General features: G+C 41.2%; 6 protein-coding genes across 21 annotated transcripts; 1 reads left to right on the top strand and 5 right to left on the bottom strand.

Annotated features, from left to right (window-relative positions):
- Positions 1 to 32,350: 32,350 nt before the first annotated feature.
- micall2a (mical-like 2a) lies at positions 32,351 to 47,184 on the bottom strand. Of its 4 annotated transcripts, none has more exons than XM_027015096.3 (17): positions 46,963 to 47,184; positions 46,059 to 46,107; positions 43,623 to 43,764; positions 43,104 to 43,402; positions 41,079 to 41,209; positions 40,530 to 40,994; positions 40,128 to 40,270; positions 39,576 to 39,654; positions 36,742 to 36,911; positions 36,247 to 36,372; positions 35,825 to 35,874; positions 35,521 to 35,644; positions 34,259 to 34,361; positions 33,662 to 33,735; positions 33,281 to 33,395; positions 32,876 to 32,922; positions 32,351 to 32,777 (listed from the first exon to the last, which is right to left on the bottom strand). In XM_027015096.3, the coding sequence occupies exons 1-17, from the start codon at positions 47,103 to 47,105 to the stop codon at positions 32,692 to 32,694; spliced, it is 2,346 nt and encodes a 781-aa protein (XP_026870897.2). In that variant the 5' UTR covers positions 47,106 to 47,184; the 3' UTR covers positions 32,351 to 32,691. The 4 variants fall into 4 exon arrangements, with proteins under 4 accessions (XP_026870897.2, XP_081555215.1, XP_081555221.1 ...); XM_081699089.1 differs by having other exon boundaries at positions 35,488 to 35,644; XM_081699095.1 differs by having other exon boundaries at positions 32,351 to 32,922; positions 35,488 to 35,644.
- Positions 47,185 to 48,529: 1,345 nt separating this feature from the next.
- On the bottom strand, positions 48,530 to 53,428 carry si:dkey-43p13.5 (uncharacterized). The gene is made up of 5 exons (XM_081706148.1): positions 53,398 to 53,428; positions 52,687 to 52,805; positions 50,716 to 51,145; positions 50,018 to 50,175; positions 48,530 to 49,674 (listed from the first exon to the last, which is right to left on the bottom strand). Exons 1-5 carry the CDS (start codon positions 53,426 to 53,428, stop codon positions 49,249 to 49,251), a joined length of 1,164 nt encoding a protein of 387 aa, XP_081562274.1. The 3' UTR covers positions 48,530 to 49,248.
- A 3,100-nt stretch (positions 53,429 to 56,528) lies between these two features.
- Positions 56,529 to 75,385, bottom strand: ints1 (integrator complex subunit 1). 8 transcript variants are annotated; one of them, XM_026997135.3, is made up of 48 exons: positions 75,311 to 75,385; positions 74,712 to 74,794; positions 74,326 to 74,613; positions 73,987 to 74,183; positions 73,764 to 73,901; positions 73,367 to 73,526; positions 73,167 to 73,272; positions 72,812 to 72,998; positions 72,521 to 72,666; positions 72,276 to 72,417; positions 71,849 to 72,025; positions 71,356 to 71,464; positions 71,131 to 71,251; positions 70,895 to 70,972; positions 70,595 to 70,752; positions 70,386 to 70,482; positions 69,891 to 69,982; positions 69,747 to 69,807; positions 69,255 to 69,452; positions 68,799 to 68,928; positions 68,381 to 68,560; positions 68,047 to 68,196; positions 67,340 to 67,519; positions 66,974 to 67,078; positions 66,669 to 66,836; positions 66,455 to 66,566; positions 66,062 to 66,220; positions 65,785 to 65,931; positions 65,599 to 65,697; positions 65,345 to 65,469; positions 64,917 to 65,171; positions 64,660 to 64,819; positions 64,198 to 64,329; positions 63,159 to 63,339; positions 62,743 to 62,866; positions 62,071 to 62,204; positions 61,648 to 61,735; positions 60,870 to 61,117; positions 59,414 to 59,546; positions 59,155 to 59,288; positions 58,707 to 58,899; positions 58,292 to 58,413; positions 58,062 to 58,171; positions 57,753 to 57,869; positions 57,607 to 57,677; positions 57,427 to 57,518; positions 57,202 to 57,311; positions 56,529 to 56,935 (listed from the first exon to the last, which is right to left on the bottom strand). In XM_026997135.3, the coding sequence occupies exons 2-48, from the start codon at positions 74,764 to 74,766 to the stop codon at positions 56,820 to 56,822; spliced, it is 6,585 nt and encodes a 2,194-aa protein (XP_026852936.2). In that variant the 5' UTR covers positions 74,767 to 74,794; positions 75,311 to 75,385; the 3' UTR covers positions 56,529 to 56,819. The 8 variants fall into 8 exon arrangements, with proteins under 8 accessions (XP_026852936.2, XP_026852337.2, XP_081555255.1 ...); XM_026996536.3 differs by having other exon boundaries at positions 62,743 to 62,869; XM_081699129.1 differs by having other exon boundaries at positions 62,743 to 62,869; positions 65,330 to 65,469.
- Positions 75,386 to 78,452: 3,067 nt separating this feature from the next.
- On the top strand, positions 78,453 to 96,436 carry mafk (MAF bZIP transcription factor K). 2 transcript variants are annotated; one of them, XM_081699143.1, is made up of 3 exons: positions 78,453 to 78,638; positions 87,510 to 88,816; positions 92,304 to 96,436. In XM_081699143.1, the coding sequence occupies exons 2-3, from the start codon at positions 88,679 to 88,681 to the stop codon at positions 92,736 to 92,738; spliced, it is 573 nt and encodes a 190-aa protein (XP_081555269.1). In that variant the 5' UTR covers positions 78,453 to 78,638; positions 87,510 to 88,678; the 3' UTR covers positions 92,739 to 96,436. The 2 variants fall into 2 exon arrangements, with proteins under 2 accessions (XP_081555269.1, XP_026855882.1); XM_027000081.3 differs by having other exon boundaries at positions 78,457 to 78,638; positions 87,510 to 87,586.
- A 342-nt stretch (positions 96,437 to 96,778) lies between these two features.
- tmem184a (transmembrane protein 184a) lies at positions 96,779 to 111,310 on the bottom strand. Of its 5 annotated transcripts, none has more exons than XM_027002515.3 (10): positions 110,915 to 111,310; positions 109,505 to 109,747; positions 103,757 to 103,922; positions 102,796 to 102,886; positions 101,671 to 101,746; positions 100,338 to 100,429; positions 99,988 to 100,157; positions 99,497 to 99,694; positions 98,034 to 98,279; positions 96,779 to 97,730 (listed from the first exon to the last, which is right to left on the bottom strand). In XM_027002515.3, the coding sequence occupies exons 2-9, from the start codon at positions 109,745 to 109,747 to the stop codon at positions 98,047 to 98,049; spliced, it is 1,269 nt and encodes a 422-aa protein (XP_026858316.1). In that variant the 5' UTR covers positions 110,915 to 111,310; the 3' UTR covers positions 96,779 to 97,730; positions 98,034 to 98,046. The 5 variants fall into 5 exon arrangements, with proteins under 5 accessions (XP_026858316.1, XP_081555279.1, XP_081555285.1 ...); XM_081699153.1 differs by adding an exon at positions 110,776 to 110,791 and having other exon boundaries at positions 96,779 to 98,279; XM_081699159.1 differs by having other exon boundaries at positions 96,779 to 98,279; positions 109,505 to 109,695.
- A 128-nt stretch (positions 111,311 to 111,438) lies between these two features.
- On the bottom strand, positions 111,439 to 113,164 carry psmg3 (proteasome (prosome, macropain) assembly chaperone 3). The gene is made up of 3 exons (XM_027002847.2): positions 113,030 to 113,164; positions 112,005 to 112,235; positions 111,439 to 111,913 (listed from the first exon to the last, which is right to left on the bottom strand). The coding sequence occupies exons 2-3, from the start codon at positions 112,218 to 112,220 to the stop codon at positions 111,761 to 111,763; spliced, it is 369 nt and encodes a 122-aa protein (XP_026858648.1). The 5' UTR covers positions 112,221 to 112,235; positions 113,030 to 113,164; the 3' UTR covers positions 111,439 to 111,760.
- Between the last annotated feature and the right edge of the window lie 31,015 nt (positions 113,165 to 144,179).

Here is a 144,179-nt window from a genome sequence, read left to right on the forward strand (position 1 = left end):
ATACAATACAAAGATAATTTAAAACAAACATAGTACTGTATATCATTGTAGCATGTCTCATAGTGTATATGGTGGTGCAACGCTAGACAGTACAGGGACAATGGTAAGTAATTACAAAACTATGTCTTTAAAAAGCTGTTTGGGCCCAGGTTTATGTGCTTATCATGTGGCCATTATATGGCCATTAGCTTATAAACAAGAATTGAGTCTGCAGAGGGAATCTCCAGAGTTAAAATTTACCAGCACTACATTTTACTACTTGGTAAAATGATGTAGAGCCACTAGTAACCATGGCAAAAAACAGGATGAAAATATACAGTTTTATAAATGCATTAAAATGAACAATATTGACTGCAGTCATGTGTAAGTGCATTTTAAGTCCTTAATACATATATATTCATTACTGGCAATAAGTATCTGAGCGGTTCCTCAACCAAAATCTACTCCAGAGATATGTGTAATTGACTCCACATCTAATAGTATGGAACAAATCCTACTAGCAGAGGGGGCCCACAAATTGCATTAAAAACACTCAATTGGCCCGGGATTGGAGTGAGGCACATGACTCTCTTTATCCCATTACACACACCGCTCTTTAATCTACCAAACTTGCTGACGCACAGGAAAACATCTCTAACATAGTCGGATGCAGCAAAATCATTGAAGAAGGGGCAAAATAGGGAGCCAGCGGGAGGCTACACAGACAGAAGCCCACTTTCAACCGCAGAGCTGACGGTTTTCAGCACTGAACTGTGTCAGGAGAGGCAGGCCTCAACACAGAGGCACAACAAGAAACAAAGAGTCAGACTGTCGCATCATCCAAGTTGCTGATGAATGGCTTACCCTGACAGGAACATGTTACAGTCCTTTTGATTACATGTAAACAGGTTTTGACATGGGGCCGCTTTAATGTGTACGACATGCAGAAAATGGGGTGGAAAAAAAATGCCTGAGCACAAGTGAACCTGTCAACACCCGCTACCTGCTTTAAATCTGTTCCCTCGTTTCAGGCAATCTGTGGGAACCAGGCCTGCGGAGTCTAATCCTGTTTTTATCCACACCCCCCTCTCCTGTATCACACTTTCAATTCCACTTGCCACCTCCTTTGTGCGATTTTCATTTGATCTTGCCTTTAAAATTCAAAATCTATTCAAGTTTTTTTTAAGTTGGTTTCATGCTATAGCCATGAAGCCCTATTTATGTAGCAGATTTCTGGAATTGAAAATTGAGGGTGTGTGATTTTTTTTATAGGGGAAACTCTAGTGCAACATTTCCCTGCTTTTGCTTTTTATGGGTATATAGATTTAGGATGTTAACACTGGCTGATTATGGCAATATTAGTCACTCATTGGCTACACTGTGGAGACTAGTTGCGGTTGTCTGATGAGCCAAGGCAAGAGACCAGAGTGCTCTGATGTATGGCTCAGGTGATGTCTAGACAGCTTGCCAGATGTCAATGCGCTCCGTATTAATATTGAGTGACAGAATGAGTGATGGGGACTGAGTTGTCCTCAGTTAGTAATTAGCGCTCTCAAAGGGGGAAATTCCACCTAATGCCGGAGAGCCACACCTTTCCATTCCCAATTTAGGGGAGCCCTGGAAACTCTTAAAAGTCCACTGATTAAAGACAGTACAATTTTTAGAACTCTCCTGTGTAACAGTGATCAGAATTGTTTTCTTCCAAATTCAATACATATCAATATACTTATAGCACCTTTAACAATATATGACTCATGACTCATAGAAACATGACCAAGTGTAAATTTAAAAACACAAAAACAAAGGGCATAAAGAAGGGTTGGGTCTTGACCAGGTTCCTCCATCTGTCCGCTTAATAACACGGACCCCATTGAGCCTGTAGGGACTTCCAAAAGGGAAGAAATGCCAGTTTCGTAACAAATAGATCTCTGAAATGTCAGTATGCATTTCATCACATTACCACAGTCATTTTTACAAAGTGCCACTGAAATGTAAAAGCAAAGCAGATCTCCCGGTGGAGTGCCACAATGCTTTCCCAGTTATGAGCCTTGTGTCTATATACAGGCATTAATGGGCCTCATCTAATGACAACTACTTTCTAAGCTTCACCAATTGCATACAAAACATTAAATATATAAACTTTATTTGCCAAGTACTTAAAGGGAAATCTTATCATAAGAGAGCAAACAAGTCTATCAATATTATCTACACAAGCTCAAAGAAGAAGAGGGTGAGTGATGCAGAGCACCACAGCAATGATACAATTTACAATACAATTTAACACGGGCACCACAGTAATGGTACAATCTGACAAGTGCCACAGTAATGTTATTATCTGACATAGTAACCACAGTAATGGTACAATCTGACAGAAGCACCACAGTAATGGTACAATGTGACACAGGCACCACACACAGAGGTTCTGGAAATGATTCTACATAGGAGATTTTTAGAAACACACCAGCATGCAAACCCTGCCATTGTGAACCAAGTAATTTGCATGTGGCAGACAATGTAAGTGTAAACACGCAAATTATGTTGTTCTACACCAGCTCATCTTTTCTAATTCCTTTAAATGGCTGATGAAAGCCTGGTGTGACAGGAAGTGTACATTGCCTTTGTGGATAATACCCCTGAGTAATATATGCAAAAAAATTCTGTTGCTGCTCAAGAGGCCTACTGTCAGTGCAAACAAACACTGGGGCTCTCTTATGGCCCATAATAAAATACTTCCAAGAGCATAACACAGTCTCTTCATTTTAAATAGAATCTCATATATATTTTAATAAGTCAGGGAGAAGACATTCAGAGACGAAACATGGAATCATCTTGAAATGTCACTGGGAAACATATTTGAAACTTAAGGAATGCTCTGTGCTATAATGCATTGGATTGTTGAAAGCAGAAAAAAAGAGCACGGAATATTCAGAATATACCCAAATACACCACAGAGGGTCCTTCACATAGGCAGCAGTGAGATGGCACGTCATAGCCAAGCAATTCAGACCACTCTCCACCTCTCTGTCAAGCCTTGCTCACCTTGCTCAACAAGCACAAACTTGGCGCTGCAAACCAGCACTGCCACCCTTGAGTGTTGACATTTTTGTTGATATTGTCATCAAAGGGAATTGCTCTGGCATGGATTTGTACTCTTTTCGAGGTTTATTGTTGTCATTTCAATGCCTTTTTTTAAAGATCACCTGTCACAGCAGACTCCTATGAACTACCCTTCAAATCCTTGGCTGTCTTCGACACTGTTCACTGAGCCTGTTGGCAGGAGGGACGAGCAACATTGCAGTTTAAGATCATTGCTAACTTTACATACTACATACAACCAACACAATGCCAGAACACATGAAACCAACACTGTTTGAACATCATCCTCTCATCACTTGCTATTATTAGCTGCTTTTTGAAATTATACTTTTTCCATAAAATTTATTCGATATGATAAAAAACATGTTTTATAATAAAGGAGTGGGGTTAATACTAAAAGGTTTTTCATTGTAAAAATTGTAAAGATTATGCAAACATTAATTTGCACATGAATCCCTGATAATGGATTACCAGGATGTCCTCGTAAACAGCCACTGTGATGCAATAAGGCATCTCCATGGGTTAAAGGCTAAAAGCAAGAGATTATAGCATGGACTCACACTTATTTCTGGGAAAAGCTGATTCCAGAACTACAGAGCTGCTACATTTGAGTACTGCCTCTCAAAGTCTTTTTGCAAGTGCACTATTTTCCTGCTCTTGCAAAACAATTTTAAAAAACGGCATGCAATACATCACGTTGCTCGCTTGCGCTCCTTTGTGCTGCTTGTTTTGCATATGCACAGTTTCATAATACTGCAGATAAATAATGAAAACTTTCATTTTTTTCACTCTTCACAATTTTAGTATAAATCCAGACTGTAGGGGTGGAAACTATCATCAGGACAAAAATCTGAACACGTCTCTGAGGTACTGATGGGAGGGAATATTTTCCCAGCTCTCCATAGTCTGTGAAGCAACAGAGAAATATGAGCATTTTCTACCTATCAGTGGATAATGGATTTGGTATTGGGTTTTCCCATGACATTTAGAGGTTAATTTGCACTGCTTTCATGGTTACTTATTGATGGCTACCCTGGATATTTGCATTTACCACGCATTTTATTGACACAAATGATTAATATGCTGCCAGATCAAACAGGATGGACAGTCAGAAGAGCATGCAGAAACAGAACAATTTTTTATCTATTCCAATTGTTTATGTAACTTCAACCAATCTAAATGTCCTAAAGTTTTGTTCAAATCACAAATTAAAATGTACATAACTATTTATTTTTTAAATATTTACCTGTACAGAGTAGTGACTAACAGAAGCTCTGGAATGCATCTTATAAAGAGTATCTCAATGTATTTCATTTCTAACACAGTGGTTTTTCATCAAAGGTGATTTATTTGGGTCCTGTCTGGTGCTGACATGGTGTGCGGAACCAGCAGGTCATGAAGCCAGGTTCTCCCACTTTGATCCTTCCACAGACACACACAGCCCTGCAGGAATCAGAGGAGGAAGGGGAAGAGCTGATTCTTCACGGCCAGCCACCTGACTCTGACCCTCCAGATTTGTTTTCCTCTCCGCTAATGTCCTGACAGGCCTGAAGAATCAATCGACTCGCCTGCTCATCCTCCTCCCAGAATACCGCTCTTCCTCTGCCTACTGCACCCCCCCCCCAAACCGCTCTCCCCACCCCTATCCCCAACTCCTGGACAGGTGCATGGACTCCATTGATTCAGTTCTCTTCTTAGGGCTTTAACCGCATTGCTTGGATTATGATGATTCTTGTCATGGATTAGAGGGTTCTAACACTCTTGAGCTTTCATATATCCATGTTTTGTAGAAAATATAACAGTTCTTGCTCTTGCTCCTTGACAAGAAATCCCATCTTGTCACCATGATGGAGAATTCCAGCCAGTTCATCTCTGATGTAGTATAATGCAGTGAATCTGCTGAAGCTGTAACACACTGGGTCTCCTGAGATACAGCTATACTCCCCAACTCCACCCCATTCCACCCCCTAATTTCTGAGCAGTTTTGCTTAAATGTGTATAATTTCACATCCTCAGATTCACACGGCAGACCAGCGTTCAAAGGACTTCCAATATAGAATGAAGAAGGAGGGCAGGGGGTAGCCGAAGCTCTCTGCAGTTGACACACAGCTGTCTTTGCTATAAATCTTGCAAATCCACAGTACAGAAAAAGTATCTCTAGAGACTTTTTTGTGTAGTACTAAAGCTCTAAATTACCTACAGAAACTTTTATAAAATAGAAGAAAGAAACAACTTTTTCCTTCAGCGCAACTAACTTCTCTGTATTGTGTAAGTAAATTGATAATTAGTCTAAAGTGTGCAAGTTGCCTGCTATATAGTGCACCCAGCTGAACGCTGGGATCCAGATGACCTTACAAACAAGGCACTGCCCACAACAGTCAGGCACCGAGTAAATACACAGAAAGGCAGAGAATGCACAAATTAAATACCCAGCCTAGTGTATTCTTACCAGACAAGGTTAATCTCACAGGTTAATAAATACAACAAATTTCTTCAGTTCATAACATGCTTGGTCTTGTATGAGGAGCTCTATCTGCGAGCTATATGTGGGAGGGTTACGATATAATTGTATGATTGTATTTGTCATTTCAGTGTGCCCTTCGGGTCAAGAACAAATTGCATCACTTAATATTTTAGCTCTATATCCAGTCTGGCAGGAAAGAGCGAAAATAAAAACAGTCGAAGTTCACGCTTCTATGTAATGAATCTTACATTATTTATGGAGTGAATAATGGATGAACTTAAAGCCTCACATGTGTAGGGTATCTATGAGTGTGAGGTCACTTCTCAGCAGTCCAACTATGACACATTCCTTCGGCTGAAAATCCATTAGTATATTTAGTGGCGTGGACAATATTGGTATCAAACCTTAGTTGTAGCTCTGAACCGATCGCTGTCAGAGAGCTGCTCAACAAAGGTTCCTCATTTTTCCTAGTTCCTCAGCCTCATTCTCGGTGCATACACTCGGCTTCATGCTGGAAATTTCTGGAACACATTCAGACACAAGACCAAAATGAGTCAAACTTAAATGACATAGCCATTCAAATTAATATGCATTTGCCAACACAACCATAGATTTAAAAAGCACAAAGCCAAAAGCTGAAATCCAAGACACTTGACAGTCTGAAGCACAATTCCTGTCAAGTTTTTAACCCAACCCTGTTTTATTAACTAATTTGATTCTCTATTCTGTTTAGTTGATTCAATACATATCCTATTTGCATAAAACTAGCCAGTAAGATTATCTTCACTTATTCGATCTATCCTAAGAGTCACCTTGTTCAGGATCTTATATGAATAATGAGATTTTAAATTGGAAGACACTCACACAGAGAAGGAACCATTTACAGTTAATTCGTCTCATTGAGGTACATTGCTTAGAGGTATTGGAAGCTTTAGATTTTCATTCAAGCATCATCTTTAACGTCTGCCTCTTCGACATCACCTGCATTCAAATTTAAATGGCTCAAATTTGACTGATCCAATATTGCCTTAGACTGTTGTTATTTTTTCCATGCAGCAAATATTTTTTTTGGCAAAATCCCTTTCTTCTGAGAAAATTACGTGTTAGTTGACGGTGGGGTGGGTGGGGGTGTGAGGTATAGATGGAGAGAAAAAGAAGAGGGAGTAAGCAAGTGAGAATGAGACAGAGGCAGAGAGAGATAGGACATGATTTTGTCTACTCATTCATTTCCTTCATGTATTTGTGCAATGCCCTTTTACTGGGTACAGCACTGCTGATGTGTACCTACATCTATTGTCTATTCCACCAGAAGTTACTGATGAACAGTCCAGTATCCAGTGGTACAGCACAAACACATTTATGTGGACATTCTGGGAATTTTTTGCCCGTTTTTAGTGTGAGCGTGGTGTTGTCAGTGTGTATGGGTGGGTGAAGTTAATTGGCTTTTTATGACTCCAATTATATAACATTATGAATATACAGGCTTAACAGCTCATATGTGGCCTCTATTAACAATGTCTTTTGGATTAGTGATTGGGCTCTTAAGGTTACCAGCATTCAGCTGTAGGCTTGTCACAGCTTTTAGAGTTTTAGAGCGCTCACCACGAAATGACTTTAAAAACAGGAAAAACGACTTGCCCAGGACGGTAATCCTAACTCTGCCACTCCAGATTGTGATCTCACAGAGCAATAACTTCCAAAACAGGCAACCAGCAATCGAAATCAACAGAAACATTTCCTACAACCATCCCCATCACTGAACGCTACCAACAAACCAACCCTGTTCACTGTCTACCACAAAAAACTCTGGTTTCGATGAGACAAACAAACTCCCAGGCTCCCATTGTTATGGCATTAGTGTGTTTATATATATATATATATATATATATATATATATATATATATATATATATATAATTTTATTTTTTTTTAAGAAAGTAAATAGTGAGGAGGGAAAACAAGCATGTGCCTGTCCTAAAGCGCAGCTCCTGAGGTGTTAACTAATCTCCAGTGGCCAGTCTGCACGCAGCCTCCTCTAATTGCTCCCTGTATTTCAGTCTGGTGTGGGAGCAGCCATTGTAGCGAGCGCCCGGCGTGGCCCCCAGAGTTCTTACACCTTCATTATCACTCTTTATTGCAGAACCTACCACAGGCACTCAGCACCAAACAGCCTGCACGCGTGATAAAAATAGAGTCCCCCCCCCTTTCTATTCCTTCTTTTTCTTCTTGTTCTTCTTCCTCTTTCTCCTCCAAATCTCTCTCCTTTCGGTGGTTTCAGTTTTAATTACCAACACTGAGCCTGAGTCCTCAGCAGGCCAGGCTTTTTGTACACTAATTAAAGTGAGAGGGTGTTTATTGAAGGGACCCAAACTCAGTGCTCTCATCTATTATTAAGAGGGCAGGACAAATCATTTTCGAATTTAAACGCTGAAACCTGTCCAGGGACACGGCAGGGACAGAAGACTGGGGAGAGGGGTGGAAGAGAGTAATGGGTGGAGTTGAGTAGACTGGTGTGTGGTCAGAAAACGGTGAAGGTGGAAAGAAAGAAAAAAGAAATTAACTACCAAACAAACAAAAGCAAAAACACACACAAAAAAAGAAAGACAGTGATTGTTTAGGGGGGAGGGGTGGCAAACATGTAGCATTAGATCACCCCTGTCAGGTAGGCTCTTGCACTAGGGATATCTCTCCTCTTTCCCAGCTTACCATCTGTCCGGTACGTCACGGCAGCAACGTGTACAGGGCCAACTATCGCACGTAGCATCTCTGTAGAAGTCACCAGCACCACTCCCCCCAGCCTGGATACCACGCTGATTTAATTGGTAGACCCCCTGCAAGTGTTTTGGCTAAACAGTGGACGCAAATAAGCAAACAGCAGGCAGGTAACAGGAGTAGGATGGCTGAGAGAATTGACGTGGGGAAGAGCCTCATCGATCCGCCTCCAACGCGCCATAAGGGCCGGACGACCCTGTCAGCCGAAGAGGTAACCAGACATGCGACACAGAAAGAAACAGTCAGTGAGGTAATTTACATGGTGAAAAACAAAAACAAAATACAAAATCATAAACACAGCCGACTTAACTTTGTCATTATTCGTTAAAGCGTCTTTCAGCTTTAATGCCACAAACTCGTCTCCATCCGCTTAGGCTGTTGCAAAACGCCACAAAACGCTAACCCCCAACTAACACTCATCCGGGCCGCCTTTCCTTTTTAAAAGAAATCTGGGCGGGACACAAGGGCCTCGGACCGAGCCTGGTCAGCTGGCGAGCGTTTTACTCGAGGAAGAGTGCGCAAGTCGGGGTGAGGGGTTCGTCGGAGTGGAAGAAGAAATAATGAATTTAGCCGAGCTAAAACCGCGCTGACTTCCACCGGCCTAACAAGCGGCTCGCATCCTAGCTGCAATTAGTCACTGTCAAATAGGGGCAAATGTAGCACTCTCTACATGCTTGTTAGGTAAAAACCTACACATGGGTCACAGACATGGTGGAAAATAGAGCCGAGGCAGTGGATTCTCCGGGTGAACAGTACAAATTCTCCCTTTTATGGTGTAAAGGGTGCAGCTTTGTAGTGCGGGAAGAGGGCATGTAAAGTGAAAATAAAATAAAGCACGGAGTTCCGCCACAATGAATAGAGGAAAAACCGATCAGTACAAAAAAAAAAAAAGAAAAAAAAGCGACGGTTTTAATAATCATTTTAAATAAAATCGAGCCGTCACTTTGTGTGAATCAGAAACCACACTGTATTTTATTTCCTTAATATGTTTTGAGTGAAACGGGGACAAACGTACGGTACATGATTTTATCAGTTGGTATATGATCGCGAAAAGCACGCATTTCAGTGACAACATGGGAGTCGGGTCTGGACACCAGCGTGAACTCAATCGTGGGGGATAATGAATTCATGTTTATATGCTTTATCATTACACACTGCTAGATGTAATTAGGTGAGGAACGTTAGTTTGATTTTATAACTGAATAAGGCGGCATGGCATTGCTAAAGGGGATCTGTATAGCTGATGAAATTGCTATATTCCTCAGCAGCGGAGTGTAGGCGACTTGCAAAATGTCTAAAACATAAGCTGGAATTCTCCACTACTCCGCCTTCTTCAGACTGTAAAGAATTTAACTATCGGTCCCATAAGTTGGTAGTTTAGGTAGGCATTTGTACCAAATAACCAAATGTACACTCCTTGCCCACGTTGCTGCTAGGTCATATTAATACAAACTAGACGTAAAAAACATGCCATATTATTGGCTAATATTTTTTCTACCCGCCTTCCGACCATGATTGCGTAGAAGTAATTTAAAGGGTGCCGAAAGTAACCACACTTTGACTTAAAATTCCGGAGAAACAAGAATTTTGTCAAATGATTTGTTATTATGAATCATACTTGAAATAATAAAGCGCATTGGTTAACAAAGTTTTTTTTTTTTTTTATTCCAGTATAGAGGATTTATCTGTTCAGCATTTGCATAAGTTAAAGCGTGATGGAATGCTACTTTATTCTAGCCTCTAGCTGACTTCAGTGTCAAGGTCCTTTAAGGACACAGAGATGGAAATTGCCAATTCTTTCTATAGAAAACTTTTTTTCACGTCAGAAGTCCAAAGCATCACTGGTGCACTAGTCTAAAATAAATGTCACTCGCTGTTGCAAGGCAGGTCTGCTATAGATTTTTTTTTCAATTACCTAGAAAGTGCTTCTGAGGTTTTATGGTTTTGTATCTTATCCACTAAGCGGTGATTCTAACACTGGTCTTCTCAGTTTTTCTGCTAGACAGTTTATGTACTAGGCTACAACATTCAACGGCATGTTAACTAATTCTCGACATGCAAATATGCAAAATGATACTTTGGGGGGGGGGGGGGGGGTCCATAAACATTATATTATATGATAAGATGACTTTGAATCACCTTTAACTTTATAAATTCATAGTGTCTGTCTGTGCAGACACTATGAACTGATGCAAAGCAAACTGCTGAATTGCTCTATACACGCCGGGATTGATTATCCGGACAATGTCGCTTGATATCACCAAAAGCAGTTGTTATTCGCAAACATGAGTATGAGAAGCACGTGTCTTATGAAAAGTGAACAGTCTATAGCCTGGCTAAATGATCAATACCAACAAACTTACATACGGAAACAAAGAGAGGAGTTGGCGACACAATTTTATCCTTAAAAAAATTAAGTTAATAATTCTTATAAATCCATTGTTATACTTTAGGTTATCTCGAGCTGAAAAAGTAATCAGACACCAAGAAGAATTCAGCCCAGCATTAAACGAATGAAATCGACAAATAAAATTAGCCTCAACCACCACAAAATTAACATGGTCTAATCAAACTACATTAAAAGCGTAAAACAGTGACTTTGTAGCTTTTTCAATACGGCCCCTGCTTTGCCCATCGTAATGTGAATTGAAAAAACACACGCTGTAGATACAATTTCTCCTTTTTAAAATCACGTTTGATTATTTAATTTTAGGACATGCATTTAAAAAGGTACATTTCTTTCTTGGATTATTTTTTGCAATATATAGAGGGAAGGATATATAGGTCAGAGACCCTAACGCCTTATCAGTAATTCACCATTGCCTGGTTATTAAGGACAGCTTAGGTGGAGAAGGCAGGAGTACCATGAGAGGTTAAGGTGAATTGATTGCCTGTGGACATGTTAAACATGACCCTGTCGGGGCTACACTCCACACCAAAAACGCGTCAACCTGTGCACCTCGCTGCAAGTAATCAGCTGTAGAAGGGCTTTAATAAAATTCGGAAGGCCTCAAGAACTGCCCCCAGGGGGTGTTTTCTACCAACTTGGAAATAATCAAAACCCGCGCCAAGAGACATTTGCCGAGCGCTATCGTAGAGAGCATGGTAAATGCCTTACCATATCGGAGCCCTTTAAAATATAAATAAAGCTGCCGTGTGACTGGTCGCTCTGAAGTGCAATTGTTCGTGAGCGTACCTGAAACAAACGGGCTTTCGACATGAAGCGGTCAGCGGGTGTTTTTGGCGGAGCGAGCTTCGCATGCCGCCTTTGGAGGCACCAGCTTGCAGCGCGAGGGCAATGAGAAGATAATTACGGGCGTAACTTGGGCTCAATCTGTCCGTGTGCCCCCTCCCCCCTTAAAGGGGGTGTTTCCCCTTGATTAGCCGAACTCGGGGTGCAGCCCCCTCTGCGGATAGCAGATTGAAGTTCATCACAGGGGTCTCAGCTGCCAGTGTGTAGCGATGAATTGCCTGCTGTAAGAAGGTGTTGACAGGAGCAGCTGGACATCAGAGAGTGATGAAAAGAAAGGGAAATTCAGTGAGACCAGAGACAGAACGGTCCGTTGGGAAAGAGAGAAGGTGGCGAGAGAATCTGGCATCTGCTGGATGATGACCGAACTGCAGCCTGGCCTGGAGGACAGTTACGTTGATTCCCTGTAGTAGTAGTATTATTATTAGTAATAATAATAATAATAATAATAATAATAATAATAATAGTAATGGTATTATTGAAGTAGTTTACACACACACACACACACACACACACACACACACATATATATATATATATATATATATATATATATATATATATATATATATACATACTGTTTATAATGCAATGGTTTTTGGGTAGTTTTTCATGAAAAAGCATATTCTTTCTCCATACCATATATATACTATCAGTTAGTACCATTTTATACAGTTCTGTGTGACATATAACTAATTTGATCAAACCTTTATATAAATTAGGTATAACCTTTCCAAAATGATGAGTGATGTTTTAGGCTGTGCTTGCACACATGTGAGTAAACAGTAGAACAGTAAATACCCTGGCCAGTGGTAATCCCCAGTGTAAATGAGTGGTGGGGCTGTGTTTGCTGGCAGGGTGAACCCCAGCCTCTGCCAGTGCCCTGGGGTTACATTCTGCTCTATTGGTGTGATTTCACTATCCCCTGCATTAATGAACTGCCTAGCAGTGCAAATGAGCCTTTAATGGGTGTTACTTTGCAAGAGTCGTCCTACCTCACACAAAGGACTTATTATTCATCAGTGCCACTCTCCTGGTATTTTTCTCTTTTATATGTTCAGGCGACTCAGCATAGGTTGTAACTGTGCTGGTAGTAAGTGCTGAACAAGGTCATATTCATACTTGCCAGAGTTTTCGTTGTCATCACCTGTGATACGGTGCCTTCTTCATGTTGTGCAGTTTGGCCTCTCGTGCATGTTCCATGATGGGCTTTTCATGTCTGCCTGTTCTGTCACAACTAAGAGCAGGCCACTGGTTAGCCTTCTCTAGCCAACAGCTCCTAGCTCTTCCAGGGCTTAAGTTTCACCAGCATGGGATGTCTGTGCTGTAGAGGGGGCTGGTGCAAACATGCCCCATGAGCACTGCCACTGAAGATGTTTTCTGGGCCTCAGAGGCCTGGAAACTTTCCCCCTGCAGAGATGGAGAGATGACAAAAGCCCACTCACGCCGCGCCCCTTCTTCAAGGAGCACCTCCCCACCTTGGAGAGGGAATCAAGTCTCCTGGCATCGATGATGCTCAGCACCACCTTAATTAGCCAGCAGCAGCCTGGGCTTGGAGGAAAGAGAGAAAGCAGCTAATGATTAATGATACAACTCTCATCTGAGCACAAGCGTGGACGCAGCTCCATGTCAACACACACTCCTTGGAGCCAGCTAATGGTAAAAGAGGATTTTCTCCCCTCCTTAACGCTGCCACCTATTTCAGCACATTAAGTTCCTAATGGCAGAGTTGCACACTACTCTGCTATATGACACCTTCTGAAGCTCTAAGTGTATTGCTAAATCAATTGGGGGTATTGATCTGGGACTAATTAGGGGAGGATGGACGGTCGAAGTACACAAATATTGGTCTGCTGATGAGCCAATAGACTGTATGAGGCATAAATTCGGTAGCAGATGGAGATGTGCGTGACAGGCGGGTTAGCGGCAGCACTAAATGAAATTAAACGCTGTTTGAGGATACCCGTCAGCTAAATGTCTTCATGGGGAATTGGCTTCAGCTTTTCTCTGTTGATCGGAGGGGTTTCAGCGCTTTTAGACAAACGTGAAGACATATAAAGGAAGTCAAATGGTACAGTTGTTATAACAGTCCAATTTATTTAATATGCTGATAACATTACCTTTTTATTTAGCAGAACCACATGTGTAGCACTAAGTGATGCTGAATAAATTGTGGTATTTTTCTTTGATAACAAACTGCACTACATAATGCTTTGTTTGTCACATTCATTGCTTCCTAATCTCTCTGAAAGTCCTCAGAGACTACTATTTTACTCATTAGAAAGTGTACTTGTCACATGTCATCAAGTTCTAATTAGTTTTAGCTGACAGGGGGTGTCTTAGAGGTCAGGGGTCAGGGGGAAGGGTCGTGACCAAGCTCAAGGGTCAACATCCTCATTACAGGCGGCCATTCACCCTTAAATCAACCCGATAACTGAGCACAAACATGCAGTAGCACCCAGACTACTAACTTCGCCAGAAGCACCCAGAGCTCCTCAATGAACCTCACATTCTCACAGCCGCTTCTTTACTCCCCCAAAGCTAGCATCATGACAATTTCTGCTGCTTCTCTTACTGTGAGAGGGCTCCACAGCAGCCTCTGCAGGCCAGCTGTGGAACGGCTCACAGATCAGAGCGCTGACATGGCTAAGTCATTAACCCAGAAAGCTCTCCATTTGCTTCGATTGTCATAACAGATGTTTCAGTAGTATTTCCCTCAAAGCTTAAAATTGGGAATAAGTCTTAAATTAATAACCACTCCCTTCCCTCTAAAGTGCAAGTTCTCAGCCAATGCTTAAGTGCCCTTGTTGACTCAATTGGATTAGCACTAATATGTAAACACAGGAGCTAAAACAGAAATCCTCTAATAAATAGGGGAGAAATAGCATCTAAACAAGTGAAAATTTCAAGTTTTCTATTTGATCACAATTCATGTTGATATAAACAGAGAACTGACTGAAATAAAATCTAACCATTTACTGGGAGATGCCTGTTTGTGATGCCTGTTTTGACCATCCAGTGTCAGAGTAATTACCCGTTTGTAACTTGCTTGGATAATAGGAGTCAACCCTTTAGGGAATAAGACAGAGACTTGTTAATTATTAAAAGCTTACATCAGCTGAGCGCTAGAGAGTTGCAATTATTAATGTTGTTGTTCTTGTTTGTGCTTAAACACTACCGTGGCTGTTAATATCCTCATTAACCAAAATGAGTGATTTTTATTACTCCTGATTTGGTCTGGGGTTTGCTAATACATCGGGGCTGTGCTGTCAGTGCTCATCCAGGGATAAACAGTGCTACTGACTATGCAGCTCACACGAGTCTGGAGGGCTTGTTTGTTTCTCACATTCATCTCTCATGCTATCATCTGGGAGACCGTTTTAGAGGGTGCAAAAATATGGAGCTCATCTCTAAAAATCCTGGATAATTCACATGAGTAAAGGACAGTACGGATGAAGCCTGTGGATTCAGCCTATCACAGTCATTAAAAACTTGCCTGAGAAATATTACAAATATACCACAAAACAAAATAGCTGGGATTAGGTGGAAAATTCTGAGATGGAGGCATGTCATTTTAATTCCGCATCACAAATGGTCTGAGTGCTTTTGAGATTTTACCCCACCCCTCGGAAACTCAGAGGTGTCCTCAAAATGTCTGTTTGCATTAGAGGAAGACACAGTATTAACATTCAAAATACCTTTGCTCATGAAATCACTTGCTGTGCAAAAAAACAAAGTTGGATTAATGAGATTCACCTTGGATTAAACAGAATAGCTGTCTATTAATTACATGCAAAATATGGAACATTTTAGGACTGCATGATCATAGGGGCCAGTACCAGTGTTTCAAATGTGGATAACAAAGAGGCTCATTTTTAAATATATTTATTTGTTCTATAAACGCATGTGACATGTTGCATTTGTTCCAGGGGATACAGAGTTGCAGTAAAGGTATAAATTCTCTGTTCTCCTCTGAGCTTGTTCTCTACACTTCAGTATTTACTATTTCAATAAGAAGCTAAAATGCTGTCCGATCAGCACAGTGACAGCAGTAAACAAGAAGACTTTGTTAAGCTGTGGCCATAGCGATCACAGACCTCTCTGCTGTCTCCTGCACTTCCTTTACCTGATTGGCCCTTTGTTAGAACAAAGGTCAGAATGGATGCAAGTCCAAAAGGGCCTTGATCATAGAACTAAAAGCCAGAAAGCCAGTCACGAAATGCTCAAAAACATCGGTGATCCATAAAGAACTAATAACTAATATTACTAATATTACAATGGTAAACATTTTAATATTAAAACAACAGCCTTTCGGGGGGGGGGGGGGGGGTCAGAAGAGTCTGCTGCAGACTTGTTTGTCCCTCCTCCTCTGCCCACTGTCCATGTCTGCATCTGCATCTGCCCTCTGTGTCTGCTCTGCTGTCCCGCAGTAAGACCGTCATGAGAGCACAGCATGGCGGATTCATTCAAGCAACTTCCAGGCTAAAACGTGCATCATGCCGCTGTGTCATGAATGTAATCCTATAGGTAAAGCGCAGAAGGCCACTCGCTACCTGAATCGTTCCTGGTGTAATCGGAAGCATATGCAATTTTAAAGGGTGTTTCTCCTGCTAATGGGCCCCTAAGGGCCCAGGGGTTAATTGATGCAGCTGTTGATGACTTTTACACATGATGCTAGGATCGTGTCCCTGGTGACTCTTATTCCAAGGCACTTTTTAATGAAGTGCTAAACAGAAGGCTTTTTACAGCAGGAGTGTATCCAAGAGAATGCTTCAAAGCAAAAAAAGGTAAAGAGCTTTTAGGGAAAGTGCAGGAGATGACCATTGATTTATCTGTTAAATAAGCAGCATGGTACTGCCCCTCCCTCCCTGTTGATTTGCAGGCCCTGCTAGGAGACGAGGAGGGAAAGCAAGTCAATTGTGAACAAGCCATCACCTGCTTACTATGTTGTTTCATCCAGACAGCTCCAAAACAACATCAAACATATATATTTTACCCCCATTGTATGACATAAGGTGAACATATCATAATCTTATAAACCTTTTGTTGGGAAACAAAATTTATGATATAATCAGAGTAAGAATTGATGATATTAGTTCTCTGTGAATGCTAACCTGCTTGGAAGTGGCAGCTGTTACTGCATAACAGTAATAGAATCTACCCTCCAACTCACTGTTCACACCAAGGGTGAAACATTGAAACTAGAAATACTGCCCACACAACACATGCATGCAATATGCACAAACGTCACTTCCACAAACATCCTTTGTATTGATTTAAAGACCGTCTAACCCTTGCCATGAACTACTGCTTTGCTGACAACTGCTTTGTTTAATATCTGAGGTGACAAGTTCAGTCTTTTATAATGTCACCCCTGGCTGATTTTAATTATGCAGTTATTATCATACCATAGATAATGCCTTTGAAGGCCAGCTCTCTTCTGAAGCACAGAAGCAGACAGACATTCTCCCTGTTAAAGGAGGCCTCTTTGCTCAGCAAACATCCATGGATATCTGAGCATTGAAAATGAAATACAAATACATGGCTAAATTTATTTGACTGTGGGCCACGCTAGAGGTGGGGGTGTGAGGGGCGGAGCGGAGAGAGCCGAGAGTGATGACAGTATGATGAACTGGATAGCGGCCTCACCCTGAGGATTATATTCCCATAGTCACTAAATTCTCCTCATTACAGGGACAAGCCCAAACACCAAAGCAGTCGGGCGTAGAATTCAGCTGTGTACTGCATCTGGGTTGCACCAGCATGGCTAACACCAGCATCCACCATATCACTTTCTCTTGCTCGCTTGCTCTCTCTCTCACACACACACACACACACACACACACACACACACACACACACACACACACATACACACATACCTTCCCACCATAACCTCCATCAAATCTAAAACAATCAGCTTGCCTTTCATTTCCAATTTACTAGTCTGCCACAAAGCCCTATTAGAGTTCATGATCATACACTGCTGGTGATTTACAAATGAGGATCCCTCAGTCCCTCTCCATCTCACTCGTTCTCCTATGGAGAGCTCTCTCTCTCTCTCCCTCTTTCTCTCTCTCTCTCCCCCTCTCTCTCCTTCTCTTTCTCCAGTCACCAACTCATTCCATCCGTCAGCCTTCTCCTGATTATCTGGAGACGCCAATTTCAAAGAGACATCTTAATAGTGATGTCAACGTATTAATTAGAAGTGTTAATGAGCTAAAAGCAACCTAAATTAAATTAATGCAGCCATAGACACAGAGAGCGAAATTAGCTTCAATTTCTGTAAATGATTCTGAAGTGTGCACAACATATCAGCCTGCCTGAACACTCCCATCCCCCAAAGCTAATCAAGAGCTACATTGCAATTAGCTGCTTAATTAAAGCAACACTCTGCTCGGAAAATCCAGCACAATTAAGTAATGGCTGTTATAGCATGAAGGCAGACTGTATTTGTCTTCAGGAAATACAGAGGGAGAGAAGAAACACGCGCACACACACACACACACAAAAACACACACACACACACACACACACACAAAACATATTATGTCCCTGATTGCCAGCAGGGACTGAAGCCATCCAAGATGGGCAGAGAAGGATCTGTATGGAATGGGCTTCTCAGCTCCAGCTGGAAGCGGTATGGCCGAGCCTTGGCCCTGGCACCAGCTCCTGTTCCCCAGCCCTGAGGTTTCATTGCCATCTGAATTGGCTTTGCCTGGGATCAGGGTGGCCTAATCGCCATTTCCCTATGTTATCGCCTCTTTGCTTTCCAGTTAGACATGGCAAAGCGTAGACAGTTGGAGTCCTAACCACTACATCCCTCCCTACCTCCACTCCGCCTCCTCCCTGCCCTGCGCTTCAGCAGACCCCATCATGACACCACCTCCCACCAGACCACTTTGGCCAGGGCACAGCTCCACTTACAGGCCATTCTCTCACCTCATGACTTCATCAGAGCACAGTAGTCAAGGAACCAGCTTTTCTTTCTGCCACAAAGCTCCTACTAACAACACCTACGGCAGGACCGGGGCCGAGCCCACCCGCTGGCTTGTCATATGAAGAGTGTCGGGGTCAACATGCAGTTTAACTCCAACCACCACGCCCAGGGAGGGTGCAGCATGAACACCCCCTTTCAGCTACCGTGGGCCACTGCATGACATATGTTGCTGGACGCTGTGCGGAGACCGCTCACCCATGTGCTCCCTGGGGCTCCGCTCAACTGGGAATGAGTATCCCTCACAAACACCATCTGTCAGGCCAACCCTTACCTGCTAGAAACATTTTAGTGAAAGGATTAGACAGAGAGTAAATATAGGCCTGCATTTGTCCCCTGATTCAGACCTACTCTGATGTGAGTCCACGATTTCCTTGATCAGTCATGTAAACATCACACAGGAGCAAGAGAAGTAAGAGGAGATGCTGGCTCAGGAGCACTGCTCTAGGACAGCTTTTCCCTTCTCCACGGAGAGAAGAGACACCTGAAGTGTTTAATGCTAAATTAGGTTTTCAAAGACAATAATTAGACTTTCCTCCCTAAAGGTAAATTACCTGCTACCCAATTGATCTGCATTCTAATTATAGATTTCTGCCTCTAAGCCATTTCTAGGGCTTCCCTTTCCTCTTCCGGTAGATGTACAACACTTTAAAATACAAATAGATATATGTGAACTGCTGTAATCAGTTTCACATGCATTTGGTGGCAATTGAAGGAGTTAATCAACAGAGTCTTGCAGCTTGGAAAGCAAGGTCTTAAATATTACTGGCTATGAGCCCCCATGAGTCTGGTGCCAGTCTTGACTTTGCTAGTGCACTAACTTCCCATTATGTTTAGTGTCTTTCAAATGCACAGTATAAGAATGCCCACATCCCGACTCAGTTAGAGCTAAAACAGAATTGACAAATTGGTCAACTTAAAGACACACAAATTGTACCCTTCAGTGTTGCATGCTTGCTAGCTGCCGTTCACAGTAGAAGTGCACATCGCCGCTAAGCTAAGTGGTTGGAGTGGCAAGGCACTGAGAGTGCATCTGAGAGGAAGAGTGGGGTACACGACTACCATGAGGTAAAAGGTTGACACGTGACCCCCATTAGCAACGTCCTCACTGCTACGTGGCGGCACCCTGGCAGCGCATGGCCAGCATCTCTCTGCAGCAGGAAGAGGCTGGTCATTGAAATGCAGCCCGCAGTGCCGAGCGCTAATTAATATGTAAATTTCACATTGTTTGTTAGCTCCAATGTCAAATTTTGATGTGAGCTGCAGCTTCTAAGTTAACAGAGATTTACCGCAGATTGGGTCCGTGCTCCTCCTGGCAAACCCCAGTCTGGCCATAATCTAATATTTCTTAAATAGATATACTAATATATGTCCCTACAGCTTAGAACTTGGGAGACAGGCTAATGATATTTTATTAAACAAGTAATTGAAGAGCCCATTTAAATATGTAATTAAGCACATGAGCATAATTATGCAAGGCAGCACAATCCCAAATGAATTAATTTTTTAAAATGTCAATATGTTAATTTATTTTGGATATTCTAGTTTCCTTTTTCTGCTGGTAGAATAAACATTTTGTCAAAAGGTGCACCTCAAAAAGATTAATTGTTTTTCAAAAAGAATATAAGAGGTTTCTATATACAAAATTCTATATACAGAATACCAAAACTGACAAAACAGTTACCGCATACGAACAATGACATGAACTTGTGTGAAATTTTGAGAACTGAGAGAGAGAGAGAGAGAGAGAGAGAGAGAGAGAAAGAGAGAGAGAGAGAGAGAGAGAGAGAGAGAGAGAGAGAGAGAGAGAGAGAGTTTGATGCACAACCTGCAGGCAGCCTAATTTCTCTGAGCTGCTACTCCCAGGCTCACATTGAGAGGGTTCACTGATAAACACAGAGAAACAGGGCCATCTCTGGCCCCACTGGAGCCATTTACCTTTCTCAAAGTAGATTCCAGATATTAATTAAGATAAATCTAGCTCAATTCTGAGATTCTGCCATCTGGTTATTTATCAGAATTATGTTAATCATTTCTGCAGGGCAGGAGAATTATTACCCATTTTCTGTCTAATTTATATTAATATTCAGAGTTAAATAATTCAGCAATATGGTCCATCTGGCTTGAGCACATTGCAGAATAGCATATACAAACCTATCACATTTCAATAAATTACACCGGGACTATATTACTGTGTCTTACATCTACAAACAATATAGCTGCATCCTCTACCAGATCATGCATTGAATACATACAGAGGCAGCACAACAGGTCTCACACTGGAATGCTGAGCACACAAATCTTACAGAAATCAGCCTGCACATAAGCAAACTGAAAACCTTCAGGTTCCAGTTTCCAGGCAGGAGGCAGAGGCCTGCTATCCTCGACAGCCTGATATACTCATTACAGTAATGCATGGTCTTGGACTTGATTTTGAGCACTTGTTTATTAGCCAGGCACATGGCAAAGGAAATGCGTGTGGTGGTGTGGGGTGTCTGTGTGTGTGTGGGGGGGGTGCACACAGGGCAGATCACACTCTTGCTCCGGCCAGCACTAATTAGGGTGAAGAGGAGGCCAGTGAAGGCATAGTGTGATTAAATTTAGATCTGGAGGGAGATCTTGACCCAAGTGTGCCCCTCATCTAAGTGACATTTACCCAGGAAACCATGCCACAGCTGCGCCTTATTAACCTTTTGTAGACCTGAACACTGCTGACTACCTAATTGGCAGATGGATTATTAAATAGAGCAACTTTACGATGATTGAACATCTCATATCTACAACATGCAGGTTAGTTGGCAAAGTCTCATTATCACACTTAGGCTCCAGGATATGCTGGCCTAAATATGTCAAACAGATCATCTTTGTTATTGTGGCTTCACTGAGCATGGCAAAGTTCACACTATCCTATTGCATAAGAAATATGACCCAGTAAGACATTTTAGTGGTAAGACCCAGTAAGACATTTTAGTGGTTCATAGCACATATTCCCTATTCTTTGTGCCCATTTTTTACTTACATGCATATTTTACTTTGGGCGAAAAACAGTGCTTCAATATGAAGAAATTCCATTTACAGCTTTATGTAATGTACAGAATCTAATGTAATAATCCATCCAGAGTTAGACCTATGTATGAATACACTGTATGAGTTAGACCTATGTATGAATACACTGTATGAGTTAGACCTATGTAAGTACATTGTATGTATTAATTTTATTCATTTTGCAAACTCAAAGGTGGATTTTAGTTTCCTTTTCCACCCCTTCCTTTTCCAACTTCTGCCAGCACCCTACACCCTAGACCAGAGTGCAATGCTAATCAGTGCAGTGATCATCACATATTGTTGCCTTGTACACCATAACAAAGTAATGTCAACTCCTCTAATACCTAAGAAATTATTTAATCCACTCTAAACATCAGCATGTACAGAAAAAGGATGAAGGTGAATGCTGATGTTCCCAAGGCCCGAGGGCTTTTCACAGGAGGCGGCGACACATGTGCAGCTAACGCCTATTCCCTCCAACTCACAGCAGAAAACGCTACACGCTTATTTCCCAGCACAGCCAAAAGAGCTTCTTGACGTGCGTTTCAGTGCAATCCAAGCAACCTGGGCCGCACCGCTCGCCTGTGTCGAATCAATGCTTTCGAGGCAAGAACACGGTGGCTACGTCGGATTCGGTTCTGCCCTGGACAAGTAAGTGGATCATATTGGCTGCATTACCACACTCGCATGGCCGAGTCTACCCTGCCCCCTCTCTCTCCCTCATATTCGAAAAAAGGGGGAGATTATTGCACAGCATGTGAGAAATGTCACCTCAGAGCAACGGCCCATATTATGCATGAGCTTTGTGCAAGGGCCCGGGGCTTCCTCCTTCACCTCTCAGAGCATCCACGGTCAGTCCTGCCCAACAGCCTCTGACTCTGTGATTCAAATGGAATATTATTTCAGCTAAGTCACCAACGTTGGAACAGAGCAAAACAAAAAAGGAGTATGCTTAATATACAGGGGTGTTTGTTTTAGCCATTGGATGTCTGGCTTTGCTCTTTTCATGAAGACAGTGCACAGAATGAGAGGTGGCAAGGATAACCGTGGCACGATGCTCTGAGGTGCTGGGGAACATCAGCAATCGTGGAGTGATGGGTTCAGCTGCTTCTGATGGACAAGTCATGTACTCTAACCCTGCAAATATTATCCCCCCGAATAAATAGTTTAAGCCCTTTTGTAATTAGCAGACTCTCTAATGTATGCTAGACTTTAATGACCTTTGCAGCTGAGAAGGGCTGTTTTCGCCTCTCCAACCAGCTACTTTCCATATTAACGCGAGCAGGCCACGTTTCACGCCTGTAGCGGCCACACGCTGGGAAATTAGCACGCCTGAAGACAAAAGGCCCAGCGTAGAATCAGGCAATCATCTCTCATATCAAACAGCTAAGTCCCTTTATAGTGCTGTATAATTAAGCTCAGACTTATGGGACAAGCTCTACAGTTGACTTTTTCCAAAACAAAACCCCTGTGTATCAGAGGTGGTGTGGTGCTGTTTACCTCTAAAAACAAATTTTTATGCTGAATGGGACTGTATCAGGGAATTTAGTTTCCTCCATGGGATTATGGTTTAAGTCTACAGAGCAACCTTGCACACATGAGTAAATCCTCAAAAACTTTACAAATATATGTTCTGAAAGTACATACATAAGTAACCTAGTGTTTCAGTAGTAATAAATGCCCAAAGGCAGAAGGTGTAACAGCTAAAGGAAACACCCATCCAGCAGACAGATAAGAGAGTCTGGGCAATTACAAACATATAGGCCTGCCCTGTAGATTTCCAATAGAAAAGTTCAAATTTGGCATGTAATAGCCTACAGTGCCGAGGCTAACATAGGCCTACTTATACGCACAAGCTACCTACATTTACTATTCTTGATCCAATAATCTAGTCAGGAGTAATGGGTATTTCAAGCTTAACCATTGTAATACAATTCAGCCAATAAGTCCCAATTGTAAGTCACGTTATTCATTATACAAATACCGCTTCACCGCATTCTTGTCATGATAGGCGTCTGAAAAGAGCGCATTTACCAGCCAGCCATAGCCAATTAAACTTAATAAAGCACAAACATGGTATGCATCGTATTCAAATCAAACCAGTTAGAGTCCAAGTTCTCACAGTAGGTTACAAGTCTTTTAAGCCGCATCCGGTTTCTTTGCTCACCTAATACCCCCAACAGGCCGGGAACACGCAGGCGTACGACGCAGTGCGCATTGAGAAATCATTTTGAGGCCCACTGTTCTAATTAGAGAAATTGTGGTATTCATTCGTTATTTTTAGAAACTCTTGCGAAGCTTGCCTGTGTAAGAGTGGCACAGCTTACCCTCGCGCTACCGCCTGAAGTCTGTTCAAAAGTCACACGGGCGCGAAGCCTGGCAGACGTTCATCGCGGCTTTAACGCTATCGCACTCTAATCTGTCTAGGATTCCACGTGGGTTAACACAGCTAAAATGTAGAAAGCAAACACTCCAACAACGCCGCATGAATGTCTCGATATATTAACTGCACAATAAACAACCTATTCAATTCCAAGGATTTGCATGAGAAATGCAAGCATTAGCGAGAAAGGGATGCGTAAGCTCACTTGCGGTGTCTGCTCACGATGGTAGGGTTAGGTAGAAGGCAGCTTTCAAAGCCCTTCCCTCGGAGAGGCCAAGAGAGCCCTGCTGTGGCGAAGAGGAACACTGCTCCACTGTTGGCCTATCAATGAACACAATGCCCTAGATTAGCACAGTGCCAGCTCTGAGCTGAAATAAGCTAATTGCTTAATTAGCTGACCCAATTCGATAAGCCTCTTCTTCCGTATTAACAGTAGCTATGTAACAAATAGCTTGGATTTATGAAAAAAATACTATGGGTTTAATTACAATCATGAGTGTAAAATACTAAATGAGACGACCAATACAATTGTATGGATATTATTGTAAGACTATTTGAATCCCATTTGTTTATACGCTGAATAATGGCGTGCATACTGGGATTCAATAAATAAATTAATTAAAAAGATGGAAGGTAAGCAATAGGAGTAACTTAATGATTTGTTGTTTTTCTGCTATCTGCTTGGTGAATTGTTTTTTTAAAGATTTGATTTCATTACCGAACAAGTGAAACTCCAAATTGTTTCTCCCTAGTAAAAGGAGCTGTGGACTTGGCCGAAACAATTATGCTGCGTATCGCAGAAAGTGATTTCAGGGAGCTGTTGGAAATAGAAAAGTAGGGTTAAAGGTAAAACCATTTTCTCATTAGACTGAGCGATGAGTTGGACAGATTAATTTACATTTTTCTCCTGACATATTTTACATACAATCTTTCGCTTAGCGTTGGGAGTTGTGGGCAATAGGGCGCTATTTGTATAAGATGAAGTCATTTATATGCTAATTCATTGGGAGGCAGACCTTCCAGATTCATTTCTTACACACAGTCATGTTTACCTATTAGGACATATGAGATGCAAAGGGACGTTAGAATATTGTAACAAAATAATAATAATAATGAATTAAAAAATAGAGCTTAAGGCAACAATACATTAGGGGTATATTTTTCTTCTATTATTAACACATTATGAGCCCTTTCGTTTTTATTTAAACAGTATGAGCCACGAGCTCAGCTTTATGTCATACAGTACTTGACCATTTCTTTATATTGATTCTCGAAGCAATGCAGTCCCATTGAGTCCACAGATAGGTCACTCGAAACCAAGACAGCACTTAAGACAGCTAGCATTTGTCCAGTTAACACAAGGAGCGCAGTGATTGGGAGTAGTAATTAAAGAAAAAAACAATTAGTTTATATTCTTTAAATGCAAATGCAAATGAAGGTCTTTTGGACATTAGCGCTAGCGGCGGCGGGGGTGGGGGCTAGTGAGTAACAGCGATGAACTGCGGTAGGTGCAGTAAAAAGTCTAAAAGACTTTACCCCATTTTACACACTTGTAGCTTCAGTAGGTGCTGTGGTTGCCGCACACCCCTGACCAACCATGCAGGGACGCCTTCACAGAGGAAATATTTATAAACCAAAAACCAAAACCCCCAAAACCTATCGTTTTATAATTGATATATAGATTATACACACTTTCTGCTTATTTTTTTTCTACTTTCGCTGACTACAAGCACAAACGGCCACGAAATGGCTGGTTCCAATGATTCCACTGCTTAGGCTAAATGGAACCATGCAGCGCAGTTTCAAGAGTCAATCAGGAAACCTCTGATACATTAAACACGACCAGCTACTTCTTGTTATCTCATTAAACATATATTTGACTCAACAACAAAATGAAATAAATACGTTAACATTCGTATACCCTCACTGTTGCTTTTTACAAAGTGACGAAAATTCTTACCCCCACCCCCACCCCCAAGCATCTTCCCGCGCGGCCGCTTCTTGGGATAAAGCCAGGGTGCAGACCCTCACAGCAGCTCTGATTGGCTCAGAGAGGTGTGACAGATCATATTACAAGCAGAGCTGAAATGTTAATGTAATTCCTCGCGAGTTGGGTTTAAAGAGATCCAATCGACCATTCCTGATACCGGCTGCCGTTGTGTCTAAAAGGATGCCATCCCTCCTCTCATTGTCTCAGTAATTCACCAAAATTGCCACTTAGAGCAGCTCCTAGTTGTGCGTTTCATCTCCGAGCTTCCTCTGGTCTCCGCTAGTCATCCCATTTTTACTTCGTGCAAGAGCACTAGCACTTCATTAACCTTGCCAGGCTCAAGATAAGAGAGGTAGAGTATCAAAGCAGCAAGCCTACAGAGAGGAGAGAGAGCAGCTTCCACTGCACAGTGGCCATCAAACACATATAAGCAGAACCGACCTCGCACGTACACGTACACACACACACACACACACACACACCCACACACACACACACACACACACACGCACACAGAGGGCCTTCTTTAGCCCAGTGTACCAAAGCCTCCTGTGTGTCTTTTATTACTTTATCAGCCAACCAACCGATTTCCCTTTCTGAATGGTCATGCAGAGAATATTGACTACAAGCAAGTTTTACACTGAAAGTCAGCACGACTATCATGGCTACAAGCATGAAGTTCATCCGTCATGGTAAATTGATTTTTGAAGTATAGTTTTGGTAGACGAACCATTTTTATCTTATAATAGACATTGCAAGAAATATCCAACCTTCTTTTCACTAATAGTGACACTAATGTTCATTTCTGATTCCAAATTTAGTAAAATAATAAAGTGCTCCTTGTGAGAACAAGACCCCACACAGACAGTCTAAAACCATTAAAATTTACACATAAGAAGCAGTGTCTGAATCCATCTGCAGGTATTTTTTATATAACACAGGGTGCCTCTACTTAATCTCTCCCCACATTTTTCTATAAAGGGGGCAAAATTATTTTTCATCAGAGGGAACTTGAAATCCCACTGTGGATTCTGTCTAAAAGGCTTAAAATGTCACTAAATGCCAAATCAGGAACTTCTGCCGACTTGTCGGGCTTTAAGGTATGGTGTTAAAGTATCTGAAAGCTACCTGAAACTGATGAGGTTAATATTCTTATCACAAATGCAAGGTGCAGAGAGGTGCTTATTCAATATATAGTGTGGAGCACAGCCCGTCCATTACACAGCATCACACAGCTCTCTTAGAGGAGCCGGCAGCAATTACTCCTTTAACTGTTTATCATCAAAACATTTAAACTCCACAGTAAACAGAAAGAATTTCAACCGAACTTCAATGATTTAGTAACAAGATTTTAGCATTATGCCAGATACCAAAAGGCTCTTAAAATAACATGAACAGTCACATTTGTGTATATAAAAATGATTTCAATTATATCAAAATACATTTTTACAATACAGAGGATATAAAAAGTCTGCACACCCCTGTTAAAATGGCAGGTTTTATGATATAAAAAAATAAAACAAAGTTAAACCAGTTCAAAACCTTTTTCATGTTTGTTCAAAATTGCAACATATTACAATCTAATGAAAAACAACCAGAAATGTTTTAGAGAAAAAAAAAAAAAGAAAAATGAAAACCTTACAATATCCAGCTTGGTGTGCACACATTTATAACTTTTATAATGTGACAGTGTTCAGAATTAACCAATCACATTCAAATTCATCTTACATACTAATTAGTATAAACCTATCATTAATTAAAGTAATAGATTAACTCCAAATAAAGTTCAGTTATTCCTATCAGATTTTCCTGACAACTGGAAAAGCCACAGGCTGCACATTACCTACAAAGCAGGGACAGGATCTCCTTTTTTAAGAATGTCAATCAGTAGAGGATTACAAAAAAAATAAGGCACTGGACATAACACTGTAAAGACAGTAATTAACAAGTGGAGAAAATATGGTACAACAATGACTTTACTAAGGTCAGTACATCTGTCTAAAATTGAGGACAATTGGTCAAGGAAGTCTTCAAGAGGCTTACAGAAACATTAAAAGACGAAGCATTTCTGCCAAGTACCGGCTGCTCCCTACATGTGACAGCAATCTTCCAGATTCTTCGTATGTCAGGGTTACAGGGTAGGGTGTCCAGACAGAACCCTTATTTAACAGAAAAAAAGCATCCAAACCAACTAAAGTCTGGAAAAAATAAATAAATAAAATAATAATAATAATAATAATAAAATCCTCCCAAAACCATGTGGAATAATGTGATATGGTCTGATGAGACCAAAGTTGAACATTTTGCCCATCAAACCAAAAACCATCCAAATGATAAACTCAGTACATACCAAGTACACTTTCCCCAGAGTGAATAACACTACCATTAGCTGTAATCAGGGAGGAGGGCATGAAGAACAGCCCCAAATGCCATTCAATTCACAGGAGCTGCCCAGCCAGTCTGACAGTTAAAATGCTTTTGCAAGGCATATTAGCAACATTAAGCCAAGTCATCAATATGTAACAAGCTGACTCTTACTCAAAGAATTTAAATGTGGTAAAATCTAAATGTGCATCAACTAATTATTAGTTTATGGATGTGCCCACTTATGCAACTAGATGATTTTTTTTTTTTAATTCTCATTTTTTCTTGTTTTTCACTTCAGTGTACATGTGGAAATTTCACAATTAAGGTTAAAGTTTGACATAATTTATCTTAGCTGTTTTTTATACCACAAAAACCTACAATTTTAACAGGGGTGTGTATACTTTTTTAAATCCACTGTATAATGTGGGTTTTTAAAAGACCTGTGTTTTGAAAAAAAAAGAAAGCAGTCACTAATCTAATTGCTGTGCAATAGTACAAGGGAGATTAAACACTTGTGTTCTGTGAAGAGAGTGTGTGTCGTACCCACAGCGAGTCTGCTGCCAGTGTGAAGCCCAAAGGCCGGCAGTGAAAAGGTCCTGCCAGAACTCGGGAACGCGCAGACCCCATACGCCCACCACCACCCAGCCTAGACACACAAAACCACAGTAGGACAGAGAGTGGAGAGCCTGCCTTGGTGAGCAGAAGAAGAAAAGTTGGTGTGTGGCTGAGCGGAGTGGAGCCGATTCCTGCACTGGCACTGATAACGTAGCTGGATTATGGATGTTTAAGGGAAGGAAAAATTATTCATTTGAGATGGATGAAAAGCTGCACTTGTCAAGTCTCCCAGTCATGCACTTTATCCATTTCATCCTCACTAGCCTGCATGCATATTTTTTCCCCTCAATGCATTTTTTCTTCCTTTTTTTAACACAGTGAAATTTGTGAGCACATTAACCTTTTTAACCACACTGACTGACATATAAAGTGATATCTCTTTACAAAATGAATTCCAAAAACAACTCCTGAAATGAGGACCAAGCAAAAACATATGCACAAATTAAAAAAACAACACATCAACAAGAAAACAAACAAAGGCAGACTCTGTTGCATCATTCAAATCACATTTTATGTGCGTGCACTTTGAATCGGCCCCGGATGCTGCAACTGCAACTGCTCCTGTAACCCCCAGCTTGGGAGACGCTAGGCTGAGTGGATTTTGCAGAGCCAGAATGTAAGGCAAGTGTGGAGCCGTGATCCAGCGTTTAGCCGCAGATCAAACAGCATGTCTGGTAACTGTAGTCATGCTTAATTATCAGAACAGGCCTTCTGCCAGTCTGCTGCTTGGAATGCAATTAATGATTAAAGCAACAAAGTCCTCCCTCCTGGCCCTGCTGGCTCTGAGATGATGCACAGAATATGTCAGCCTCTCTGTACAAATATTATGATGGGGCTGATGAGAGCCCAGTCTCCAGTCTGGATGGCCAATAAATTAGAGGCACGCTTCTCGTTTACTCATCAGAGCTAATGAGCCTGATAAAATTACCACGAGGATCATAATTACAGGCTAGTGGCAGAGACACTGGCACTCTCCATGCACCACACACAAAATACTTAAGAAACACATACACGCACTCCAAGACAAACAGTAGAACACATGGCATGTGGGCCTGCAGTAAACTGGGTGGGCAGAGATGGACCATCCCAGACCATCTCAAACTGCTACCGTGAGATGAAGTATGAATGTTTGGAATCTACACTGAAATTAAAATGAACCAAGGCACTCACAAAAGGTCAAAAATGAATCCTAACCAGCCTGATAAAATTTCCTCTCATCCTTGGTCTTAACTATACAGATAACAACATGAAAAATTATAATTTTGCATTACATGTGCTCATCTTTCATTTTGTTAAGCAAACAAAAATCACCAATGTGCCGTTTGGCATGCTAACACGGGGTCACAGTTAAGCAGACCCATGGAATTCTAAATATGCACCAGGTCAACTCCAAATGAGCTAGACTGCTGCTACACCTGATTCCTTCATTATCGGTCATCCCCATTATCAGCATCCCCATATACATTAAGTACTCAATCCGTAATGGCATCTTTTGAGGGGCATGGATGAGGCCGTGTGTGTGTTTGGCGGGGGTTGTTCATAGCTCACCTGCCATTCGCAGGAGGATTTCCATCTCACCAGCCATTCACAGGACGAATTGTTTTACTTATGAATATTAATGCCCCTCTAATTTGAGCTTGTTGTTAATGCTTGTCGCTAGGAGCCGGCCAAATCAGGTCCCCTTCCTGTTAAAGCCATGTATTAGACACCCCCTGACACTAAGCCCCCGCCTTTGAGTCTTAATTGCAGAAGCGTGCGCATTTGCGGGAGATGGGGCGCAAAGCTTTAATTAACTCTAATATCTCACATATTCAGTCTTGACTGTCACCCGCATCAACGCCTGGCATTCTGCACCCACTATCATATCTCTCCACTAGAAAGATGGTGTTCCAAGTTCACGAGCACAATTTCATGCATCTTAAAAACCAGGGACGGGTGGCCTATAAGCAGTAAGCACGACATTAGACATGCGTAAATTATTGCATAGCTCTACTCTAAGAGCCATATTAAATGATGGTTATGTGAATGTGTTTTTCCTTTCTTTTTTTTAGTGTGCATGATGACAGGGACCCACAACAAGGGCCAACATACTGCAGTTTGAATTTGGAAAGGGGAGCGAAGATGGCAGTCATTAGGCACGCGCACGACTGATGGGACATTTGGACACTGGTGCACTTCATTCCCAGTGCACACACGTATCAAGGTAAAGGGAGGTGACCACACATCGCCACCAGTCCTGATGAACTTTGCAGAGAAATCTCCACAGCTGAAAGTTGGGACGGTGATATTCTGCATATACAAAAGGCAATGGGTCACTCCTAAGCCTAGCAATAATTGAATTCCAGAACATGTGAAATAAGAACATGTAAAATAAGTTTACTACTATGTAGTAACAAGCATTTGGGTAAAATAGGAGTGACACTGTGAAAGAACACTTTTTTGTTCAAAACTGCGTGACATTTTCTGTTGGAAAATAGATCACTTGATTTTTACTATGTTCCAATAAGAATCTTTGGGGACAGGGTCTACTTTTCCTACTGCAGCCTTCCACATATGCACACTCTATCTTTCTTTTTCTCACACACACAGACACACACACACACACACACACACACACACACACACATACACACACACAAAAAACACATACATTCATACACCCGCAAGTAATTCAGAGACTCAAATCAAGGATGGTGTCAACAGCTGAAAATCTCAAAGTGAATGTTTGTTTATTACATAAGGACGGCTTTATAGAAAAACAGAAATACATAAATAACATGCAATTAGTAAACAACTGTTAAAACATACATTTTCTGGATTTATTACAGAGCCAATAATAAAAGTTAAACAAGATTAAATAATAACAAACATATGTACTGTTTGCTACCATTTCCTCCAAGGGGAAACAATTTAATACATTTTAGCTGACTTCATTACTATATATGCCTTCAATAGTTTATTCAAATATTACTCACATATTGATATTCAAAGTTAAATCATCCTGCAATTAAGAAATGACTTTCTAAGTACACTATTGGGGGTCCTCTCTTCAAAAAAATTTATTTCTGTATTTAAAAGGTAAAAAATAACTAATTTCCTTTCTTTTGCATATAAACTTTCACTGTTGGCAAATCTACAGCTCAATGTACCATTTCATACAAAACGGGGGATCTTGATGTGTGTGTGTGTGTGTGTGTGTGTGTGTGTGTGTGTGAGAGAGAGAGAGAGAGAGAGAGAGAGAGAGAGAGAGAGAGAGAGAGAGAGATTGTCTTCTGAAGATGCATGTTGGCCTATAGTGCCACCTGCAGGGTAGTAGTGGACATTCGGCCTAACTGAAACATCCAAGCGCATATTATTCATCGTTCCCGTAAAAAAATTATGCATAACTGCAATTGACAATTGATTTTTTTATTTAAAAAATGGATAAAAATTCATTTTATGTCATCTAGGTAACACAATGAAACCAGCAGACCATTTTCCTGATCTGACTAAAACAAATCATATTTCAATCAATGCAAAAAACAGTAAAAATGATTAACAGAAGAAAACAGAAGTGCTGTAGAACCTATTTAGTGTACAAACAAGCAAACACCAAACTAGCCCTGTAGAGAGGAGGAAAAAAACCCAATCTTAAGCCTAAATCCCATGGGTGGGTGGCCTGTGTGAGGACAGGTACAGCTGCTCTCTGGCTTGATGTAGGATCCCTCAAACTGCCTTGGGACTGACTTAAAGATCATTCTTCCATCTGCGTTTTTTTACTTCTGCGGCGGAACAGCTTCGAGAAGGACGACTTTCGCCTGGCCTTTTGTGTTTTTAGATCTGACCCAAGATCGGAGGGGGAAATGACAGAAGTGCTGTTGGCTCATGTTCGAAGCTCATTCACAATAGATCATAAATTAGAAGCAGCACACACTCACCCAGCCTCTGCATCATTTCATACAGCTGCTGATCCTCTTCTTCCTCCCTTGATGTGTGAATAACAAGAACAGCATTGTTTAATCTGGTTAAAAAGCTCTTCAAATACTCAAACTGTATTGCTTTCTGTGGAAAACAATTAACCTCAGATTTTAGTCCCCTGTACAAACAGTATGTTTTAAGAATTCAGGGGTTATGTTTCTATATTCCTATATTATGTTTTATAGTAGATTTTATTTATCTTCTCACAGTATTGATTCAGATCCCAAAGACTAAGGATCATACTGGTCCATCAGTGGTTATAATTTGGCTCTACAAGCAGCAAATTGTAAATGGCCTGAAAATCATGTATCCTGAACAAAGATGGGTGTGGAATTCTGAGAGGTCTGTAATAAAGCCCCACCCACCTCAGCCTGTCCTTCTCCAGGATGTCTACAATAGCGTTCCTGTCATTCACAATCTCCACCAGCCTCTTCATCAGATCAGTCTCCCTCTTCCTCTCAGTAGCACTCTTAAGATGCTCTGATACACACACACACACACACACACACACACACACACACACACACACACATACACACACAGACACACACACACACACACACACACGCCCGCACGCACGCATAAAGTTGAGGTATGTTACACTGTAGAAGTTACAGTAATTAGCCTCTGCCAGTTACTGTAATTGGCATCCACTAAAAGAGAGAAAAGTACATTATTGTCAATCCCAGATGTGCACACTGATAGCTGGGCAGGCAATCCAATCACACTGCTATTGAAAGTTTCACCTGGTTTATTCATCAGTCTCCTCAGCTCTCCTTCCACTCCTGGCTGCAGCTCCTCTAAGTCCTGAGATTTAGCTCTGTGATAAAGATGGAACAGACACTGAAGTACACAGCAGTAGGTCAGAGGCAGTTGAGGTTCACACTGAGCCAAGGTCACAACCTGACCCTTACCCTTTAAACCAAGGAAACCACGACACCCCATCCCAATTACCCAAGACAGTGTGTTCACATGTTTTTTTGTCACCGGACCTTGATTGCTGCAACAGTGCTGAAATCTGCATTTGTTAAATGTGATTTATTTTGTTTATTTGCTAATAGTTATTTTTTTATCTATTATGATTTACTTGAAGATGAGATTACATTTATAAGGTATAAACACAGAACTACAGACAATTCCAAACTAGTCACTAACCACTAACTATATATTTTAATCTTAAACTTAATCTTAAAATAGTATCTCATACTGTCAACTACATAACTATATATTCACAAATCTTAAAATATAATGCAATGTTTTTACTGATCTCCTCAGCATAATAATGCAAAAATAAGTCATATTTATACATACGACATAATGAGACAAATTAAAGAGTCACATACATGTACATGATCTCAGACTCTCTACGTATGTAACTTTGCTTCTTTTGAATCAGTCTGAACCAGTCCACCATCAATGGATCCATCAGCACGTCCCCACTCCCCTCTGTAAAACAAGCCAAGGTCACATGAGGGAAGACCCTGCAAGTCTCAGATGACTCCGATGATAGAACAGACATGCTACCTCAAGCCAAAATCATGATTACATATTCTCTGGAGGAAGCAACCATTTTCCGGCAAAATGCTTGGTGTATATCTGTTTGAAATACGAGTTAGTTTTATTCCACATTTATTATAGCAATGCACTCCAAATGGCTGTTGTGCTACTGACTTTGCCTTGAGGTGGACTCCCCATACACATGTGTGTGCACATTCGCATAATTCGATCAAGTGCTGGGCTAGATTTGGCTTGGGCCGAGAGGCAACAGGGCCCCATCAAATCCCGGCGGCTGCCAACAGCAGGACAGGCGAGTCTAGTTGTGCGGCTGTTGCGGTGACCTTGAAACCAGCCAATCAGGTGTCCCCACTGCCTAGCTCAGCCGTCGCCAAGGCTGCAACGTGCCGCCTCGTTCCATTTGCTTCTCAGACCCCTGCAGGAGGTGCGGGAGCTTCCCCACACCTCAACTCATTTGGTCCAGGCTGCCAGATGTGAGCAGTCCTGTATTGGCGGCCATCCACCCCATGAGACTGCGGCAGAATTCTGCCTCCGAGGTGGACAGCCTTGCCCAGTGGGTCTGGAATGAGGCTACAACTTTTAGAACTCTCAGAGTGAGGCACGCATTCTCACACACACACACATACACACATACACACACACACACACACACACACACACACACGCACACACACACACACACACACACATACACATACAAACACACACAGAGAGGTTGTTCCATCCTGTCTAAAGAACACTCTGACATCAAATACATCCCACATTACAACTCGGTGTCACCTATCTTATTTAGTGCCATGCAACCTTGAAAGAATTCCCACCAACTGCATGTTCTCAAAAGTGAACTCATTTCTCATTATAAAATCAATTAAAGTCACACAGCTATCATAACCACCAGTGTGAACCACCAATTCCCTTCTCCCTAAAAGGCTATTTTTTCACCTTCTATTACTTTGAGCAAATCAAATAGGCTTGGACACAACGGCCTGCAGAAAGAGAAGCTCATAGTCTGGGTCAACCATTATAAAAATCTTCTGAGTCAGGAAGGTAATAACACCAGTGGTGGGAGAAGCTGGCCCTCGTCTCCGACCTTCTTCGCAGTAGCGGAGCCTCCTCTCCAAGTCTATTCCCTCCTTCTCCAAATCACTCAGGCTGTTCTCAATTTCCTGGAGCTCCTTAGTGATCTCCTCCATCGGGATGTGGCAATGCTTGATCTGTGTGAGGAGAGAGATGGGGAGTGTGTGTTTGTGTGTGTGTGTGTGTGTGAGGGGGTGGATTTGTGTGTGAGATGTTATGGTTGTAAAATGCTTGTGATCTCATGTTATACTGAACCGACAAAGATGGGTTAAATGACACAGAAATCTGAATTGTGAAGTTGATATTTGCACACTTACCCTTTCAGATGCTGGGCTGTTTTTGAATGATACATCTCCAATTTCAGAACCTAAAGAACAAATAAAAAAAACATATGTACCCTCAGCTTAAAGCTTAGTCATCTTTAAAGGAACATCACCACAAAACTCCTAGAACAGTTAAAAATTGATAAGAAATCTAAACAAACAATGTCCAGACAGGATTACATAGAGACATTCGAATACGCATATCATGTCTTCGATAACTAAAGGCTCCCATTGCTTCATCTCAGACTTCATCACATTAACTGAACTGGCCACAGTGCGTTGTAAACAGATGATAAATTAATCAACCTTCAGCATTTAAGGCCTACAAGCAAAATGGACATGCAAGTTTATATATTTGCCATGAACATTAACAAACCCGTATAACAAAACCTTACACCAGGTGCTACCCCACTTACTAGAGCCATGGAAAGGCGGTTCTGGAGCAGGCAATCTGGGACTAGCTGAGTCAAGTGGGGAAGAGCCGGTGGCCAAAGTTCCATCACTAGGAGACCATTCAACTGAATGGATCTCATTCTTAAAGCCTGAAGCAACAAAGAGACATGCCAGGTCGAAATCTAATACCAATGATGCCTTATTTGTAGGTACGGTCTCATTTCAGTGTAAAGCAGAGACTCTGTGAGGTGAAGGATGAGAAAGACCTGTTTCCTGTTTTGAACTCACACAAATAGTCAAGCATTGCTGAAACATGTTTCAAAGCTTTTGTCTCAATGTTTATAGACATTAGGCAAAAAAACTCAAACATTTTTACACTGGGTCATGACTTCCTCAGACATCTACAGGACTTTTTGCCTGAGAAGACACTTCTATGCCATAGAGTCACTTTGAGTGAAATCCTTTTAAAGCTGTATATGATATAACTACACATCACAGGAGTGAGGGCCAGTGTGTACCCCAAGCAGCAGGGCCATGTGGTGGTCGACCAGCATCCAGAGGCTTATGAGGGAAGCAGAGAGTGAGAGGAGTAGCACTCAAGGCTGATGCAGAGGGTGGGGCCTGATGAGTCACATGGCCATCAGAAGAGTTGATTATCTCAGACGTTACACAATTATTCTCAATATATCTGCAAATAACAGGGGCAAAATGGTGAAAATTCAAAATAACACTTCCTAAATAAAATACATCTGATGTTTCTGTCACTTGAAGTTTAGAGCTTCATCTTAGTTACTAGAATTAAAAGAGAGCAGAGTGAAAACAGGGGTTGACCCTTCAACAGCAACTGAAAACAAGAGCATAGTGTTGCCCTGAGAACATATACAAGGGAAGCCAGGGATAGTAACAGAATACATGTAACAGTGTTATACAATCAGGATACAAAAATATGTAACTGTTCCGGTAGTTACGAAAACATTTTAAAATTTAATTACTAGCAGGAGTACATTATAACTTAACAAGGATCGCTTAATCCTTTTTAATTTCTCCCCTTTTTTAAATGGTTGTAATCTAGTGAACAGTTTCCATCATTATTGTCACACAGCAGCATCAGTATCAAATGAAACCTGCATGTATTTAAAGGTTTGATTGTAGTTATAGACAGCATAAGATGTCAAGTATCCTGTGCCAAACCATTACAGCTCCACATTGGGCCCAGCCTACTCACTTCATGCCAGCATCACCTAGGTATCTCCCTTCATCGATGTTTCACTGAGTTAAGCACATGACACCTCCAGAAGACTCAACAGTGAGGTCTGGTGTCCCAGCCCTACCCCTCTCCAAGCTCACTTTTAAACCAGCCACATACACCTCTTTAAGCATAACCCAAACTGGTCTACTTGTTGACTAAGGCCATACCCAGCCCCAGTGACACCATCAGTGCTTGCTGAGAGCCACCAGTTCCATATGGGCTTTATGCAGTATACCAACAGCAAACACAGCGTTAATCTCCCTATATTTATCCACTGCCCCGACAGGCAGTCACTTCCTAACCAATAAAATCCACACTGGCATCCACAGCAACTAAGGCTGTACCCAGCCTGACTGGCACTGTTACTGTATACTCAGTGCCGCCAGTTCTGCGTGGATATTTCCAACTACATCACCACACAAAGACATGGCACAACAATCCACTTACCTGCCCAGTCCTCCCTGTACCTAAAACACTGAACACCTCAGCCATTTCTGCCTTTATAATGTGTTTCCCCAACTAGTCTGTGTTCTCCTCACCACAACCACCGATTAGCCTTTTCAACTACTTCCTTGCACATTCTGTCACTTCAGCCAACATGTCTGGTAACCTCAGCTTCTTCCTTTCAAGCTTCATCAACTGCATGCTCAAATTGAATTGTTAACTCTATCTGTTCACCTTCAGAATACAACACAACCTCCTGCCTCAGTGTAATTAAAGCGATCATGTGTGGATCACGAGTTTTTTTTTTTACCTCCACCTGCTACCAATATCCAGTCTCGCACTTCAACCCATTTATCGATATTTAAAATATGTACCATGTGCTCTGTTCCTACACTGGGTGCATTTTGGGACTTAATTCTTACCCTTGGAATTTGTTACTGCAAGCAGTTTAATTCATGACTTTCTTTGCTATCATTAATGCGCACATCTTTATATTGCTTTGTTGAGCATGAATGCATTTTTTCTTTAACATAATATTTGTATTTGTTTATACAGCATTTGCCATATGACTTTATACATGTTATGAAAATGCTATCTTGATTAAATTAATTTTCATTTGAATGAATGAATTTATATAGCATCTTTCAAGGAACCCAAAGTGCAGGGAGGGGAGAGAGGACAATACCCAGGACAGAGCACCATGCAGATACACAATCATTCATGCAAACACACCAGGGCAATTTTAATTATATATTTAATTCCTTTATTTGAGGATAGCCAATTGACCTCTCTTCCAAGTTTTTGGACTGTGGGAGGAAATCGGAGACCTTGCAGGAAACCCCAGGAGTGAGAACATACTCCACCCAGATAGGGCTTTGAACATAAGACCATAGTGCTGTGGGGCAAATATACTAACCACCAAGCCACTGTGCTTTGAATTTTCCTATTGAATCTTCCTGTTATGTCACACAGTAGGTAATAGTTATGTGATAATAAACTCCCGCTTACACTCTAGTTATAGAATCCTTTTCAAGATTCACCCTCTTCACAGTTGAGTGCAACTCAGTTTCTAATGGTAAAATTTCTAAATATCTGAGTCAACAATCTTCTATGGCGGAAGTATCAGTATCAGTATATTCCAATAAAATGCCATGGGCTGCTGGGGAAGGTACCTGTATATATGAACAACTTTTACACATCTCCCAGGCTGTTCATACGTCTGTACAGGGGATGTATAGAAGCATTTAGGCTGAACTGGCTGGCACTGCAGGGGACTGATATTCTGAAACTCTTTGTCAATTAATGTGTTAAAAATCAATACAGAAATAACAGAAATCACATTACATTAATGTGATGTATTAAACCTTTGGATTAGGTTACAGATACATTTTTAAAATAGGAAATCAGTAATCTGTAACAAAATACATTTTTTAAGTATCCTTCTTGGGGCTGAGAGAAGCAGGGCGCAGATCAAGTGGCTCTGTCCAGAGCCCATCTGGAGGGAGGAACAGTGTATGGAGGAATCACACAAAGTGGCCCTGCTGTTGGCAGTTCCTGGTCGGATGAGCTCCTGTTGCTTGTGAGTCCTAGTGACTCGCTCCCCCTTCACCTTGCATGTATTAGAGGCAGTTAGGGATAATCAGTGCAGATTAAACTTACTGCAGTGTTGCTGTGTTTGGAGATGCTCTCAGCTTCAACTGCCAGTCAGCCAGGACTCCACAGCCCCCCATGGCTTTGTCTGTGGTCAGCAGAGGAAGAAAAATAAAATTATAGCCAACAAGCAAGCACATGCAGCACACAGGATCAAATTATGCTGTTTGAAACAATGGCAAGAAGCACAGAGAATAAAAATGCCAAACTCTACATATGGGTTGTACTGGCAAGGGGAGAAAAAAAAAACTCACAGCAACAACACACAAAGGCATCATCATGAACTTCACTGCCTCATTTTGATAGAGTAAATGAAACACAGATGTAAGCATGTGAGAATATTGCCATGTGCTTTGATAGATCACTCGGCATATGCCTTTATGCTCGCTCCCTCTGCTCATAGCCAGTGTTTATGATAATATTTCCCTGGTGACCTTTAGAAAGCCTTTTAAAATAGGGGGTGTCGGTCTACATAAGCAAAGGTCATCGGCACGCAAACAGCGCCGCTGGCAATAAAGAGGCGGCTAGAGAGAGGTATAGCATGCTCCCTGCTCATGGTACCTGTTTGGAGGGACTCCTTGCTCCTGGGGCTAGGTGAGGTGGGGGAGAGGCAGAAACGGCTGGCGCCTCCTTCTGCTGTGGTGGAGGCCGGCCTCTCCTGCCTCCAGTTTGGGACTGCAGTAGAGCAGCACCCGCTTCCCAGCCTGGAGAGAACCAGGCTTCAAGCACCATTCACCAGGTACACATGTATTACGATTGTTCTAATGCTATGTATTGTGTGGCAAACACTGCAGTCCTATAATCCTGTTCAATGCAGTCATTACCCTGGTGCAAATGCACTGCTCAAACACTTTACACTTTCTTTCTGAAAACCTCCAACAAATATACAAATAAACATGCACAGGTTTGTGAGGTCACAACTAAACAGGGCTCAGAGAAGCTGAAGGGATGACTCAGCCTTACGTGGTTTGTGCCCTAAGGCCACAGCTATAAGCCTTGTTGTTGTTGTTGCAATTCCCTTCATCCGTTTTCTTGGTGATCGAGGCCTGGGCGCGCTCCTTCTCCAGTTTATACCCAGATGCACTAGCACTCCCTGCTGCCAATGGCTCGGAGCGGTGGTGCGTGCTGGGTTGCGGGGCTGGGTCAGCAGACAGGAAGAACTTTCGCCTGGCTTCCTGGGTTCGCTGCGCTGAGTCCATCCATGGCTGTGGGGCAGGGGCAGGGTCCAGAGGGCGGGGCGGCGCACTAACGGGGCTGCACAGCACAGAGACGTGGTCTGGTGGAGATGGGTCACTATCAGTCTGCGGACCCCCTTCAGTCATAGTCGGGCCAATATGAGCAAGGCGGTGCGAAGAGATGAGTAGGGTGTTCCGCTCCTGTCCCATCCTCGACACCCCACACTGCACAGGAGCTGGACACTCACAACTCCTACACAACAGCATAAAAAATGACTTATTTAAAGCACATAGATGTCAGTGAATAAGTTTGCGGTGGAGGAAAGGGGAATCTCACTTGAAACAGCTCCTGTGATACAGTTTCCCATCCACTAGGTGTCTCTGGACCAGGTGAACATGACTCCCACACACTACACATTTACTGTTCAGTGTGCCAGTTTTATTAGAGCTCTCTACCAAAACAGTTGTCTGAAAAAACAAATGAACAATAAAGAAGATTTAGAAAAAAGTACCCATGAAAGTAAGATAAATGTTAATTCATCACCATTCTTTAATATTCACAAATAATCCACTTCATTCTTCATTCCTTACACTTTAAATCAGGAATGTGCTGTCTTATCACACAAAAGGTCAGTGTGGCAGCAGAGTTTCAGCCAAGGAGGAGCATAACTAATACACCTGTTCATCTGTGGCTAAGACATTTATGGATAAGACATCTATGGCTAACATAGAAAATCTACGGCTAGGATAGATCATCTACAGCTAACATAGTTCATGCCTGCTTTAAATTGAGAGTCAAAACAAATTGTCCATAGCCATTTGAAATGCAGTTTGTGAGTGCGCTGAGCAAGAATGATTGTGGAGGCAATGAGAGGAAAGGGACTGTGAGAAGGCGAGGAACTGAGAAACTCAGCACAGAACTCTCAAAGCCTTCTGTTTTGGACCAAAAGCAACACCCCCCTACCTCTACTAAAGATAGAGGGAGGTGCATATGAAAAGTGAACTTCAGCAGACAGAGGAAAAGGAGAGAATTCAAAATACACTGCATAACAGTTACTAGTTAAGAGGGAGGATTTTCAGGTATCTTTTTTCTCCCAACATTCAGTTGTAACATATTCAATTTCTGCACTAGGGGGCGCTTAAAGCCAGCTCTACTCTGTCTGCCCTGTACAGCCACTGCTATGCTTGACTCCACTATCAGTTTTTATTTGCACAATTGTGACTATGTGTTTCTTCAAATGTGCAGACATTCATCAAAGAGGAGACTTTACAATTTCACAAATGTTCTTCCTCCAAAAGCAGGTTACTGGTGGATACTGATCTAATCACTATGCTGAGCCTCCAGGGTTTCAACATGATGACTGTGCTTTTAAAACATGGGAGTTTTTGGTTTGTAAATTGGGCCAAGATTTAGGTCACAGTTTGTAATTATACATGGCAAGAAGCAATGATTCAGCATAAAACTAATTTAAACAATTTTCCACTAACCCCAAATGTACTCGATTAATCCAGACATAATTAATGTACAACATTTACTTGATTAGTTTTGCACTGGAGCTATGATAGCAAATATTGAAACCATTTGCAATTAAAAATGTGCCCAAATCTCCATACATTTACATTCAGTTCATATTAATGTTACATAGAAATGACAATTTGCTTCACAACACAGTATAACATATTATAATTTACCACTTAAATTTAATTTACAAATTAAACAAAACTACACCATATAGCTGAATAGTATAACATTATGGGCAGCCATCTTGAATAACCAGAATCACATTCTTCCAAGTTGGAAGCAATGTGTATAATAATAACTGATTTCCAACATTTAAAAATGTTTATTTAATAATGTTGAAAAAAGTAAATAAAGTGAATTTTGGCCTAAGTCTATGAAAAGATTTTGGTAAAATCTTCTAATGCTTGTTAGCTTCTAATACTTGCTAACTATATTAGCTTTGTATCTCCAGTGCCAAACTAATAAAGAACATGTCAGACACCAAATGTGTCTAGGTTGATCGATTACCTTTGTGGAAAGGTTAAAAACAAAGACTTTTTAAAAATTTTTGTTTTGATCAACTATTCCTTTAAGATGCCAGTCACAAACAGAACCTTTAGGACTGATAAGTACTGCAAACTACCAGTTATTCTTGAAGCAAAACATCTGAAACAATGTCACTGGCCCCCACAACATTACTTCCCCACCCCTGCCCCCCACTACTTTCGGGCACTGTTTACTTGTTTCCTTTATGCTGAAATACCAACAGTAGCTGCAAGATTTTGAATATGAAAACAACAGTGTAAGTGACGGTTCAATGCCTCGCATCTCCTTAGTAGCCCTGTCCAGAGAGGTTCTCACTCTGCTCGGTGAGGTTCTGCCGGGGGAGCGAGAGTTTTTCTGGGCACGTGCAGCTGAGGGTCGTTTCTCAGTGAGAGGCTGCTGCTTTAGGGTGGCAGGAGCATTCTTCTCTGAGCTTTTCTGAAGAAGAAGTGATGGCGGGCGGTTCTCCCTGGCGGTTTTTGTGGCTGTGAATGGTGATGTGTGGTTCTCGGCAAGCTCTTTGGGGTTGTAGATTTTGGCAACAGGGAGGTTCTTCTTCTCTGAAGGCTCCTCTTTTGAGCCCTCTGCTGGCCGTTTGAGGCCACCGACCAAACCCACTGGGAAGGAGAAGCCTCTATTTAACACCCAAACATCTTACATATAAAGCCCAAGAGCGCACCACATAAAAGTAAAATACTTCTCAGGCATTCAACGGAGAAAATAGAAAAAGCTGAATTTGTCCTTTACCACAGCTATCACTACATGTTTGCTGTCAAATATCTACTTGTATGCAATAGTAATAATCAGTCATTTTTATCATCATCGGTTTATCCTTACTGGTGGAACGACTGTTGAAGTAGTTGTAGTACTGTGAGACATAAGTGAGGATGCTAAGTCTGTCTGGGATAGGCAATGCCACCATGTCTTCAGCATCCAGGAGAGCAGGAATTCCTAGATGTTCCTCAGCTACACAAAATGCCTAAGAAACACATACACACAACACGCAGAGACACACACAGACATATAAAGACACATACTAGGCTTCAGTAAAACACATTTAACTGTGATAATAAACGATAAACTGTATTATGGTCAGCACCAAAGGAGGTAAGTTAAATGTCGGAAGAAGAAAACTAAAGGGAAAACTGAAGGTGAAAGGGTCTATTAAACAGTTTTCAAGGCACTGCAGAACCCCAGTGAGAGCTGAAAGACATCCATAGATTTCAGTACAAGAATGTTTTAAAATAGTTTCTGCACATGACTTCTGTTGACAAAGCTCCAAACCAGCAGAGTGGAGAATATTGGCGACCGTTTCTAAGGTCATGGCAGATGGCCAATTAGCTATAAACACAGAACAGATGAGAAAGAAAAGGCACAGCTCCCTAAATAGCACAAAAAAAAGAAAAGAAAAAGTCAAGTAAGCAGCAAACTTTGGCTTCCGCACTGTGCAGGTCTGGACACACCATATAATGAATACCAAATTTCCTGTGTGTGTGTGTGTGTGTGTGTGTGTGTGTGTGTGTGTGTGTGTGTGTGTGTGTGTGTGTGTGTGCGCGTATGCATGTGCGTGTGCGTGTGTGAGTGTTGGGATGATTCCTTTGTTTGAGATTGACCTGGACACACTTGAATCTTACAGGTGGCCCTAGACAGTGTCCAAATCGTCCAGCACTGTAGCTGCTGCTGAGGGGGCACTGCAAGACACTGCGAAATAGGGCTTCCTTTTTCCACCACTGTGGCACTCCAGCACAGGCAGCACATACAGCATACTATTACACTATTGCAGTACAGAGAGGGTGTTTCAGTGTTTTCAGTGCTTTTAAATTGACAGGAGAGTAGATCTCTCTACTCTAGCTCTATACAGCACTACAGTGTCAGTCTAAATGATGAATAACTCGTGTTGTTTAGTATTTAAATGAACCAGTGAACTAACACTTGTCATGACAGTAGTGGATCAGAAGAGTAAGCTCATCTTGATGGCAAGGATCGGATGTTCCGTAGTTGAAAGTAACCACACTTCATAATTGATCAGTTGGAGTGACTAGTGTTTCAAGAACAGATCACTGAGTGTGTGCCCCACAACAGGTGCCAATAGTTTAGGTTCTGTGAGGAACTCGTAAGGAAAATAAGATATTCATAGTGGAGCATTTACAGCTGTGGCAATGAATGTTTAAGTCTCAAGCACCCCTGACACTTTTGCTGACAATGACAGGAAGGAAGGATAAGAGATAAATAGGTCAATGGACCAGAGAAGCCCTCCACTGTAATGCAATCCTGCTGATTAAAAATGATACCTGGTTATATTAGACAGAAAGTCGATGGCTAGTTGACAGAAAGACTGATAGAAAAAAAAAGTAGTGCAACTTTTTTAATGGCTGTAAGTACATTGCATGAAAATACAGTTCCCTAATTTTACATACATTAAACTCAATATGCTAGCTAATCAGCTTGTACATAGTTGTTTTAAAAGTGTTGATACTGCAGCAAAGATACTGATAAAGATTTAGCACAGTTCATGTTAGGATACTGGAGTATAGCAAACATAGTATGTGTCTGTATCTGAAGGATGAAAGACAATAAAACCATACAATAGATAATGCAAAATTCTATATTCCAAAATCATCCCTGAAATAACCTAAACCTTACATACTTTATTCTGACATTCATAATGAATGGTTTCGATCAAGTAGCGAGACTGCATTAAATCAGCAAGCTTAAAGGGTTACTCTTTTCAGAACCAAGTCACAGTTGTCACAGTCTGCCATCCTAACATAGGGATCATATGTATTCCTCAATCGACATTTAAGCTCTAGGGCTGATGAGCAATGCTTTTCATGCATCTTCACTCTCAAGCCTGATCATAATAACCATAAACACGGCAGTCACTAGAGAGTGGCCAGAGAACAGCTCCATTTGGAGAGGGGGGCAGTGGTGCACTTGAATACATGATGCTGTAAAGAACAGCATTAGTTTGAAAGACAACATTGCCAACCCTATACCTCAGAGCGAGCATCGTTCAGGATAACACTTAGTGAGCAACTCAAAGACAAAACTCTAGATATTCCAGACAAACCAGTTGCAACTGAACAAAAAACAATTACTGTTGTAAGTTACTCTTGATGTTACAAATAAATATTACACAGAGAGACAGAAACAAAATACAGGCCTCTGCCAAATGTTGTGTATTTTTTCCCCTTTTTTTCTTCTTCAGGAGGGGAAAGCAGTGTCATAAACATGCGTCATTTCCTTTAATATGGATACAACAGGAAATCTTACCAAGTGGTTGTTGTCATACACATTGTCTTTACTGAGGGACTCGAAGTTTCTGAAAGAAAACAAACGGATATGAGTCATATTACGGATTATTATATATTTAATAGCTGAATCCATTCCTAATTCCATTGGAGGATGGACATTTAAAAAAAGCAACCACAAAAAAACCTTATATTCCCATTAGTTTATATCTAAAATGGAATAAAACTTCATAAACAGTGAATGTACACTCAAAGAAAGCTATGCTACATGTAAAGTTTTACACATTCCATTTATTTATTAACTTTTTATTAATGTTAAGTTCCTAACACAATGAACATAGGCAATATGCATGGAATGAAAGCAATACTGTCTAAGGCCTGAAAATGATACCAATGTATTTATTTTTCTATACCATCATTTTGATTTTCACAAAATTTACCAAAATTTAATTATTCAACTCATTCAATTCAATAATGAAATCTTCTCTGTTTGGGTAGAACCAATGCTATGAGAATGGTTTTAGATATGTGTCTTGCATACCTAATAAACACGATGTACTTCAGTCAATGCAGTGGAAACTTTAATGATGCAGCATAAAATACACAAAATATCTGTTTAGATCAAGCAGAGAGGTATGACATTTGTGCCAATTAAAGACAGGAGTAAGTCTTGTGTCGCTAGGCAAAAACTGCAATTAATGCAATAGTGGCATCTATCCTAAATGCTCACCTTCACGGAAGGTAGTGAATCTAGGAAAGACTTGGCAACGTCTGCTACAAAGAGCTGTATTTACGTGTGTTATCCCGTTTTTCCCCCACACAGATCAACTTAGGCTAACAAAAAAAGAACTGCATCTTCACATAGACTGTGAATTAAACAACTTTATGTTAAAGTATAGGCTATTTAAAATGAATGTAATTCTTACATGAGATCCGGTCTGAATTTGTGGATAAGAGCGCAGAACGCCAATCCATCTCTGAAAGAAGTTGTCATGTTAACAATGGCCACATCTCGGTATCCGTCGCACTGGATTTTGCACCATAGCTGTAGCGCCTTGATGGCAGCCATACCCGTGCGCTTCGCTCTTCCAAGTTACGACGAGCGGAGCAGTACTAGCGCTACAAGAGTTTCAGAGCTGTGTGGTCCCTTCTTTGTCCTGCTCTGCTCCGCTGGTCAGTGTAGGGAAAACACCAGGAACCCCCCTTATAGGGCAGTACCGGAAAACACTATAACGCGGGATGTTTTAAAGATGGAAAGGTTATGGAAGATCTAGCAGGTTTAACAATGTACAAAGTCACAAAGAACCGAAGGTGATACCTGAACAGTAGGGTGACGAACGTAGGTGTGGTTTGTGTTCATCGTTAACTAAACCTTAATTGCCCCCCTACAATCATTAAAATAAAAATGCCACGAACTTATTAACGGGTAATTCCCGCCTTCTCCTTTGAAGCTACACCAAGCTACACTTCGTAGCTGGGATAAAGTCTGATATAAATACTGATAGAAAAAACGTAGTGCAACTTTTTAAATTAAATAATCTACATGAAAACTTTCAACAATAATATAAGTACCTTTGAGCGTTTAATGAGCGTTAAACCTATAATCTTTGTTTAAAGCACGGAAGTAAATAAGTACGCTATGCGTTATTGAGTAATTTTGTGCATAATGAATGCAATCAGGACATAATTTCCCAGGTCCGCTGTGACATTTTTACAGCGCTTTCAGTAAAGAGAAAGCTTGTTGCCTCGACCTATACCTTAAATTTATTAGCGTATTTTCAGACAACGAAGAAAACAAAAACGTAACACAGCCGTATTAAAAATCAAAGCAAGTAATTATCCCTGCCGTAGTTCATTTCCAATCAAAAGTTCAGTTTGATGTATTGAATATTACCATGATATAATTATGTAACAAGCACGGCACGGACTACACATGCCTCTGCGCACGCATCCGAGACCAGTAGAGGGCATTCTCACATTGCAGCGATTCAGGGCCAACCAGCAAATCTCCCACTTTTGTCCTTCCAACACTCACCTCGGCTCTTTGGCTCGGTATCTTGCATGAACACACTGCCTTCCACAAGATAGACAGAGATCTGCTCCAACCATTACTGCGGGACCGGGCCTTGCTAAAACAAGCGCCGCAGCACTGGTTACAGCACTTCCCATTTTCCACTTCAGAGGCTCCAAAACGCTTTTGAAACAGGTGCGGCTCCTGTTACTCAGAAGCGATAACATACATACCTGTATATTCACAAGATTGACATATCAACCTGAATAAGCGCTTTTTTTTTCTCCCAACGAATGCCCCTCCGCCCCCCTCCCCACACAATCCATGAAAAAAAACAAACAAACAAAAAAACAACAACTCGAGACCAGCAGTGTCACCTAATCAAACGGCTTTAATTAAATTAATAGATATTCATTTCTAAATACAATCAGCATGAAAGGAGGAGACGAAAACATGACAGGTGCATTATTTAATGTGATCTTTGAAAAGCACCTCTGTCAGAGATGGCAGTCATTTCCAACCCACGCCCGCTGTGTTCACAGTAAGCTTGTGACAGCTTGCAAGCATCCTGTGTATCTCCAGTTAGTGTAACAGTAGCTGACAAAAGGGGCGGCCGTTAGTGAGATCAGTGTTCATTTCCTCTTTACACGCTGCTTCTGTATGCAACTATTTCCCCAGATTATATGAAAACATATATATAGTTTGCCACCTACCCTCACTAGAGTAACATAGATTATGTAATACTGTAACCATGGCCGCAGGACAGCCCTCAGAAATACTTTGATCTTAGGTCCACTTTAAATTGCATATTTATCTGAATATTGTTTTTGGGTTTTGGATTAGAGAAATGATATGTCTAATAATTAATTCATTTACAATATGATCATCTAAAATGGATATTATCATAGAAAACAGAACGCAGATTAAAAAATGACATGGCGAGTACATAAAAAAGGCATTTACTTCTTATTGCCTACCAAAGAACCATGAGACCAAAGTGATAATTTATAAATTATCTGTAAATCAGATTCATGACTAAAATAAGGTTGTTGTTTTTTTTTTACCATCTTACATTAACAGTGTACAACCAACCTACGTGAAATGGAGGTAATAATAAATAATCTGTTATGAAAGGAATTCAGACATTTGCACTAGTCTCATGACACGGTGAAGTTCGTGCGTCCAGGTAGCAGGACCACTATCAGTCACTTTCTGCGTCTGCGGTGGACGAGCGCGCTTTTAGGTGCCGCTCCCGGGTCGCCTTGGCCACCGTGCTGTGGATCTCCGCCTCGTAATCCCTAGCCTTGGCTCTCAGTTTAGCAATGCTGCAAGAGCGGAAGTCCTCCGGGCTGGGTCTATCCGATCCGGCCCGCTCTCCGGCTCCCCCAAGCAGGCTCTGCCCGGGGCTGCTCCCGGCTGCTGTGGAAGGCATGGGCCAGGAGGTGTTTCCCCTCTCCTGCTTCCTGTCCCAGCAGCGCGGTCCCAGCTTGCTCTCCGGCTCCGCGCTCCCGTTGGATGCCGACGCCGGCGGCCTGCCCTCGGCGTCGCGCCCAGCGCACGGTTCCCCCGCTTGTCCCTGGAGCTTCAGCTGCCGGCGCATTTTCGCTCGACGGTTCTGGAACCAAACCTGCGCCCCACAAAAACGAACTTTGAGAGAAACGGGGCACTGGCTTTCCAACAATTCCTCAGTTCATGATACATCCTGTTAATACGTTCATCATAAAATTTGGGTATAAATGAACAATCGTGTTCGAGATTGTGTGTACACAAACAGGGTTTTTAGCATACTAGTTGCATTTAAAAGTGCCCGACTTAACATAATGAAAATTCAATTTCTGAAATAGTAACATTGTTGTAGCGGTTATCTTTCAGTGAAAAGAACGAGGTTTCGGAGAAACTGTGCGACTTGTGTTGCACATATTGCTGTAGCCTAACGGTTTCTATAATTAAACCACGCTAAAGCGGTGTACCTGCACTCTGGCCTCAATCAGGTCCAGTCGGAGTGCCAGCGCTTCGCGCATGAAGACGTCAGGATAGTGCGTGCTCTCGAACGCTTTCTCCAGCTCCTCCAGCTGCCAGCTGCTGTAGTTGGCCCGCGCGCGCCTTTGTTTCACTGGCCGCGGTTCATCTGGAAGCCGCATCGCACTCGCCAATTAGACAAACGCCATCGGCTGACGGGGAACTAATGGCTCTAGATTGGCTAATTAACGGTGCGTTCATTAAGCTCTCTTCAGCGGAGCCATGTAATTGATTGTTAGTTACGAGCTGTTAGCAGATCCTTTGTAAACATTCTGAGTCTCATTAAATTCTGAGGGTGGATATTATCAGAGAACAGACCATCATCCTCAAATTACCTCACACTGTGAATTACGCGAACATTATTAAAAATCTATTGGCTAAATATACAACAAAACCACTCTATTCTGCTGCTTCACTGGTCAAGACAAAATGCACTACTTCCCTCACTACTAACATATTTTCTGTTATAGGCTAAGAAGGGATGTTTAAATGTAAAAGTCATATTCCCCAAAGGTTTAAAAAATCTCTTAAGAGTATTGTGGGTGCTCTGGTGTGTGTGGTTTTTTTTGTTGTTTTGTTGTTTTGCATTTCATAATTTTTTTCCATTCAGTGACACAAATAAATTCACAATGGCCTATATGGCTCTTACCAATGCTGTTGGAGAGGTGAACCTGTGAGGCCAGTAGCAGGGCCTGCTTGCAGGGCTCAGGCTGAAGGTAGGCACGCAGGAGCTCGTAGCTGAGCAGCGGAGTTGGGATCAGGAGCTGAGGGGGGCCTGGCCTGCCAGAGAAGGCTGGAAAGAAGGAAGGCATGGGAGTGTGGAGCATGCCAGGGCCCAGGGAGGACAGGAGTTGCCCAGAGCCGAACATGGTGACCCGCTGGCGGAGAGTTGTGCTGCAAGCCTGCGGCCCCAGATCAAAGTCCAGAAACGGAGGACAGAGCGGCAAGATGTAAGTCTCTGTAGACCTGATCAGGGTAGGTGGGGTCAGACCTTGAGCAGGAGCAGAACCAATCCTCTGCAGATGTGCCTCGCTTGATGTGATGTACAGATCTTCCAGGAGTTTAGGTGGTACATTTAACTCGGATATGAGCAAGGTCCATTCAGTCAATTGAAAGCCATTATGGGATGTGAGGAAATTCCACGTTGTGTAGATGAAGAGATATGTGCTCTTCTCCACTCTAAAGAACAGTCACCTGAGTCAGGTGCAAGTTCTACTTTCATAGGTGCCCCACCCTCTCACCTGGTCACATGACCACATGTGACCACTAATCCCACTTATACAGAACTTGGTTTTAAAGCAAACATCCAATCCCAAGGGATGGGAATTCACCCCATGCTTCATTTAAGAGCAGACTCTGAGAGCATCACTCTTCATCAGTGTTTCACCCTGACACCTAATTCCTTCATGTCCCCCACCCTAGCCCAGCCTTATAGAGAGTGGTGAATACAGGCCCTCACTTCCATTTGAAGAGGCCCTGTTTTTTCTGCCTTGTTCTTCAGACAAGTTCGGGCATTATTCGGCTTCTGTATTGTCTATTAATGTGACAAACCAGACACGAGGCACTGGAGTGTAACGAGAAAATAAGAAAGGGAAAAAGTGCAGTTCCTGGAACACTTAGAGCGACAGCCATTGGAAGGGCTCGCTCTGCACAGTCATTATTTCAGGGGCTAGAGTCTTGAAAACATGTGCTAGAAAAACAAGGATATTAAATCAGACAGAAAGGATCATGGGTTCACAGCTGAGAAGCTTTTAGTAAGGACCCGCAATTCTCATTGATCTTCGGATAAAATCTTCAGGGTGAGCACAAACAAACAGCCTCTGTTTACACAGTAAACACATCACACTAATTGGCCCACATAACTGACATTCATTTACTAGCCCAATTACAGCATATGGTTGTATCACACTCATTTGCTCCTCTATACAACTGGGGAGGGCGAGGGTGTTGAGACTATCCTCTGCGAAGGTACTGATGAATTTCAACTATCAAATGAATTAAAAATGTATTTTACAGAGCCAGTTTCACCCCAAAATGCAGAATCTTTTAGAGGGGCTGGGAAGTCTGTCACTAGATGAGAATGATTAAAAGTGACTCCTTTGATCCCGGGACTGTCTGAGTGGCTTAGCACACTCAGTGCTGTCTCCACAATGAGAATAAGATCACCTGTCCAAACAAGAGGAATTGTTTAGGGGCTGGATAGAGTACAGAGTTCACCAACAGAGGCTTCGGGTCATTGATTTCTGTCCTTTGAAAACCAATCGCTTTTACAGCCAAGACTGGATTAGCCCTAGAAAGGAATTCAAACCCTTTTACTCACCATCAGGCAGTTTGAGGAAACTGATTTAAGTAGTTAACATTCTGTCAGAAAAAGTGATTTCTAAAATCACACCCCATACACTCATGCACCAAAAAAGGATTGCAAATAATTCAACAACTTGTAAAAACAGGAAGCCATCAGACACATCTGTGCTTACATCTGGACACTATTCAAAAGGCATAGGGAACCATTCAATGCAGCTGCAAGGTAAGCGATGACGGACAGGCGATGAGTACACCGTGATCACTTGTCGGGGAGCGAAACACAGGTGTGTCAATTAATCCACCACAAACACATTACCTTGCAGTCACCTCCACACACCCTGATCAGATCCGAGCTCTGAGAGCGTACTGAGCTGTCACCGGCCGCAGTACTTGCCTCCAGAGCTTTGATCAGTCCCCGAGTGGCACAGTGCACAGCTGGGCACAGTCGAAAGAGACTGAGTCACACTGGGTCACAAACAGTGAGTGTGAGAGATGTAACCACACCTGTCCAAATACCGTGCAGCTTTCACACACTATACACATTACATTTAATAGCTGGATTTTAACAGTTGTTGCTGAGAGGAAACTTTCAATGCCACGAAAACTGAATATAATGCTGTAGAATTAAGGAAACAATTTTGCCAAAAGAATTCTTTGATCAAATAGAGCAGGGGCCTAGTTAATGATGGTCTGCCTCCTTCCATCATCAGAAGCTGTATCTGTGGACAAAAAGGGGCTGGAGTTGTCTACTGTGATGGAGGGAAGTAAAGACTGTGTGTGGTGTGAGTGAAGAATCAAATTTGTGTTTGTTTTCTTGTCACATATAAATACAGGGATGTAGGACTCCCCAAAGCCAGACCTCTCACATGACATTTGTTTTGCAGATCCTACCTCAAACCCATTTAAGTAGATAATTGGAATGCATAGACAGAAAAAGCCATACTGACTGATTCTGCCATTAGTGTGGCAACCCATTTCCAAATGAGGTGCTTATGGATAATTGAGGAAGGCATTAGAAGAACAATACCAGCAGCCCAAGCCGGAACCTGCTGGTCCATTGGCACAGTGTTTGTAAATTCCATTTGTCTTCTCTAAGTTCTCACCTCAGTCATTTCAACACTAGAATCTCCCCTGTGGGCTCTTTACAGCATGTTAGAGTAACAGCTGCTGACTAAAAGCTGTAAAGGAAAGCATCTACAGAGAGCTTTCTGAGCCCCACAAAGACCATCTCCTGAACCAATACCAGCCTTGCTTTGATAAAAGAAACAAGACACACTCATGTAAATTCCTCTCATGCTAAGGCGTTAATCTAAATTGTTTTCATATAAACTCACAATTAAAGCAAATCGTTAAAATATAAGATGGTAAATAGGTTGTCTAAATGGGTAGGCACCAGCAGCCAGAATAAAAGTGGCAAACTATTTGTTCTGCTCCCTCATTCATGGCACCATTAACCGTCTCGAATGAGCTTGCGGCTGTGTCTTAGTACAGCACTGATTCTCTTGATTGATCTATTTGTGAAGCTGGATTGTGATTTAGAAGGTCTAATTGCTTCCTGCAGCAGTAGGAAATGATTTGTGCATTATCAGCTGACTGTTACAGGCAGGCTTAAACAGCAAGGCTAAGACTCAAAGAATAAGGAGCTAATCCTCCACAGAGCCCAGAAACACCACTTCCTCTGCTAATCTCAAACAATGCTCGGGTGCTTTTATTTTAGAATTGGTTCTCCACACAATTCTACAGCATCTGACATTAAAGGATGCTTTATGATCTTCATGCTATTCCAGTTATTCTCCTACAGGCTCTGGAGCTATCGGATTCCAGATGTGCCAGCACAGGACAGCGATGACACAGAGTGTTAGCAATGCAAAATACCATTAATTCTCATTCACAAGAGTGACATTTATGCAAACACAACACCTCTACAGGTAAAATTAATGGTGATCCATGCTTTGAGTCATGGGAAAGTGTTTGAATTTTGCAGGCAAAAGAGAGCTCAGATAAAATCAAAGTGCAAGTGTAAGTGAGAAGTCATTATTTAGCCTATCATTCAAGTCTGTTAAGGATAACAAAAGATAACAACAGGTCAGTAACAGTTTTAATATAATAAACTGATCTCTTGGCCTTTCCCTGTTTACCATTAAATCAGCAGGGATACTGAGCTCCTGGTTAGCCTGAGGACACAATACCGCATGCAAACTGTTCAGTAACTATAACTCATTAGTGTCATGTTGGGTTTTGTCAATTACTACTGACATTAAATAGACTTCAACTGTAAGCCATTGTTTGCATTATAACCTTGGTATTTAGCTGAATACTGTTTTTGCTTGGCGCAACTGGTGGATTCCCTGTGTCTACACTCTTTGTCTCTGTGCGGTAATTGTATCTCCCTAGTCAGCGGACTGATTGGTTTAGTCCTGGATCATTGGCGCTGGGTAAACTCGAGAGCTTGAGCCTCTTTTCATGTCAAAACCTTCAATGAAAGCTCCCGCGATCCAAAAGCAATCACACTTTACACTTCAAAGCGCCAGGAGGAAAGGGAAGGCGAGAGTCAGTCGGCGATTTTTTTTTTCGCGCTAGCTAGGCACCATTCATGCGTGGAGGAAGAGGAGATGATCTAAGAAGAAGGTGCGGTTGAAGAGAAGACGGAGCCGACAGGTGTGCGCCGGGCAGGTAAGAGCACATCCTTCTCCCTCGTACACGTGAGGGAGACACAAGCATTAATTCCGATTATGTCTCAACATTCTATCCATAAAGGCTTAGCCGTTATGAGTAGTGGCCAGCAATTCAATACATGCCTTACCTCGGCAATCTTAACATATTTCCATATTACACACGCTATACATATTATGATTCCGTGCTTCCATTTTTCTGTTTAAGACATTATCATCAGAGAAGACTGTCCGTGGATTGAGTAGCTGCCTTACTGAGAACCACGGTCCTGTCAGATGAAAAGCGGCGTGTCACCGGCTTATCTTAGTTGTCACCATCACCTCCTCGCTAGGCCCGCCCCAGCTGAGCTGTCACTCAACCCCGTTCCGCCCCAGTGCCCCCCAGGCTATGGGAACCTGTCGTCTCGTTTACAGCGCAACACAGTTAAGTCATCTAGGGCAAGCTAATGAAACCCCTCTACTAAAAGCTGCTGAAAAAGAGAGGTGTTACATGACACCTTACAGGTACAATTAACACTGATCATTCGCATGATCCGCTAGCCAAATGAGAGAGAAGACTGACTGCGTCATCTCAGTGGCAATTATCTATTCAGGCTACAAAACGATGCATATGTCTGTTAACAGGTTAAAAAAAGGCGGAGGCGTACCAGTATGAAATTCGTTCATTCCAAGTTTATGCAAAGGACAAATTTGCAGAAACGTCGAAGGGAATCTAGAAAACTGTTCTCGCTTTCGTTTCTTGGAGAGTAAAGGTCGAAAGCACAGTTATCAGTTAACACAATCAAATCTAGAGGTAACTGAGGCGACGTTTCCTAAATTCCAACTCGAACCTCTCATCACTAATGACATGTTAAAAGGAAAACGGAGGGGAAGCATGAGACCGTGGACGGGAGCGGAGCTCGGACGAAGGAGGAAGCCGCTTTCATCAGTCGAAAAATGCGCCCCGCGTGCTGAGAGCCTGTCAGTCGCGGCGGAGGACAGCTTCTCCGTCCTCCAGTGCGGGCATGCCTCCCCTCACGTCCCATTCACCTTCCAGTATCCGCGAGAGCTCACCCCATGAACCCCAATGTCAGCAGACACCTATGCAGCCACTCTCATCCTCACTTCAACAGCACGCCCGTATGCTCGCTTCAAACAGGGTCCCGCGCTCGGAGTGACCGAACAATTACTGACGCGGTTCATTTAGTCGGGACCCGAGAAACGACGCTCGCCGGCATGCCTGCGCCATATTTTTTCTGTTACCTCTGACTCCACCAAGGTGTTTTCGGATGAAGTCAGTGACACTGTGTAAAAACAACTCGCACTTTCATGGCAAATTGAGTTCCATCACGGCGGTTGTAACATAACTGGAAATTCGCCAGGGACACGAACGCAAGGAAAATCCAAAAGAACACTGCAGCCATGCAGAGAGAGATCTTTGCTACTTTCTATAAACAAAGGACCAAAATAAACTGAACACAGACGAAAAGATGATCCTAACAGCAGCTTTTTTGGTTACTCAGACATCTTTTTTTTTTTATTATGCAAAGTATTCCAAACACAAAAAAAAGGTTTATGACAGACTTTACTCCCAAACTGACACTAAACTGACACTAGATAAAAATCACACTACTGTTGTCATTTCATTAAATCTAATGGGCTTAAGTTGCTCTGGGAATAAAAAATAAACTTTAACACAACCGGATATTGGAAACTTGTGTTTTAGGCAGCTAAAACTACAAGCATGTCATGACAAACACAAAATTTCAACAATTTCAGTAATGCAGTAAAAATATAGCTATGTTGTAGCCTCCATGTGCAGGACCTTCATGGACTCAGATATCACAGAGCTGGTATCAATTTGGCCGTAGATCCCCACTAAGAACGCCTTCTGCAGTAGAATGTCAGCATGCTCTGGAGATAGAGACAACATGATGCAGATTTTATTAAGCACTTGTGGTGTAGTTACAAGGAGATAATTCATCTCTTTCCTGTGAGCATTAGCAAAGGCAGGGAACCTAACCAAACAAACCAACAACTATCATTGATATTGGACTCTAGGACACCTCAACCTGATTCAAATATCAAATACATCAATGAACCTTTTAAAACGTATTTTTTTGTTAATACACAAAGTAGTTAAAAGAAAAAGGTTGTAAAAAGGCTTCTGATTAAGCTACCTTGGCAGAGGAGTGCATATTCTGGAAGGTTCCTCAGGGATGTCTGCACAACGTCAAAGTTGCCACTTCCCATGCAATACATGAAGGTGGGAAGGAAGTCTGACGCCAGGCTACGTAAACGCACGATGACAACACTCAGTCACTCCGAACCTGAGCTCGGTGCACCTAGACCCACAGCATTTGAGCAGCTGGACCCGTGAGGGTCCTGGGTGTGCGCTGGCTTACCTGGGGGTGTTTTGTATACAGCGCAGTGCCAGACTGAAGGCCATGTTACGACACAGCTCCTCGGGTGAGGTCATTAGTCTCTGCAGGTCACTCTGAAAGAATGAACATAGTTACGCTATGTATGCCGTAGCACACCACAGCCTCTTATTGGGGGTTGGGGATTTAATTAAGCAGGCTTACAACAAAATACTGGATAATTTCAGGATTCCTCTTCGACTTTTCATCCACCTCAGTCAAGACCTCCAGCACGTCTAGGAAAAACAATACAAGTGTTATTATGTCCAATATGTTTCAATGTAAGCAACACAGGAGGCTTTATGGCCCACCTTCAATGGCCTCCCCTTGTGAGATCTTCTTCAGGTACTTAGTCATATCTGCTGAAGTGAGTGGCGTAGAGGCTGAGATACTGACCAGAGGAAGAGAGCCAGCGGAAGAGTCCTCAGCTGGGAGAGAGAGAGAGAGAGAGAGAGAGAGAGAGAGAGAGAGAGAGAGAGAGAGAGAGAGAGAGAGAGAGAGAGAGAGAGAGAGAGAGAGAGAGAGAGAGAGAGAGAGAGAGAGAGAGAGAGAGAGAGATTTAAAACAGAAGTCAGAAATGCTTATTTGGTTACAAGGGCTTCAGATGAGACATAACCTACCATGGCTATCCTCTGCAGTGATCTCTGTGGAGGTTGTTTTCACAGGCAGAGTAAGGCCAGCCAGCAGGGACTTCAGCTGTACGAGGTCTGGATTCTCTGAGGAGAGACCCCTAAAAAGACAGAGCAGACAATGGGGAGGGTGGGTATTTTGGCTATATAGAAGTCTAAACAAAATTCACAGATCTCACAGAGAAAACTTGGTTGATTTAAAAATTAAAGTCATGACTTACTGTAGAACATCAGAATGCTTCTGCAGATAAGGCACAGCAGCTGCTGCATCATGGGTAATATATTTTTGAATGAACTGCACAAATTTGCTAATAATTGGTATACGGGACAATCTTCTGAAGTTCTGCAGGACAGACAGATTTGACATAAATATTAACACTTTTCAAATAAATCATATATATTTTCTTTTATTGTGGCATTACTTATTTATTTCTCCTGAAGAGCCAAATTTATTGAATGACAAGTGTGAAAACGAGCAGCAGTAAGACTTTTAAAAAATAAACGTTTAACTCTACCCTGTGAATTACTGCTACCCATGAAATGATCTCCTGGTACATTTCACAGAGCAAAGGGAATGCCATTAGAGTAATATACAATACTATGATTTCAAAGCCTAAGGCACACAACTCTCAGTACCTGCAGGACTTTAATAAAAGAGAGCAGGCAGTCCTGCAGTGCCCTCTGGTGGTCTGGGTGGAAGACAAGCGGCTGCAGCAGCTCAAGGATGGCCAGCACGTCGCTAAAGGTGGTCAGGTGGTGCTGCTGGCGGAGCTCCTGCAGGTTCAGGTGGACCCGGCCATGCAGCAGGGCGGCGATCATAGGCAGGTGTCTGTGAAGAGAGAGATTATCCTATGAGACACACAACTCTCTACACTCGAGCACAACCACATGATTAATTACTAACAGAACCAACAACTAATAGAGGATTTCCAAAAAAGAGAGGGCTAGCCAACATGCATTAAGATAACACAGACTATGCTCCCACTAGCTTTCCCTTCTTGTTAGCCACTTAAGCACTGGGGAGGGGGGGGGGTGGCTTCTTTGAATCCCTCTGGGTTTTGTGGAGTGATTTGGTACAGCGCACCTGAGCATTAGCACGGGGTGGGACACAGCTAGCCTCCTACAGGCCAGGTTAGCATCAGACACACGACTCTCTGCCGATTTGGACTCCCCCGTGTCGGCTAGAAGAGTGATGAGGCGGTGCACAAGGATATCCAGCTGTGTATGAAGACATAGACAAACACACACACACACACACACACTTGTTGAAGTTACTAATTAAAAGTGACTAAGGAGCGTCCTGTGCTGATTGCGAGGTCTGGAGACACGGCTCCACTCAGTACCTTGCAGGTACTCCCGGCGGCGGCGGCAGCCTCTCCACTCACGCTGGCATCGGGCAGGTGCACGTGCTGGACCACCTCAGGGAAGTGCAGGTAGATCTGCAGCAGCAGGTTCTCGCACCTGCGGCTCATCACGCTGTGGAACACAAGAGATAGCGGCGTCAGGCGCCAGTGCGGGACATACTGCAGAACTGCCAGCTCCCCGCTCAACAGTCCTGCAGATCCCGCAGTCTGTGCACACGTTTGTGACGTCTCTACTCTAACACACCTCATGGAGGGGTTGATAATTAGCTGACAATGAGTGCAATGATTTTGGTGCCAGACAAGCCATAAAAATGTCCCCTGGTACAGGTGCCAAATTCACACATAGACACATAAGGGAAAAGCGACCATTAAGCTTATAAGGAAAGTAGTCGCCCTGGCTCAAGTCTTGTTAATTGGGTTAGATTCAGACCAGGGCAGTCTAAAAATTAAGGGTCCGTAAGGCCACATCATAATGCCAAAGGAGACATACGGGACAGCAAAGCCCTGCTCTGGAAGGACAGAAGCAATAAAAGCTTGGCAGGGATGGAGACGCTCACGTCCCAGCAAAGGCCGCGTGTTATTACTTCAACATACAGCAATAGAGACTGGCCTCTGTCTGAACTCTGCATCTATGCCAAGCTTCGGAAGCGGAGGACGACTCGCTTGGAGTAATCTAGGAAATCCAAACATGCTTTTGTACCCTGGTTTTCATACCCATTCACTAACTCATTCTCACTGCTAGCCATTGTAATTCCTGAGAATGTCCTACATATCTCTCTGGTTAGGAAGCTTTAAAGACCAGAGGTACAATGATGAGAAAGGGGTGGGCCTTCATTAAAAGGAGCTGTGCTTTGACCTCACACAGGTCATGCTGGGAGCCTGGTTACTGTGCAGCTGAGAGGAAGAGGCCAGAAAATGAACCCTCTCTGCTGTCGTCAGGCTGTGGCGAGCGAGCAGAGCCCCCAGCAGTTGCCCCAGATTCTTGGGACTCAGAGCTGAGACTGAACTCTGCATGAATATGGTTTCTGCAGAAACAGCTGCAAGAGATCTGAATGAGAGCTGGTCATTATTCCAGGGGCATGTCATTGTTCTTGGAGTGCCCGTTTTACACACACACACACACACACGCACGCACGCGCACGCACGCGCACACACACGCACGCGCACACACACACGCACACACACACGCACGCACACACGCACGCACACACACGCACACACACGCAGCAGAAAGACTCTGTACAGCAGCCTTATTATTTGTGCAGCACAAGTCCACAGCACTACACAGTTAAGGGATGTCCGTGCTCCAACACACTCAATTCAACTCATTCAGCCAGTTCAAGCCCTTCCTCCCTTCAACAAGGAGGTTTAGAAGAGGAAAACCACAGTGTGGCAAGCTGTCCTCCTAGACTCTGGTGCAATCAGGAAGCCATACCTGTCTCCCCACTTCCTCGCGCAGTTGACGAGGTACTCAGAGACATTGCAGATGCTCTGCGGGTCACCGTGGCAGCAGCTGTGGAGCAGGGGCAAACGGGATTGGATGAGGGAGCAGGAGGCATGGTCCAGTGCGCCGGTAGCTGGGCCTGTGTCTCGCCAGCTCAGCTCTGACTCCCACAGGATCAGGTCCACCAGACTGATCAGCTCATCAGAAGACAGTTTCAGTACAAACTTCTCCGTGCGCTTCTGGCAGGGGAGAGGATTACGGAATAACCATCATAAACCACTATTTAAAAGCAAACAAACGCAAAACTAAAAGCCACTTAAGACTCAGTGAAAAGGTATAAAATGAGAAATATTCTGGCTACTTCAGTGAATAGGCTGTGGTATTTTCAAATTGCAATAAAAATTCTTAGACACATTTAAAAGTGCTGGCATATACTGTATATCACTGATTACTACACTATGACTAAACATAGTTTTTAAATTTTAAAAACAAGCTAAAATATAGTTCCAAATATAGACTCGCTAAAATGAAAAGGTTTAATCTGAAATGCTACTGGAACAAATTTCACAGAGAAAGGGAAGATAACATATATAACAATACCAAGCTACTATACGCTACTAATAAGAGTTATGGACTCTTTGAACAGGTGGTTTCATGCCATGCAAGCTTCCATTCCTTGTTGAGCACATACATTTTGGCTAAACTGTGCCTGTACATAACTGTTGATGATTCATGCCCTGCAGGGGGGGTGGGCAGGTAGTGGTCTTACTTGTGGAGTTTTCTGATCTCTGCCCTGCCATATGCGTGGGATGTGACAGCACGCCCACAGGAAGTCCAGAGCCGAGGACGGGTCCACCCTGGGGGATGGGAACACATCATCTAGCATCTGACAAAGAACATGAGAGCAGTGGCTGGTGGCATCGGTGGGGGAGGGGCATGTCTGGTGGAGCCAGGCAGTGGTAGCTCAGCGGTTAAGGTACTTGACTAGTAATCAGAACGTTGCCAGTTCAAGTCCCACCACTGTCAGTTTGCTATTGTTGAGCCTTTGCTCAAGTTGTATTCAGTCATAATTGTAAGTTGCTTTGGATAAAAGCATCAGCTAAATGCCATAAGATGCCATGAGATAAATTAAATGAAATAAAAGTGATGTGGGTGGGACTGCAGCTGTCAGTATGGGTGGGAGTGTGTGCACCTGTGCTCTCTGGGCCTGTTCAGCAGGGTGCTGATGCACTGGTGCAAAGTGCTCCAATTAGACTGGTGAGTGAGCAGGGCCAGCAGGTAGGGCCTGTAGGAGGGGGCCATACACACAGCACTGCCTTTACCTGGCTGGAACACGAACACACACACACACACACACACACAAAAGAAACAACATCATCAACAAAAAACCCCCCAAAAAAGTAAGGTCCATAAGATTCCACTACTATAAACTGATTCATTTTGTCCCAAGTTTTTTAGCACTTTTTAGCAAAACAACTTTTTGGTTTCCAACTAGCCAGTACTGACAAACATGGATATAGGATGATTCTAATTAAGTGTTAATCATTGTGGAAACAATTGTCATTGTGTTAGTGTGTGCTTCCATTTGCATAAAATGTCTATTTAAAAAACGGAAATGCTATGAAAACAAGATATTGAGATCATTTTTTTCTTCTAGTTTAGAAAATCATTGCATGATGAAGAAATTATTCTTAATTATTTATCCTTCATTTTAATATTTTACTATTGAATACGTATCAATCATGTAAAGGTTTGTATTGGTTATTTCATGACATGATAAAACGCAAAAAAGTGCTGTTTGCCATGGACATCTGGACTAAGTATATGATAGACTGATAAAGAAGGGGCAGAGTGAGAAACGTACCTTGTTTAGGGAAAAGAGCAGTTTGTACTGGAGGTCTGAGCACACAGAGGTCACCTCAGGATCAAACAGCTCCAGCAGGTCCACTAACATGCCTGAGCCGGAGCTCGGCCTCTTCACCTCTAAGCTGCTGGGACACGACACAAACACACACAGGCTTCGTTTGGCACGAGAACTTGGAATCATAGCAATGAAATATAAAAAAGAATAACATTGTACACAGCACAGAGTACTAAAAAGTCACACATTTTTCTTCCTGGGACCATAAATGTCCAAAAAAAAATTGGGAGGAGTTAAAAAGGGATGCATATCAATGTATGTAGATGACAAGTTTCATGATGCACCCATCATCAGAAAAACAAGAGTGAGGAAATCCTTATGAGGAATCTTAGCAGTGTCTCTCAGACCTTGCTCCTTACATTTTAGAGTCAGCCTCCACCTTCACTCCCCTCTCCTCCATGTCCTGCAGCAACAGCGAGATCACCATGGCGACAGGGCCAGCCGTGTTGCCAGGGGCTCCTGTGTCTGTCCCAACAGTCATGAGCAGGGACAGCAGCTCCTCAAAGTATGGGGACTTCACCTCCATCAGACCCTGGAGAACTGACAGGAAAATGCATGCACACACCCCGGCAGGTCACACACGCATGCACAAAAGCGCGCACACACGCAAAGAGCACACAACACTAGTCACTCTGCTGTTTTCCAGTCTCCTCAGACTGTTGTGAAATCCTCCAGGTTGTAAAACCACCCAGCCAATCCTATCCCATATGGTACAACCAAGACCTGCTGTGGCTGCATTCTCTGGCCAACCTTGACCAGTCTCCAGCCTTACCACAAAGACACCTTCATACACCAGTGTGACTCTTGCAGGACATAAACAAGTCTGAAAAGGCCTTGGGGATATTTTTCCCCCTCTGTGTGTGGCTATTTTATACTTCTGCCTGGTTTCAGAAGCTGCAAGCTAAAGTTATAAATGCATATAACCACAACCATAACTTGTAACAGCGAGATCTGGATGAATTGAGTAATGCTGTGGCCAGCTCCAAGAGCAACACACAGAGCTGAGCTGTCTTGTGTGGAAAAGGCCATTCCACAAACAGCAGGCTGGGCTGCTCTGCTTGAAGAAAACGGCCAAATTAGTCTGCATTTTCAGCTACCTACGCACAGACATTCCAGCACAGCCTCCTTGAAAACCACAAGGTACCAGACGCACGATTCTCTCTGGATTACAACAACCCAGAACACCAGCAGCAGCAATTCGCGACGCTGATCTTAATAAGCTTGATGAATCGGGGCCCTGTTGCAAAAGTACAGGAGCGTTCCAACAAGATGAGCTCAACCACCAAGCAAACTGTGCTCAGAAGTGGGACTTGCTCTCAACGATGATCGACCTGTGGAAAGCTGTGCCCTGTTGAGGCTGCTCTGAAGTGTGAGTGTATCGAGCTGCAGATGAGCTACCTTTCCTGATGAGTTCAGGCTCAGCGTTGCATCTCTCCCCAGCTCGCAGTGAAGCGATGACACCCCTCACGGCCACCTCTGCGTCACGCTTGTATGCCAGGGCATCAGCCAGATGCAGACAGCCTGTACGTACTGACTCCCGTGCAGGAGAAGAATAGGACAGTTAAAAACGCTGGCTCAACTAGGGATTAATTCCAGTGCTACACATTAATACAACACAACACTGGTACTAAAAAAAGAAGAGAATTTCCAAATGAGGTTAAAGGTATAAAAGAAAATCTCTATATCAAAATGCCAATATGGCTAATAATGAATGAAACATTTAAAAATGGCTATTAGCATTATCCAAATGATGGCATACTAACTGGTAGTGCTCTGTGAATTGATAGTTATGTGAACAGACAGTACTTAAATCCTAAATGTGAAGCTTCTGGTTTGACGGAGAGGAGCATGGGTGATCACCATCAGTGATATGGTGTTTGTGAGAGTACTGGGCAGCCAGGGACTTCAGCAGGGAGTTAAGGGGACCCGCCTCCACCGCCGAGCTCTCCAACCATGTCAGCATCTGCATTGCCACCTTAAAGAAGAGTGAGGCGAACGCCACATCCTGGGCCACCAGTCGCTGACAGGCACAGACAGAAACAGAGAACTCAGATCCGCATGTTACCAGGACAACCCTGCTTGAACGTGTGTGCTCGAGGAGCTTGCAGTCCTCATACCTGGTAAAGGTGCAGTTGGCGGAAGAGTGGACACGAGAGAGCGTGGCTATGATGCATTGCCATGACAAGAGTGCCGGCATGGGCGGAGCCGAGCAAAGCTGCCAGGGCCTGCAGGAGACGTCCTGCAGCACTGCTCTGCTGGCTGAGGCCTTTGCGTGCCCGCAACACCTCCTGAGCCAGGGTCTGCTGCAGAGCAAGGGCCAAGGGGCGGGCTGGAGGCGTGGGCCAGCGAGGATCCACCTTCAGAGGGAACAGCTGCATGGACACACACACACGGAGAGATAAAGAAACAAACAAGAATTAATTGTGAAAATACCTGAACTCTAACACTCCTGTGCAGAGAATAAAGGATGACAACATGCTGTGCATTATTGATTAAAATTCAGGAAGTATGTTTTTGACTCTTGGCTCACTCCACAGTGCCAAACCTGCAGCAGGACGCTGGTCAAGTCATCCTCGGGGCCGATGACAGGCAACTGGCTGGGGCTTCTCATCTTCACCGAGCCATGGGGGGTCTCCACACTCAGCTTAGTCCTGCCCACCTCTGCACTGTCTGCAACATGCAGCACAGCAATGTAAGCATGGCATTTTTCACCCCATGGCAGAGCAGATATATATACATATATGCCAGAATTAAATAATTATTGTGTGGGTTATTCCCAGGCTGGGGAGAATAGCTGACCTCTACGTGGAGGAAGAGAGGCACTGAGCAAGCTGTGGAAAGTGCGCCCTCCAGTGGCGCCTCTCTCATGCTGCACCTCCACCAGATGAGCCATGTAGTCTGTCAACACAGTGACACTGTTTAGTATGACTGCAGTGGTAAAACGTGATTGGCCGAAGGATGAGAAGCATGCAGGGAAGTCCTCACTCTTGTCCATGATGTTCTGCTCCAGCGTGTGTGGGTCATGGGACACGGCCTGGTCCAGGTACTGCAGCAGCTTGCTCATGCTGGACACGGGGATGCCGAAGGACTGCACAAACAGCAGCAGTTGCTGTGGCTCTAGGTCCTGTAATGCTGCAGAGAGAGAGGGACAGAGACAGAGAGGGAGATGAAAGAGGGAAAATGTCTCATAAAAGTTCAAACAAGGAACTTCAATTTGAGTCTTAGGTGGTCATGGCATTAGATTGCGTGTTTTACTTCTTACCTGCGTCGACCAGTCGGGAGACCTCAGAGCGGATCATCCTCAGTTTCAGCCAATCAGGCAAGAGAAGTGCCTCCTCGGAGGTGTCAACCAGGAAAGCCGTAGGAAGTGGCTTCTTATCAGGGAACCAGATGTCAAGCAAAGTGAAGAAATCACTTTCCCCTATTTAAAAAAAAAACAAAAAACAGTATAAATGCACATACAGGCAAAAAAACAATCAGTGTGGTGGATGTGATTTTTGTTTTTGTTTTTAATAAACTGGTCATTCAACTTTTTTCATAACACGGTGCAAGTGTACAGAATTGCCAATATATACAATAGTATAGAGAAGAGAGGTTGACAGAAAGGTTGGTGAGAAAGATGACAAAGCTTTGCAGCAGAATCTAGCAGCATTACCTTTAGGGGGTCCCAGTGTGAGCAGAATGACCATGGCATGAACCACCAGAATATGCATGGTGGCCGTCTCTCCTGTTGTCCAACGTAGAAACACCTGGTCCTGAGACTCTGACTGTTAACATAAAAGGTACAAATGGATGTAAAAAAGAAAAGGACTAGAATGCAGTGATGCTTCACCTGGAGGATGGGAATGTGGGAAGTGTAGTGTACATACCCAGCTGTAGAGGTCCTCACCCTCTTTGGTCTTCCTCATGCGGCGCACATAAGTGGAGAAGATGGAAATGAGGGCGGAGAGCACGGCATCTGACTCTGGCCGGCACGAGTGCCTCGAGAACAGACTGTTCATGATGGTTGAGCGCTCTACAATCAGCCGTGCCACATCCTGACACACACACACACAACCCAGACCACAGATCAGCCAATGGAATTTTTATCTCGGATGTTAATCGGCATAACCAATCTGCAAGTGGATCCCACACCAACTGTGACAGTTTAAGCTGTTAGAATGATAGCCCTCACCAGTGCCAGATCATTGTGCAGTCCCTGCTCCTCCACTGGTGCATGCTGGGAGAGGTAGATCAGGTAGGCACTGATGGTCTGGGGATCCGTCTCCATATGAATGGCCTTCATAAAAGTGTACATGATTATCTAGAGCAGCACTGCTATACAAAACAGACAGGTTGCTTTTATTTTTATTGATGAAGTAACACCAGATGGCTTTGGATTTTAGAAATGAGGTTCAGGAGTCAAAGACCAGGTGGATTGTGAATATGCTGCCATAAAACATGCAGGGAACATATGCTTCCAGTGCTATTCCTGAGATAACAACATGTGTGTGGAGTAGATATGAGCATGATGACGAGATTAGAAGAGAGGCAGGCGGACCTGCTGCAAGGCGCTGGCTGTCATTCCCCTCACACTGTCGAACAGTGGCAGTTTGGGAAGGTCCTGCAGGAGCCACTGGTATGCTGGCAGAAGCTCAGCGTCCCGCGAGTCCTCCTCCATCGACGGCTCTCTGTCCTCCCCGTCCTTTAGCCCTCCTTCAGACAGCACCAAGGACAAGCCCTGGTGGACCGGCATCATAAATCATCACCAGCACTGATGCAACACGCAGGCAACATTTGAAAAGAACCCTCTGCTAATTAACATAACCTGTGAAAGCTAAAGTATGGGGAGTACCGGTGCAACAGGTTTTAGTGGAGTGGGGTGGTGGAGGGCTCTTATTATAAGCTTTTCAATTCTGCAAGGGATGTCTGGGGGATGTGATAAATATTAAATATTTATGAGATCGTCTGGTGCAACAGTGAGCGAGGTGAGGCACTGCGCCATCTGTTAGCCAAACAAACACAGCTTGCTTCACAATAGTCATCTAGTCAATCACAGGAACTATGAGACAGAACTGGCTTGATCTGAAGGCAACAGTATCTCTTGAGTCACCAGTTACATTTGAAATGAATAAGATGATACCTTTAAAGTATGTCTGGAATTTAAGATAGATAATGAGGCCAAAAACACAAGCACACAAGCACAAAAGAAAGCAAGCTGACATCTTATGCAACCGTACCGCTGATCTCCACGGTCTGATATCATACCTTCATTGCGAGCACCCTTGATGCCACCTGGGAAGAGCTGAGGCGGCGCAGAAAGTAGTCAAGAACCTCGCAGGTGGTCAGCTCGTCAGCCTTGGGCCCCAGCAGCAGGTCCTGCAAGCGGGCCAGGAGCTGCCTCTGCTTCTGTTGCCTCTGCACACAATCAGCCAGCGGTGAGTGATCACAGCAGCACTGCTTCACAGGGTCACTTGCACCAAAATGCACACGTATAGCTAACCAACAGCACTAATGGGTCTTTCTGCATTTCAGTTAATGTGAATGTTTGCTCCTTAAAACTATGCTCCTTAAAACACTGAAAGGGTAGCAGGCACAGCACCTGTCGTTTCTTTGCTCTCTGCTCTTTGCTCTCTCCTTCCTCTTCATCCTCAGCAGATGGGGTGTCGTCAGCTGCGTCGTGGAGGAGGAATTCACACAGGCACTGAACGGGCAGCACGTCCAAGGACCCCTCACTGGACTGCACTAGGTCAGCCAGCCATGGCATGGACTGAGAGGATGCCTAGAAGAATGCAGGGAAAACAAACAATCAGACTGCTGTGCACAACTTCCACCTTAAAGTCGGCAAACCCAGGAATAGGGAACACACCACTGGAACACTGGCCCTTAGTATTTTTGAGTCTGCACCAAACCTGAATGCTGGATTCAGAACGATGTGTGCTAGCAGATATAAGTGTGGTGGTATTAGTGAGTGTGCATGATGAAGGAGCTGCCCGTTGCAGGCAGACATGAAGACCCACCTGTCTCTGGATGATGCTGAGCAGGAAGTCAGGGCTGCGGCTACGGCACAGCAGGTGGCCCAAACGCAGAGATTGGTTCAGACTTTTCACCTGCTCCTGGATGTGTGGTGGGGGTCTGCGAGGGGGGCCTCTGGAATGACAGACAAGCACAGCCATTAAAGGAACAGTTCAGTAGCTCCCTTGGTGAAGCAGGTAGAGCATGGTGGTGGTAAAACCAAGGTCAGGGGTTGGATTACTATGAGGCTGCCGATTTGATAAATATGCATGTTCAGGCCATAAATGTAACAGCTGGCCTGAAAATGCTTGCACTTAATAAATAAACTGGTTAATTTATTACTAATTAATTCATTACTTAATTGACCACCTCCATTAATAATGTAGTAACTGATTAATAATTAACTGATAAAATGGCAGCAGAAATAGCAGATGGCTGCAGTGCTGGCCATGGATTCATACTTGGGTTCCAGGCTTGTGAGCTGGGACAGAAGCAGACTATTGGTCTCCGTGATGGTCTGCTTGGTGGAGGCGGCTGCCAGGTGGCTCTCAAAGGCCAGAATCTCCTGACGCTCCTTCTGGGAGACCTGCAGCTCACGGCTGATCATCTCCGCTTTCGTCTCTTCATCGGCAACCGTGCACGGTGGGTAAGAGTAGTTGCTAAGCACCAGGGTGGAGGGTTACTGTTACACACTGAGGGTTAATGTTAATCAATAATTGTCACGGTTGCTTACTGAGCTTCGCTGTGATGTGTAGCTGAAGATAGTTCCTACAGTAACACACCATATGCATAATCTAATTCTCAATGAATCATGTTAACTACAAATTTCTTTGTCATGGAAACATTTAAAGGAATCAACAACGAGGCCACTGTGCTCTGCAACAACTTAAAAACAATTCTTCCCCTTGATGGATCTGTGCCATTTGTAGGCTACCAAACACCTATTTCCTCACTTCGTCATGACCATCTCCATGAGCATCTTGAGGGTGGGGTAGCCATCCCAAGCTGCCAGACCTGCGATAGAGAGTGAAGTGTGTGAGGCAGAGACTTCGAGGCCAAAACAAAATCTGTGGAGTGCACAGTCCTGAGGGACTCACCAATCTTCTGTGGGTTGAAGGCTGCCACCACAAGCAGCAGAAGCCAGGCCTTCCAGTAGAGGGTAGATATGGCCAGATTTGGAGGCTGATACCTGCAATGGAATTTGGAACATGTCAGTGTGGCCAAAATCAACACGAATCGACCGCACTGGGAGGATTGTGCAACGCTACCATGCAGAACACAAAGAACATGACTGCTGTGTTCATCGTGCAATCCAGCACAAAGGATCATTTGGTGTTAGCATTTCCCAAAACTGGATGTCTTCACTGCATAGTTTTGTGTTTTTCTTGCTCCAACACTTGATTTAGCTTGTAAGGAGGTGGTAATAACTGAGAAGTTGATGCCTATGTCAAGGGAAAGATGCTGTTTGTACTGAGGTCCTTGAGGCCCTGATCAAGAAGTGCTTAGAGCAGATAAAACTGAATACATGTAGAGAGAGAAATAAAACAGCAAAGGGGAGAGGAAGGAAAGAGACAGTAACACAAATGAGTTACCCTGCAGGCAGCTGGATGTTCTCCGGGTGATGGTATGTGCACAAGTTCAGCACAGCGTCGATGAGCTGAATCCTCTCAACACACAACACATCGAGATCTACAGAAATACAACCAGACACATAGCTCACCATCTCTCAAAGCCAGCAGAGCAACCTCTTAATGCCAGCAAATCAAGGCATCTTTGGAGGAAGGGAAGAGAGGTGTCCTACCATCTGACTGGACACCGGCTGCTCTCTTCACCAAGTGGTCAGCCAGCTCCATAGCGTCAGCTGGGCCCAGGGGAAGGTCTCGTGACAGGCCGATCACTAGGATACGCATCAATGTGTCCTCCAGCAAGGGGACTTCCGAACACAGGCGCAGGAAGAAACTGGCCAGAGACAGTGTGTGTGTGTGTGTGTGAGTGAGTCAGACAGACAGACAGACAGACAGACAGACAGACAATCAGTTGTGCTCATTCCCAAGAGGCCACCAGCACTTTTTGTAATGGGTTGAGGAGAGCAAGGGCTTACTTTCTATCACTTTCTGGAGGCCAATTGTCCCACTTGTAATATGTCTCAGGCTGCTCTGTGAACAGCACTTTGTGAAGGCTGTGGAGAGTAGGTGCACACACACACAAACACACACCCAGTCCAAGAAGAAACATTTTTCATCGGTTTGATAACCTGGAACAGCACACTTACTGCTTCTACTGCCAGGCCCTGGACTACACTGAATAAGAAGGTGAGCCTTCCCCCATAGCCCATACCAATGGACATAATCCTTAGGCCCCAGCTTGCTGATAGTAGGAACCACAGTGTGCAGCCACCACACAGCATCTCTCTGGATGGCAGCAATCTGGTTCTGAAAGGCTCTCAGCACCTCCAGATCTGACACAAAAGCCAAAACACACAGCCACATCAGCTCAACAAGCTCAGCCATGTCACAATCCTATGGTTAGGAAATCTGCAGAACTTCCCAGAAGGACTCTTACTCTTCTTCTCCCCCTTGTCCCATGCGATGCCTGCTTCTTTGACCTGTGCTGTGATGCCCAGCATCATGGAGACCGTTAATAGATCTGTCACCTGGATGACAAAGCGTTCCTGAGTGGAGGAACAAAAAGGCCCACGTTTAAGGCATGCTTTCATCAACACACCCTGGGAGAACAAACAGTCTTTAATAAATAACAGTGCACTAATGAAAACTAGTAAAATTAAGCATTACATAAAGAAGATGCCATTAACAGGAGGCATCTATCTGTTAGCTGCATTACCACTGAGGTTTAGCTGTTCTTCAACTACTAGTAGATAGTATTCCTTGACAAAAGTAAAAAAAATAAAATAAAAAAAATGTGCCCATAATTATACATCACATATCACTTGGCAATTATAGCTTCTGGCTTGAGCTAATTAGCAAACCCAAGTAAATTTTGAAGCTGAACCACCCAGCACATCTGCTAATGGCTTTGCTTTTGAACAGTGCCTCACCTTAAACTCCATGTCTGCATACGCAGCCTCCTTCCTCTCCTGCATGAGGCCCAGGCAGAAGGACTGGAAGTTGATCTCATGCTTGGTTTGCTTGATGATCTCCCGCAGCAGGGCTCGTGACGCCCTCAGGTAATCATCCTTGTTGGTCAGCAGGTCCTGGAACACCATGGCCAGGAACTGCATAGAGAAAAGAGAGATAAGACAAATTCACAGCTTGGACAAAAGCCTTTTAAAAATGGTGTCTGGAAGAACAGCAAAACAAGTGATTCTTTTCATGCGTGCAACTTATTTAAAATAAAAGTATTTTTTAAAAATCACCATGAAGCTTACAAAATATTACTACAAAATACTACACTAAATTCACCAAAAAAATTAAATAAGAAAAATATAAGACATCTCCCTCAGTCTAGAGGTGTATAGTGCTCACCTTGGGAGCCTGCTCTGGACTGTGCTGCAGTACCGTATGTAGAACCTGCATATTATTAGGATTCCTGGCATTCGACAGCTCATTAAAGATCACAAGTTTAACCATTGTGCCAAGGTTGTCCCGGTGTGCGTTCAGGAGCTCCCTGCAAAACACAACCCATGCACAATCACAATATAAGAGGCAAGGTTTCACAAGGGGTGAAAGCAAACACACCCAAACAGAAAATTGAGCACAGCACAGCAGACCTGACACACAGCATATAGTGGTTGAGGAGGACTTTAGGCTTAAGCCTGATCTTGATGAGGTTGGAAATCACATCCATGTCGTCGGCTCCGTGTGTCCTGCAGTTCATGCACAAAGACATGAGGAGGTCTTGTGCTGGTCTGGTTAACTGCAAGGACCAAAAAAACCCCAAAAAAACAACAACCCTTCTTTTATGTTTGGAATTAATTTCACCAAATACCAAAGGAGCTCATGATCTGGACTGAACAAGGCAGACACTTCGGAAATGGCAACCATCTTCCTTGTCCTGCTACCTTTGGGTTCTGCAGCCACATCTCCAGCCTTTGCACAGCCATCAGCCGAACCTCCTTGTAGCCACAGGTGGCCGTGAGCAAGCGCAGCAGGTTCCTGGACACATTGTCCATGGGCTGCCGGCGGTTCAGTTGGTCCTTCAGCACATCCAGCACATAGTCCTCAACGCTCTCTGCCAGCTCCTCATACCTGCCGCAGAGACTCATAAACCCCCTGCCACTAAACAACCTACAAAAGCCCTGGCAATAGAGTCTGGGTAAAATCATGCAAAACAAAATGGGTTCATGTGACATTATGGTTAGACTGATTGTGATAGAATAGATGTGACAGACACTCCTGCAGTGTCGTCATAGTTACCTGGACATGACTTGCCCTTCCTCCTCTGGACTGAGCTTTTCTTCAGCAATCAGCAGCTCAGTCTGATTGTCATCCTCATCTGGAGTGGAGGGATGAGGGCTGTTGCCTGAAAAACAAAAGACAGTCTCTCCATACACATAAACACACCAAAACACTGCATCCTTAATCACAGAGAGTTCTGCAAGGTTCCTAAAGCATACCTGCACTGAGATCTCCTGCTGAGCGTCCCGTTTCGGTCTGAAGCAACATACTTTTTGGGGGCATCTTGGTGGAAAAAGCAGTCTGAATATTGTCTACAAATGTTTTGCAGTGGGAGCTATCCACCCAGATTCGCTCCCCGAGAGAGTCCTCAATGTACACCTGAAGCAGACCATACTGATTGTCAGTGTTACACAAACAATGTTTTATTTATAATAAGCCTTATTTATGTAACATTTTAAAAACAAAGCTTACAAAGTGTTTCACAAAAATATAAAATATGACTACAACAAAATGGAATAAATTAAGATACAAATAAAATAGAAAAAAGTAAAGAAAACAATGTCTGTTTCCAATTAAAGTTAGAGTCACTGAACAACTCGCTGTCTGGACTCTCACTTTGACAAAGATCTCGGGCCAGTTTTCATCCTCTTCGTAGGCTGCCATTAATAAGTTACATGCAAGAACAGACACCAGGTTGTTCCCCTTCGTCTTGAAGTTGATGGTGGCATCGCGGCGAAGGAGACTGCACAAGGCCTATTTCCACACACACACACAACATAATGAACTGGCCGGTCAGCAGCACAGCTAATGTTCGTATTAATACACACAGAGCACTGACCTCGATGACCCCTTCGGTGGCAAACACATTGGGCTTGATTTTGGCCAGAAACATGAGGCTGAGATAGAGAGTGATGTCAGGTTTTGCGCGGTTCATCTTCAGCTGCTTCACCGCACCACAAAGAACTCCCTCAATGCGCTCATCATTTCCCTCAGCCTCTGCCGCGTCAATCTCATACAAAAGCAAGGCAGGAGGAACTGCAACAACCGCACAGAGATTAGCACAACCTAATCCACAGGCAGACTAAGATTTTTATGCTTCAAGTTTCAACAGAGCACAAACCACAGCATACATCACAACCATACAGTGTGGTAACTTCTAAGCCCTAGAATGACACACCTTCGATCGGCACAACAGATGGCTCCTTGATGGAGGGTGAGATCGCCCTTTTGTCAACAGCCGCTACTTCAGCCAGGCGCGAGAGTGCGCTAGGTGGGGTGGACGAATGTTTGGGCCGCTTAGCCAGACTCGACAACCCTGAAGAGGAGGGCAAGGATGAGGAGGCCTCTCTCTTGCGGTCCGGTGGCAACCCCGTAGTAGCTGGTTTCAGAAGAACTGGGTTTGCCTTTGGCTCATTGGTCTGGCTTTTGGCCCCCAAGGCAATGAAGTCTCCTGGAGGAGGGTGACCTGGTGCAGATGAGGGGTATGGGTGGAATGTAAAACCTTACATTCACAACACATTATCGACTTCTCTGTAGACACAACCAACTTGGCTAGATACATACCTGAGGGTTTGGCTCCGCTAGGGCGCCTGATGCTGGGTGGCTTTGGCCGATTCATTACCAATATAAAGAGCAACCCCTGAGATCTGTCAAATAGTTAAGCAGTGTCGCATAAGCTTATGGACTGGCGCAAGTTAAAAGTGAGCACACTACAACACACATATCATCTCGATTATGATATCTTAACCAGCTAAATTTGTCAATAGCAAACTTGACACAAACGACTGAAAGCAGCTAGCTAATTAGCTAACGCTAGCTATCTTATTTACGGACATTAGACGTGATCGTAACTAAATAGCAACACCGTGATAAAGTTGGTTCAACAGAAAACGGAAAGTTCTAGTAATGCAAAATGCGTATCGATGCCGACTAATGTTTATCCTGTCTGTGTTTTAAAGGTTCATTTAGGCCGGTGAGCTAACCAGCAGATTAGCTAGCTAACCGCTAGCTAGTTATTTAGCTAGCATTATGTACCGAGCTAGTTATAGTAATATGTCAGGTATCCTTCCCTCAAAAGAGTTTGGCTGTATCTTTAAAGGACAATTCCATATATATTCAAATACTGACGTGCTACAGTACTGGTTCCAATATCTGTAACTTACTTTGTTTCTTACTGCCGCTGTGACATAGTAAAATATTTGCTTCCACGGTAATATTAAAAGTCGCTTACTTGATAGTTCATGAGATGTATAGTGCCACCTCGTGTGCAGGAGTGTACGCGAGATGGGAGAATTGGCTGTGCAAATTGAAGGTAATTGTTACTATTTCTCACGCTGTTGGTAATAATCAACTAAAGATACATTTGAGCGTGCTTCACAAAATAGCCGACTATTGTACTAATAGTTCTGGATGGCAGCTGTCATCAGCAAGCCTAGTTTCGAAATTTGTAATGATAGCGTATACCTGAAAATATAGCCTAAGACTTGTTTTCATGCTTGAACTCATAAGCAATATTTGCCTTGGACAAGGATGTCTACCAAATGCCAAATGTAAGCTATGTATTTTAGGTTTGCATGCTCTATACTTTACATTTCTCCAAACCCTGTCCCTGCTTTTTTTAACAGGTACCCTTTCTCTTCTGGACGTTTGACAATACACCTATGCAACCCAGTAAAACTGTTTTAGTAAGCAAACAGTACTGCAATACTCCTTAATAAAGGTTTACTACTGCAATCCAAGAGTACCACGGTATAAAAGCTTTTTAAAAAATAACAGATTAGGCTGTTTTTTGTTGTCGTTGTTTGTTTGTTTTGTTTTGTTTTTTAAATATGGATGGTCGTTATTGTATCATACAATATATTTCTTCTTAGACAAATAGCATACAAAGAAAATGACAAGCATATTTGCCTACAATGCAGTTTCTGGAATCTTGGAGGATTCTAAGTGGCACTTTTGCCACAAGCAAGCATGTAGGGAACAGCAATGAATAAGGTTTCCATGAAGCCTCACATTACAGAATGATGTCAGGCATGGAAAGAGACATTACTCGTGCCTGCCAGACAAAAGAAAACAGAACTTTCACCCAGAAGAGAACACCACAGAAAACACACAGAGAGCTTTGCTGAAAACAACATGTACTTGTAACCTGACCTCTGTGACAAAAACACATACCCATCGGCTAGGTCACAGTTCTGTGTATGCTGTTTGAAAATATATCCCACTTTCAGAAGAAATGAAAGGTAATATGATATGCATTAGGCCTTCTCTTAGAGAATTTTCCAAAACCTGTGAGGACATCATATTGTTTGTGCCATTCAGACATTGCTGTGAGCGCGGCACAGTTATTCCTTTCCCATCCAAGCTATTCAAGGAGAAGTTCATTAAAAGCAAATGCAACACATGGGTCAAATGTGATGACCTTTTTAAATAGTAAGCATAACCCCCACTGCTGATAAATGAGAGACACTAAATGTGGCTGCATTGAAGGACTGCTTCTCCATTTGTCTGTCCCATGCCAACTTGTTACATAAGGTGTTTTTTCATGTTAGGCATATTTTGATGAGGTCAGTGGAATGCTTAGTAAAGACTCCAAATTTAAAGTCAGTGTAACAAGGGAAGTCCACAGATCTGCAGAAGTAGTTAGCAAATACGCTCTTTCTCCTCATATGTGGTTATGACTCAATGTTTTTCAGGAAAAATGTCCAAAATACTGGAATCTATTCTATTTCAAGTAACAATTTATTTATTTTTCTTTCAGTGAGTTTTCTCTGTGGAAAGAGTACAGTGGTTTTGTTGTAATTCTGAATACCATCTGATGTACAAATGTTACAGCTTTCTGAATATTGTTCTACATTTAGTACTGGGATTCAACAATAGTATTACTGATTCATGTTACAGCTTTTGGAATACTATTCTACATTTAGTATTGGGATTCAATAATAGTATTACTGATCCACTTTTTGGTTATGCTGGCAGAGCAAAGATGCACATTTTAAAAATGTTGAAAAAGCTTCCTGGCTATGACAGCTCTTTATTTCAGAAGGTTCCGCCCTTGTGTCTCAGCAGTGAGGCAGTGATTAGTGATGGGTAATGGTTTCCGATCACTCTGCAGTAAAAGCCACCCAGAATACAAACATGATTGCTCATCGACTCCTGCAGCCAACTCGCACTCGACTTTGAATGTGCATGAAAGAAACCAGCACACCGATATGCAATTAGATCCGTATGAGAGGGAAATGCACGTGTGTTGAGTCACTCAGTGGCAGTGCTGTTCAACAGAGGAAAAGAATGAACCAACTAACCTGGCATGGTGCCTACGGGCTTAGTGAATCCAGTCTTCTCTTAGTTCCTTTGGAGGGAAATTATATGACAGTCTAGTATCTATGTGTTAAGTGGCTCAGATCCATTGCTTAAGGAAATCTATTTATTTAATTAGCATATTATGCGCTTGGCTAAATGATTTTGTTCCAAGCTAAATCACATGATGACCAACTGTAACATGGTAGCTATATCGTTTTTAATTTTTTTGCAGGCATGTGATAAGAGGACATTTATTAACATATAGATCAGTGGTATCTCAGTGGTTAAGGTACTTTGTAATCAGAAGGTTGCTGGTTCAAATTGCCAGCGTTGGGCCCCTGAGCAAGACCCTTAACCCTCAATTGCTCCAGTTGTACTCAGTCATAAAAGTGTCAATTAAATAATGTAAATGTGATATCTTTTGATGACTGGGGCCCTTACAATGGCACACTGCAAATCGATGGAAATGTGAAAGGCAGTAACCTCAAACTTTATTGTAAGAACCTCCAACGACAGGTACAGAACTAGGGTTAAGGGTTAGTACCGTTGTAATTACAGCTTTGTTACTGCGCATGGCAGCAATTTCAGACAGAGGGCGCTGTTGATGTCTGCTTTATGCCACATCAATGTTAAGGTAGACAACACAGGTTATAGCTAGCTGAGCTGAATAAGACGAATGGAAAATACCAGTTTCCTCTGTTAGTTCTTAAGATTTGTCAACAATCGCGTCCCACGGGAATGTAAAGGAGAACAAGTCATTTCAATTTAATAACTGGGTGAAGTAATTTTATACATATTAAAGACAAAATCCCAATTCTTCGCATATATTTTATGAAAGCTTTACGTATGGATATGTTTAATTCGCAAGATTAATTTAGCCAACGCTTTGAAAGAATTCACCAGCTGCGTCTATTTCTGGCCTCCCCTAGTTTCCCGCCTGGCTGACGTCAGCAGAAAGTTATTTTCATGAATGGAGGGGGCGGTCACGAGGAATTGGTGACGTGAGTGCTTGCGGAAGCAGAGAGTGGAATGTTGATACATTGTTGTTGTTTTGTAGTTAATTTAGTTCAGCGTTACATTTCGGTTTGATTGCAGGACACATATCTCATTTGCGACAACATATACTGACCTGTTACTTTAGGATACTTCCCAAGATTCGCACATTCCCCGGAGAAATTCCGCATTCACAAGGTAAGGTGTACGAGTTTTCCAGAGATGTTTTGAAATTCCTATCGAAATTGCTGATGTTCACATGATGACGGATCTACGCATTAAGCATAATCAAGACAACATATTCGTGATAATTCGGCCATAATATTCTGTTTTTGTAATCCATATCTTATAGCATACGATATTTTTCCTACAGTTAAGGGTTTAAAATGTTTGACCAAGTTTGCAGAAAATATTTGATAGTAAAAACAAAAACCCATCATGTAGGGGCACGTGTAAGAGAATCGGTAGTCCTGACAACAGCACTTTCTGATTTTTTTTCTCTTTTTTTTGGTGTGTTTTCCGATTTAACACCAGAGAATAAACTTTGACCACGATTTGACAAAATTCTATGGACCGTTAATGAAAAGTACATTTTCTCCACAAATAAAATTACTGTTTGCGAACTTTAAGTACTTAGTGGACAGCTGTGTTAATCGTTATTGTGCAGTACGTGGAATCACGCTTTTCCGATTTTTTAAATGGAGTTTGTCAAACTTTTCAGTATGTTTCAGTGAGTAATCAATCTTTAATATTACCACGTAAGAAAATAACACGTGGTCTGCATTTAAGGATTCTAGGACAAAGGGCACTATAGCACACACGTAGCAGGAGAAGTGTCTAACATATCCTGGGCTACTCTTTGAGCTGTAGGGCTACATACATCTACGATAGACAGAGATTATTAGATTGTTTTTAACGAGAAGCTTAATTAACACGTGTTACAGACAATCAACAAGCGATCCGATTTGAAGGGTAGAGTGACATTATATCAGATATTTTAATTATCGCAACCGTAGTGCGCGCTATTTTTGAGTTGATATGACAATTTGTTTCACTGGCTTTCAGTCTTTGGAAAACAAATCATTATCCTGTTTAGTATTTCTAAATGATAACTGGCTGTGCACACCCTCGCGCGTTTATAGTGAGGTTCTTCATGCAACCACTCCTGTAGTTTATATTAGTTAACTATTAAAAGGCTACTTCCATATGCAGATATAGAAACATCGGTTTTATAGTATTTGAGACTAATAGTCTAATATTGCTGGCTGGTCAGAGCTTTTATTACTTGTGATCGAATATTTAAATGTCTGTGCAGTGACTGCAAACTTCATATTGAAGAACATCTGATAATAGTCCATTCTGTATGAAATGGCTAGCACTGGAGTTACACCCTCATAGGAAAAGTGAGTCATAACTGGGTAATGTGAATCATTTCCACAATGGGTGATAAAAGAGTTGGCATGAGCCCCTTCAAAGTAAGCAAAGCAAGTCCCCCTCAGTGCAAGTAGTGCAGTATTTCTAATACTTTCTATCAGAAATGGACACTGTATATGTTACATTTGAAACATGACCATTTATGGCAAACTTAAAAGGAGCACCATCTAGATACTTGTGAAAGAGTTATGTCTCCAACTTGCTTAGTGATGACATTAGTTTGTGAGTTAGAGGTAGATGAACAGTTCAGTGAAGCCCTCAACATAAGCACCTGCTGCAGAATTAGGCCATGTGGCTCTTGTGCAGCCTTGGCATTGTATTTGCGACCTTGCTGTGATATTAGTGATTTTTAAACAGAAACACACAAATGTAGGCAAAAGCAGTATAAATTTAATATGTGTCTTGAAAAAGTTACTTCCTCTTTCACAGCTGAGCATATAGCCCTGGGTGGGAAGCATATTTGTTGGGTGATTTCCTGTGATTTATAAGGAAAATCTTGGAGGCGGTCCTCCCTGTCACTGTTCTTTATGTCATACTGTATGCAGGCAGCGTGACCTCGTCCAAGGGTTAGTCTGACTCACTGAGACTGAGGTGTCTGTGGTACTGACCTCCCACACCTATCATGTCTTCTGCTTGCCAGTTTTAGAAGCCAAGAGGAAGTGTGAGCTCTGCTCCATCATGAGACCCACACGTGGGCCGGCAGCCCCATGGCCCTCCCCTCTCTGGAAGCTGTGACCTGTGAGCACACAGCTCCAGGGTTAGAGTAAATTGCAGTGGTGATATTAAGTGTCTGAATATGACACAGAATGGTGGATGTGGTAAGAGCTACTCATTAGAGTAGATTGAACCAGATGCTTACTGTACTCCTTGTGGTTTTGCATGGCAGACTTTGAAAAGTGAATGAAATGGTGGTGGTTTGTGAACTGATGACTCAGACTGACACATGGGGAACTCCAGAGCCTGCAGCTTTCTATATGAGCCATGAGCTTTGAACAAGGCAGCAGTATTTGTCTTAGTCATCTCCACTCAATATTTAGTTATTCTGAGTCATTTCACCTCTGAAGGTTCACCTCAAAGGTCATGTTTGTTGTTACTGGATGCTAGCAGCTGGCAATTTGCAAAAGAGTGGAAGGGTTGCTAATATCTGATTGGATCAAAACCAAGATCTTACACAGTCGATCAGCAAGTGTGAGTTGTTAGTGGGTTCAAGCGAGTCTAGGCTAGGGTGGAACGGGGATGTGTTGGCAGGGGCCCTGTGGGGGCATCAGAACCACGATTTGCCGATTGCACCCTTTTCCTGCTACTCTCACCAGTTCCCAGATGGAAGATGAGCTATTGCACCACACTGTGGTTTTGGGCTATGGATGAGCTGCCTAAAGCTGAGAACCTGACTGTGTGATTTGATGTTTATGCTTGAAAGTCACAGTGATGACACCCTGTCTCATCCTACAAAAGTGTTGCTTTAACAGCTCTAACCGATGCACATGCATCCATATAGCGGGTTTTATATTCCCTAAAGGGCTGGGGCTATTTACCTGGTCTTCTGCAAGCACCTGCATTAATTGTTGATTTTGTAAGATGGCTGAAAGTAGTTGAACACCACATGCTCTCCCAAGGAAGGTGTTTACAGCTTTCTACTTGTTACCCACGGCATAATCTCTTCCCTTCATACAAAGTGGATGGGCTGCTCTTTGTTTGGTGCATGCTTCACATTCCTTTGAATCCCTGCATCCCAAGTTGGAAAAACTAGCTTTGCACAGATATCACCCTGTCCTTCCCAACCACAGAAAGTTCCGGCAGTAACGCCTGCCTGTTCCCCCTGTACTTTTCCTTCCGCCCTGCGAAACAACTGGTTTTTCCTGGAAACGTCATTTTGGGAGGGTGTGATCCCTGCCGCTCATCCTCTTGCTCTTACCAGTAAACAGCGTGACTCACCACTCAGCTATGCTCTCCATTTCCTTTACATAATGTCCCGCTGACCGTGGAATGTGGTGGACCAGGAGCAGAGGAGACAGGCTTCTCCACCTCCATCTGTTAAATGGGGGCGGGGCTCCATAGCAGGTACAGATCAGGTCACCTCTGTTTCAGCCTCTTGGTGGCAGGCTACGGAACAGAGAGGCGGGTTTGCTGAGGTTCTAGTGCACACGGCTGACAAGAAGGTAGAGAGAGGGGAGAGAGAAACGGGCAGCGTTATGGGAATGTGAACACAGGTGCCTTCGGAGTGGCCCATGACTTTACCTAAAGTGTCAGTTGTAATTGAAGACCAGGCTTCGAATTTGAGCTGACGCCTTGTTTCAGATGACAGCCGAGGCTTCAGATTCCACAGCAGGGCTCAGGCTTCTGCTAGTTGTTTCTGAGAAAACTTTGAAAAATCTCACATACCAAGTACAGCAGCCACTCAAACAAACATGCTCAACTGGAATGATCTGTTGCTTGGTAAATGTGTTACTGTTGGTCAAGGTCTAGACGTAAATAATTCTGCCGTTTGGTTTTATTGTGATCAGACTAAGCAGTGCATGTGATGCTGAGATTTGCACTGTTTTACATCATCATTTGTAGTTAATATAATGTTTTCGGAAGTTGGCAATATACTTTTCTGACACAAGCCTTTTCCATTTTGTAAACTCCAGCACTGTGTGCAAAAGTTATATTTCCATGCATTTCCTCAATGATCACATTGTCGATATCCACTTCACAAGCTTAGGTACAGTGATGAGCAAAAATCTCATGATACAACCTACGTTTGATGAGGGATATGATGATCTTTCCCTTGTGATGGCCCAAAGGTTTCTGTTCCTTTTTATCCATTTGCTGTGGATAATGCCTGAGCATGTGTAACTGAATGCAAGCACTGTGCTGGGCAGTGATTTCCAGCCCACTTTTGGTGCTCCCTGCCAGGCTAGGAAGAGCACAGTAGTGATCGCACTTGGTTTTTCAAAGCTTCCCTCCTGGTACAATGTTCACTTTTGCCCACAGTGTTTTGCATTCCGTGTCTGAGCATAGTCCCTTCACTGATACAGCACTAATGATGGATTCTGTTCCCAGTTAGGTTAGACTTCTGCCAATCAGAAGCCCTTGTTGTGCAGGCTTTGTCCAGTATGAGTGTTTTTGCATGCTGTGTTTGATAGATGTCATGTTTAGCCATTATCCTGACAGGTCTAGCTGGTGACAAGGATTCCTGCCTTAAGGGCTACAGAGTAACATAGGATGTGGCATGTGGTAGGCCTGTAAATATGTTCTCATACATTTACATTTTAGCCATGAAGTGTGACTGGATGTAATGAGAGAAAGAGAGGGGGAGATGAGACATGTCATAAATGCCTGTAAAGGCAATGCTATCCTCAATTTAGGTATATATGATATAAAATATAAAGCTGAGCTCACATATCCTATTGAAAATATAGAATAACAACTTATAGTATAAGCACAGTGCTCAGTTAATGACTTCAGTATGAATGCTGAATGTTGAAGAATATATGTAGACTCATTTCAGCATGAAGGATTAAAAAGATGAAATTAAAATTTTTAGATTGTTTAATTTTGTCAGTTTGAAGAACTGAAACTTTACAAAGTAAAAATATATTGATAGTCTAAATTTACAAAAGAAAGCAAGGATTAACATTGTACATTTCATAAATTGCATATATTTTAAATCATATTTTAAATGATGTCTGCTTTGGAACACTAGAGATAGAGTACAGTTTTAGAGAGTGCAATTTTAGCCAGACTATGCTCTGATTCTTTGAGCACTCTCCTTGGCCATGTGTACATACACATACACATGCAGACAGCATACACAAAGCTGTTATCTGTAGTAATTCCAATTTAAAAAAGAAACTTCACCAGCTTCACTTTTGCTTTCATAAAACTGGAATCACTACATTTTGGAGCTTTGAACCTTGGTACAAATCCAAGTAGGCCGCAGGATTCTCAAGTTTGCAAACATGATTTTGTCTGCATATCTGTTAACTAGAAGAGAACCTGTGTCCAGTCATTCTCTTTCTCATGCTTTACTTAGATTTGTAGCCATGTCCCTTAGGGCCCTGCTCACATTTGAATTGGTTGTCACACACCTGTGCCTTGATGGCAAAATCTGATCTCATTAATAATAGTATGTTGGTCAGCTGAAAGTGGAGAAAAACCTCTGGTCTAAAGGTTTTTGAAGTTATGTGCCTGTGTGGAATCTGCTTCACAAAGACTCTTGTTGCAGCTTCTATGCTTTTATCCTGTTCCTTAATCTTAAAACTAGAATCTAGTGTTGTCTTTCTGAAATGTTTCACATTTTCACTTTCCAATTAACTCCTCCATACCCTTTCAGTATATTTTCATTTTGTCTTAGGTCTCCCTTAAAATAGAAGTCCAAATGGGCATTTTATGTTGTCATAACCAAGAACAGCTGTTACATTGTATACATATGGCTATCATACTTCAGTAAGAGTAAGAGCAGTTTATTCGTGCATGATTGAATTGATTTGACTAGTTCTCCAGGCTCTGGAAGGAAGAGAGCTATGTGAGGAAGACATTAAGTATGCAGCTTTGCAAATGGAAAGTGGGGCCCCTTCTCCTTGCCCAGTATGTGTGTGTATAGTGAGGAATGTGGCTCTGTTATCCCCAGTTTGTGCTCTCTCCATGGCTTCTCTCCCAGGGCCCTCTCCCTGTGACATGTTTTTCTGCCCTGGCTCTTGATAGCCAGAATAAGAGCGCCTGTGTTCCTGCAGCCCATCGAATGTGCGTCGCCAACGGCAGCACTGAATCGGGGAGTGGGGGTGGGGGGATGGGAGGGGCAGAAAAAAGGTGTCCGTTGTTTTGTGGGAGAGATGATGAAAACACGGCCTTGGGATGCCATAGCCTTTCCTCTGTACCAGGATGGAGCAGGAAAAAGCCCCCCCCCCCACCTCCCCAATCAGCTCCATTGCCTGCACGACTAAACGTGGCAACCACATGTAGCAATCTGAAGGAAATTTGCTGTGTGTGTGTGTGTGTGTGTGTGTGTGTGTGTGTGTGTGTGCGTGCGTGCGTGCGCAGGAGATAGAGAACTGAAAGAGCTGGAGGCCCCACATACACAGGGTGGAGATGTGTGTGTGCAAGGGTGGAGGTGGGGGTGTATATGCGAGGGGGTTCCACCCTGCTTCACAGTTTTCCCTGGAAAGAAAAGCAGAGGCTCCCCCTGACGCAGCCTTTTTAAACACAGCCACTGTGAGACAGCTTGCTGTCTAGGAATGCTCTTCTCCGAGTTGCAGGCTTGCCGTCCTTTGTCATGTGGCATTTTTCATCATTCCTAACCCTTCGGGACTGTGTGCAGTTTTGTCATGTTCCCTGAGAGAAAGTGAGCTGGATCATTTCTGGTACACAGGTGGGGAAAAACGGGAAGGACACTGTCATGTCCTGCATGCGTACTTCTGGACATATTCAGACATGCTCACAAAAATCTTGCCGTTTACTGTGTTGGCGGCTGTCTTTTTAGTGCCATTTTCGGTGCATTGTAGGTGGCATTGCTGGCTTTGTGCGTCACTATGTTGCTCTGAATGAAATATGTAAAATGTGTGGCGGGGCCCATATGGGGCCCTATGCCAAGGGCCAGATGGTATGAATCAGGACTTGAGTGTATTTCTCATGTGGTGTTTAGTTTCAGCTGTGTGGTTCATTATCAGTACTGAAGCTGACTGAGGATTCTCCATCTACAGTCTTTGATCCCGTCATGGCCAAAGCATTGAGGCTGCTGGTTAATGTGTGGCAGGTGTGCTGAACTGAAAGCCAACCAAAAGAGAGACTATGATCTTACCCACAAAGGCCAAAGTGGGGCACAGCCTGCTTTCGGGCCTGTGGGTCCACACTGCATATCAGTGGTGTTACAAAAAAAAACCTCTTCAATCTCCCATTGTGGTTTTTATTGATTTATCTGCATATAGTGTGCACCATTCTGTTGATAGGCTGTATAAAAGTGTTTGGTTAAAATTAGACTGAAGCAATCTCCACCATATTCTTTCTAGTGAAGTTACTGTTTCTGGTTCCCTCACAGCAATAATTACTTTGTAGGCAAAATGTATGGTCTTATCACTGTCTGTGCCTTCTTACTTATTGCATATGCACCCAAATTGCATTGCTGGCAGAATTGACTGGTGTGCTTACTGAGCTTAATATAAGTGGGAGAGTTAAAAAAAGGGGCATGAAGCAAGCCAGGAAAACCCTGTGTAACAGAATCCAGTCTGCCAGCCAGGGTCCTAAACCTGATAAAGTACATTGTCTGAAAACACAAATATAACCATGACTGTGAGGGAAACTATTTGTGGGTGACACAATGCCTTCTGGAATGTTCTGCATATCTCCTGAACAGAAAAGTACAGTATGGTCTTGGAACAAGCAAAAATGTATTCCAGCACATTCCAAATAAAAGGCTGCACGAATGTAGTCTTATGCCAGACTTAGTTCCCTTTTTAGGGCGATGTGATGTTTGTGCGCAAAAAAGGTTTCAGTAGCTTACAGTTGCACTGACTTTCAAGTACACAGAAAAAGCTAAGTTAAAGAGATGGAAGTCAGTTCACTGACATATGGCATATAGTGTAGGTGTAAGCACACACAAAACCAAAAGTAAAAGTGAATTGAAGCTAGTATTCTTGGTATGTTAACTGATAATTCTGCTGAACTGAGCATTAGTTTCCTAAGTGCCCTGATCAGCAGTATTTGAGAGTTCTATACTGAGCTTATTGCAGTGTGTGTTAAGGTTATGAATGAAGCTTGTTTACCATTGGGTTGGTCATGTGAGCTCTCCCACACCCATTAGCTGGACATCTCCATGGCAGCAGTCATGCACAGAGTTTACAGCGCATTCTGACGCTGGCTAGGACACTCCTAAAATGGAGAGTGTTTAGAATGTCTTTTTTTTTTCTCCCACACTCATTACATTTTCTCTTTTTTGGCTTTGACGACCATCTTGAGATTATGAGCTCCACTGTACAGAAATGCCTATAAGCCTTTTTAGAACGCGCTTTGGCAAAAAATATCCTAGCGTGGATAGCTGAGAGATCACACAAAGCCCCATGTTGGGGCTTGACCTGCTTCCATTATAGCGCTCGCAATGGTCTAGTGAGCCACATTGTGAGAAAGCTCCCTCAGCAAGTAAACAGGGTTGTCCTTGTCTGCTGCTCAGTGTGTAGGACACGTCTGACCTCTGGTGGCCAAGTTTCAGAACAGTTTTTAGAAATAGGAAAACCATCAAAGACGCAACTACTTATTTACCAAGCTTATTATCATCTATCCACTGGTGGATTTCAGATCTCCAGCCATTCCAGACACCCTGCTTGTGGAAGTGTCCCCCTACACTTAAGAACTCTGAACTCACTACAACAGTTTAAACTCCACCTCGAATCTCACCTGTTCACTTTGCCCTTTTTATGTAATGTGCTGTCTAGTCTGCTCTATGATACCTCATACTGTATGATACCTCACAGGCACATGAAAATGTTTATTATTATTATTATTATTATTATTATTATTATTATTATTATTCCTGGACATGAGAACCAACACTTCACTCATCTCACTACATCTTATAATTTGCAGTGTTCACACCCATTCAGACATGCACTTCTGTTTTTTCCTTTGTGTATAAATGATTCTCCTCTGTTGTCTCTGCAGACATTTCTACAAGCATCTGACCAGTGGTGCACATGCAGGGTATGACGACTCACTTTAAAGCGAGCAAAGCTTTAAAGGTAAGCTTGGTTTTCTGTGACCACTCCCCCCTGTGGGCCACTACGCCAGACATAGACTAAGCCATTTTTATTTCAAACAAAACTATGCCAATCAGAGTTTTTGGACACACTACACTCATCTACTTCTGTCACAGTTGAAAATTGTATGTTAATTGTCTGCCAAATGTGTAAACTGTAATAAAAACTCCAGAATAATTGTCTCTGTTCACTCTATGGTATATAGTGAAAATGCAGCAAGATTTATTACACTTTGAGCTACTGTGGCATTCCACAAATGATCCAAAACATACATTACACTTTGCATACTACAATAATTGCATTACATTTTATACTACGGGATGAGTCTATTCTTCTTACTTGGGGTTGTACAAATTCAAAGTTGTCTTACTCCAAATGTAGTTGATTAGCCATGTCAGTATATCAGTTTATCATGTTTGGAAGTCTATTTCACCAGGAATATCTTAAGTAAATATAAATCATACTCAAATAATAAAATGGCATAGCTATTTATTTTAGTATAGTGCAAGTCAAGCTTGATGTCTGCAAGTTTGTAATTATTTTTGATGTTGCATAGTGAATTGCTAGACATCCTACAATGAAATTCATGGGTAGTCTTACACATTACCAGAAATTTCATAGTGATGCCAAATCTTGTGAACTATGCAAAATGTGCATGGCTTTTGGCCATGAACTATCGACTTGTAAAATCAAGTTTTATTTGTCACACAGTCACACACCACATGTGTGGTGCAATACTTATATGACTGTTCATTACCAATTAATAACAGAATATACAAAATATACAATAGAAAGAATACAATATAAAAAGGGGGGGTATATGAAAATATATATAGATATATAAAATAATATTTTTTTAAAAATATAAAGCTTGCGTGATGTGTAAAGGGCAGATGTGTGCATATTATGAAAATGAGTAGGATGTAGTTGGATGGAAGGGGGTTAGTAAATAATTCAATACTGATAAATACTGTGGCGTATATTGTGTTTGAGGTATATGGGTGTTGTGCACTAGTCCTCTGTGTATGTGTGTATGTATAATAGTCCTGTTTGTGGTCCTGGTTGAGGACCCAAATGCCCCGGGGGAAGAAGCTCCTCCTCATTCTCTCTGTGTTGGCCTCCAGGGAGCAGAAGCGTTTCCCTGACCGCTTCTGCTCCCTGATGAGACCTGTTCCTGAGCCCCCGAAGAGAAAATTCATCCAGAATCTCCAGGTGTGTACTGATCATTGTTCACCAGCTGATTCCAAAGATCTCCAGTGTAACGGTCTCCTACCGCTGTGCCAATGACTTTTTTATGGATACTATGAAGTGATTTCAAGAAAGCAAATATCTTCAGTTGACATTACATGCTAAAGAATGAGAGATTCTAGTTGTTCTAGAGGACTGTTGATATAGCAGCTCTAACAGCTTGTGGCTATGCAGAAAAATTTTGTTTTATAGATAACAGTAAGTTATACTGCAGTCTAGACCTTGTAAACATGCAGAATAAGGCAAGAATGGAAATATTTGTGCAGGTATTTATAGAAAAGATGCCTGGTGACTTCCATTACTTGTTTGGTTATGTTAGCCTTGTGGCTCTGGTACAAAAGTAAAGGCCAAATTACAGAAACAATTGTCAGATGCCAAATGTGCAAATGTACTACATTTGCAGTAAGGGGAACACTGTGAGAATGAGATCTTTTGCCAAACCGTTACATTCAAGTATTTAGCTAATTTTGTGCACTTTGGCAGAAAATAAGTATTTCTATCCACTACAATTATGTGAGGAAACTTTGACATACCATTAGGTAGAGTGGCCATATGTCTGATTTTAGGCTAGACAGTCCAATTTTCCAGCTCCCTGTCCTGTTTTGCAGAACACCTGGACGGACACCTATTTGTCTTCCTTCTGGAGCGAAATAGTTGTTCATGAATCTATATCATTTAGCATGTCATTGTGTCACATACATGTCAAAGCAATAACTTGAATTTAATTTAATTAATTTAACCAGGGTGTTTATATTTTGGTTTTCAAAAAAGAAGACTGGCAGAGGAGGGTCTGGGCAAGTATATGTAAGCACTTTTAACAAATTCATTTGTTATACTTGCATTCAGCTGGTCCTTAGAAATAAAATAAATTTAAAAACATATAAAATAAAAAGAAAATGTTCATGGTCTCAGAATAAATGAAAATCCTTTGCCATAAAGATCTATTCACTAGTCATTTTGCAGTATTTCTGATGTACACGTATACTTTTCTGCAGATCAGTATGTTTTAGAGGTGAAAATGCCGTTTTAACACGGCAGATGTGCAATCCCTATATGGGAACCCATTCTAAAATAGAATTACACTGGCCATTTCACATCTATAATTATGTCAGATTTGCTTTTAATTTCTACTTATTAGATTTACAAGCCTAGAAAGTAATTTAATCGGAGTCTACACTTGACTGATGTCAAATTGTTTTGTCACATGCATGCTATATGCGTGTAAAACATTACAAAAAAAAGCCCAATGATCACAGCATCACCATCAGCTCTGTATCAGCATTTTAGGCCTTGTTAAAGCACCATACAAAGATCATCATACACTTCTGTGCAGCAGCTATACACAAGCTGACAAGCAGTCTGATCAATGGTTGCGTGTAGGGCGTGTATATGATCGACTAGTTGTGGCGTGCAAGAAGGTGGAACATAACAAGGAACGACAAGTCCCGGGCATTTTAGCAATCCTGGCTGTGCATATTTCTTAGGGTTCCAAAAAGGGACACGTCCTGGAGAAAAGGAGGTATGGTTATCCTAACTGAACAGATCGCCTATTGGCTAAGCGCATAAAGTCAGCTCTCAAAGTTAGGATGTTTGCACATACGAAAAATGTGTGAAAACACGAAAAAGAAACTTCATAATATTTCCTTTCAAAGTATAAGAAACACGAACTTCAAGCCTTGTGTACACTATGACAGACGTAGAGGGCCAATATGTAATATTAGTATCAAGTTTAAAATGGGCACTGAAGTGCAAATTCAAAATCTCGGAGACCGTTGTCTGTCCCACTGCCCTCCGCTCTATTCTCGTTCTCATGCGGGTTGCCAAGTTGTAAACGTTGAACCTACACGAACGCGCATACAAGACCAGTCTTACACAATAAATGGATCAGCTAATGTAGCTATACATTTTTAATGTTTTCATTGTTTTATTGTTATATACCAATTCATATTTCCTTTTTGTTACTGTTAGCAATCTAGATGATGCATGGCGGGTTGTAGGTTATAGCGTTAGTTATCTAAGATAACCTACGATTGCAAAACTAAATCCGTTATCCCGTAAACAAAAGCCTACAGCTCAGTCGGGAAAAACACTTTGGAGCTGGAATCACCACTTTTCCATTTATTTTCACATGGTTTCACTAAAATATATAACTAGCAATCTAATGCTAACACTACAGAAATGTGACCACTTCCTTTGAATCAATCACAAATTTAATAAACTTGCCTAAACCGAGTAAGGTAGCTAGCAACCTCGGTGATAGGATAGCTAGGTTATCTATCTATCTATCTATCTATCTATCTATCTATCTATCTATCTATCTATCTATCTATCTATCTATCTATCTATCTATCTATCGATCTATCGATCTATCGATCTATCGATCGATCTATCGATCTATCTAGTAGCCAACTCGGCATCCGTCCTTCTGGGCACTAAACTGTCCAACTTTCAAATGCATTGGTAATATTTACTGGTATTTTACTGTCTCTGGTCGTAGAGCTTTTTAGGATACCGAGCCTTTTAGGTTTGGAATAACATTAACTCTGTCGATCCAGTTCTTTTGTGTGTTGCCAAGATTGCATCACACTGTTGTTTCCAGCAAATTTGTTATATGGTAACCCGGTGTGTCGAAATATTTCTGCATTTTGGCAGTGGGTGGGATCACAGGCCAAAGCAGACTTTCCGCTCCGGAACTGAAATTACCAAGGAACACGAACTGGCTTTTTCACTATTGTCGGAGAAGGCTGTATTTAATCTTAGCATGGTTCCTTAATCCCTGATGACAAGTAGAGTAAATATATTACGTATTGTTCCTTTAAACCTACTGCAAGTAGGTGCCAAGTTTGGTGAGGCGTTATTATAGTGGCCACCCCATGATTGGGGAAAATATGATGTATAGCTGCTGTTTACCACTGTATTCATTGAAATCAGCAAGAATATATAGAGCGCTTAAGCTCGTTTTTGGCTTCGAGTAATTTATCTTTACAACAATTTATCATCCTTTTATGGCTTTGTTTCTTGCATCTTAGATGCACTGGGCAGGATGAGCAATGGCCCACCTAATGAGGGCTGAAATCTCTGTGCTACCCTGAAGATGTCAACCTTTCATATAGGAATGCAAAGTGAACATTGTGCAGGGCCATTTTCAAATCTTTTGATTAAGTATTTCAGAATGTCAAAAGCAACATTGGTCTGATAGAGTGGAACGGAAAATTGTGACTACTGTTGACGTCATTTATTTGAAAAACTCTGTTCCCTTACCCTTTTTTACATTTAATCTTAAACGATATTCTAACTTGAGCTTGTGTAATGTAGTATATGTATATATGTATATATAAATATAAATATAAATATAAATTTTGCATGCATTGCTAGACGGAAAACCCTCATGTGGTGTGTGGCTGGGACCCAGCGGCACCGGGCTTGATGGCCTCTGCTGCTTTGTTGACAGGTAAAGAAAGAAGCAGGTGAGAATGCACCAGCACTCAGCGACGACGAGCTGGTGGCCATGTCTGTGCGCGAGCTGAACCAGCACCTGCGCGGCCTCACCAAAGAGGACGTGGTGCGACTGAAGCAGCGGCGACGTACACTGAAGAACCGTGGCTACGCTGCCAGCTGTCGCATCAAGCGCGTCACACAGAAGGAGGAGCTGGAGCGGCAGAAGGCAGAGCTCCAGCAAGAGGTGGACAAACTGGCGCGGGAGAATGCCAGCATGCGACTGGAGCTGGATGCCCTGCGTGCCAAATATGAGGCGCTGCAGTGCTTTGCACGGACTGTGGCCCGTGGCCCACTCTCGCCCGGCAAGGCAGCCACTGCCAGCGTCATCACCATTGTCAAATCGACGAACCACACTGCCAGCTCACCACCGTTCTCCACACCATCATAGGAGGTGGGGGCGGGTTCAGGGGGGCGGCCTGCCTGGGCCGACCTGGTTCCAAACCCCCTGTCCTGGCCTGCGTCCACCCGACCCACCACTGAGAAGAAGCTCATTGTCTGGATTGAAGGGGGTTGGGATGGGGAAGCAAGGCTGACTCTGTGCGATTACCGTAGGCTGCATTTACCTTTCTTTCTCTCGTAATTTCTCTGTTTTCAACGCACACACACACACACACACACGCGCGCACACACACACACATACACACACACACACACACACACACACACACAAACCTACAAACCTTGTCTGTGCACTGTGCTCTAACCCTCCAGCACCGGCAGGACGTACTGCCCTCTTCCCCTCTCTCCACCCACACTGAGACTTGCTGAAGTGAGACTAAGTCCTTGATGTAACATGCCACAACAGTCCATGATAGCTGATGCCTGTGGTATCCTGCACATCAGAGATTAATGAATCATTGGAGACCACCATAGTGTATCATTACTAAAATAGGCAAAATATTGACAAAAGAAATCTTTTGACATCTCTGTCTACAACTGTTAAAAAGATGTTTTATTAGCTTTTTATTTGGACTTTATAATGCTTCCTATTTTGTATATGGAGATAAAAAGGTTTTTAGCACTGGTGAAAAACCACTGAAGAAAAGAAACCAGAGAGGAAGTTTTAGCAATTGAAAGCAATGTGATTATTTCTCGAATAATGTTTTCTTCATCAAGGACAAACCCTTTGTGCAGTTTAAACTGGGACAATGGAATGGAATGAACTATAGGAAAAATGCCTACTAGCTTATACTCAGCCTCTTTAGTAGAGGAGGTTGCTTGAATAGCACTTATTTTAGTGTTAAACACAGTTTAACATTACAAAAGCGCTTATAAAGTAGTCACACGTGACTATTCTGGACGAAGAAATCATAGGATTATCTCAAACAGGGCACATACACTTACACTGACTAGGTTACCTTTTTATTAACTTATAAGAGCCCTTGCATTATATCCACTGATAACATTTGTGAAGGGGAACCTTTTTTGTTGATCTTAAAAGAAGATACACTTGCGCTACCAGATTTGTTTCTTGTCAGCACCATAATAAATGTTAGGTAATCCATATTGGATATTGAGATAACGGGAGCTGTCTTGAGAAAGTAAAGCAAGTCAATTACTACCTGTATATTACAGAAGATACAGCCTAATGAAAGAAACATTGTCAAGCTGAATCTCTCTCATTCAGTTTTACAAGGAGAATTCTGTCCATTTAGAAAGCATTCCTACTGCCAGTCCCACGAGGCCCCACTGCCGGTGCTGCAAATCCTGTTTATGAATTGCAAATAATTTGAAATTTCGACAGACTCTTGGGTAAAGAGACTCCTGGGTGTTTGGGCTTGCCCCTGCCTGATTTCCTTTTAAGCACAACAGGCTATATCCCTTTCAGAAAGCTAACATATTCAAAAGCGCTTGTTCCAGCAGACTGGTTTTAAGTTATACAGTCTGAATAGTCTCGTACCCAAGTGGCTATGACTGTTCCTTCTCCCCCAGTGAGTTGGATCCCTGTGGTGGCAAGCCCCAGGGGAGGACAATGCTGCTGTGTAGTCTGCTGCTAGACCAGGCTCAGATGTTGCTCCTGTGCTTTTAGCATATGTATGGTTCTGAATATCCCCCTCTTCTTGTTGTTGTTGTTGTTGTTGTTTTTTAAACACCTCTTTATGTCCAAATGCTCTTTGATAGTTTGTTTGTTTTATATTGTTTCTGTGTGATTTTATCTTTGTATTTTATATGGTTTAGGGCACGGAGTATGTACCTTGGGATTAGTGTGACTTTGTGATGGTTCAGCTCACTGATTTACTGCTTTCATTTCTTCCAGCTGCAAACTGAATTCTCTAAATTCTGACACAATAGCAATCCTGCTTTAAAATCCTGCCTGCAGTGAGCGCATACCTAACTCATCCACTCATCAGTGTTTTATGGTGATCCAGTGCTGGAAGTTCACAAAGATGCTTTTGTAGATTTTGTCACCATATACATATTGTAAAAAAAATGCATAACTTCAGTATTCACAGGTGGTAAGACACTTGTGGTTGGTTCTAAACTGACAGACAGCATTTCAAAGGATGTTAACAATGGTTAACAACACAGAATACTATATAAATGTCACAACTGCTCTGTTTTACATTTGTCATAACCATAGATGTATTTTTCACTTTTTTTATTTGAGGCTTTGACCACAACGGCGCTGTGAAACCCCCCAGAGAATTCCCCAGTCCCATGTCCGTTTTTTTTCAGTTCCTATTCTATTGAAGTGATTCATTTCCCCATGAGCTCTTATTATTACGTCCTCTTTATGGATTGCTGTTTAATTTTATCTTTCCCAATTTATTTACCAATTTTAAAGAAAACTGACAAAACAGCTGTTTCTGTGCTTTATACTGACATCATGGTGGTGATGTTTTGAAATGCTGTGACAAGTACTGGTGAATCCAAGACACTGCATATCTTTTCTTGGACAAATAAGGCATTGTTTCTGTTATGGACCACCAGAGTAATAACTGTGTTCTTTCTTTCATCATGTTAAATAGATTAAATAAATCTTCAATTATTAGAAAGAAGACCATAAAACCCCAGTTCACTCTAATTGGGCTAGATCATCCAGACAAGGATGTGTGCAGCTGTGTAATGGTTTTAGAATTCTGTTGGCCAGTTTGGATAAATGCTCATGGTTGCTGCACATGGTCCAATCTCTGAGAGAGTAATTTAATTGCTGGAGAAAGGACATTAACCTCCTGTAAATTCCTTGAATTCTTGTGTCTGCACAAAAAAAGGCAGTCTCATAGTCTGCTGGACAAAGATGCACTCATTGCTACCAGATTCCACCTACAAGTCCCTTTCCATTTCTCTCCTAGCATAATTCATGGTGAGGATAACATCTTGACTAAGTGGGTACCTTTTGGTGTAATATTCTGTGTATGATGTATGTTGCCTCTATGGCGAAACAGGTTAAATTATTCTATATTTTATATATGACTATGTTTTTGAAAGTATATATTATATAGGCGTGCAGTCAGTCCTTAAAGCTATTTCCCACGAACGCACACAGGACTTTTAAGCAATACTCTTGAACACATTTGCCTATAAACATAGAGCAGAACTCCATGATGTAATGTATGCTGCTCCAAATTATTATGCCATTGTCACTATTAAGCATGGATGAACAGGTAGTGGGGGGGATGTCATGTTAATTGTGTTTAAAATAGAACCTGTCAGGAGTTTGAGTTTAGCATCATTTATGTACTGTAGGAATGGCTGTGTCAGCAGAGTATTTTAATAGGCAACTGCAGACAACAGAGATTAGTTCTGGTAAGTCCAAGAGACATAAATCTAGACTGCTTTATATCCAATAGTGATTGTAAAACAGACAAGCTAGGCAGCAAACCTAGGCTTAGATTAATCACGTCATGATTTGCATCATTAATCTGTTTATATGCATTACTTTTGATATTTATTTTGATTTTTTTTCCCCAACCTCTAAATTATTTAATTTACATTCTTGTATTTACTTTTGTTTTTCAAAGAACTACTCTCATGTACAAATGAAATAATTCTTTTTCCACTCTGGCTGAATATAAGGAGGTAAATTATTCCTGTACATAGTATGCAGTGTCTATTTTGTACTTTTAAATAAAGCTTCCTCATTTATCGAGGTGTGAATCTATTACCAGAGTATAAGGGGTCTAGTGTTAATATTAATTGCTACCATCAAAGTTATTAATTGAATAAATTCTAAATTGGGGGGAAAAAACATACCTTAATTATCTAGCATCTACACTTTCTTTTATTGGAGAAAAATATAGTTAAAATACACAAATTAGTAACATACACAATATCTTATGTAATGAAACTTATTGCCTCCCTAAAATGGGTGGATTAACAATTAAGCACGTTACAAGTTTAAGATTAAATTTAGTTCTCACACCCTCATATTTAAAGCAGAAATTATTGGCACAAGAAACAGTAAAAATCAAGTTGCATGAGCCTTGATTGTTATACCCACAAGTTTATTGAAAAAGATTAGTTATGATGTCATTAATCAGTTGGGTTGAGGTGCCCTACATAGAAGTGTTGATGTACACTGAGAAGACCAAGGTCAAAGTACCAAGTGTATTCCAAAATACATCATGAACAAAGTTTAATGACAGGCCTTAAAATTACTCATGTACTGTCAACTCATTTTAAAAACTATGGAAACTCAGTGAAAACAGTTTGGGGCCAATATAAGTTTCTATACTTTTTATGTACATAAGAGGACTAAATGCATAAAATTGACTAATGTATAACTATATACATTTGAGCCAATTGGACAATTCAGCTGAGCAGCTTCATGTCTAACAGACCTCTGGCTAAGATGGCATTTTTTTTGTTCAATATTTGTGACCTTTGACTGAAAATATGATTGATAATCTTGAAATTGTTCATATTATGTTGATTGGTAATTTAGTAAACGATTACTAAAGCAAAAGTGAATGCAAAAAACAAACAAACTCGAAAAGCACATTATAATTCAGAATATTAACAATTAATACCCCATACAAACCCAAACATCACCTGTACAGCCAACCAAATACATATATACAAATGATATACAATTAGGAGCACAAGTTCCTTTTAAGAATAAAACTGTTGAGGTTCCCTGATTTTGGAGTGCATGGGCAGAAAATGAATTAACTCCCCACATGAGAAGCGTAAAAGCCTGTCTATGATTTGAGACACCCGAAGTGTCTCAAAGGGCCTAGGTAAACGTTTTGAAGTGTGTGCTCTGAAGCCAGGGTATCTTTGAGAGATGGTTCCGATCATCAGGAGGCTGCGATGGAGGACCACTGAGCAAATACTTCAAACAGGCATGATGCAGAGGCACTCTCTAAAGTGTTCCTGGCAAAGTGAGCTGTCTGAATGCCCAAAGCCCCACCGGCCCAGGACCCTGCCTCTCAGTTCACTGCAGCACATTCAGGAGTTGGGGGGGTGGGGGGTGGGGATAGTGGTCAGATGAGTAATACAGCATTGCATAATAATCCTTTTGTGTGACTCAATGAACTAATTTTTTTTCCTGGAATTGCATAGAAGTCCATTATTTACATGCCCTCATTAGCAAAGCCTCAAGATGATCAAGATCAATTTGGCATTAAATAAGGGGAGGCCAAACATACAAACATATATATCATCCAGCCTGAAATACATCTATCTGGTTGCCAGCGTATGCTTCTGCACTAGAAGGGCAAGCTCGCGCTTCTAAACTTACTGAGAGTTGCTCCCTAGAACTCGTCATCTGTGTCAATCAGAGTGATTTTGTCAGACTTTTTTGAGCTCTTGGTGATGCTGGGGCCCGGTTTGCCATTCGGGCAGGGCTGTACCACCTCCTGAGTTGACTGCTGGGTGTACTGCTGATAGGCTGGGGAAAAGTTGTGGATGGCATCCTGGACCATGTCTCCAGGGTTGATGGTCTCTTTCAGTCCACTGGAGATGCTGTGCATGGGGGCGACATTATCTACAAAGCAGAGGAATTAAATTACAGTGACATCATGTAGAGGGAAGGGTATTCTTATGGCCAGTCACACCTCAGAGCGGGAATGCTGATCTAATATCAGCTTTTGTGTTATATATCCTACGAAATACAAGTATGCATAAAGGTAGGAGCTTATCCTAGGTCATGATTCATCTATTATAAAAGAAAGGTAACATAAGAGAGAATGACCAAGACCTTCTAGGTATGCTTGGCTGAAATACAAGCATTATACCATACCCCCTTATGTCAAGAAAGGACATGGAACAATGCAATGCATATCAGTGCTTGTGTAAATATATCAGGGTGACCTTGGAACTAAAACAAGTGTAGGTAAAGGTAAATGATAATAAAGATAATAGAAATGATGTCCTAATGTGCACATTTTTACCCTCCCAAAAAGATGCTTTAAATAATGGACAACCAACTTACATAACCTCATTTCAAATGTTTTTTTGAGCAAATCCTTTGCCTGAATTATATAAGATCTCATTGTTGTTAACATTCTTCCATGCACTGATATCTTCCCTTTTGGGAGCATGTTTTGAGAGCATAAGAGTACTTCCAAGGTGCCCTCACGAATAGAAATGGGGATTCAAGAAAACACTGTCTGAGATGTGCCCCATCGCTGCCTGAGGTGGACACCAAAAGCACTTTTCTGCTTCACGTCCCCATTACTGATGGAGATGCCAAGCTCAATGATGCCAACCTGTCTGCTCCTGGGGATCTGTAACCAGGTGGAGCAGCATGATACAGCACTACACGCAAAGCTTCACCTAACTGAGTGTGCTGTGGATGGATGAGAGTTCTGACATGGGCTGCTGGGGGGAGGTGCTGAGGTCAGACCATACCTTTCTTCTCCTGCCCCCTAGTGGACAGCATGCAACACTGCCTGAAAGTAGCTATTATCCTCCAGAGCACGTGCTGCATTGCCGCCCTGGCTGATCGCTCCAGCCCAGTGTGCGGTCCAGTCTTGGTCTCTGTTACTCAGTAAACAGAGGTCATAGAGTGCTCTCAGGGTTCAAGAGGAGAGCTAAAATGTACTGAGATTTTCAGGCTGACAACAGCTACAACTATCCTGCTGAGGCATAATAATCTGTCTTCCTGCTCTGAACTAGTTCAGCAAACCCAAGAAAACATGTCCAAAACAACTCAAGTATTGGCTTGGCCACACAATCAGATGGCCAGCAGTGCATGCCAACCTGGAGCCAGGCTCTTCTTTGCTTGGTATACGTTGTAAGTGAAGGCGTAGCGGAGTGCGATGGCGGCGAAGAACATCTCGATGCAGGTGATGAAGTTCTGCCAGCCGGCAGCAACTGTCCCGGCACCCACTTCATGGCTGTCTATGACCAGTGCCTCAGGAATCACCCCACAGCGCTCCAGGATGGCCAGAATCATGCCTGTGGAAACATCAAGAAAAAAAGACCTGTGTTGCTGTTATCACTGAACACTGCATATCTGCTAACTAGTTTTAACAAATAAGTTTCTTCATATTCTTTATTTTTAATGTGAAAGCAGTCAACTTATTCCTCTGGTACCCTCAGACATGCAGGGACATAGGACTCACCCCTGACTTTCAGCAAGGGCTCACCTCTACACACCAGAGCAGCTCTTTTAATTAACAACTCACGTGAGGAACTACCACATCCTATTTTACATTTATATTATAAATATAGATGTTGTGGACTCCCACCTTGCCAGAATGACAGGAAGATGACTGATTTGATGGTGAGGAACTTGAGCACAGGTTCGTAAGGCCTCAAGAGGTCACTGGTAGCGGAGTAGAAGAGGAAGAGAGCATAGAGGGACAGACTGACAGAGATATTGTAGATGATGGTGATGTAGAGGTACCCGCCATTCACACTATGGGATAGAGAAAAATGGAGAAATGATCAGAGCCTGTTTTACTTTGCTTCATGGGAAGACAGCACTGGGCTGTATAAAAAAATGCAAAACTTTAACAGTTGCTTAGTGGAATCAGAGAGGGGAAGGGAAGGAGGGAGAGACAGAGAGTGAGACAAAATTTTTTAAAAATCAGCTCACTTAAAATCTCCATCATGATATTTTCCAAAGGCTTGTAGGAAGATAGTGATGATGGCCATGATCGGTTTCACAACACAGAACTGAAGGGTGGCCTACATGACATCATCAGAATTGAACATGAGGCACTGTACACTCATGCGCACACACCAACACACCCACACACACACACTATATATGCCCTATAACCTAGTGGTTAAAAAGCTAATGCAATGCTAGGGCTTGACTTTACCATGGTGGTTCAGTATTCTTCACTGGATAAAGTGATTTGTGGAACAGGAGATTACAATGACACTTGGCAAAAACAGCATGTCCCATGTCCCATTACATGGTGCACATTTGTGGGCAGGATCCCCCAGGCATGACATATCAAGTTAACTAAACAAGAAACAACCTAGCCAAAACTGTCTTCTCAATATGAAACCACACTCACTAAGTATACTTTGGCTGAGATCTTCTGACCAAACATGCAGCAAAAAGCCACTTTTAAAAAAGAAGAAAGTTTGTTTTGCAAACTTGTGTTTTTAAGGAAGCGCTCTCAAATCCAATTTTCATCAGCGATATTCTTAGAGTATGACAGCCTCCCATGTCTGAGTATAGCCTGCATCACTCTGACAACTACTATTATTTCTCTGTTTATTACCAAACTGCTCAGATCTTGTCCACTTTGTTTTGCTTCTCTAGCACACTCTGCTAGCTCTTATCTGAAGGAAAATTGACAAACATTTTTATATGCCTGTCACTTTATGAGAACAGGATAGATGATATTTTAGGTGACAGAATGGACAGTTTTGCTGAATACTACATGTAAACACTTTTGCACAATTTTGTATATATATCTGAGGAAAACCAACTGAGGTGGTGGCTCCTTTCTGCTGTTGAAATAGATAGTCACGCACTGTTGTATTAAATCACCATGCGTGCATCAGCTGGCTTCACTGTGATGTCTCTGGTGCAGACGGTGAGAGCAGAACTCTGCCAGAGATTACATATTTGCAATCAAACCTAGACAGAGACTGAACCATGCAGATGTATGAGGGGGAGTTAGACGTGAACCTATGCAGACCTCACTGACTCATAATGCAGATCAAATGCTGCATTTAACTTTTATAGGCTGCTGTTTTATGTTTTCAGGGTAGATGTTTTAGGTGACAAATGGCCAAAGTTTTCATAAGCTGGTCATGTAAACTTCACAATTTTCTTGCACAAAAGCTTAAAGCCTCTATGATGCTGTTATTAATATAAAATTATTATGAATATGACTAGTTCAGAATGAAATCAGTGAAGTTCCCTGGGACATAAATCATAAAGATTCTTGGTCATCACAGATACAAACCTGTTTGCAGAATCGTAGAAAGCCAATGGAGTAGCTCATTCCAGCCAGGCAGCAGGTGCCATATAAACAACTTGACCTATGCAGAACAAATAAAGAGCCAGGCAAAATATTGAGAATCATATTCTCATTTACAGAGATGTTATCAAAAGGGCATTTCTGTGTTGCCATGCCAGTATGAGTTGGTATGAGTGATGATTGACGTTTAAATTTAGTTTTTACATTTTAGGTTTAAATGTAGCTATAGGTTTGTTTATATCAGTGTGGGCAGATCTGCCAAATGCTCAAATACAGTGACTAATGAAAGTAACCCTTTCTCTACCCTTTACAGGATGCGTAACAGGATTTAAAATAAAATACAGGATTAAAAAAATACAAAACAAAAGCTCTGCAGTATGGAAAAAAGCATCAAGATTTTTTACATTTTTTGTCATTTGAAACCAACAACATTCAAGACAGGTAAAAATGTGCCAAGTTTAAAACCACAAAAAGGTCAAATAAATTGGCACTTTGGTTGGAGAAAGTATAAACGAGCTCAAATGTAACCCAATGACATAATGGTAATTAGCCCCAGCTGTGTTTAACTGTCTTGATAGTGAACACGGAGGAACAAACTCAGGCGTAGCATTTCTTTGGTGTATACTGCATCTTGAAGTAAACAGCTTTCAGAAGCTCTCAGAGCAGTGCTGTGGAAAGACCCTGTACAATATGGAAATGGAAGCCAGGAGAATTTCCAGAAAAGCCAGCTTCTGGAAATTTATGGCCCTGCTGAGTTTAAGCCATGATCCTTATCTAACACCTAGCACACCTATAAGGTAATCAAGGTCTTTCAGCACCTGAATACAGAAGCCATGGGTGCTGAATGAGGAAGGTTAATGTCTAGATGGTATGATATAATTATAATTAATTTTTTAAAGGGTACATAAAGGTATAATTTAGGTTGCTACCTCACAAGTCATTAGAATTATGCTTTGGCATGAAGATCTGCAACAGTCACTAGAGTTTTCCTCTCACTAATCTGTCTCCAGGAGACACTCCTTACACCCGATATGAGGTCATGTGAAAGATTTGTGCAGTCAAACCGCAGTATAACGCATACCCACTGCCCCCGAGGAGAAAGACACTCACTGAATCTGTTTCCCACGTATTTCTGCCATGATGGCACTCTCTCCTCCTAGATACTCAAAAGACAGGCTCAAGAAGTTGTAGATGACAAATGCTAAAAAAGAGAACAAAGCATAATATAGTACAGAGAAAAAACATCAGAATTTCACACAAACATATATTTGTTACATGGGAAAGTTCACTTTTATCTACACTGGCAGCACAAAAAATTAACTTTATATTCATCATTTACACTGTAGATATAATACAGGTCAAGCTTTGGGTCATCTGTCCAAAAAAATCCAACTTAATCTGTTGCAGCTATTTAAGGAAATCTTAGAATAGCTAAGAATTATGACTGGTATTAAGACTTCAGCCACTGGCAATAGCCAGATTTGAAATGAAAACAGTATATTGTGTGAAAATGTTGCCCAATGTCTGTCAATCTCTCTCACATTTTAGTAATTATTTGTATGTTTTGTCTTGATGGTTGTTTAAATACTATTTTTTTGTGTAAGGTGACAGTATAGTACTTTAACAGCACAAAATACTTTCTACTAAGCAATTTATACTACATACATATTTTACAGAAAAAAAGGACCAAAGAGGAATAATAACAATACCTGTTCACTATCAAATGCTACAGTTCTGTTAGAAGGCTGAACCATTATTCATTAAATGGTGCTAATGGAACTTAGAGCAAGCATTTTCTAACAGAGGAGAGGAAATTCTAAAAATGTGATGTTCTTAAATCTCTGCATAAGTCATGGATAATCTGTTCAGTTCTCTTCCTGTAGTAGATCAGAGAAACAAGTTTGGGCATTTGTACTAGAGCTGGTCTCATAGGAGAGGTTCTGTGTATCTGTCACTCTCCATGTATAAATGCTTATGTTACACCTAGAAAACCAAGCAGGACAGAGTTCTCTGAAGCAGTCAGAGGCAACTAAATGTCCTCTGGAGTAGAGCTGCAGCATGATGGACAGACCTTCATAACAGTCACGGACAGAGTCGAAGTAGACGTAGTACTGGTCATTACTGATGAAGAGGAGGCTGAGCCAGGAGTCGAACGCATAGATGGGCACGATGAAGAGGATGCGGATGATATAGCGCTGCTCATTGGGTGCCGTGTATGACCTCAGGTGTGAGTAGATCTGACACACATATACACACACACACACACACGTACACACATACACACGCAGAATATTTATGAGCTTCAGCAAACTAGATGCTGCTGTGAAAGTGCTGAGAGACAGCGAAGTCCCACTCCATTACTGAAACTAGCCAAAGTAAATAACTGAAGCAAATCCAAGTAGTTTTAAATGCAGTTCTTCAAACACACTTCAGGGACTGAAAAAAACAGGTTATAAATACAATTTCCAGAATTTTGCTTTAGGCAGGACATTGCTCCAGAAATATAAGAGCTTGAAAGAGAATTGGAATTATTAAAACATTTAATCATGAAGTAAGCTGGATGTAATGATAAGGCATGACCACAAACTTGGGACAAATGGAAATGATACATCAAAAGGTTCTTTGGTAATAAAAGAGGGTGTGAAATGATCAAGGATATCAAGAATACATGAGTCTGAAAATGCAAAGTAATAAGTAATAATGAGTGGAACTACTTGTGATAGCACAGAGAAGAGAAGTACATTTGGTCCAGAAAAAAACATTAACAGTAATGAGCTATCCAACTTTATCTCTACCCAACTGTTTTAAATACACCCACCATATATTCTGTAGTTAATTATTACACATACGGTGTACCTGTGTGGTAATGTATTGTTTTTGTGAGAAACATGGACATACATATTAATAAACCCAATTACTCTGAAAATAATTTGAAAAAAAAAAAAAACCCAAAACAACAAAAAAACCCTGAACAAACTGGGAACTACCTAAAGAAGGTTTTTTGGCATTTGAAAATTCTGTACGTTTTGCGACACATATCCATCATCTTGTAATGTCAGTGATACAGACAAGCATCACTGTGCACATGGATCGTGACTCACATGAAATCAGATGTGAGATTTTTCTTTCTGACTGTGCTTCAGTGTGGGTTGGGGGGCTGATGTATTTGGATGCTCTAGAGAACCACGGTGAGTCAGCAGCTCGACTGCTGTGGTCCATTTCTCCCGTACTGCAGGAAGAAAAATAAGCCCACCATCTGCATGGCTCCACAAGGCACAACTGCCAGTAAGAGGGGGCTGTGTTCAAGATAATAACTCTTGCCATTGACTCTGTCTGCAGTCAGGGCTCAGTAGTTTTTCTTTCCCTTTTGTTTTTAAGGAAGTTTGTGATTTATTTTTTTCCAATTTTATTATTAATCGCCAAACTCTTGCACCCATCAGCTGCTTTCCCAACCACTCCTGATCACAGGCAGCACATGGCACAGCGGGGATCCCAATTGTACAGAGGCCAACTTGGAAACATGCACAGTACATCTACAAGACACTTGTTATACTGCCTTAGCTGTTTACCAAATAATAAATTACCCTAAGAATTATTTAAGAAGATGAGTAATGGTATAAATACATTATTGGCCCAAATTTCTAGTCTATGCAAATTCCTAACCATTATCTTGCACTTCTCTATTACATGACAAATATAGGGACATTGAAAGCTCATGTGTTTACTCCAACACTTATTGAGCTTCTGCTCATAAAACAATGAACGAATTTGGAGGAGAGCATTAATCTATATGTAACTCAACATGACTGAATTTCCTTATTATTTTCCTTATTTCCTAAGTACATTTGTAGCTTACCTGGTAAAGCAGGTACAGCATGGTGCTAGCAGGTCAAGGTGTTCCTTGGTATTCAAGTTCATGGGTTCCATTCTTGGGGAGCACAATGACTGGTCATACTGTTAGAATGTATGTAACTTATCAGGGCAGGTTACATACATTCTAAGAGCATCTGCCAAATGCAGAAGATGCAGTAATTGACTGGCTAACACTCCTTCAGTTCAACAGGGAGAGAGGGATGAAGCCATCTGTCCAATGACAGCACAGCCAACTGTGTATTCAGGGACCTGGCTATAGATGGATGTGGCCTTAAATTCTATGACTACTGTCCTGAATGTGGCATATGTGATTGTTATGTTTATAAATAATATATTTTATACTTCACTGAATCAACAAAGGCTACCAAGGAATCAACCATGTTTATCATTGCTCTGTGAACACTGGCTCACAACAGGGATGTAAAGGCTTGGTTCTTTCCTTATAGCCACCAACAATGGTACAAGCTCCTCCACACATATGCTTCATCTTTAATAGGGCTGCATGTGGATGATTAATTATTAAATGCCCTTTCTGATAGTGATGTCACAGAACACTGGAATGTGCAAACAATCTCTAAATGGAGTTTTGGAATAACTGAAGTTGGGGAGAAAGACCATGCCGGAAACTCCACCCTTGTTTCTGCCCATTTATACTCCCGAATTTCCCTATATTTTCTCTGTGACAAATTTAACACCTATGAAATATTTGGTCTGCAATTGTAAACTAATTAACTCTGACAAACCAACACAAGAGGTTTCCATCCCATTCATTCCACACTTTGGTAAAATGGTTTGCTTCTACCCTAATAGCTTGGAACTGTTGATTTTTGGCATCAGCAAAACTCCCATCCTCTCCCAGTTCAGTGAACTTCTCAATGGAATGCTTCATGTTGGAACAAAGAATTATAAAGAAATAATGTGGCACACAACCTGCGGCCCCTCAGAAATAGTTTCAACTGGAGTAGACTAAAGATTCTCACAGCCATAAATAACACTGAATGGTTGGTCAGACTTGGCCAGATTTAGAAATGCAGCACTATCAGCAGTTTTGGTGGATAATGCATCTGTGATATTGGATGTAATGGGCATTCGTTTCACTGCTGTCCCCTCTTATTTCTTTTAAATGAAATCCAGTCAGTCTGGATCTCTGCCTTACACCACTCAGTTCTTCTGATCACACCTGGAACATCTCCAATGAGGTAGGGTAGGTAGACTGAGTATTCAGTAAATGGCAAAGAGCACATACATCAGTTTTGTATTTGCCAATCGCATCATGGTGGCAGGCGCTGATAGATTATGACCTGCTCAGGATCAACATAGCTGCTTCAAGATTGTTTGTCAAGGCTGGCTTGGTTTGTCAAGGCTGACAAAAAGTGCATGCAGATCCACCATCCTCAGTGGGAAAATGAGTTAGTCTCTAACATGTTTTTATGAAGTAGGGCTATGTGAGCTGGGCCACTTTTGGGTTGTAATAAATTGTAAAACTGACCATTTCTCAAGTCATCAGTTCTCTGTTCTATTTCTGACCTAACTGGGGCATATCAATGGCTAAGACAAAAAGGTTTTTCCATATATATCATTCTCGCATGCACGCATTAAGGCAGTACCTGATAAGCTAGCTCAAAACTTTTACATACAAATTTCACATACAAATTACACTATTTTACATTTAAATCCAGTACAACCAAGAGAAAGGGTATTTCTTCATAAGGTACATTTCAGTGACTAGGCAAGAGGTAGACGCTGCACCCTGAGATGTTTGAATTCACAGGTAGTGCCTGACTAGTAGGGGACACCAATGAGAATGCTGTTGAATCAAATCGGTACCTTAAGATCAAAGCATATGGGAGATATAGATTGTCAATGTTTGTAGTATGCTTAAAGTACTGAAAAAAACAAAGAGCATCTTTTAGAACAAAATCAGGAAAGATACCAGAATAGTGAGAACAATGAGAGCCCCTTTAATCCCCTCAGGGATTGATTTCCTCATACATTTCTCTCCACCAATTCTTAACAGGCTGCTTTTCTCCATTCCCCAGATGAGGCTGCAGTGGACAAATTGCTTGGCTGCTGGTCTGAGGCAAAACTGGACTGAAGATAATCATTATTTGCAGAGGAGTGCCATTTCATGTTTCATTCATTTTCAGTGGCTGAACACCAACCTGACATTCTTTAGCTACTCCAAAACCTCCAGTCTCTTAAAGGCATTAGGCTTTTGTAGAAAGGATAAGAGGCTTTAGAGGCAATCAAATAGTATCCTCCAAGTGCACTCCAGACATGTCCTGGAAGAATGTGTTTTCTGACCCTTTCTCCAATAGCTACAGTCCCAGCAGCCGAATTACATAGCATGTGTATGAAACACATATTATTCTACAGCATATATTCTACAGCAATTAACAACAACAAGAATAGTACACAAGGAATTGTTAGCATAAGCAGATAAATTAAATTTTAGTCATGCTACAAAGGTTTCAATAACCCAAAATGTAATTACTTCAGCAACAAACATAAGAATACATAAGCAAAGCTTACCTTATTAAAAACAATGTCCACCGACCCAACCAAAATACGTGTACTAATTCTAAAGCATGCTTGGATATTGAGAAAGGTTTCATATGTCAATATATGAAGAACTGCGTTTTAAATGATAAAATACGGACTACATCTGAGATCTCCATTACTGAACTCCATTTGTACCTGCATATGCTCAGACACTCAGCACCTTTGGGTGGAACTTTTACAGTAGCTGTTAAAAGTTACACTGATAAGGAAGTAAAGAATTTATCCAATTTGTTGGTATATCAAGTGTAAAGGTCAGCACTGCAATGTCTTTGCTAAACAACATTTCAAGCATCAGAAACCTACAGCCTCTCTGCTTCTCACTGGCTTCAACACACTGAAGTCTAGTTCATATTTCTCAAAACATATAATTCATAAAACGCTACAGTGCTGTAATGAGCTCCTAGATTCCATTCAGTGTTAAAGAAACATGTCTTGGCTTGACACAGAGTTTAGGGATTAGTTTACCAGACACAGATTAAGTCTATCTTTAGACTAGGAAATATGGTTTGTCTGATGGAGTTGGCAGTGATGCTGTATTTCAGCTCAGACTACCCTGGACATTTAGCCTCTCGTCAGCTTTATAAATAATTTCTCCTGATATAAAAACACCCCCACAAGGTTTACCCTTCTAGTACCAAATCCAAACTCCATTACATCACCACACAAAGTGTTTACAATATCCTCTATCAGTTTAGACAGCACGCACCATTCAAGTTTAAGTCAGCTCTAGCTGGTCAAGGACGGGCAGCGCAATCCTTAATGGATAACACTGTAATAAGGAAGTAACAATACCTGCCTAGGACTGGCTGGCAGATTTTTATTCAACTCTACAATCCACTATTGGTCACCTGTGGTGAGGGAAGCAATGTGAGAGAAGGATGGTAATGGGTCAGCATTTTCACACCTGCTCAGACAGGGGGATGTGCAGAAATAACAGATAGTCTGTCACCCTGTAGCTGAAAAGAGATTGGGGGGGGGGGGGGGGGGTAGCTGCACACAAAACCTGTGTCCTCCACCAATGTGCTTGTTTATTTCCTATACTCTCAACGAGCTGCAGACACCTCTGCTACCTCCTGAGCCCTTCAACACCGAGATCTGCTACACTTTGCTTCAAGTTACCACAGGCTTTTTGCAAGAGGTCTGACATCCATGTTTAAAAGCAGCAGTGACCTATTTTGTTATTCAGTTTTTATAACCACAAAGCTCAGAAACTAACAGGAATGTCCCGCGCTGGCTTGAGCCATTGTTGAGCGAGCGATGCGTTTAGGAATTAACATTTGAAAAGGAGGGACAGGAGTGAGGTGTGGTCACTACCTTCCACTGTAAAGTAAAAAAAAAAAAAAAAGGAAATAAAAAAGAAAATTTAAAAAAGAAATGAACTTACCTGGTGACAAGTGATGAGCAAGGCTGACCAAACAAATATCCCTGAGAGAGCCTGGGCAGCAACTGTGTTGAGGAAGATCTGGTCTTCCACTGGAGTCCCATTCTTGGATATGACTACTGTCATGTTAGCCATGGTAGAAATGTTTGGCAGTAAAAAGGTAGACTGAGGGTCAGGCTCCTCCACACTGCTCTCTGAAGCCATAATTAAAGTACTGTTTGCAATATTCGACAATGTTTCATTCATCTAGAAAAGAAAATTGTTATGATAAACAGGGTAATTAGAAACAGTAACCAACATTTCATTTTCACATTTTACTTTCAAGTTACAAGACTGCTAGTTAATATTATGATATAACCTGTAGCATGACTCCTTCAGAAAACAGGAATCACCAAGATATGAGCTTTTGTGATTACTATGTAAAATACCACTCTTACTGCACTTACGTCTGTAAGCAGACTGCAGAAATGTAACCATGTCATTAGTCTGTTTAGTTAAGATTTAAATTAACATCCTACTAGCTTCAAATCCCAGAGCCTGATAGGCTCTGGTTTGGTCTCTAGTTGGCAGGCAGCTCAATACTCTCCTCCTGCCAGCAGAGAGCCTACAAACGTGAACAAATTGAGTATAGGCCACTACCACAGGCTATAAGGGAAATGAGGCTAGTGGAACTCCAGTAGCAGCAGTATCCAACCACAGACCCTGTCTGAACTGTCTCAGTTGGTGACTTCACAAGATAGATAGCAGCTTCTATCATCAGATGTTAGTTTATGATTCTTAATCCAGTTTATATATCAATTCTCTATTATTATTTGTATACAGCAAGGCCAAATTATGGACAGGAGAATTAAAAATTTTAAGATTTTTAGCTTCTCTTAATTTACAAAACTCATAATCAAGCCCTGCAGAGTGCATTATTTTTCTTAAGGAACGTGACAGTGCATAAATGTAAAATGAACCCTACCAGAGAGGCTACAAGACCTGAGAGAAAATAGCTTTCAGTCTCAACGCTTATGTTAACAAATCTCAGATAGGTAAGAGCTTTGGAGCACTGACACTCACAGAATTTACAGACTGTAATGAATTTATTAATAGAACATTCATAGGTTATATTTAACCAATTGGTTGCGTTTTCCATATTAAAGTGTAACATTTAGAGTCTTTAGCCTACATTAACACTTGTATTCACGAAAACAAAGTTCCACAATACGACAAACCTGTGATGACCCAGTTTAAGATAAACGATGTAAAGGTTTGAACGTAGTTTCACAAACCTTGCTATCCAAGGTTCTGCGTTATCCAGGAAAGTTGATGTTTATGTATTTGAATAAACATAAGTAAAGATTAAAGTTCAGAGTGAAATTGACGTTTTCTCGGTGTAAAAAAATAATCAACGATGCTTGCGCCACTTACCTTCTAACACGCCCGACACCTGCCCCACTTCCTCCGGTAAGAGAAAAGCTGACACTCAAACTGTAGGCTAAAATTATTTTGTCCTTTTTCCAGTTTCAATTAAATACAACACCGTTAGTTAAACTGAATGAATACACTTTAAAATAAACTATTAAGTTAAAAGTCGCCATCAGTGGAAATGGCTTCCGTGCTTAAGCGTTGACACCAATGACAGTCACTTCCTAGTTATGCCGACAGGTAGCTCGAGCAGATCGAAGTCCACGAAGGATTCTTCCATTTTACAGCTACGTGCATATGGTTGCTAATAAACACCTCTCGCACCATTCAATACAAGAGAATTTAAACGAATTGTCTTCTTTGAGAGACTCTAAAAGGTTTTCCAACTGTTACAGGTGCCTTAATCCAGGTAGAAATTCATCAGAAACAGCCGCCACCCAAGATCACATTACCTAACGGCGATAGTCCTTAATCACGTGGGATTAGTTGCTTTAATTTGTAAGGTGTACTTGTTGATCCCAAGAAACTTGGTTGAAAACAAAGTTTTATTTAGGAGTTTCAAACTGTTGCATACAAAATCGGTAAAGCAATAAAGAGACAGTTGTTAGGATATTCATTAAATAATTTTAACTCTTCTAACATCTCAGTTTTAGCAGTGACACTCCTTTTCCTGGAAAGAAATATTCAAAGTATTTGCCAACAAGCAAAACTAAAGTTTGTGTAAGAAATATATAACAGCAAAAGCATGAAAAAAGTGAGGCGTCATGTGTTAAATGAAGGTTTACATTTACAAGATCTAACAGTCTGTGTAGCATGTTGTTTCTCAATAATTCTATAAAATTATTGTGATCACCAAACTTGACAGCTTTTGATCAGATCTTTCAGAATTTTGAGATTTTCAGCACTGGGGTCTTTAAGTGCAAGCCCCAAAAGAACAGGTCGGTTTCCCGCTTCTTGGGAGACAAACGTCGCAACATTTTTTGCAATGACATGTGTGAGAGCCTATAAAAAGAGACAATAGAAAATATATGAAACACAAATCTGGTGTATATCTTTCCAATGAATTACATTTGAGTGATTAAGGTACATGTACCTCATCTTTCCCAAGCAGCACCTTAGTAGTAAACATGGGTGTGCTGATGTCACTCGATCTTGAATCCGGTGTTATAGACACAAGTGTACCAATCTTTCCATACTGTGTAAGTACAATGAAGACATAATTGCTGAACTCTGTGCAAACAACCTGAGTTGAAATTCCATTAATTGTTTTTTCTTTCTGTCTTGTTCTGATGAGTGGTTGATGTGCCATGGAGAAACCTATCACCTAAAAATATAAAGAAATTAAAGTTAACAAAGCAGAAGACTAGCCATCTTCCTGCTGTTTAAAAGACAACACCTATTTCTGTTAAAAACAATGTGGCGAAAAAACAGTTTGATGCAGCCTTTTTCAGCACAGTATTTGTTAGGGAAATGCGTTAGGACATGCGCTATGGTAACTTGGTAGCTAAATAAGCCCACTAATTCCGAACATGGAAGCTGTAGCAAGTGTTGTGGTGTCTTATACAAACTAGTATGAAAGGTCTGAACCCCCGTGATTTAGCTATGCTCAAATTCATAATCTTAAATCGCAGACTCTTTCCTGTTTGTACTGCTCATATCATCTGGTTTTCCCATTTTAATAGGACTACAGGAAAATTAAATCAGTTTGATTCCCCACATTAATAGCGAGGCAAGTACCTTTATGTTCTCTTGTTGCGGTTGTGCTTATAAATACAATAGCGTTAGCTATTTACCTACTGAATGTGGCATCTGGAAACACGATTATAAGATAAAAACCAACAGTCCGTTAGCCTACTAGGCTATCAAAGGTAGCCTAGGATTGTTAATGTTCTGTTTACCGTGGTCTCATGCTACTTGCTAACGGAATAGTAGTAGTAGGCAAAGTGAGCCCCATTTCCTCCCCAGCGAGCTGTGTTTAAAGCCCGGTACAGGACAAAGGAAACATCGTGGCTCTCTGAGTACCAACAAAACTGAAGGTGTGCCGAATTTACACCTGATTTTAGCTAATAGAAACAAAGGATACAGGATGCGCGATAGAAATCGTGTAAACTGTCTTACCGTTGCTCCAACCTGCTGGTTTAGTAACGATCGGTGTGAGCACAAAACACAAACTTCCAGGTGCGCCTTCGAACTTGCTATATTTTATAAATCAGATAATCTACGCGACCCAGGCTTACTTCCGGCTACTCAAAATGTTGCGCATGCGCGCTAATTTCAAAAAGTTGTTAAGCATGAAATTATGCGAATTTTACGCTTTTTAAATAATGTAAAGTTGAATATACAATAAAATGATTTAGATTTAATCCATATATTATCTTTTATTTTTATAACTGTAATTTAAATTACAGATCAGAAAACAATCTAATTGCCTACGATTGTGAAATGTATGGACCAAATGCATCACAAGTCCATAAACCAATTAATATCTGATAATCTCGTTCAGTACTCGTATGTACTGGTATTCATTGGACTGGAAAGATAAGAAAGATCTTTATGCATTGCATGTGGCAGTGAGGATCACATAATTAATGTTTTATTAGTTATCATTGAGTCCATGCGTTTACATTGGTGCCCTTTTCATATAGACTACTCTTTGATCTTTATTTGAGGCTATGCTGTTTGGCTACAATAACCATACAGATATGTTTGTTCCTCTATCAGCAAAATGTTGCCTGAAAATCTGTTACAGTATACAAGTTGCTTTATTAATGACATGTTTGATTAAATTTGGGCCATGTAGTTTATATAGTAAAAAGTAAAAAAGATTCATAATTAATAAAAAAGTGGTAGTAGTAATTCCTTTAGTAGTAGTAGTAGTAGTAGTAATAGTTCCTTTAACAACTTCACAAGTACTCATTGCATAAGTGGAAAAGCATTCCAATTATTGGCTCAATAATTATACTTGTGCCTCTGCAATGACTTTTGGACTAGAATCATTTCTTATCCAAACTAAATTCAGAAATCCCTGAAAAAAATAAATTGCCATTTTCAAGGTCTTGGTTGCTTAACAGACTGTTTTCTAAACAGATACTTTTATTGAGTGCGGGCCACAGGTGGCCTAACTACAGGCTTAATGAGAGCCTTGTTTTTGAAAACAAGTGAATGGCTGAAACCTCATGTTTTTTCACAGTGTACATGTTGAGGATGGCCATAAAATGCAGAATGTGTTTTGGTTATGGGCACCCAAAATTAAATATTTTTATTTGTTTGAACTAATAAATAATTAAAACATCCTTAATAATAACAAAACTGATCAGAATGCTAACTTGTTTTTATTAATTTGAGTAGGTGAATCCTTATGTTTAATAGTCAGAACTGAATGAGAAAGGGGTTGAATATGCACGTTTGCACAGTGGCTATAACAATAGCTATGTTAGTGAAGTTTTAATTTCTCAGTGACAGCTTGACCTTTCCCAGGCTGCAGGGTAGCCCTAAACTCTTTAAAATGTAATAAGCCTGTAATTGAAGAATCTTTGTGCAGATGTTGTCTGCAAAGCATTGCCTTTCTGCTACAGATTTTGAAAAAGCCACTGAAACATTTCTCATTACGCAGTATTTTTCCTTAGCCTCTTTTGACTGTATGTTTGTGGTTGTCTCATGCTATGAAATATGCAATATGATTTCACAGTTACTTAAATTTAAATGAACTGGTAAACTACAGATTAAGTGAAGGCTGAAGGGTATAATTACATTGCTGCCTCCTTAAGCATTTAATCGTGGGTCTCCTGTCACTGATAGGTGACAGGTTTTCATATTTTTATGTTTTTGTCATTTTATTTTCTTATTTTCTAGTGTGAAAACATATTCTTTGTATGGGAGAGTCATCTTTAGCATAACATTATCACAGTAAGATTTTGCATTTTCCACATACATTATAAGAATGCTCATGACCACAATTTGCTGGTATATGAGAGGTAATTACATTTAACTGTAGAGGTGAAACATATTTTGCCTCAAAAATCAAATGTGCATTCCCAAGATACAAATACTTTAAAAACATCCTCTGTGTTAACAAATGTCATTTGTGAGTTGAAAAAAAAACAAACAAACAAAAAACATTTAATAAGAATGAAATGTCTAAGAGGTGAACCACTAAAAGGCTCTTGTTGGGCTGTCTGCCTGCCATGTACTGTCAGATGGTCTTGTGAGGATGTGTCATGCCTCTGCTAAGCCTAGTTCATTTGACAGACTGTGTCATGTTCACAGGGCACTAGGCTGCCACTGCTGCAGTGGGCTTATTCTGGAGGATCTGAGTTGCTCATCCACCTGAAAGAAGTTGCTATGTCTGCACTTTCATAGCCTCTGCTTCTCTTTTCATCTGCCTAACCATGGCAGGTTTCTACTCGCTCAGTCTCCGTTCTGCCTTGCTCGCATTCTCCGCCTGTCATTCTCACTCTCACCCGAGCAGTATGTAGTCAGCCTGAGTGTGACAGGTGACTGGTTTAGCTGTTTTGTAGCATTTAGTCTCTTCCTTGTTTTACAAAATACTGCAGCAGATAATCATGTCTAATCAGTTGTCAGAGAGTGATTTAAAGTGTGAATAATAGTTCTCCAATCCTCTGTACAGAAAGAACTGCAGTGTTAAATTGACATCTACAGTGTTTAAACAAGTCCAGATCGACATAAATCAACACTAAGAGTAATGCAATCCTGTACTTGATATTTTACCACTGTGTTTTTTGGACTGATTTATCACAATCTTTCAATCTTATATTTTCATCAGCCTTTCTTATTAGAATCTAATAGTTCTAATAAGATTATTATGAAAGTTCCATGCAATTACCTACATTATGCAATATTGATTGTATCACTGTGTAACATGGAACAATCACAAGGCAGAAGCAATTGTAGAGAAGAGCGGGATTTATTGAGGGCAAATCCATGATTAGGGTTGATAGTATGGTCCAGTGTCATGCAAACAACATGATCAGATCCAACAGATATTACAAACTGTAACAGTGAGCGGTTATGAGGCGGATGCATGTGCAGAGAAGAGCGAGATTTATTATGGGCAAATCCAAAATCAGAGTCATTGTAGCAGTCCAGGGTCATGGAGCCAACACAGACAGTACGGGGATACATTACAAACAAAAACACATGAAGGCAAATGGGAAGCAGGCTATAACAAAGACTAGGGAATACTCAAGGCTAAGAAGCACAAAGTCTAGGATACACTGAGTATAAATGAACATTCAAACATTCAATACAACCAAACACAATGAACCTAGCACATGCATTCAAATAAATACATAAATGTAATGAAGTAAACACAATGAACAGCAAAAACCAATACACCATGGTTTAAATACATCAACTAAGCAAGGGACAGGTGTTGAAAATCAACAGGGGCGGAGAAAACAAAATTATGGAACGAAACTAAAAAACACAAGACAGGGAAAACATGGAGCAGGGAAGCTGGGTGGGACTAATCATGACAGTAACAAACAGTAAGATATGCACAAAAACCAGGAAAATAACTAAACAGGATACGAAGACAAAACAATGTGACAGAGGCTAAACAAGAATGAAGGTGTTGCACACAGGCTGAGGAAACAATAACCACTGACAAAACTACAGAAACACAGGAAATATATATATGAGCTAACAAGGAACAACTAGAAACAGCTGATAACAATGATGGGCACGAAAACCAAACAAGGGGCAGAAGAACAACAAGCAAGTAAAGCAAAGACATGAGGGGCCAACTGTGACATTGGCAGATGCTTTTTAAAAAAGATAATAATAGATATTTTTCACTTACATATTAATCCATGTTACTACTGTTTCTGTTTTGACTGCAATTATCTTTTCTCTCTGTGTGAAAAGTCTGCATCTGGGTGAAAGTCATTCACCTTGATTACTACCCATTTATTGTAATTCCCTTTGGCCCAGAGCTCTGTATCCCACACTCCCATGCAATTTCTTTAAAAGGTCCATGAGGTACATTGTAGGTCATTTTCATTTGTAACAAGCATATGCTCGTTCTTCAATAAGATAGTTTCCTAAAGATGGTTCATCCTCTTCTGCCTGTTGGCAAGCAGTTGTGTGGGGCTTTAATGAAGTGACAGTAACCCCAGTTAGTCTTTGATGGTGATTTGTGTGCACCTAATGGACTTGTCCAGAATCCCCTTTATAAAATGAAGAAATGGGTCTTCCACAGTAGAGGTTTGTCTGGTAGAATTATTAGTTTCTAGGAGAAGATTTTTTCAACAATCTAAAGACCTTTTAGAGATGAGCCAAGCCAAACATGTCAAAGACAACAAAGATGAGCAATCCATCAGCATATTAAGAGGCTGGCAAAGAAAGGGGTGAAGGAAGACTCATACACAACACAGTGAAAGCTACTTAGAACTTCCCATGCACAAGTAGCAAAGCTCCCTTGTGTAATTGGTCATCTATCATTGTCATAATCTGAATGCCATAATGATTAGTGATATCAATTAAAGTAATTGCAGACTAATTGTATCAGCCTCACATAATAACATGACACTCCCCTGGGTAAATTTGGCAAGCCAAATTAGTTTACAGGATTACCAGATAAAATGCTTCACTTCTTTACAGCCTTGATAGACCATTTTCAGTAAGATTGGACAATGTTGTTATTAACTAACATGAGACTGTTCATGTAAAGTGAATCTGAAACCACTTATTTTCTGTCAGGAAGATGGTTAGGCAATCAGACTCGCAGCTGTTAGCACTGGGTTAAACGGATGTGCGCCCACAGTAAATACAATGCTGGGCCCTTGAAGCCTCAGCAGAGCATAGACACACCCTCCCAATACTTTTTAAGGGCACCAGGCAGAGAGCACTGCCTATCGTGCCTAATCAAAGGAAGGAAAAAACACATACATTGTTCATGAACACAGCCTGTAGAAGAGGGCTATCGCTTTAATATCTGTTTTATGTTCTAGTGAAAACAAGCGCAGTGTTCAGGCCTGTATTTCTACTCCCACGGTAGTGAGATAAGGCTGATTGTCTGGCAGGTTTAAATTAAACGGACGTTTCTTCCCCCAGTGTTAGTGATGCACTGAGCCACATACCTTCACTCTTTTGTTCCGGCTTCCCCTCAAAGGCAGCTGCTCGGTCTGCCTTTTCTCCAGCTGACTTTGTAATGAAGAGAGGATTGTACAAGCATGATGGACATTGCAAATTCATCGACAGTGGCGACATGACTTGAATTGGGCTGATTAGAGGGCTTTTGTCTCTTAGCCATGGCAAGTAATTATTCACTCTCATGAGACACGAGTCAAAGGCATGTGAAATTAATGGGAACTGAAGGTTGCAGATGTACAAGTTCTTTAAAGCTTTGTCATACACCATTGACCTTTGACGTGGTGGAGATTGATGTACGAAGTCCTGGCAGCTAGGCAGTGTGCTGTTTCATTATGCCTGCCTGGATCATATAGCTCTTTAAATGTAATTATTCCCAAACCAAATAGTCTATGACCGAAGAAAGCCCTGGATGAAGAACAGGTAGTGGTTAATCGGGGACTCTTATTGGTTTCTTGTCTTTTCAGATCGTACTAATACTCATGTGACACATCAGCTCTAGATAGTAATCCTTTGCTAAGACCCAAACACACCAACTTACGGCAGTGAATGGTGGTGTTGTTAAATCTGTATATATAGTAAAAGTAATTATCCAACCATTATGAAAAGTTCCTTCCTTCTTCTGTGAAGGTCTCTGATGCATATCTGTGCCTGTTTATGTCACAAGAAGTAGATAATCAGTGTCTTTGATACTATCTGAATAGAGTGTTATATCCATCACATCGGTAGGATAAATTGTGTTTCGGGCCCTTAGGACAGGAAATCTTATTGAATTGTAAGACTAGATTCATGACTTAAGTGGAACTCAACAATACAAGTAATGAAAATTACTGTTCTGCCATCTGGATGTTACTGTCAGGGACTCATCCATGAAATAAGTCTAGCTCCCTATCAATACAAGCACATGCCTACACAAAAGCAGATATCTAAGCAGGCGTGCATACACACACACACACACACACACACACACACACACACACACACACACACACACACACACACACACACACACACACACACACACACAAACACATGCGTTCCCTTAGTGACCACTAGAGTGCTGTGCAGCCTTGCAGATAGCACCCTCATGTTCAGTAATCTTAACACAATGCCAATGTCATTATCATTGTTTTTACAGTTTTCCTCTCATCAGAATCATTGCTTTTACAGGCTTCCTTACATCAGAATCATGATTTTTATAGGGTTCCTCATGTTAGAGTCATTGTTTTTACAGGGTTCCTCACTTCAGAATCATGTTTTTTACAGGGTTCCTCACATCAGAATCCTTATAAAAAGATGTTATAGTGTTACACTGGGCAATGAAACTCTCCAGATTTTAGTTTGAGAAGAATGTTTAGGAGCACAGGACACAGTAGCTGACATGCCTTGTCTGTTTTGAACCAATTTATTCCAAATGACTGTTCCTTATATTCAACTTTTTCTAGTTGTTTCTAGTTTGAGCTGGTTTTCAGTTCTATAAATACCAGTGTTTACTGTGACAGTCTTTGGCAATTATGCACATTACACAGTTTCATACGCTTATTTCATTTGCTATGCAGAAACCTTAAATGGAATGGTATTAAAATTGAATTGAAATCCTTTCCCATACTTAATAAAATTAGAATGAATGTTATTTTCCACAAAGCTTCATTTATTATTTAACAGGGTTGTAGGAAGTCTGCTTTGGGGAAATAGATACTGTATAATTTAAGATTATTCTAAATAATCCCTATTGAATGGATGTCATTGCCATTCCAAGATTGTGATAAACACATTTAGGGTTAATATCACTATACAGAATTTAGCCAACATTACAACCAGGGCAAAGAGGGGTAGCAAACCATTCAAAACAGATGCAAAATAAACTTTGAAACCATGTTTCAAAAAAAGCTAATATTAGTATACCAGCATCCAAGACTGTTTAAGGCATTGCACAATTTAGCACCAGTGATAGAGAACAGGGCATTTGCACAATTTAGCACCATGAGGTTTAAAGACTCCTTTCCAGTTGTCCTGTGTGATGCAATGTCAATGGGACTATGGGTCTAACCTTGCTAATGCAAAGCAATGACTGCTTCAGTGAGTTAGCTGGAGCTCTGGCAGCCTGATGGAGAACAGGGCAAATGGAGGTGGCTGTAAGCCCACTGAGGGGAGTTTGTGATGAAGAGCCCCTGTACTGAGAGAGAGAGAGAGAGAGAGAGAGAGAGAGAGAGAGAGAGAGAGAGAGAGAGAGAAAAGAATGGAATGACAGCCTGGTCCTACAGGCTGACCTTGCAGATTTCAGCTCCAGGAAGTCCAGGCTTGGCATTCCCACAACGAAATAAACATGTTGACCACACAAACCATGCCAAGATGATACACCCCACATGCCCACCCCCCTTCTTCGAAATGCCTCAACCTGGAAAAGTGCACATGCAGCATCTCATGCACTGGGGCCCATGGCTGCTCATTGCCAGCGAATGGGATGAAGCAACTTAGCAGTGCAGTGACATTAAATGACATCATAGTTACTAAAGCTTTTCTTTGTCACTGTGTGAACATGAACACACCCACAAAAAAGGCTTTAGTAAAGACACTGTCATGGCACACAAAGGCCTTTAAAAAGCATTTATACACATGAGCCCACCCCCCCACTTCAGACTAACTTTTCAGTGGAGCTTCTCCTCAGGAATAATAGCATGTTTTGTGGCAGCATAAATAAACAGTCTGACTGGTCCGTGCACCAACCATTGTACCATTAGTGAGGACAGAGATGGCAGACGTGACAGCCCAGCTGATTGGTTTGTCGGTCAGTCCTTGTATGACAGGGAGCTGGCAGAGGTGCGTAATCAAAGTCTGCTCCCTCTGCACACTCTCTGTCAGCCGACCCCCTCATTACAGGCAAACAGCACCACTGGTGTTGTCACTGTTCCCTCATCTCCTCGGCCCGCTTGCTCTGAGTGTGGAGCAGTCGGCATGGTGATGTGTGCTCAGGGAGTACACTCCTTCCTTTCAGCTGGGCTGGAGGATTTCCCTTCCCGCCTTGGTAGAACTTCTGCTTCACTCTGTCTCTTTTATTGCACTAATTGCATGGCTAAACAAAGCTATTATTAGACCTGCTCTTTGTTTACTTTGTCACTGTCTTTTTTTTGGCCGCAGTGCTCCTGCCCTGTATCCTACATGCCCATGCTGCAACGCCAGTGGGGCTCCATGACAATAATAGTCGGGGCAGTTCCCGTGACTACTGGAGAGAGAATTTATTAAGATAATTAAAGCTCAGTACTTGGTCTTTGAAAATTAAAAAAAAACACCAATCACACATTCACCGGTATGATCCTCTAAATTAAACAAGCTGATTAACTTGTGACAGCAGCTGTCATTGTGCTTCATGATCATCTGTGCTGACCTGCTGTATTAAATTCAAATAATTCTATTAGTGCTTTTGTTTTTATACTGAAATATTAAATATTCAGCAGGATTTGCACAGACCCAAAAGGAACATGTCATGGCTCTATTCTATTATTGATTGATTATCCAGTGAATTAGTCAGAGACTTTAATTATTTATTTGCCAAATGGACGGATTCATCAAGAGAGATGGCAGGGGAGGTACAGTAAGTAAGTGCAGCAGTTATATTATTATTGTGACAGCAGTCTAATTAAAAAGGGCACCAGTGAGAATAAAAGTAATATTCATCTTTATTGATTTAGCAATAACTGGGATGTGTGGATTTGCAGTAATAGTACTAAGAAAAGATTGTGTTCTGATTATGGGTAGATGTCATTGCTAAGTACTCTACACAGCTACACATCATGGATTGGCCCCAGTTGGAAAAGAATATCAATAAGATTGATCATGCAAGTGAGAAAATATTTGGGGTTTAATAACCCTTTCTCTTATGCAGTCTAATAATCATGTGCTTTTATTAGATTCCAGCTGCCCTTTTAGTGCTCTAGATCAGCTGTGTGTATACATACTGTACATATATATGTACAATATTTTGGTAGGAACTAACTAGGTCTGTGCACAATATACTAATACTGCAATATATCTTAAATACACATTTACCGATACATGAATCAATACAGTCACAGCTGCACTGATATTTATGAACATTTATATTCTTTATATTCTTATATACTAACCCTAGTACTAATTTAGCTACTTCATACCCAGAACACTCCACAAGACCTGCCGTTTTCGAGAGCCTGTTCTGAGCCAGTCGCATAGCCATAACTATTTGACCATTGCTCAGATCCTTATGTTTGTCCATTTTTCCTGCTTCAAATACTGCAATTGACTGTTCACTTGCTGCCTAATAATTTTCACAAAGCCAATCCAGTGGTCTCTTGGTGCTATGTGCTTTAGGTCATCATCTTGTTGAAATGTAAACCCTAGCTTAGAATCTTGGGCACTTTGGAAAAGGTTTTCACCCAGGATTGCTATAAATTATTTCCCCCCTGAATTTTTCCTACCCTCTTTCCTTTTAGACTCCCAGTCCCTGTCACAGATAAGAATCCCTACAGCATGATACTGCCACCACTGTGTTTGACTGTAGGGAGGGTATTAATGATGTGATTCTCAGTGCCTGGTTTCCTGCACACACAGGGAATTTTGGCCATATAGTTAAATTTACTTTTCATTAGACTAGAGGATCTTATTTCTTATGGTCTGAGAGTTGTTCAGGTGCCTTTTAGCATACTCCATGAGAGCTAATGTGCCTTTTAGTGAGGAATGGCTTCCATCTGGCCACTCTACCATAAAGGCCTGATTGGTGGAGTGCTACACTGATGGTTCTATAATGTTTCCCTTCTCCACAAAGGGACTCTGTATCTCATTCATAATGACCATTGTGTTCTTGGTAACCTGACTGATCAAGACCTTGCATTCATCTTGGCGGTCAGATATAGAAAGACTGTTAGTAGTTCACAGCTTCTTCCATTTGAGAATGATAAGACTACCATGCTCTTTGACACCTTCAATGCTGCAGAAATGTTCTTCCTCAGATCTATCAGATGTTCCTCAGTCATAATCCTGTTTGCAGATTGACGGACAGTTTCAACCTCATAGCATGATTTTCATTCTGAAATACAGCTATAGACAGGTGCATGCTAAATATGTTCACTCCACTCAGTCAAGTATAGGTGGAATTCAATGAGATTGTAGAAACATTTTAAGAACGCCTGATAGAGGCAGGTGTACCGGAGCTCAACTGCAAAAGTCATAACAAAGGGTCTTAATTTTTATGTAAAGATGATATTTCAGTTCTTTATTTAAAAGAAATATGTACAAATTACTCCAAAACATATTTTTCGCGTTGTTAATATGTATAGATAGATTTTATACACACACACACACACACACACACACACACACACACACACACACACACACACGTGTATATCAAAAAAGTGAAGAGATGTTAATGATATATTAATGATTTGATAATGACTTGACTCCAGATTATCTGATGCCTTTAAACTGCAAGATTTTTTTTATAACCCACTGCTAAGAATTACTTAACTTGGTGTTTTTTTCCCCTTAACCTCAAAGCCATGTTAATGTAGATCATGTTTGTTTTATTCAGTTTTCAAATGTTCATTTTCACAAAGAGACACTTAAAGCTTTAGCTGTGTCACCGTAAGTGTTCTAAAACTCAATATGAAGCTGGTGTCTTGTGCTGTTCTGAGTTTTCAGAAAAGCAGCCTTTTTAATGACTATCGGTTCTTAATGGAACATGCTGTGACACTCAGTAAGCCCCAGAGAAGCCAGCGGTGACAGGAATCCAAATACAGAGTGCTGCATAATCGCTTTCATTCCCTGTACTCGTTGAAAATTAAAATAGGTTCCTTTATTCTAATGACTTTGTCAAAACATTCTGTTAACTTTCTTCATCTACAGGTACACACACACAGACACACACAAAAATTAAAATAAGTGTGAATTTTTACCAGACAGTATGTTCTAAGATATCAAAACAGACATAAAAGAATAGACAAAATCTGGCCAAAAGAATGTGGACATGTGGATGCCTCTGCTAATTATTGAGATGAGCTGTATAAAGCAGGGTCATACTAAAGAGCTCATGGACTTTAAATGTGGAACTGTCATAGGATACCACATTTAAAACAAGTTAGTTTGTGAATGTTTTTGTGATGATAGATATACATGAGTCATTTAAATGTTATGAAAATAACACGAAGCTCTGCCACGAAGTGGTAGACTACACAAAATTACAGGGTGGAGCTGCAGAGTATTAAAGCATATAGTGCATAAAAATCACAATCCTCTGCTCCATCACTCACTAAAGAGTTCTACACTACCTCTGAAAGCAATGTCAGCACAAGAACTGTGTCAGGAGCATCATAAAATGGGTTTTACATGGCCAAGCAGCTGCACACAGACCTAAGATCATTATGTGCAAGGCACTATCTGAAGTGATGAATGCTACCACTAGACTCTGGAACAGTGGATGAATTATGCTTCACAATCTGACAGTCTGATGGACAAATCTGGGTTTTGGGGCACTCCAGCAGAATCTATAGTGCCAACAATACAGTTTGGTGGAGGATGGATGGCTGATGTTGTTCACAGAGCCCTGACCTAAAACCCACAGAACATCTTTTGGATGAAATGGAACATTGATTACAAGTCAGGCATTCTTCCAATGCCTTGGGGGGCAATCATAAATAATAAATAATCATACATGGTTTTGTTATGTCCAACACACTCAAATACGTGTGATCACCAGGTGTCAGCATTCTTTTGGCCAAACAGTGTACTATAGTCACCAAAGCTCAGCTCCACAGTCAGACACTTTTAAATAGGAATTCTACATCTGTTTATTCTACATCCCTGAACAATGCATTTCTTATGTTAGAAGAATTATGGGGAATTAAAACATTTTATTTCCATGAAGTTCTTCACATCGCTCAATGAACAAATGCATGAACCTAATATAACTAAATTAATAAAATCAGTTAATAAATAACACAATGCTTCCAGCTTATATGTGGATGCACTGTGTTGAATCTTCTCCCTCCTCAAACTGGCTGCAGTGCTCTCTTCAAATTTTCAGCACTCCCACAAAATGTACTGCTTAGTGGGAGCATCTCCCAAAAGCAACCACTGCCTGTTTCACTCATCATCACTGCCCATTGGGAAAGTGGTTGAAGGGGCTGTTTTCAGAAGATGGCCGTGGAAGGAAGGGTCCTCTATTAATTACCTTTGCGGTCTCAGAGCAGGGTCTTGACAGCAGGTAAATGAGATTCAGGAGGAACAGCTGCAGCTCCTCATCTCCTTTGCCTGCTATTCTTAGCTGGTAAAGTGCGTGCTGGAAGGTGAACTCTCCAAACGAACCACCAAAATTAACGTTATTGGAATGTGGGGCTTTGATTAATAGACTTTTTCACAATTGTGAAATAGCTTTATTTTTTAAATCTCCTCAGCCATCACAGGGGGCTTGGTTAAACAGACTAGATAAATAACAAGGAAGGAAAAATGAGAAGTATGTTCCAGGAAACATCAGCAATCCTAAAATTAAACCTCACAAATGACACAGGCCTACTATCAGAGCTGTCACCAGAAAACAGGACTACGTAGGCCTATGATTTCACTCATATTTGTTTCTTTCACATTTCTTTTTTGCCCTGTTTTGCATTGCAACAACAGTTGCTCATTAAATAGTGCTCCATCCATCAGTTCCACCTGATGAAACGAGTGGAATATCTGGTATATTTTTTTTTTTTTTTTGGGGGGGGGGGGGGTTTGGGGGCTGGGGGGGTGGAGTGGAAGGCGGTGGGGGATAATGGGCTCCATATTTTTGTGGCACCAGGGTGATGTTTTGTGGGCAGACTGAGCTGAATTTGGACATCAATCTCGCCTTTACCTGCTGATGATTGGGTGGTGTGTGGCTCAGTGCTGAACACAGGTGAACTGACAGGTCCTGGGTTCTGCCGCCGCATTATTTACCACGCCGGGAGACACACATACATTACACACATCTAGGAAAAGGTCATCGAGAACGATGGAGAGCTGCAGCAAATTGCCTTTCCATCACATCATTGGGCTTTCGTGTAGCCAAGTAAGTCTTGGCGGTTCAGCAAGGGACTGGACCCTGACTGAATATTCAACACATTGTCTTTATTAATCTTGATGACTGAGGGATCTAATTGGTAGCAGACATGTTGAATTAGGCTTCCTTTTTGTGTGCACTGCTGAAGCTTACTATGCCCATATGCGCAGTGTGTCCTAGAAAAGCTTAAAATGCAGATTTATCTTACATATTAATTTCAGTACACAGTTAAATATTAGAGCCTATTAGTAACATTACACTGTTTTGTTAGCTGTCCTCTAGCTCCTCATCAGTGGTCAGATTCTGACCACAGCACTGCAGTTGAGTGGCAAACCATTCTCAAACCAGGTAGTGACACATGCATGTGTATACAATCCAGCAACAAACTCATGGCTGACACACTGTCACACATGCACAACACCCACTACCATACCACTACAATATCAGTGTCACTGTATTGTTAAGAATGGTTCACCATCCAAATAATCAAGGGCTACTCGGCTGTGGTGAAAAGCTTGTCAATAATGAACAAACAGGGTGCCTGAGAATTTGCTCACAGGTGAAAATGTCCATCTATAAAATTCTCCAATAGGAAAGGCATACCCACTGAAGGGGAAGGTATTTTTAATAAAATGCACAGTATATATAGAAATAACAGTCTATGAGACCTTAAAAATGCAGTGGCTAAACATGTATTAAAAGTAGTGATAACCATTTTGTATGTTCTCATTTTCATAATGCTTTATAACTTTTCATAAGTACTTTATTAAAATGGATATATAATTGTGCTTATCGAAATCTTGGTGATAGCTTTGCATGTTGCACTTCTTTGCAGCTTCTCATTGGTCCAGTGAAGTCCTTATCAGAAATAGGAAACATAATATTCTCACAGGTGTCTCTACAACTGGAAAGAAAAAAAAAGGCAAACCGTGCTTTCTGTTAAGTTATGATGACTTGAGGTTTACACCAAGGGCTACAGTTATTCAAAAGTAATAATAAGTAAATATATTCACAAGTATTGTGAGTTTCCCATTCATGAAAAGTATATTTATAGTGATTTTGAATGCTTATCTTTTATAATTCTTTCATTATTAGTAAGAATCATGAAAGTGAGCAAACTTAACCATTTTATCTCAGCAGGACCCACTGCATTCCAGCTGAGCCATTTGAATAACACCTCTGCACGTTTGAGGATGACAGTGAGAATTCAAAATTTGATTGTGTAACTTTTATAACTGGCCTGGGGTTAATATGTAATATAACAAAACAGAAGATTTATCACCCATTGCTTTTTTCTGTTGTCAACAATGGTTGGGTTCTGATTGAAATAAAGTGCTGAGAACATTTTTCCAAGGAATGTAATTTCAGATATGAATTATTCATTTACAATGGAGGTTTAAATTCTGCAGACACCAATAGGTGTGCACCTAATTGTACAAAAGATATGGGGTGAAAAATATGGATATTTCTCAGCATTTTATGCTTGTCTCTCCAGCTCAAACACTATGAAGCAGGCTTCCCAGTGTGAGGTTTAAGACTCTGATTAGCTTTCAACAGCCACTGTGATCTTTATGACATTGTTGAAATTCTTTTTACTGCACTGGTTGCATGTCTTTGATGAACCTGGTAATTGAAAGGCGAAATTTCATTTTTGTTCATTACCCTTTCCAAATTGATTCAATCAGTAGCTGAGTTGAACAATTCTATTAATATGCCTGACAACTTTACTTTTAATAGCAGTGAAAAAATATTGCCTTTGCACCATTTTATATGAAGGATATAGAATACTGAAATGAAGAACAGACATCTAAGCATTGATCATTTTAGTAAAAGGCACAGCTTTTCCATACATGCACTCTTGTTTACCCTGCACCTACAGAAACAGGCTTGAGGATGCACTTTGCCTGTCTTTATCTAACAGTGAATTATTTACAGTCAAGCGCAATGCAATCCCATGTTCCAGTTAAGCCCAAGCAGTTTTTCCATATGGGAGCTCCTGAATTGAGAACAATCTTCCCCACTGGGTCGTCATATGTTTGTGTTACTCAGCAAGTCAGGTTCCCTGAAGTTCTGATTTGAATTGTCCAGTTGTGCTCTGGAAAATTAGCAAGAGCAATTTGGAATGGCATTCACAAAAGCACTGGTACGTCAGGGCACATGAGTATCTGTTGGTGATGAACTGTTGCTCAGGGATCTGTAGAGCGGTCCCTCACTGCGCTCGTTTCAATCTCATGTCCGCTCTGAAAAGATACTCTACTAACCTGAACATGCAGAGACGCGATTTTCTCAAGTGTACTCAGTGTCCGTGACAACGTCTGACAGAAGGAGAATAAATCTGTCTATTTAATGGACCCACTGAACAGGAACATCATGTTTCATTTCACCTGATTGCTGCTGCCCTAAAGTGCCTTCACAATTTTCCATGTTCTAATTCACACCGCACTTCCCCACCCCCCATGGCACCAATGTAATTAAATTACCCAAATGAGCCATTGAGTAATTTAATAGATATTAATAGGTAAATGCATTGATGCTTCCTCTGCAGGTCTGTGGACCTAAATGAAATGTGTACTTATTTGTATTACAGTCTCCAGGAAGCTAGAGAGGGGCATTCAACAGTTGTTTTTTTTTCTGTAATTCCTGAAGAAATTATTTTTAATCATACATTTTTCATGTTGCTAAAGTCCCCCAAAAGAGAGAACATATATACTCAGTCCACTGAAAGCCAGTATCTAAGTTTGTGGTTAGCCAGTAGCTTCATCAATGACCTGTGGCCTGAATAATACTAGTCATGTCCATACACTGTTGATTTATGTGGTCGCAACATAACCTAAAGGCCATGCCTTTGCTTCAGCATCAAAGCTGACCTCTCATCCAATCCCTCCAAGTCCATTTTGTGAGTGTGCTGTCAGTGTGCCTGCACTGCCTATGCAGTGCATATCCAGTACATTTAATGCATGGCTCTGTGCTGTGCTAAAAAGCCCTTAGAAGAACACAAGCTTGCGAAGCTCTGAACCTCATATTACTGATGATAAATTAGGACATGGCATAGTGCAGACTTGCATGTCTCATGTACTGTTTATCACAGCTCTTATGAGCCAGCAAGCTTGGGTGCTGCACCTAATTCGTCGTGACTACCACAGTAGGATTTACTCAGCTATATTACCTCCTCGTACTGCTCATGGAAAATGCTGTTCAGCATGCAGATATAACTTTAAAATGTGTAGTATGGATGTGAGTCTAAGTCAGATCATTTAGACCTAAATACATTTGGCTATGTAACAGGCCACAATGACTGTCATGAAAGAAATGTAATAAGCTTAGTCTAATACCTTCAGTGTATAACTAGGTGATTTATCTGCACAGCATGTTGCAATGCATCTTTAACATTGCACAGTGGCAAGGGTCATGGGTTTTACATTCAAGTCCTGTGAGTCAAATGCTACCCAAAAAGGTCTGAGCATTAATGCGCCGCACCTATGTTTCCATTTCCATGTCATTAAACTTGCAGTTTGACGTCACTCCACAGCAGCCTCTGTGTAAAGTTTCGACTGTACCCCTTAACTTTTAATGACAGAATCACAATGATGAAGCCATTGTCATTAATAATTCCCTTTGCACCAACCTTCTCAAGGGCAGAGCATCAGCAGTGTGTATTATATTTTGCAGCCCCTGTGTATCACCTACAAATCCCTGCCCTCTAATGCAATATGCCTATTGGTAATGAATAACTATGCTCATGGAGGTCTCAGACTAATGCATTAACATGAAGTTACTTGTCATTACAAATTAAGCAGATGGGTATATAGAGGGAATTTATTTTTGTTGTTGTTGTTGTTCTTGATGCGTCCTCTTTATCCTCCATGTAGATTCACCAAGCTTTAAAGGCTGTGAACAGTTTTGCACTCTGACTGTCTCGAGAACGACGACTCTAATATTGGCTTATAAAAAGAAATGTTTAACAGACCTCTCAGGTTAGTGTGTGGACTCTAAAACAAGAACAAATGTCTAACGTGTCTCTACAAAATGCCACTGCTGTGTTGAAAACCATAATAAGGCCATAATAAAGCTAATGAATTGCTTGTAATGAATTGCTGGTATTTAATGCTCCACTTACTAAACAGATAGTTATGGTCTAGTAATATATCTTGTCAGCACTGAATTATTTCCATTAGGCAAATGCATAGCAAAGTACTTAAGCATTTAAACAGCAATAGTTGAAATGATATAAATGAGTCACAGCAAGGCTGCCAAATAATCCTTTTTATTATGGAAATAGGCTAATCAAATGAAGCTTCCTTAAAGAAATTTCATGTCTGTCTCCAGGAAACCACTAATATGAGATGACCAGTATGTCTCAGTTTATATCTGCTGTTTTTGAAAGAGCTTGCTCTAATAGATACCTTTGGTTATGATTCAACCATCATCTTTGTTGTCAGGTGGTTCAAATAGCCAAAATAGCTTCACCCAGACAGTTCCTTTTCCACTGAGGACACAAATCCTATGTGAAATATTCATCAAACCGTTCAATATTTGCCTGTTTATATTTGCATGTGGTTGAGTTTTTTTATACCTTATTTATCATTTGCATAATTTATCTCTCAGAAAGCAAATTGTCAAGGAAAATCTATAATTAAATATGTTAATTGATTAAACCTTGTTGAAATGCTTTTGTGTTTTCACTTTTATGTGCTTTATGATGTTATTTGATAATGTTAAATATTGCTGAGCCATTGTTTGCCATTGACTGATTCATTTTCTTTTTATCCATTCAAACAAAACACAGGTGTCATTAAATCTTCACTCTGCTCATGATTGGTCTGCTCAGGGCTCTGCCCTGTTGAGTGTTGGAGCAAGGCAAGTGACTGCTGTTTTGCAGTCTTGCAGTTCTTATATCAAGCGGGATTGTATATTTCATGTTTCCAGTGATCTGTGGTTATTTACCTCTGCCTACCTGTTTCTGTTTGCTGTTTATGTAAATAAAGTCCCTCTGTGCAGTCTACTGACTTACTGCATACTGCATAAGACTGCACATTGCTGGCATGGAGCAAGTATACTTTGGCTCAATGTAAAAAAAAAAATAATAAAAAAATTTGATCAAGGCCACAAGCTCAAACAACCACAATGCAAGCTTTTGTGGCATGATGTGGTGGTAAATGAGGCAGGCAGAGTCGGTAATTAATTGAATACACAGCTGGTCAGATTTTTTTGAAGTAGCAAAACAAATAAATATTTCCACTGATTAGGTCCATGTCTATATTGTAAACTATATGAAAGTGTGGGCAAGTGATTTTAATGCATAAACTGGAAAATTGAATAAAAAAGCTGCTTTTGTTGTGTTGCTGCATGTGACATGACATTGGAATTGATTTTTGTTTTATATTTTAATACTGTGACGCAATGTCACAGTTGGCGTGGCTGATATATAAGACTGTAGAAGCGTTCCCAGGTCTTCCCTTTCTCTGCATCCTCTACGTCAGGGCTGACCCTGCTCCCATTTTCTGGTGTTCCAGAAAGCTTTTATGGACCACCAATAGCACTCTAGAGTCTGGCACCCCTGAGGAGACTGCTCAGCCTGGGATCCTGGGAAGGATGTCATCTTGCCACCACCTATGGAGACAACTTTTCCCAGAGTTGGGAAAAGAGTTCCCAGAGTTCACTGGTTGGATGGCACCACTTTGAGTCCTGGAGTGTATTACTAAAGTATAGACTTTGGAAGTACCTGCAACAGTCTTTGGAAATGCTTGCCATGGATTCACCACCTTAGGAGGCTCCAGAAGGACTCATATTCCCCTATATTATTCTCAACTATTTCTCTCACTGCTTTGCAAAGTTTCATAGTTCTTACCTGCTATAGCAAGAAGGTCCAAATAGACTAAATACCAGTATACCATTATGATGCATTCTAGGTCTAATCAAATACCCATGAGGTACATCATAACAAAAGGGAAACTCCTCTGAAGAGTCTTGCTCTGATGTTACACAAATTCAAGGGGATATTTTCTGGAAGAAGTTGGTGCACTGCACACTGAAATATATGTATTCCTACCTCATGGGCAGGGTGTATGCCCCTCAAAAATGTACAAGGCTTTTTTTTTTACAGAACAGAATATATTTCATTGGAAAGAGCCACAGTTTAGCTGTTCTGAATCCTGTAATAGTGCTCTATCACTATGTATGCCTTAGTTTGTAAGTAACAGCCACACATTTATTTGCAGACAATGTAGTCCACTCTTAAATTACTTGCAAGCTGAGTTTGCAAGACAGACAGAGATGCTGAGAGAGATACTCTGAATTTATTTGTAGACTCCACACTGCTGATGCACCGTGAGACCTAATATTTTCCATTGGTACATATAAGTTTTTACTTAAAGTATGGCCAATAACCACACTACACTTACCACTCTGATTCCTCAGTGATTAAGGCAATGTATAATAAGAATGAACATCACACATGCTAACATAAGTGAAATTGACAATACATAAAGAAGTGGTAGTGAAGCTTTCCATAACCTCTGAAACTGATTTTTAACAAATGTGAAGAATTAAAATATAATAGAAACCTGACTTGTGCATTAGAAAGTTTAGAGATCCAACAGAAGATTTTAAGAGAATTATTGGAAGCACATTAAGTTGTCAACATCTCCATTCAATGGCTGAGAGGCTGAAGTAACATGTTATTAAAGTGAGGGGAAGATCAGCAGGTTGGATGAGGGGAAGACACTCTGAGATAAGCGAAACAGCATATCTGCATTTTACCCTAGCTGTTTCACTTTAAATAGCCTTGTCAATGTCTCATTGCGGCTCTCATCTAATGTCTATTAATTAACTAAGCTTGAACGGTTTTTCTTTGCTCTGCTGTTCAACTAGAATGATTGGTAAATGGGATCAATGTGTAAGCTAATAATATAGAGAACACACCCTAGAGAGTGATCAATGAGGCATGCTCATTCCTGATGGATTTATCCAGCTGCACTGCACATGTTGATACTACAAAGGTAAAACAAATTACTATTGGTCCAGATCAGAATAAAGAATGATTTGATATGATTTTATGTTATGTGAATTTTTAATACAGTAGATTCTAATACTACAGAAAATCATAAATAAAGGTTCATCTTATACTGTCCCTGTGCCTTCTGTTACTGACAGCCTGTGTTCTAAATAGCCCCATTAATATGCCTTGGCTAATGAACAACACAAATCCCAATGATGTTAGTGTGCTGCAAATGTCAACAGGGAAAGTTTTAAACATTGCATTCATGCTTTGAATGGATAACATGGTGTTAAGCATGTGCAGGGAAAGTCATGTTTTACATTTTTTTTTTTATCAGCCTGAAGGAGTACTTTATCTGGCTTATGGAGTGTGTACTCCCTCCCACTTGCATAATTTCTGCTGATCTCATGTCAGCTGTCAGATAGTCAAAATAACTTGGTAGCAATATGGCTTTGTGGTTAACTGGATTTCCCTATAAATAATAGATTGACTTAAAACACACATCTTTAACCTTTTAAACCATTATCCATCATATGAATGATTGCTTGAGGTGAAAAGTTGTGTTGACAGTAGACTGTGATTTTTTGTTTACTGTCAGTTTAGATGTGCCTGGCACTGAAATGCTACTCTGTAATCAAAGTTTCCTACTTCATAACACTGGCTGAAAAGTTGAAAACTCACATAGTTGAAAGGAGCAGTGTGGTGGGAGGTTCCTTTAATGGATTTTGTCTGCTCCCACACACCTGCTATAAACGCCACATATGCAAATGCTCTTTGCATTTTCCTTAACAAAGCTGTGGCAATGTGAAGCATTTCTGAAGTCAGTATGGAGGAACTGAGCGGTTCCCTTGGTGATGCATCCACTGGTGGAAAGGGACACTGTTTGCAAATTGTCCTTGCAGGACAAAGTGATCTAAACAAAAAGTGTCACTGAGCATGGCTCTTTGCTTTACTTGAGATAATTACATAGCATGAGCCACCCACTGATGATGGTATGGCGAGGAAGGGTGGGAGATAGGTAGAATGGCTATTTAAAAAACATGAAACTGTCCCCACAGTGGAGGCAGCCATGTCACCATTGCTTGAGTCAAGGACCAAACTAATGGAGAGCACTCATGGATTATTGTTGTCTCGTCTTTCATACATGGTTCTGATTGAATGGTGCATGTTAGGTAACAAGAATGTAAGAGGTAAGAGGAATGATAATCTTTTATAAGATAAATGTTAATCTATATCAGTCTTTAATCTGAGGGTCATGCATCACTCAGATCATGATCTTTGCCTTTAGTAGAAGAGATCTTTTAGTATCTTTTAACACTTTTGATGATAATACATATCAGATATAAGCACATTTTGATTAAAATATTTCATTTTAACACTAGGGCTGCAACCCTGCAAACTGCAGTACACTGATATCACTATAATCTATTCCAGTTGAATTTTGACCACATATGTAGGAGTATGGACCAGTGCAAATGTATGAGTTGGTGGTATTTTTGACACCGAAAGGAAGAAGCTGGTTCATACTGTAACAGCTCAAAGTAAACCCACATTATTGCTCTGTTTTTTCAGTTCTGCAGAACCCCCACACAACCCTTCTCATCAGCTGGTGAGGCAGCTAGAACTTAAGACACACTGACTCAAGTGGAGTAATAATAGAGTAAAGGAAAATATACTTCAAAATTTAATCAGTTACACAGTTGTCATTGTACTTGCTTACACAGGCAAATGAGTGCAGACATACACTTATGAATCTCATTTTTCATTGCTGCTAAAATACAAATACAGACCACATTTTTGTCACACATGTATCACTTATCACTTATCACTTATTAACAGTTTTACCATATTATCAACATTTTTCAGTGTTCAAATGACAATGGTTTTCATAATCAAATATATTGATTTTACTGATTACAAAATTATTTACCTCTGTCCTTATGCCTGAAAAATACAATTCACCCCCTGCTGCACCAATACCCCCTATATTCCTTTATTTTCATTACATCAAACCAAATCTACTTGTATAATCAATACATGTGACACTCTGCTTTTAGGAGCTGTTTCTGGGCTTTGGTGATGCCAATAATTAGCAAAAAACATACATTAAATCACACTTTCCCGATAAGCCCGCTTCCTTACAACTCAGTATCATAGACAAATGGGACATTGTGCCATTACGTGGGACTCTCTCAGGAATGTTGAAAAGACAAAGCCAGGCTCAGGAACAGCTGAGGGTACACTGTCATAGCTGAGAGGGTACCTGATACATCTGCAGGGCATGCAAGCTTTTTATCATGGTCATGGATTGTGAGCTGGATAGCGACCACTCACACCATGTCATGCTGCTCTGTTACTCGTTAACTGGGAGTGATGTGGACCCAAACCAGGGATGGCATTACAGACCTGCCTATAAACTAGAGATGACAAGATTTACTGAGGAGCAGTCTAGCATTTCTTCACATCTATATTTCTTTTCAGTGGATGATTGGTTTGGTAAAATAGCAATAAGGTGTTCATATTCAGCATGTTAAACAGACCCCCAAAAAAGAAGAACATTTTTTTGTTGTATATCTCCTATCACTGAGAAAGAGGTACAATTTCTTTGATAGATTTGGATGTGATTGTGCATCTTGTCATACTATTGTATTTAAGACTATATTTAAATTGCGTTTTATGCATGCTGTTTAAATGTACGTGCCAACAAAACTATGTCCTTCGTGGTCTGTAGATGACATTGAGCATGAATCACCTCTACTAGAAAGCACTCCCTGGATTCCTGCAACTGAAACCAAATCAAATTTTAAGGACGCTTACAGTAGTTAATAAACCAGCTTAGCTCATCACTTGGTGGACACTGGACACAATCAGGGGCAAAATGTACACATTTGTATTATAGTCAGTTGCTCAAGAATTGGAAAGGGGTATGCTAATCTAAAAGCAGCATGTGGTTCAAAGTAGGGATTTAAGCCTTACACATAGAAATAAAATTAACTGAAGTAGATGGCTGAATCAAAGCTCCCAACATGTCTATTTACATGTTTTCATTTGTGTGCGAGAGATGGAAAGAGAGAAAGTCCTACTGAGGGTGTCCGTCTTGTTAAATGGTACACACACTGTTGTGCACTTAACCAGAATATTTAAACACACATAGGGAAAGATCCTGCAAATGCCATTTTCAGTTCATTTAAGAAAGTCAGTAAAGTCACCGCCATCTAGTCTTTATGTCAGCATATGCATAGCACATAGAATCTCACATAAAACAGATGCAGAAACTTAAATCCTATCATAAACCCGGCTGTATGCTTCTATGTGCCATGGGCTCCTGGTATATTCATCAAGGAAAGATATGAATACTTGAGACCTCTGGAGATATTTTAATACTTGATTCTTTTTGCCATTCACATGCTTGTGTTTTGTGTACTGTAGGTGTAAACCAGATACATCTTTGCTGAATGAGAGGGGTGTGTATGATATTGATCTTCCTATTTACCTCACTATGTGGTTAGATGTGTTAATCAACCTATTGCTATAATAATCATGAGCATTATCCAATGAGAAATGACTGTTGGCATGATTATCCTGCCCACTGACAGAACAGAAGGTGTGATGAGGTGCAAAATTAAAGATTTAGATTAATGAAACATTTGGAAAATTATGGAAATTTAGTTTTATCTGGAAATCTGGCTTCTGAAATAGTAAATAAAAACAACAGTTTTTGTATTTACATTTGATTTTGTCCAAAATAGCTTTTTAGTAAGAAAAAAACATGAACAACCAATAAACACCAAATGCTTTGCCTTGCTTGAGAATGTAAAGTGAAGTAAATATTATCCATACAAGCTTATTATCTCATAAAACCTATCTGTCTTCTCACATGCAATCATTATTTAAAATACTTCTCTATTTATGGGTGCACTAACTTTTATGACCTCTTTTGCCCGAATATAAATGCCCATAGAATTTTAAAACAATAATAACATCTTTCTGTCATGAGGTTAGGTGCTAATCATCATTTAGCTACTAGAACTCCTGCCAGTCACATGATTATTGACTGTGATCTTTAAAGTCACTTCAAGGCATCACATGATCTTTTATGTAATTACAGTGGGGCCAATGTTTGCACGTTGTATCATGAATTGGTATGCAACAGGAAGGCAGTGTCATATAAATACACCATTATCCATCTTTATGTGTTGTGACTTTTTCGTTTCAGGAATAAATGAAAAATGTCCGTTGATAACACTGACAATATACAGTGATGTAATCAAAGAAGAATTGGTCTTCTGACAGTGAAATGACAACAATAAAATCCACAATTTAATTTCAAATGAGTTTTCCATTTTTTCCTCTTTGCTGCACAATGGTTTTTCTGCCTGAGAACAATGGACTATGCGGGATAGCAATGTTTTAAAACATTTTTTTTAATTATTTACTACAACCTTGAATGGACTGCTTTCTCTCACTCAATTTAAAAGAATATTGTGATCAGCCTTTACAAGCACTGATCAATTTGATAATTAACTGTGGTATTCTTTAGCATCAAATATATGGTGGGTTTAGAGACTCAGCACCCCATTATAAAAATATTCACATTGTGATGCCCTAAAAAAAGATAAAGAAAATCACAGCATTTTTCAGTTTGTTTACAGATTCTACTTTATTCCCTTGAAGATTTGGGAATATCTGCCATTTTTCTAACAGATTTGCTTGGATTTTAGTTAATCAGTGTGCTTTAAGTAAGCTTTACTTCTGATAGACTGCAATTTGGGATTGCTGATGGGATGTCAGTTGGATCCCTTATTAGCTCACTCAAGGATATTTATTCTCCTGTCATTCGGTAGTGTTTTCTGTTGCTGAAAATGATCGTTATATTTTCAACATTTAAACCGGGAGCAGAATAAATAAAAAAAAGACTAAAAAAAAAAAGAAAAAGAGATCAAATTAGGCTACTAGAGAGACAAGTAACAGAAAAGACCATCTCACCCAGGTAAACAGGGCCCATAAGGAGAAAAAGGAACATAAGACACCAAATTGCCATGAACACATAGTGTGTAAATGAAAGAACTGTAGACCTGAGATACAGGAGAAGGAAGGAGGAAAGAATGTGAAATGGGAGAAAGGGATCTCCATATATGTCACCAGCCCCTTTGGCATTACAGCCACTTTTCCTGTCACTGTATGGATAAAAATGCTATGGATATGACAGTTACAAATCACAGCTGGCTTGCCATAGAAACATCATAAATATGCATTATATTAGGATAGGTCCTCTATAAAATACAAAAACTTTTCCCAGGTAGAATAAACAGGCAAACAAATATAAAGCAGTCATTCAATAAACAATAACATAATTAATATTCATGATAACTGAAGAAGCAACCAAAAAAGACAAACAAAATGACAAAGCAAAAGAAAAACCATAACACATAGCACAAATTAACCTTGAACTAAATAGCAACAAAGCAAGCAAATAAGACACAAGGAAGATTCTTGCAAGATGGCAATAAATAAATAAATAAATAATGATTATTAATAATATTAATAATAATAATAATAATAATAATAATAATAATAATAATAATAATAATAATAATAGGAAAAAGAAGAAGAAAGAGAAGAAGAAGAAGAAGACAAATATTTTGATATGCCAAGAAATGAAAATATGACACAGTCACACCAGGAACATTACTTCAGCAAACTAAACAAAAGGCGTGTACCTTTATATGTAGCAAAAGGCTGATCATATATGAATATAGTATACCTTACAATAAGACTAGGTGCAGCTTGGTGAAAAAAAAAAAAGTAATTATTAGAACATTTTCTATATCATCTGGTGTAAGTTCTGAGAGTGTAAAATCAATGGCCAATATCTGATTGGGCTTAGAGGCCAATAAACCCTCGAGGGTTCAGGAACAGGTGGAGCAATATTTGCAAGCATGTTATGCTCTCCTTAATGTTATGATATGTAAGGAACCAGTAACACCTCTGTTTTATAAGATCAGTGGTCTGCTCTACCCCTTAGTGACTATAATATTTCTGTTGTTGTTGGAGCACTCCTTTCTTTTTAACTGTGGAAACAGTTAAAAAGTAGTTAAAAAGTGGTATGACTTCCAAAGTCCCAGAACAATGGACCACCAATAAGATGGACAATAATAGGCTCTTCAGGAAAGAAAGGTGAAAAAAACTCCAGGTCCAAATTTAATCTCGCCATGCACTCTAAAACACTGCTGTCACAAGTTAGCACTAGTTTTCATAGATATCTTCAACAAATACTGAAACTCTGCTCTGTTCCCACATGCTTTAACCATCCATCCAATTCCACACCTAAAGGATATTACTGATCATCTTTTGGATCCCCTGCAGTTTACATCGGGAACAAATAGATATGTGGAAGATGGAAGATGCAGTCAACCAAGTCCCACAATCAGTGCTACAGCATCTGTACAGTCCACTGATGAATGCTTGAGTTCTGTTTGTTACTTCAGCTTGGCCAGAGCTCCTTAAGGTCAAACTGTCTCAGCTGTCTGTTCCAAGTCCCATCTGCCAGTGGAGATGGACTTCCTGACAAACAGGAGTAAGCAGGTGTGACTAGAAAAACATGTCAGACAGTCGAACTCTCAGTAGTGGAATACCACAAGTGTGTGGCATTTCAGCTCTTCTCTTCAGTCTATACATCAAATGATTGTATCTCCAAGGTGAAAATCTTGAAAGTTTGCAAATGACACCACCATAGTTAGCCTCATAATTATTGGTGACGAGTCAGCTTACAGAACAGGGTATTGGAAGGAAGTCAACCAGCTGATGTCCTGGTGCAGCTACAACCACCTGCTGTTGAACATCCAGAAGACTCTAAAGATCATGGGAGAACCCCCTAATGGCTCCATGATCTCTACTGCAGAGTCACTCAGGTTCCTGGGCACCACCATTTTCAGGGAACTGAAGTGGGAGGGGATCACTCTCTCCTTTGCAAAAAGAGAATAGCAAAGAATGTTTCTGAAGCAGCTCAAGAGGGGTCCATCATCTTTTTCATCAATAACCATCTGGTGTGGATCATTAACCTCACACAAACAATCCAAATGTGGGACAGAAGAGAGGATTTTTAGATGCAGTCTTCTAGTTGACCCCTCCCACCATGAACATCACTTCTACCAACCACTTCAAACCACAATGGCAAACAGCTTCTTCTCCAATGGTATAATGCCCATTAACTGCTGTTAACACTTAACACGTGAAGCTGGACCTCCCAAACCTTCCAGCACTGTATCCCAAGGTGTGGCTCTTCCAGCTCTGCATAGTAATGCATCTCTGCACTGTAAAAATGTTAATATCAACCAGTTATATCCTGTAAATAAATAATTATTTTGTTCAAGATCACCCTTCTTCTCTGCTATCTTTTTGTATTTAATTTTATTCTTTATTTTATTCTTCCTGAATTAAGTGTCGTATTTCTAGTAGCAATCACCCATACAAATTCCTTGTATGTGTAACATACTTGGTGAAATTACATTTTTAAGGTTCTGATAATAGAGATAAGCAGGGACCAGGACCATCGGGTTCCACTGCTGCAATAATTTTAGGAGTGGCTCTCTTTGGACTGTTAAAAATCTCCCTCAGTCCTGAAATTTCCCAATCATTGAAGTCAACCACTAAGGCTTGCAGTGGATGCAGTTAGCTACTTTAGAGAAACCCTCTACTGTGATAGGGAAAACATCTACAAGATACAAAAGCAGGGACTAAAATACTGTGCCCTGAGCAGCCATTCAAGCATTTCAAAATCAAGAAATAGCAAGGTAAACTTGTTAAAAACAAAACAACAAAAATCCAAACATAGCAAAAGAACACTGTACAGAATGAGGTCTATGGATGATCTTGTTACAGTAACCTGCTGGGTAGATGAATCCTATTTACATTAAATCACTTGGCCCCCGAAAATGTATCCAAAAATTGCTTAGCCTGTGGCAGAGGGAATGACCCTTCAGTGGGTTTTGCTATTTAGCTGCTGATAATCATTATGTTCCCAGAGGCTGACATCCATTTTTACTGACCCAAACTGCATGAGAGCAATAGGAGCTGCTTCTCTCCACTAACCGGGCTTGCCGAAGGAATTTGCCTAAATGTTTCAATAAGAAGGCTATTGCATAGTGAGGTATATTATTAAAAAAATCATTTGCACACCTTAAGTCTTCATCATGTGCAGAGAAAATGTATGCTTATAAAACAATAGCCTTACATAGCAAAGGCCTCAGTTTTTATTTATTTATTTTTTTAAAGCTTTGAGAGCATTGTATGAGGCACTGGAAAATTGAAAAACTGAAAAAAAAAGCTCATCCAGACATCCAAACAGTTATCACAGGGCAGGAAGCCAGTAATTGAGAAAGATAGTTCTTGCTCACCTAACTAAAGCTTTCAGGAGAATCCCTTTCTGACATGTGGCTCTCTAAGAAAGGGGATATTTGTTTTCTTGAACAGGCTAAAGATAATAAGCTTGCCCTGTACTCAACTGTCAATAGAATAGCATGTGGGTGCTATTGTCACAGTGCTGGGCAAAATGGCAGCATCTACAGGATGTAGGGCCATTTTGGTCAAAAGGTTAAAAGGTGATTCAGTACAAGTATAAGTCTATGACTTCTTCCATGCAGACAAGATTTGTAGAGAGCAAATCTTGACAAGATCTAGGTGGTACCTTTTGCTTTTTAATGATGATACTGACTGTGCTCCATGGGTTACTTAAAGCTTTGGAAATACTTTTATACCCATCTGCTAGTTTAACACTTTACACAACTTTATCTCAAAGTTCTTTTGAAAACACCTTTTCCCCACAATGCGTTTTCCTCTGAAATGCACTTCCAAGACTGAACTAATTAAAGTCATCATATTTTATCACAGGTGGAAACTTGTATGTTGGAAGGTTGTTGTTTGATATGTTTATTGGTTATACCTGAGCAAGTTTGCAAGTGCATTTGTAAGGATGTTTTCATTTATCCAAAACTTGTATTGTTATAAGTTTTACTTTTCAGAATGTTTTAGAAATAACAAAACTTTAAAAGGTAGCAATTCTTTTAAAACTTTCTGTAGACTCTTTTACACCTTTCATGTAGCCATGATAAAAAGATTTTCTAAGACCATGTACAAAAGTGTCACATACAATCTAACAGTTATATGATATATGTTCCCATCTTATTCATGCCACACAGCCTGTTTTATTCTACAGATTAGATTTTTTTTAAAATACAATATGTGACAATGGACAGAGAATTGCCCACTGTAATCATCAGGGCTAACGAGGAGGAAGGCACATGGCTTCTCCATCAAATGGAATGGCTGGATATACCTCTAAAATGAAGGCATATCTAAACCAAGGCACCAGGATTTCACAGGCCTAATGTGGCACACTCAGTGGGAGACTGTGTTTGACACTGATTTATAGCATCTCAGTTAGCCCATGTGAAAAATCGCCATTTTTGTCCATAAATTGCTTGAGGTCGTTAAATGGTATGTGGCTATTTCATTTTGTATAGAATCAGTTCTAAGGCCGCATGTTTTCTTCAGTTTCAGGCAGATGCCATGGTCCCACTTTTCCAGTACTGTTAGTCCATATCTTCTCATAGTAGTGATTCAGTGTTTCTGTGTGTTTAGGGACTGTATCTATAGATATACTGGGAAGAGCATGTGATTGTATATGAGAGTAACCCCATATCCCTTGATTAAGAAATATGGCTGACTCCAGCAAGAAGGAGGGGGAGATGAATGAGGCTCCATGTGTGGCGAGAACATCTCTTGCTGAGTGGCAAAAAGACCATGCACAGTTAGAGCCTGTACAACAGCCAGCAGCAAATTTCAATTACTAATAACATAAATTCCCTACTTAATTGATGGCACACCATCTGTTTCTAGCTAAAATAATGAATGTGATTGTGCTAGCTTTTCGAAAGAGGATGTTTCAAGGACAGCGTGACATTTGCTCACTTCCACCAGCATGTGTTTGCAACATATATAGGTACTATATATTAGGATTGTTGTCAACAGCTCTCAATAACATTGCAAGCAACTCAGAAAAAGAATCTAGTGTCTCCAGAGTGATCTGTGAGAAGTGTACAGTGATGTGGACCACTCTGCTTAGATGACTGAATGATTAATTTCTCACCTGGTTGTTCAAATGGAGCAGACTACTCTTCATCCCCCCATGTCTTAATGGCTGGCTGCACAGTTTGATTGTATGCAGATGAGGGGACCTGATGAAGTCATTATGTGCAAACATAATGGCAGGCTTTCTGTTCTGCCACTCAAGTTCCACTTATTAATGATGTGTGGGGGAGAGGAGTTTCTACCTAACACACAGAGAAATATCAAACTTAATAGACAGTCTAGAAAAGAATAGTGTCTTACAAGATGTCATGTTGGCACCCTGCTTGGTTGTTTCAACCTTACAAACTTTTTTATTTTCTTTTGTAAGAGTAAATTAGCACACTTTCAAATTGATGACATTAAATGCAATTATTTTCTGCTACTAATCAGAGGTGTGGATATCCAGGCTCACATTAAACTCATACTTACATTTAATGTGTAATCATAATATTATCTCTAAAACCTGATCAAGAGATGGTTTATGCACTTGACTCTATCTTGAACCTTCCCTATAAATTCAGGTCTTATATTTAGAGAGTAATATATCCAGAAATGTATATGATTGCATTTGAACTTAGATTCTATCCTTTATCTGTATTACTTAGTGCATCCACAAATTACTTAACCTTAAAGATGACAGACACCCACAAAAGTAATCCCTGTGGCTTCTCAAATCCTGCATTTGTTCTTAAACCACAAAATTGTAAGATGAAAGTTTTATTTATGTTAAAGATTTAGTGCAGAGGAATGTTCATTATTTTAGGTGTGTGGAAAACATGATGAATTTGAAGTTTTATTTGAATCTATGGAGATCTTCCTTGCTTTAAACACATCAACTGCAGCACCAGTGGCAAACAGTCCCAGCCATGTAGTGTCTGGTACCTCTTCAAGATTTTCAATGGTAATGAATTCCAAGTTCATGCTAATGAATGCTTATGTTTTATGGTAATATGCACAGTATGTTAGGCATAATACATCTT

Source organism: Electrophorus electricus, chromosome 2, assembly GCF_041902795.1.
Source record: "Electrophorus electricus isolate QZ-2024a chromosome 2, ASM4190279v1, whole genome shotgun sequence".
Taxonomy (NCBI): Eukaryota; Metazoa; Chordata; class Actinopteri; order Gymnotiformes; family Gymnotidae; genus Electrophorus; species Electrophorus electricus.

Bases quoted from the DNA above. Each gene is read 5' to 3' on its own strand.
- psmg3 (XM_027002847.2), bottom strand. From the start codon at position 112,220: ATGGCACATCAACCACTCATCAGAACAAGACAGAAAGAAAAAACAATT. The intron at 111,914-112,004 runs GTACATGTACCT...CTCTTTTTATAG, and splicing joins TGCTGCTTGGGAAAGATGAG to GCTCTCACACATGTCATTGC.
- mafk (XM_081699143.1), top strand. From the start codon at position 88,679: ATGCCCCGGGGGAAGAAGCTCCTCCTCATTCTCTCTGTGTTGGCCTCC. The intron at 88,817-92,303 runs GTGTGTACTGAT...CTTTGTTGACAG, and splicing joins AATTCATCCAGAATCTCCAG to GTAAAGAAAGAAGCAGGTGA.
- tmem184a (XM_027002515.3), bottom strand. From the start codon at position 109,747: ATGAATGAAACATTGTCGAATATTGCAAACAGTACTTTAATTATGGCT. The intron at 103,923-109,504 runs GTAAGTTCATTT...TATGTGTGTCAG, and splicing joins TGCTCATCACTTGTCACCAG to ATCTACTCACACCTGAGGTC. The intron at 99,695-99,987 runs GTGGGAGTCCAC...ATGTTTCCACAG, and splicing joins CTTCCTGTCATTCTGGCAAG to GCATGATTCTGGCCATCCTG.
- micall2a (XM_081699089.1), bottom strand. From the start codon at position 47,105: ATGGCTGCCATCAAGGCGCTACAGCTATGGTGCAAAATCCAGTGCGAC. The intron at 36,912-39,575 runs GTAAGTTTAATC...TGTTATTTGCAG, and splicing joins CCAAACACAGCAACACTGCA to ATATATTGAGAATAATTGTG. The intron at 35,875-36,246 runs GTAAGTGGGGTA...TTTGTTCTTTAG, and splicing joins ACCGCCTTTCCATGGCTCTA to GTTCTGAAATTGGAGATGTA.
- si:dkey-43p13.5 (XM_081706148.1), bottom strand. From the start codon at position 53,428: ATGGACCAGCAGGTTCCGGCTTGGGCTGCTG. The intron at 51,146-52,686 runs GTAATGTGTTTG...CTCATATCCGAG, and splicing joins TGTGTGGAGGTGACTGCAAG to TTAAATGTACCACCTAAACT. The intron at 50,176-50,715 runs GTAAGAGCCATA...TGCGGCTTCCAG, and splicing joins TCACCTCTCCAACAGCATTG to ATGAACCGCGGCCAGTGAAA.
- ints1 (XM_081699106.1), bottom strand. From the start codon at position 74,766: ATGAATCGGCCAAAGCCACCCAGCATCAGGCGCCCTAGCGGAGCCAAA. The intron at 74,184-74,325 runs GTGTGTCATTCT...CGGTTGTTGCAG, and splicing joins ATCTGTTGTGCCGATCGAAG to TTCCTCCTGCCTTGCTTTTG. The intron at 57,312-57,426 runs GTAAGCCAGCGC...GCGTTTACGTAG, and splicing joins TGTATACAAAACACCCCCAG to CCTGGCGTCAGACTTCCTTC.